General features: G+C 43.6%; 5 protein-coding genes, 1 long non-coding RNA gene and 1 pseudogene across 6 annotated transcripts; 1 reads left to right on the top strand and 6 right to left on the bottom strand.

The window, feature by feature from the left end:
- The first annotated feature begins 48,333 nt into the window (after positions 1-48,333).
- Positions 48,334-55,556, top strand: LOC146752288 (uncharacterized). Its single transcript, XR_014940686.1, has 2 exons — positions 48,334-51,851; positions 51,975-55,556. It is a non-coding gene; the product is annotated as an uncharacterized LOC146752288 (long non-coding RNA).
- A 161-nt stretch (positions 55,557-55,717) lies between these two features.
- On the bottom strand, positions 55,718-90,627 carry LOC146752287 (obscurin-like; annotated as a pseudogene).
- An 848-nt stretch (positions 90,628-91,475) lies between these two features.
- Positions 91,476-96,311, bottom strand: LOC146752286 (uncharacterized). Its single transcript, XM_085532055.1, has 4 exons — positions 96,203-96,311; positions 94,256-94,523; positions 93,700-93,761; positions 91,476-93,496 (listed from the first exon to the last, which is right to left on the bottom strand). Exons 2-4 carry the CDS (start codon positions 94,446-94,448, stop codon positions 93,290-93,292), a joined length of 462 nt encoding a protein of 153 aa, XP_085388181.1. The 5' UTR covers positions 94,449-94,523; positions 96,203-96,311; the 3' UTR covers positions 91,476-93,289.
- A 1,481-nt stretch (positions 96,312-97,792) lies between these two features.
- Positions 97,793-99,975, bottom strand: LOC146752285 (obscurin-like protein 1). The gene is made up of 3 exons (XM_085532044.1): positions 99,875-99,975; positions 98,771-99,039; positions 97,793-98,127 (listed from the first exon to the last, which is right to left on the bottom strand). The coding sequence occupies exons 2-3, from the start codon at positions 98,967-98,969 to the stop codon at positions 97,793-97,795; spliced, it is 534 nt and encodes a 177-aa protein (XP_085388170.1). The 5' UTR covers positions 98,970-99,039; positions 99,875-99,975.
- Positions 99,976-101,309: 1,334 nt separating this feature from the next.
- LOC146752284 (obscurin-like protein 1) lies at positions 101,310-104,829 on the bottom strand. The gene is made up of 2 exons (XM_085532057.1): positions 104,682-104,829; positions 101,310-101,571 (listed from the first exon to the last, which is right to left on the bottom strand). The coding sequence occupies exons 1-2, from the start codon at positions 104,797-104,799 to the stop codon at positions 101,396-101,398; spliced, it is 294 nt and encodes a 97-aa protein (XP_085388183.1). The 5' UTR covers positions 104,800-104,829; the 3' UTR covers positions 101,310-101,395.
- Positions 104,830-107,232: 2,403 nt separating this feature from the next.
- Positions 107,233-108,287, bottom strand: LOC146752283 (obscurin-like protein 1). Its single transcript, XM_085532056.1, has one exon. The coding sequence runs from the start codon at positions 107,920-107,922 to the stop codon at positions 107,566-107,568; it is 357 nt and encodes a 118-aa protein (XP_085388182.1). The 5' UTR covers positions 107,923-108,287; the 3' UTR covers positions 107,233-107,565.
- Positions 108,288-111,673: 3,386 nt separating this feature from the next.
- LOC146752282 (obscurin-like protein 1) lies at positions 111,674-113,244 on the bottom strand. Its single transcript, XM_085532043.1, has 3 exons — positions 113,214-113,244; positions 112,872-113,147; positions 111,674-111,981 (listed from the first exon to the last, which is right to left on the bottom strand). Exons 1-3 carry the CDS (start codon positions 113,242-113,244, stop codon positions 111,674-111,676), a joined length of 615 nt encoding a protein of 204 aa, XP_085388169.1.
- Between the last annotated feature and the right edge of the window lie 30,935 nt (positions 113,245-144,179).

The following is a 144,179-nucleotide window of genomic DNA, read 5'->3' as shown; positions in this document are numbered from 1 at the left end:
TAGTCTGAAATAATACCCATTGGCAAAATTTGCAAAAATACACATAGAAAGTGAAGTAGATCTTCAGATTGCAGCTGTCCTGTTAGATATTTATCAGGTTTTATTTTTGGCAGACTAGATGATTTTATGATATTCCCGACAACTGCATTGGAGACTTTCTACTTATGTGTCTCCATGTCCCTCTTCCGGAATGTCAGACTTAGGAGATCTTGACTTTTGTGCCCAACTGGCTCAATTTGCTGTTTTCATATCATGTATTTCTCAGTGCCCTGGGGCCATGTAATGAGAACTTGTGTCTGTGTCATTCACTGCTCAGCAAAAGAAGATGAAAAGTCCTTTCTCCAAAGGAATGTCTGCCCGTTGGGATGGGGATGAAAAAACACAGCAGGATGAAGAATATGAAGAGTCCCTCATCCTCTCTTCTCCTCTTTTCTCTTACTTGACATGCATCAATCACTAATTTACAACATCCTGGGCGCAAGTCTGGAGGAGTGTGGAGAAGCTGGCTTCTGCAATGATAAAAGTCCCAAAGAAGCATATCTCCGCAGGAGAAAGAGATGAGGATAAACGCCTCCATGTCTTCAGTGAGGCTCTCAGGAGAGACAATGTCTCGAGTCTCAGTTTGTCTACCTGTAAATTGGAAACAAGAACTGTGTGGGCTAATAATATCTGTTTAATTAATCCAATTCCTTAATTCCGTGTTTAATGATGATGATACAAAATGTGTGATGTCTAATTTCTGCCCCTTCTTTTGTTCTGTTTTTGCTTGATTTTCACGTGTCTATTTACTGTTGATACTGTCCAGTTGTTCTGCTTTCAGGAACGTGTCTCTTCAAGTCAGTATCTGTTCAGCATTTCGTTTTTATCTTCTTCATTCTTCACATATAAACAAGTGGTAGCCTCATCTGAGTCTATTTGTGAAAAAAATGTGCTGGGCATATTAAATGAACAAAATTATTATCTTTTTTCCTCCTTAAAGGCACTCTGTTGTTAACGAGACCTGCAGATCCTCGAGGCCATGAAGATGCTTGTTATATATCTGTCCTTATCTCAAACCTGATTAGACTATATCCACACATGCAGTAATGTACATATTCAGAGAACATCCTGAGCTAGAAGAGAGCCACAAGGGTCATCAGTCCAACTCCTACTGCTTTGATTATATATCTTTATCAGATTCCTGAAGACTAATTCCTCTAAATGTTCAAAATGATCCCTGCCTAAATGTATTACAGACTGATAATACAAGTTAGGTTTGAGGAAGCATGCAATACAGTAGCAGTGGAAGATTAGACTGTCTCTGATGATCTCATTACAGTTCACCACGTTGCCTTGGAAAGCTTTCTCTGCTGACCTCAGCAACCACACTGTTGGTATGCAAGATGTTGCTTAAAATAGACAGAAGCAATGTTAATAAGTAGTTTTTAAAATAAATAAAAGTTAGAACAGAAGAAAGGGAATTGACAGGAAAAAACCTGATGAAGGAAAATGTTACTGCAATTGTAATTTCTGTCTTTCAGTGAGTGACTCCAAGGATTTTTTTTGGCCGGGTATTTTTAGGTTAAGACCAGTGTCTTAACTAAACAGATTAGAAGAGATTTAAGAGATCCAGTTCAAAATGCATGGATTGTTCTCCAGCTTCTCAGATAACACTGGTCAAGTCGTGCAACTAGTAAGTCTAGGAATTTCCACTTGCAAAAATGAACAGCTATATCATGAAATAGGAAGAATACAAACACGAGAACAAACAATGCTAAAATAATGAAGAACTTGAAGGGACAATGGCAGCATTGCTTTCACATTGGTGGAGTCCAATATTTATAATGTCAGCAGTTGATGATAGCAACGTGCTTCTGTTGCATTCTTTTGGCAAAAGGTATGGCACAAAGTCCCTCAATTCTTACTTAAAGACTGGGACCTTCCAAATAAAAGCAGAGTTTAACTACTGTCCTGCCATGTCAACCAAGAAAAGTCCTCACAACATCCACACCGTGTTGCTGAGATGCAGTCCATAGTCAGCCTATCTGTTCCCAGTGTCACAAGTAGCACAAGATGAACAGTCTCCAATCCTGAGAGACAGAGGACAGCCAGTGTAATGTAATTCATGGGCTCCACTATCATGGCCAGTTATTTGCATTCTCCACACTTACGCCTTCAAAGTTTCACGGTGGACATAGAAGAAAATGGAATTAAAACAGACCTGCTGTTGTAGCTTTAAAGAATCAGGCACGAGATGGTAGTACTGGGAAGAAAAGAATGTTGAGAAATGAATTTCAGCCAATTGTAAAGGAAAAAAAATGTAGGAAGAACCTTGGAAAACTGTACAGTTTGGAGGTTGTAAAGTACTAAGGTGCTTAACTCATGACTATGAAGCACTGTGCTATAACAGACTAAACCTCCAGAGATCAAGAGAGAAATAAGGATGGTAGAGATTATCACTGTAGATCAGGAGGCTCTCAGTTCTCAGGTAAGCACAGAATTCAGAAGGAACAAAGTCACTCAGGCTTTCAGGCAAAATGTGAAGGGAAGAAAACAGGGCTGAGAAAGAAATCTTACATTTTTCGGGTAGAACTTGATCTGGGACCAAGTCCCTTAAGATTATATAAGTGCTTCTTATAGCAAAGGGATGAATAAAATCACCTTTCCTATTCTTCGTCACTGAAATGTTTGACAAGGGAACTGAAACTGTTCTAGCAGTAGGAGCTCAAGATAAAAATAGGAAGTAGTCTTTTCTCCAGCTTTAATTATCTGATACCGAGACATCTTCTCAGCACTGAAAATAGAATTTCAATCAGTGACATATGACTTGAGTCTTTCTTACTCCTTCTCCCTCTAAGAGGTGGCTGAGGAAACATGGTCAGATGGATGAAATTTCTAGAAGACATTCAAGACTCCATAACATTGGCTGGTGAGACTGGTAGATTCTACTCATGCATCAATCTTCCTGTCATTATAGAGTCACTAGTAGATCCAATGATCTTTCCACACTATACGTTCCCAGATAACTACAGTGAGCTTTTTTTACCCCAATACAACTTTATTGTGGAAAACTAGAAGAATAGATATATCTGAATGAAATAGAGGATACATAAAATACGGTAGATTTTAGCCATGAAGAAAAATGTAAAGAAATATTTCTGCCCAAAATAGATGTTGCATTAAAAGTTTGCAAAACGAAGCAAGGTGTTTCATTATCCAGGTTTAATATCACTTAATTACAAACTGCTTTTTGTTTCCTGGATGTTTATCTTCATGCAGGTGGATGGGTAGATATTACAATCTGTTCCTTGGGGATACTTTATAGAACAAATAGAACCACTTGCACATTTTGTCCATATTTCTCTCTCTTAATAAAACAACTGACAAACCATTTTCGTGGCTTTTAATTGTCTTAGATTGCTCCTTCTATATGTAGATGTGTATTTAATCCCCTAACATTAAATAGACTGTAAATGCATAAATCCATTGTACCTTTTAAAAATTTCTCTCATCCTTTGTTTGTCTCACTATGCTGCTGAGTAATTTCAGTTAACTTAAGATGGTGACACATTAGATAAAAGTGGCACATCAGGGCTATTGACACTATAAAGGCTAATTGAAGTATTGCTTCATGTTGCTTAATATTGCCTTGAATTTGTCAAATAAGGACAAATAAGTACATGGATTAGATTGCAGTGCTGGGAATCAAATCATGATTTCAAATCATGATTTCAAGCATATTTTTATTCCACTAATACTTATAATCTAAAAGCAGATCTTTACTTATTTTGTCTTCTGTTAATGTTTTGGGTTTTTTAAATTAGGTATTTTCCTTTTTAGGTTCCTGGAAACATAAGACATAGAAATACCTTTGAACCGAATGTTTTAAGGCAATTTTATTTCTTATTACTGATAGTTTATAACATATTTCCTCTCCTACCCTTAGTTTTCTCCTAATACTGAATCTTTCCGAACTCTGTAAAAATGGCACTTTTACTTTACATTTCTGAATGAAGCAGTTCTGTACTGTGTGAGCACAACTGCATTTAAGACACATATAACTTTAAGAACATAAGTAAGTGTTGTGAAATATCTTTCTATATGTAGACCAGAGCACAAAACAATTTGAAAAATAGACTTGCCAACAGAAAATATTGGACTGGACCTATACTCACTTCAGGTTCCTGCTATCACGTAAAAAATTGTAGAGACACAAAATAACCTGAGTTGGAAAAGAATTCCTTTCAAAATCATTAAGCCCAACCATCAGCCTCATCTACTGAGTTTCACCACTAACCATATCTCTTAGTGCTGTGTCCAAACTTCTCTTAGACACCTACAAGGATGGGGACTCCACTGCTTCCCTGGGCAGCCCATTCTGATATTAGACCGATCTTCGACTCTTCCTAACATCAATCTAAACTTCCACTGGGGTATCTTGGGATGATTTCTTCTCACCCTATCGTGTGTCACCTGAGATCAGAGATTAACTTCTCCTTGCAACCTCCTTTCTGTAGTTCTAAGGAGAAAAAAATGTGTATTCTCAGCCTCCCAGACTAAACAAACTTAGTTTCCCTAGCCTTTCCTCATAGGTCTTGTTTTCTAGTCCCTTCACCAGCCTCACTGCTATTCGCTGCACATGCTTGAGCAACTCAACATAGCACAAACATCAAAGGCTATTTTTAAATCACTTTGAGATATGATTCATACATTATAAACAGATTAAACCTTTCACAATTTCACTAAAAAAAAGTAAAAAAGAGAAGTCAAGTCATACTAGCTTTCACAAAGAATAAACCAAGTAGGTCCTAATGTACATCCTGGACAAAATGTTCCACTTGTCTAGACTCTAAAATAACACTCAATCTAGAAAGCCCTTCTCTTGCAACCCTATTAGTAATCATTTCACATTCAGTTATCCATTTTGGTGGGATAAAGAAAGATATAGTGAGAACATATTAATTTATTTCCAAACCAGAAGAATTAAACATTTCCTCTAAAATTTTTCAGTTTCATTTGAGGTAGGAACCGGGTTTCTGCTTGCTTCCATTTAGTAGAATTATTGCAAGGACTCAAAGCTTTGATCTTTATTTGGACCAAATGTCTTATTCAACAAACCCATTTCCAAAGGATGATATTTTACTGTAGTATGTCACTGGAATCAAAAATAATTGTTTTTCTTCTCTTTGTTTACTTTCACTTCCAAAGTCAAAGAATCTTCTTTTCTCAGATGGATGCACTTTTTGCATTGTTTTAAACTTTGCGTTTACAATGCATTACATTGCATTTGCATTGCAATGAACTTTAGAAATTCATTTCTGAATTTCCAAAGAAGCTACTGTTCTTCTCAAGGCAACAGGGAAAACACAGGATATAACATCAAGAGAAAGGGTTTTGTTTTTATTATTCACTTCTACTACAGAAAATGAGAAAAAAAGATACCCTTGTGCCCCAGGTTAGTCCTAACATAAACTCTAAATAGTCTTCACAGAGATGCATTTCCCCCTTCTACAAACAAGGACAAACAGCACAAAAGCTCTGTGTATAGTTTGATATCATTCACAGGTTTGGCTTATTTGGCTCTCGTAACAGGAATCACAAGGGTGGATCAATTAAGCTGTTGACATTAACACTTCTGCAAGCTGTCTGTGTTCTTAGTCACTGCCTCAGTACCATTCTACCAGCCTCTAAATAAATGTCATTTGCAGCATATGCAGAAGGTGATTAAGTTTGAACCTGGAGCACTGCTTTAACTTCTACATGCTGTTAATTTATTTAATTTCCACGTTACTTATTTTCCTAAGTGATGAGATATGTTCTTTGACCAATTCCTTTAAGAACAACAATTTTCGCTTCTTCAGGTTTTTGACTTTTTTTTGTGTTACGGATTCTGAAGAGGAAAGGCTGGTTTCAGATACTAGTTCATCTCAAGATGCATAAAATCCCAAAGGGCTTCCACCTAATATGTTTAAAAGCTTAAAGGAGCAAATGAGTCTGAGATAATTGAGACATAAAATCAGTGATAATTGCTTTCCACTTAAGAGCATATCCCATTTATTTTGCTTGTGCTTTCAGTGATATTCTAGGCAATGCTCATTCTGCTACATCTTTTCTTCTAGCTCTTTGATGGTAATTTCTTTTTTTATTTAGGGAGTTGACATTACTTATTTTTGTGGCCCTAGATCCCTCTTCTTATTCATGTTCTTTGAATTTATCTGCTTGAAAACCAGTAAACGTAACTAGAAGAGGATATTTTTTATTATTGTACAAGTTAAAACTAAAAAATGCTATATAACTACAGGTATAACTTCCTTTTATTTACTTTGGTAGAGCTAACCCCTCTACTTGCTTTCTAGTTATGATATCTGTGATATTATTTGACTCTCAGTATGGCTTCATATAACTTCATAAAAACTGAATAGCAGAATACGTGTGCTCATCTGAGCATTCATTTTGAAAGACAGAGTAGGTGCAATGCACCATAACCTCTTGTACAGCCTCTCACAACCAGGGCATTAGGGCTGGTTATTCAACTCTAACTGAGGCTCCCTCTCCCCCTCAGCAGGATTCAGTTCTTGAGCCATGCCAACACACATCGTAAGTAAAATCACTGCCAATTATGGTTAATGTCAAATTTACATGACTGCAAAACCAGAAAACTGCTGGAGCAGCTTTGCAAGCACTTCAGTTTTTCTTGCAATATGCACTTTAAGCAACCAAGAAAAATACTCCTAGAGTGGATCTCTAGAATCCATATTGACTCCTTCTCATTCTGGCTTACCATTAGCATGCTTATTTGAGAGAGAAGTTTTTCTCTCACACTTAAAATATTTCTTCTCTTATTTCTGGCTTCAGTTTTGCTTTAGCTGTAGTATTTAAACTTATCATTCATATCAGGCTTTATTTTATCATACAGTATTGATTGGCTGTGGCCATGGAAGTAAATTTACCTACCCTGCATGAAATAAATACCTGAAATAACTGACTGCAAGGTTAGCTCTTTCACAGTGATGCATTTAGTTGATATCAATAAACTGCAAAAATAAAATCCAAATCTTCTCAAGCCATGGGACAACAGTCCAGGTAAAGAGAACAACATTTATTTAAATATTTTATTTTATATATTGTTTTTTATGTTATTTTGCTGCTTGGTTGCATCTCTGGTTCTCTTCAAATCTTCCATTATGTGTAACCCAGAAAGGAGTGGGAAATCAGCTTTGCTCTGTTGGGCTGATACAGTTGCACAGCATCTTTTCTATCAGTTAGGATGAAACTATGATGGAATACTAGCAGATCTTTCTGTAAGCTTTGTAATTTTTGAGAATATACTCGAGTTCATTGACTTCTGCATATTGTCATTCCACTTCATTCCTCATCCTGGGTCCTCTGCTCTGGGATGGTTTTACAAGATAACCTTAGAGTCTTTTCCAACCTAAATGATTCTGTAATTCTATGGATGAGACCTATGATACTGCAAACATAATCCTCCTCATGTGGGGTTATGCAATATCAAACACCTACCTGTGCTTGTCATCTTTGCTGAATCAATTTTTAAAGGATACATATTTCAGAACAATAATATTTAAAGATCTGAAATAGAAGAACATTGTCCGTTTTCTCTTATTTATCAAATATGTTTTGGAAGGCAAGAATATCTTGTAAAGTTTTTGTGTTCAATTAACTGTTTAATTGGTTCCACTTTTCTTTAGTTGGGATGGATGCAGTCACAATAACCTGATACCTCAAGTTAATTGAGAACATCTGTACACATCCATATATTTCTCTAGACAATGTATACTAGGTATCCACCTAAAGCTGATATCAATATATAATTTGAATCTATTGCTCTAGTTGCAAATTATTTGATTGGTACTTGAGAAGTTCCTCTGGAAAATTACACATTTGTTGTGCACTGCTTGATTCTGCTTATACAGGAGAGAAAAATCTGCCACAGACACCACATCCAGTTCATGAGATCATACTAAGTAAACATGAGTTTTCCACCCTGGAGATTGTTTCTGACACAGCTGCTCCATCTGTTCTTATTTCTCACCCTAAAACCAGCTGTGGAGGAACTGTCATATGCAGCATTTCACTGGTACTGCCTTCCAGCAACTGGAAGATTTTGGGGACAGAGACAGCTTCTGCTGGAAACTTTTTGAATTGAAATCTTTGTAAACTCTGATCTGAGAGCTACTGCCCTGGAGTAAATCCCTAGGTAGTGTCCTGATTTATGGAAAAAAATGTCATCAGATTTTACATTTAGGAGAGAATTCATCTGCTGCCTGGGCTGAATGATAAAGGAAGCCTCAAGGGGGAAGATGCAGCAAGCAATAACAATTAACCTTTTATAAAGAATCCAAGTCTCATTTTGGTTAGCTTTCAAGAAGCAGATTCACAGGACTGTTATACTGAAGGTACAGTGTACCTTCGTTACTAATTATTGCCTTCACAATATGTGAGAGAGCTACATCTACTCAACCCACTTAAAAAACAGCAAATCTTTGTGAGCTGGTAAAAGAAGCAACTTGTGTAAACAAACAGGCATGACAAGCAAGTTCTTTTCTCCTTGCGCTATACAGGGCATATTGCTGTCTGTGGTGCAATAGACTGAAATAAACAAAGACAAAACTGAGATCGCAAGAGAATACATCTACCAAGGTAGTAAAAGCCTCAGGAAACAGACAAACAAAATCTTTAGTTATGTAAATAAGAGGAAGTGAACATGAATAACAAAAGAAAGCTAGGCTAGGGATGTCCCATAGAACACGATTTTATTATGAAAATAAAGCTTCCCAATAAGTGTCCAGCCTTAAACTCTCTCTCTCCCTCTATCTGTCTCTTTTATTAATGAATTTATTTATTTATTAATTTATTGGTGGGTACTTGATCCATCTTTGTTGTATGGGATTATATGACTCCCAGGTTGGAAGGAACTCACAAGGATCATTGTGTCCAAGCCCCAGCTCTACACAGGACTACTGAAAACTCACGTGCAACATCTTAAAGGGCTTTTCCTATGCTCCCTGAACTCCAGCAGCTTGGGGTCATGACCACTGCCCTGGGGGAGGTGTTCCAGGGCCTCTAGTTAAATATTTGCCATAGAACAGACTGGACATAGTGTCTGAGCAGGATACACTTCTAAGACCATGTATCCCAAGCCTAAAGAAGTCTCAAAGCTCCCTCTCCATGGTTTGTCTACGTTGCAACCATGAATACCTACCTCCCAGTCATCATTTCCAGGGTGTCTGTATATCCTTTCCTATGTGATGAGTCCAAAGCGAGAATCTGAGCACTCTAAGCAAAGGTGCTAAGCGCTTCCGAACTACCACAGAGAAAAAAAGATATATGTATTTCAATCAGAAGGCAAACAAGGAGATAAATTTGAGCAGGTAAATAGAGACAGGACAATAGCTCTGGCAGAGTGCGTAGATTGAGATGGATTGTATTGTTTATGCTGTTAACCGCTGCTTCCATAGTAATGGATATTCAGGTCTCTGTATAGGCTATTTTATTAAATATCACCTGTTTTTATTTTCCATGTAGTTTTCTGCATTTATCTTTCAGCCACACTGCATGAGTATTTTGTAAACCTAGGAGAAATTAGTTCTGCCCTCTATTTCCATCAAACATCTGCAGCAATAAGCCCCAGTAACTAACCAGCTTCACTTCTTATACCCAGTTGAAATAGAGGAGCTGGAGTTGAGTTGGAGTGTTCAAGACCAGTTTGGATGGAGCCCTGGGCAGCCTGGTCTAGTATTAAACATGGAGGTTTGTGGCCCTGCCTGTGACAGGAAGGTTGGAGATTCATGATCCTTGAGGTCCCTTCCAAGCCAGGCCATTATGTGATTCTGCGATTCCATGAAACCAAAGTGCTACCAAAAGTAGCCATATAAAGCTGAAGGGCTTTCACTATTGCTACTTTGATTAGCCTTTTATTAGATGGCTTTGAAGTCTCCCAAAATTATGCTTAGTCAGAAACTGGAATTTGGAATGGACTGAATTAGAGAAATTACCTAAATGCTTAGTTCTCCAAAACTCTCAGGGTCTGGATTGTGGCATCTGATTTGAAGCTTCCTAATGGTTATAACTAGTAGTAGATGACACCATGGTTGGGTTTTATTTGAATTCTTCCTCAGAGGACCTGGATAAATAACTGAGGAGACTTTCTCTCAGTGCATTAGACTTCATATTCAAAGTAAAGCAACTCCCATTTTCACAGAATTTTGTTCTTAACATTTCTCATCCCACATTCTTAGGTCCCTAGTTTCTTCACAAAGCTCCCACATCTATGTTGACCAGTTCCCACATTCTCATACCAAAAAATTAGATGATGATTAGATGCTGGACAAAGCCTGACAGGAATACTGACACATAGACAAATTCAGCTCTTTACCTCTTTTCTACTCTTTATTTCTCTCATGCCTTTTCTTTCCCATCCAACCTAGCCTCTCCTTTTCTCTGTCCACATGTCCACCCAGAAAAATAATTCACTCCTAATTAGTTTTATCCATGTGTCCGAGTTCTGCTACTTCAATCTATACCCAAATTTGTTATCCCCAATTCCATTATCTAGTTAATCTCAGCTCTATTGGCCCTTGAAGACCCCAAAGGATCCCAGTATTTCTTTCCAATTAATGGTGAAGTTTGGCTATGGTTCACATTTCTTATGGTGCTACCTATAATTTTGTCAGCTTCTTACTCTGTATTATAAAATAATATTTTATTGCCTACATATAATATATATTCAGAAGTTCTTGTTTGTACATCTTAACACATCTACAATCCTTATGGATATATCTAGAAAATATTCCAGAACTGTTACTCAAAGAGAAACTTCAGTTTCATACAGTATAGGTAAAATCATCTATTTCTGTCATCTGTTCAGCCCAGTAATTTTTTTATTTTTATTATTTAAACAAATCCACAAGTACTGTTACCTTTTGCCTATAACATCCCATTAGGAGCTCTGCTTTGATCCAGGTTTTCTGTTTTAGAGGACCATATTTACTCAGAACTGCATCTTCATGCTTTTTAAGGTAAATGTACTCTCCATCATTCAATTAGTAAGGGCTAAATTTGTTCTGTGTATGTCTGAAATTTTGCAATTGATGGCCTTAGAGTACATGTTAATATAGACTCCATTTACAAATGAATACAGACGATATGGTGTGAGAGTCTTGTATTAATCCTTACTTTCTTCTTATTCATCTTCTTCTTAACCACACAATTAATCAACAACAGGTTTATAAGATCTTGTTGAATACTACAGCCCTTGCTGCAGCAAAATACAGTCCTTTGAGTACTAAATTAATCTATCCAAAGAGGGTAAATAAACCCAAGTGTTGAATTAAATATTCATATGAAATACCATGCTGGGAGTCTTTCTTCTTTTTATCCTTGACTTGCCCATATATCCCTCTCAAGACATCGATATCCCATCTTGTTTAAATAGCAAACTGCTTCACGCTGTGGGAAGGCATATCCCTCTGTATTTGCCGTTAAAAAGCCTGACCTTGTTTAATGCTGTTTTCACTGTAAGAGATCCAGTATTCCACAATTTCAAACCTACTATTTTGCACCCCATCTATCTATGCATCATGTCTAAACTATTATAAAGGACAAAGCTGTTATTACCAACACAAAAATTGAATGACATTCAATGAGCTCTGAGACGTCACTAGAAGCATGCTGTTGGTTGTAGAGTCATCTTCTGGCTTCAGCCATAAGTAAAAAACATAATGGAAATTCACAAACCAATGCAGAACTTGTGAATTTATTATTCTGACTTCTTCTCTTATACATATCAAGGCTATACATATCATTATATATCAAGGGTAAGAAAAAATACACCACCCTCTACCCCTATTCCCTCCCTGTCTTTCTCAATAAGAAGGATTTCTGCTGTTTTCTTTCTCACAGAAAATTTGCACTATACCAAGAAGGAATTTCTCATTGGGCTGCACAGGCAATATGTCGAAGTGTTTGCAAATAGCATGATTTCACGTTGATGGATTATGTATGTTGTAAAGTTCTACAGTCTCCAATTATTCCTAAACACTACATATCTATATTATATCTTCTTTAAGCGATCATGCTTGATGGCAATGTACTATAGAATTAGAATGGAAAATAGAGGCAGTTCATTGGGAGTACTTTGGTGGTGCTTGCCCACCTTTGCTGCATGCAGAAAAGTAAGCATTTAGACTACCAGGTGTAGCACTTCCTCTTGGAGTCTGAGTTTGTGCAGATAAAATCACTTCAGAGCAGTCATCAATGAGAATGATTTCCAGAAGCAGAATAATGAGATCATAGAACCACCATAGTATCACATTATCATTTGAGTTGTAAGGAACACTTATAGGCCACTTAGTCCAGCTCCCCTGCAGTGAACAGGGACATCTACAGCTACATCAGTGTGCTCAGAGCCCCAACCAGCCTGACCTTCTTCCTAATCTGCATCTAAGTCTCTCTTCTTTTACTTGAAACTATTTCCCCTAGTCCTATCACAGCAGATCGTGATGAAAATTCTGTTTCTTCTTTCTTACATCTACCCTTTAGGTACAGAAAGGCCACTCTCTTTTCTCTCCATAGCCTTCTGTTGTCCGGTTTGAACAGTCCCATCTCTCTCAGCCTTGTAGAGGATGTGTTCCATCCCTTGCATCATTTTTGTGGCCTTCCTCTGGATGCAGTGCTACAGGTCTACATCTCTCCTGTACTGAGGATTCCACACCTAGATGCAGTTGTGTAGGTGAGGCCTAACCAGCACAGAGTAGAGGGGCAGAATCACCTCCCTCATCTTGCTGGCAACACTTCTTCTTTTGCAGCCCAGGATGCAGTTGACTTTCTGAGCTACAAGGGCCCACTGCTGGATCATTTTTATCTTACCATCCACCGGTATCCCCTAAGTCCTTTTTTTTTAGAGCTATGCTCTCTCCTTCTGTCCTCCTGCTTGTGAGAGTGGTAGATGACCTGTGTCATAGGCACTGCTAGTGGATCGGTGAGAAGATGGACTTGTGTTAGATACAGTCACAGAGAAGTTTTCAGTGCAAACATTGTTTTTCAAAGTGAATTTATAGCTAACTGTGTTGGATGGTGGTAATGATTTTAAAAAATCCTTTTCTGCAGAATTTTGTTCCAGTTCTTCTGAAGGCCGCTGCATCCCCAGGCCCACGTTGGGAAGGAGTGGAAGATTTGCATGGCTACAACTTCAGGTGAGATAAATGTGATATTATGCAAAGAAAAGGAGAAGAATAATGCAAGTCAGTTTTTAACTGGCATGGAAGAGAAAATCACTGTCCTGCTCTGGGAGGTGCTGGTGGAGTTTTTATCTCTGGGGATATTCAAGACCTATCTGGACATTTTATTTCATTACCTACATTGGGGAACCTGCTTTCCAGGAAGACTGGACTCAATGATCTCCAGAGATCCCTTCCAACCTCTACAGTTTTGTAATTCTGTGATTCTCCAACCCCCTGAGGAATCTGCTGCTAACACAACTGTGTGGCAGCATCTCTCAGGAGACAAAGTACCATCACCATCCCACATGTTTCAGCAGAATAGATGAACAAATCTAACTTCACTCTTTACAAGGCTAAAAATTAAAATTAAAATTAAAAAAAAAAAAAAACAACTAAAAAAAATTAACTTGAGACAGGCAGGGGTGTAGAAATCCCCATGTATCAATCAGACAGGTGCACACAGATGAACTCAAGCAACACCAGACCTTCATATTCTGTTAAAAAATATACTCTGGCCAAATAATTTCCTCGTCACTCCTTTCCCCCACCCAATAAAGAGATTTGCAGCATGATACATTGAAATCAATGCTGTGTTGGCAGTGCATCACTCATTGCCCTGCTCCTACTCAAAAGACTGTCACTTCTCTGCCATCAGTCTTTCTACTGAAGAGATAATGCTCTGGATCTTTTCCGTTTTCAGCCAGTGAGGTCACCAAAAGCCATCCTATTTATAACCAGTATGTCATCTGCCATACCTTTTGTTTATTGACCTTGAAAATATTTCACATGAATTCATCAGGAAGGCGTGTCCTTTGCTGCTTTGGCATTTACTTACTGTCAATTGGGTGAAGGCATGATAAGTATTTTTAAAGAATCCATCCCCTTTCATACATTCCTGGATAATAATTTTATTACAGGGCTCTCTCTTTTATCTGCGTTATCTGTTTTCCATGGACAGAGGCCCTTCATCAAACCAGATAATTTTATTTGCTGAGAGATGCTTTTGTGCAAAACCTGATGCCTAATTTATGAGATAAGCTGGACTGACAACAAAATGACCTTCTCCCTCTATCTGGTTATTAAATTGTTTGTGATCTAATAAAATGCTGGTAATACACTCCATTTCAGCGGGGCTTTAATTTCCTACCTGACATTTAGATTAAAAAGAGCATGGATTCAGGGAACAAATCTGTCATGGTCTGAAGCAGACTTGAGCTCAAAAGCAGAGAACTGCCACCCCACATACACCTTGGAGGGAAGAGTGACTGCTCTTCCCTTGCAGTTGAGGCTGCCCATGATTTAACTATGAGAAGGCATCAACTGCTGATGTAGAGTCAGCAAGGCAGGATTTTCCACTGGAGTGTTGTTCACACTCAGTTGGCTGATGTCCAATAGTAAGAATAGTAAGAATAGTAAGAATGTATGTGACTGCACACACTTCTGTGCCACCATGAAGAGATCTGTCCTGGTCCTGGCTATAATCTTGCAGATGGTTTTTCATGACACTGCAGAAAAACAAACCCAAACTACACTACTAAAAACATATTGCAGAATCATTCTGGGGTAGGGCTTTTTTCACCAGTCAGGAGACAATCATAAAGTTGTTTGAGATGTGATCCTTAAATGCCATCTAGTCCAACTTCCCTGCTATGAACAGGGCACATACAGCTAGATCAGGCTGCTCAGAACCCTGCCCAGCCTGACCAATGATGCATGAGTCCTCACTCCCTTGTGGTTCCCCAGGCATCCTCAGAGGTAGAATCATGATATTATCCATTCTCTTTTGTTGTGTATTGACACCATCACAACAAAAAAATACCATAATGAATGTAAATATTCGTAGAAACTTTCTTCAGTGAAACATTAAATTTTTCCTCATTCTTCAGTCTTCACTCAGTCACCTATTTTATGCCACTCAATTTGGAATGCAGTGCATTCTAGCAAAATAAAATAAAGTATTAAAAATGGAAACAAATATATTTCAAGAGCCTGTAGTAAAGGTGCCTTGTAAGAGAAAAGGAATATGAAAGGACAGCCAGGTTCATCTATAAAAGTTTATGAAGTCCTAATTATTGTGAGAACACACAATAGTGTAACTCAGCTGAGAGCTATTTGAGTTTCACTTCTGGTTGTAAAATCTTTGCACAGGGAGATCAGGGAAAGAAGAAAAAGAGGCTGTAAGGTACACTTTAGTGCTGGCTTTTTTAAAGATTTGAAAAGATTTTAAAGAGGGACTTTTTCCTCTTCCATGCTCCGTCTTCTTTTATTTTTGTGTCAGTTTGTGTGACTGCTGTATCTGTGTATACTGCTTTTGTTTTACATCATTTGCTTCTGGTATGTTTAATTGTCTGTTCTTATTTAGTTTTCTGTTAGATTTTCTTATAATGATTTGTGTCCCTGCTTTGTGTGGAAGGTTTTGTTTCTTTAAAAATATAAGAACTTTAAAATTCTGTTTGTATCAGAGAGCAGCAGGACAGCTTTTTGTCTTGAAGGGAGACAACACCATTTAGATCTAATCATCAAGTTTAATTCCAGAATTTTAACACTGGTGGAAATAGGGAGGAATCGTATGTGATGGAAAAAGTTGGTCCATAGATGATAAAAGGTCAAAAACATTTCAGCTGGGCATTGTGCCTGATAAGCTTTTATAAGCCTGTGGGTCAGAAAGCCTCATTTCTTTCAAGGCTACCCAGTCACACTCTATAACCAAGGCCCTGTAACACACAGGAAACATGAAGAAGAAAATACATTGTGTTCTCTTCTTTTTGCAGCATTCTAAATGAAAAACATTTTCTAGATGCCAGGAATTTATAAACAGAGCTAACATGAAAATTGTGAGTTTTATGCACATCTCTAAATATAATAGTTTTGGAGCCATTCCACAGCCCTGTGACTATTCTCTGGTTCTGAGGTCAGTGATGTAGCTGTGTCCAAAGAACAAAGAAACACTTACCTTGTTGATTTTATCAGTGCATGCAACCAATGAGTATAGGTGCCTGAGGGGAGGATGTAAAGCAGACAAAGCCAGGCTCTTGTCAGAGGTGCTCAATGCCAGGACAAGAGGCACTGGACACAAACTGGAACACAAGAGGCTCTCTCCAAACATCAAGAAGAAATTCTGTGCTGTGCAGGTGCTGGAGCACTGCAATAGGTTGCCCAGAGAGATTATGAAAAGCCATTTGGATATGGCTCTGGGCACCCTGAGGGTTTGGAAGTATTCACTTAGTCTCCAGTATTCCCTTTCTTTTCTTGTTTTTCCATTTTTGAGAAGGGCAACACAGCTGGTGAGGGGACTGGAGCACAAATCTTATGAGGAGTGACTGAGGGAACTGGGATTCTTCAGTCTGAAGAATCTCAGGGGAGACATCATCATTCTATACAATTCCCTGAAAGGGAGTAGTAGAGTAGTCAGCCTATTCTCCCAGGTAAGTAGTGATAGGATGAGAGGGAATGGTTTCAAGTTGCACCAGGTGAGGTTCAGCTTGGATATTGGGAAACAAATTATTCTCAGTTAAGGGTGGTGATGTATTGGAACAGGTTGCCCAGGGTGGTGGTGGAGAGACCTTCCCTAGAGGTGTTCAAGGAACATCCAGATGTGATTTTAGGGACATGGTTTAGTAGGCTATATTGGTGATAGGTGGATGTGGTTGGTTTTTTTTGAGGTAGTTGCCAACCTTAGTGATTGTATGATTCTGTGACGCTACAAACATCACTGCATTGCTGAATGATTTTTATTGTGATAAAATAGGGAAGTTGAGGCTCATTTTAGAATACCATTTGACATCAGCCTGTTGAAGATATAGAAGACAAGTCTCCTGACATATCACAAAAACACAGTCCACCCTCTTTTCCATGATCCCACTCATGGTATCAGTACAGCGATTATATAAAAACACATATGTTTGCATGATACATTAGCATCCTGACTCTCAATAACTTGGAAGGAATAGAGATGAATGAAGAGGCATTACCTGCAGTTAGAAAGACAAAGGGCAGGAAAGAGTTGATGAAAGAAGCAGTAATTAATTCCTTGAAGGCTGCTTTATTCCTTTAGCTCAGTGTTTTGGCAGTGCTCTTAATCACAATGAAAATGAAGGATAAATGACACTGCAGGTGGAGAGCGTTGGAGTCATGCAGGTGCTGATGTGCTGGTTCTGCATCTTTTGTCTAGAGATGGGACTAAGAAACACATTTCTGCTGAAGACAGCACTTTAGCCTCCTTTGTGGCTTCTTTCTTCTGCTTCCAGCTCTGCTACCCATATCAGGGAATGTGTGAAGCAAAGGATTACAAGAATGTAAAGCTCGATAATTCATGCAAGATTGCTTGGGAATGTTGCACTCATACAGAAAGATGTCACACCAAGCCCTGCTCCAATCTTCACAGTGCTAAAGAGGTTCAAGGACTTCACACAGTCATGAAGGAAGCAATGCATATAAGAATGACTTAATGCATTTTTATTACTGCCTCACCTAGGCATGCAGTGACACCTGTAATTATTCCAATTTTTCAGGTCTTGTCAATGTTGGATAGCTGAGGGAGCTAATACAAGGATGATGAAAACATGAAGTATGTGTTTAAGGCTTATAATGCCAACGTGTTATCTTACTTGCTGTGATAATGCAATAAAACTCAAAGATTGAGGAAACTTAATAGATTGTACTGTAGATGTCTGTAGCTTCAATGCCCATAGGATATTGTACCCATTCTTGCTTGAAATTATTAAGGCAGGTTTCTCCCCTCCATAGTCAATTATTTCATACAGGTATAAAGAGTGTCCTCACTGTTAGAGAATTTTCTATATGATTCACCTCTCCTAAGTTTAGATGACTGTAGTGCAAATTCTACTGTTGAGCTTGTCACCCTTGATTTCTTCTGTAATAAATGGACAGAAATTGTTTTTCATTCAACTACCCTTTGACCAGTGCTAGACCTTAGGAAGATATGAAACTCATCCACAACTCCAGGGGTTATATTATCTATCCTTCCACTGACTGTCAGAGTATCTTAGGTTAATGGAGATGTTAAATAATTTTAAAAACTAATGTTTCATAACGAAAGATGTCCTTTATTCCTCTCATCATCTTGTTATGACCCCAAATCCTTTTCAGACAGCAGACACTACTGAATTTTAAGGAACAGATGAAAAAGAAGGGACAACTTCATTTATGGGACAAGAGCTCCATCCTAGGTGCATCCAGGAAATTTTTACCTTAAAAACCTTCAATTGTATAGAAAGTGAAAAGTCAAAAGCAATGTCCTTAGTCTCTCCTGGTAACTGCATGAGATGTCTCATAATTTTCATATATGTATGCATTTAAATGTATCAGTTTTATCTTGTTGGGTACATTATTCTATTCTATTCTATTCTATTCTATTCTATTCTATTCTATTCTATTCTATTCTATTCTATTCTATTCTATTCTGTTCTGTTCTTTTCTGTTCTGTTTAGTTCTGTGTTAGTCTAGTCCATTCCATTTCAGTTCCATTACCTGGGAAGGCTGCATTGCATCTTGAGGCATTTGGTGATGCTGTCAGTGAATTTGCTGGGATCCAACATTTATGGTATGTTTGACTTTGAATGAAGGCCATTCAGTCTGATAAACAGTGTGGTCCCTTCTGCTAGTAAGGCCAAAAAAAAGTACAAAAAGTACAAAAAGCATTCCAGACCAAAAAATAGGTTTAATCCCAGGCACCTGCTAGACAAGATTGTCCATGTCAGATATCCCATTTGTTCTACAAATGGTGAAAGCATATTCTTGCTCACTTACTACATTTGGCTAGTCAGATCTACCTGAAAACATCTCTACAAGGAGGCAAGTAGCACTGCACTATCAAACCAAGAGACAAATGCTTTCAAGGTCATCCTATTCAGTGGCCTTTTCAAAGTCAGTGAAGAAAACAGCACTATTTCCATTGGAAATTTATTCTGATGTCAGAGAGTGCACTGGAAATTTATTCTTTTGTCAGTTTTATTCCTTTCAGTCATTAAAGTGTAAGTGGTTTTCACAGGGTTATGGCATGTTTGGCAGTTTGGTGTACTATAAAATATCATTTCTTTACACTCTAATTCCTTAAACACTTCAAATTTATTTGTGAGTGCATGCATTTTTCTAGTTCTGGGTACACATACACAAAGACACTTCTTCCCTGACTTAGTCAGCTCATCCCCATACATTGATTTCTTCTGTGTTTCTTATTATGATTTAGTCTGTGGGTATTATTTAATCTGAAATTAATATAATGCTGCTTAAAAGCCATGGGACTTATGACCCTGAAGGAAGAATGTTGCTGTTCATCCCCAGTAACTGTACATTGCCAGAAGTTGCAGCACTATCTAATCTGGAAAGATTTGCAAAGCAGGTGGAGATGCTTGAATTTTAGATCTGTTTCCATTCAACTCACTAAAACTACTGACAAGATGATTCATTACTAGGACTCTTATGTATAGATAATTAATATTAATTACTATGGTTTAGGTTCCAATGATTGATGAACTAGGGCTTTAGCTTCCTCATCTTCATTTTTTTCCCCCACTATTTTATTCTACTTCACAGTAAAAAAAGTTTGACCATCTTGCCCATATACCTCCTAGCAGCATAAGAGTCTACTGATTCCATCATTGTATATGCCCTACTCTTCCAAAAAGTGGGTGCTGAAGATCTTTTTCAGAAACTAAGAAGGATTCACTCCTGATGGTATGACAGTCTCACATAGGGTGAAGTGAACAACATCAGAAAATACAAGTATGATCATGAGCCAGTGGTCTATCTAGGCAGCATACTTGCCCAGAATAAGCTAGAAGGGGTTATTTTGATAAAGTATATAGTAAACAAGTGACTAAGTATTCCTTCTGCCTTCATGAACATGTTGCATGGAGATTTTTCTGTTTATCACTCACATATTTCCCCATTCTGAATTTGTCCATTCCTTTCCAAAGCATTTTAGGTCTTTACAGTATTTTGGATTAAACAAATCCATATATCTCTTGCATGCTGTATGATAAGTCATTTCTTGTTTGCTCTTTTGTTTCATTGGTCAAGTCCTAATTCTTGCAATGAGCAATGGAGTGACTAATTATTACTTGACCATATGGTTTATATGGCAGTAAATGACTCTATGACTAGAAATGCAACCTTCCTGAGCTGAAATTCTTCTCATAACCCCATTAAGTATCTACTTATGTCCCATCAGCCACATTTAGAAGTGATGAGAGATTATCAGATTCATTAAGCATCACAAAATAATAAATGTTGTGCTTTTTTGTATTACTGATATGGTTAGAGTAAAACACTCCAAATTGGATGTTCTGCGCAAAGAGACCTCAAAGATTACCTAGTTTCTACCCCCTGCCAAAGGCAGGGATGCCAATCACTAGATCAGGTACAAGATTGGGTTGCCCAGGGCCACATCCAAACTGGTATTGAAACCTCATTTCATACAGTTAGCATTTTTTTCCAGTGTAGGAATACATTAAGCCTGCAAGGAGGTTTGTCAGGGAGGGAAGGAACAGGAGTGGAGTGGGACTTTTTTGGCAAAAATAATTAAGGTATCCTGTCACACCATTTGGTTGGTAAGTTAAAACTCAAAATCTCACTCTGCTTTTCTTGTGCAGGTCTTCCTAACCAGGATCTTAATGTTACTGTTTCTAAATTCAAATGTAAGCACTCACAGATTTAACAGGGTTGGTGTATTCACAGCGCAGATGATCAGAATGAAGTGTGTTCTTAATTCTTATGATCAATCTGCTATGGAATAACAGCCCATGAGTTCCATGGGCAAAGTAGCTCTCTTACTTGTTTGGCAGTGATTCAGTAGAAAAGCATCAAGGTTCAAATCCTGATGAAGATGCAAATCTGATGTGGGATATTCTTTAAGGCATTTGTCTTTGACCTTTTTTTTCTTTTTTTTGTTCTTGGAAGCAATCTCCAAATTTAAAATAATAGGAAATTAGTTTTCTCTCTCGTGAAATGAATGACTTCCTATGACTTTCACCTCCTGGCTGAAAAGTCAGTTCAAGATGAGATGAGAGAACTTATAGCTAAGGCCTATAAAGAAAGAAAGAAAAAATAAAGCATACACAACACATCATAGTATATTAAAAACCTAGAAGGAAATATTTGCAATATCCTGTAGAGAATATCAGAAAGCAAGATCAGAGCGTACAACCAAAGCTCTGAAGACATGTGCATAGCTGGTATAGGATCTTCTTGCAGATAATACTTCTTTATATCCCCGGGCTAGAGAACAAAGGAAAGGCATGCAGAGATGGAAACCATACTTTCTAATGTTTGTCAGTTTGAACTCTTAATTCATGTTATTACGACTTCAAAACCACCTGCCAGCTAAAAAAAAATTAAAAAAAATAAAAAATAAAAATATAAAGAACACAGAACAATACCAGGCACAGAGGGTTTGTTTATTTCCTTGCTTTTTGACCCTGGTGAGTTTTTCATTCAGCTTTAAAAAGGATTTAAAATAGGGACCAAATTCTGTCTGCATTAAGCCATTCCAGAGAGGACCTTGTGTTTCTACATTCCTATATCTCTTTGGTTCAGAAGATGACCCAGTCCCTCCAATTTCAGTGGTGCATGCCTTCATGATTTATTTGTAACCTGTAAAACAGATTGCAATGTGGAAGTGCTTATGAATAGATAAGATAATAAGATGGAAAGAGACATCCTCATTGGAACATTACCTTGGTTAGCAACCACATTGCTTACTCAAAGGAGTTGTTTTGTTGCTGGACTGTAAAAAGAGGCTGTGTTGGAGAAAGTAATCAATGCTGCAAAAGGTTGTTTTTTTGTTTTGTTTTGTTTTTGTCTTTATCCACTGTGCCTCTACCAACAAAATTCCTCACCGTGGTGAAGATCTATTTCATTCATTTGACCAGGCCATAATACCTCAGCTTGCTTTCTGTTGAGCCAGTGCCTTCGTGTAGCTCTGTGTTCCCCTTCCTGCAGTTTGGGTCAGCTGTGTGTGAATGGATTCAAAGTCTAGGAGCAAATTTCCTGAGTTTGGTCCTTTTCTGGCACCTTGTGGTCTCCTGGCATTTAACAGTAGTTCTGAGGACAGAAAGCTAGAGACTGCAAGACCAAATCCAGCCAATTGTCAAAGACTGACCTTGAGTCAGCAATTTTTGTCTCAGAGTATGGGATGCTACTGCATGTGAAAGCCTAGAGAGGCCTACTGCATTCATTGCTACCAGTACAGACATTTGTTGAAATACTGTGCCTGTGATGACTGTTGAAACAGCTACTGAGAGTGGCTTGCTGTCTTAAAAGAGTGACAGCTAAGTGAGATCTTCATTCACACCATCAAAAAGGGAGTGGTGCAATGGACCATTGTGAACAATGGAAGAATAAGGCTTTATAGTTCTGAAAGCATGTGATCTTTTTGCTGAGATTTACAGAGAAAGACTGTAACTATCATCATTCCCCCAGATTTCACCAGCATATATAAAATCTTTCCACTAACTCAACCTAGACTCCATTTCAAGACTTCAAAATCCCTTTTGCTCCTTAGCGTTCAAATGGGCATAAAATCCTTAGCAGACACCATTTTGGTGAAACTTTCTGCAGATGTGGGAAAAATTTAGCCAACATATCATCATGATAATGATTTTGCTTCCTCAAGAAAACAAAGGCACAATTAAGAGATGGGAAACATCTGATTTATTTGCTGCTGATGAAAGGGAGAAAATTGGATTCATGTTGTCCAACTTTGAATATGGGAAAATGATGTCAGTCTCCTGTCCCTGGGCCACAAAACTTGGCTGTTGTCATTAGTCTTTTCATTCCTTTCATTGTTCTCTCAAGAAGCTGAAAATTGTCTGTTTTCATCAGTTACTTCATTTAACCACAGCAGAGCTGTTCCACTCATGTTAACTAATGACTGGACTGCACAGAGTCATCCTGTTTTCTTGAAGGGTTGCACAATGGCACTGTAGTTTAGGCGACTTTTCTATGGAGTTCCCACTTGGGGTAATAAAGTAATGAGTTCTCGAGAAAAAAAAAAAAAAAAGGCAAACAAAAGGCATGAATTGAAATAAAAAAGGAAAACTTTTCCTTGGAGTATTGCTCAGAATGTGATTTGAAAGAAAATTAGGAACTCTAAATCTGTAAGTGGATGAAAAAGCAAACTTTTGTTGTATAATCCAATCGGATCTACTGAAAACAAGAGAATGCAATCCCACAAATAGCATCCATTTTGTTTGTTTGTTTGTTTGTTTGTTTTCCTCGAGAATACAACTGGCAAATTTTCTAGTTTTCCTTTAAGAAAGATAATTCTGAATATATAGTGATATTGTTTATTCTGGGAAGCTGGATACAGAGGAAGCCTAGAGCCATTTCAGAAGATCAGCATCAAAATACTGAATAATGCACAAAATTTAAAGCATCAAAATTTGCAGCCTAACATCATATTCAAAGCAAGATCAGCTATGAGGCTGATCCAGGCTTTATCCAATCTGTTCTTGAACTCCCCACCCCGCCACCCCTTTTCTAACCTTGGTCATTTTATGATTCCATGATACTATTTATTCTAAACAGCAATACTAGTCTTTAGATCAGTACAGTAGGAATGACATTCACTTTCCTTAATTTCAAGATCAGACCTTGATGTAGAAAATGCCAAAGTGTTGACTATTGCTCACATAGAGTGCAATAAACTGTTCCTATTTCATGCAAGACTCATGGGTACAGCGCCATGGGTTCTGTATATCACACAGCTTCTAGGATCAGAACCACATCTTCAATCCTGTCCTTAACCTGTGACGTCTGTGACCTCTACTGAGCTATTTCAAACCATCAAGAACTATTTTACTGCCTGAGCACAGTAAGAGAGAATCTGATCATTATTTCCAGCTGTAGTTATTGTCACAATAAGGCAACTTGAATTCAGCACTCAAAAATTAGAGAAAATATTTGGCCTTTATTTTGATCATCAGGTATCTCTCTCTCTAAAATTAGCATGATCCCCAAAATAGTAACATTTTGAAAATTAGCTCCAATGTGCATTCCAAACTCTCAGAAGACACAGTATTGAACTTGGAGCGTCCAAGTTGATACTATTAGTTCTATCTTCAGAACTGGGTTCAGTAGAGTTCAAGGATAAACTTGCTGTTAGTCTCTGAACAGGTAAATAGAAACAACATATTGCCTGTCTTCTTTATAAGCTATTACGAAGTTCTGTGCACAAAATAAAACACGAATCTGGGAGTTAATGTGATCATATAATTAGAGACTACCTTGTAAATGTCCGAAGGCAAAACCACGAGATAGAAGAAACCTCAACAGTAGCCTGGTAGCCTCATCATTGAGAAGAGGATCTTACAAAAAGAAACAGTGACAACAGAAGAGAAGGAGAGATCATGGGAAGACCTTTAAAAGATGTGCTATAACTCCTTCCATGATGTATTAATAAAACAGCCAAGTTAAAAGAAAGACTTAATCTCTAAAAAGCCTAAGAGATAATGAGGAGAACTACCTCTGCTGTGCTGCAGAAGGAGTCAGCATAGGGTTCATTTATAACCCCCATTAGAGGGGTTAGGAAATCAGAGCAATGAGCCATAAAGATAATGTAGGTAAAGAATCTAAGAAAAGCTGAGAGGACGAAGTATCAGAAAGTTAGGTCAAAGAGAAGGCTGAAATTTAATGTGGTCATAAAACCAAATTTCCATACCATAAGGAATGTTGTGACCTTGCCATCTGTCTTGGCTAGGCAGCAGAACATGCAGATAATATACTGAAAATATGCACAAAATCATAATTGGGGTGGGGGACTGGCAAGTGATTAGAAAGTATCAATCAGGTGATAATGGTAGATCATTTTTCCTTTCATCTGCACAAGAAATGACCCCTTTTGGTAATGTCATAATGAATCGATGTACACTGCTCTTATTAAAATGTATAAATGTAGCATTAAATTTATAACAAATAAATAATAAGTAAGTGACAGCTCAAACTAATTCCTTCAGCTTAATAAAAATAAAAGAATCACTGAACCGCTTGCCACTGTTATAATGAGATTTTGATTTCCTCCAAAGTGTCAGAAAATAGACATTTTCTAAACAAAATAATCTTTTCCAGTAGTTTATTGAGATCCGTTTGTGGTGGACAAGTTGTTGGTAGGTGGAAAAAAAAAGGAGGGATACAAAATCATGAGATATATTGATCATAAAATATAAAATACTATGAAGGAGAGAAACATTAGGTTTTCCTATTGTTTGTTTCCCTAAAAAAAAAAAAAAAAAAAAAAAAAGAAAAAAAAGATCTTGGCCTGATTTTTTTCTTTGATAATGGTAGTGCTGTTTGTGTCAGTCACAGAAAGTATTCTTAGTGCCTCAGTATAAAAGAAAGGAAAAAAAAAGGATCATGAATTCAGATTGATGATATCAATGTCCTTACTGGAATTCAGAAGGGAAATGTGGAGTGGAGGATGGGCTGAGCTACTGGACACTGGCATGCAAGATAGGCCCAGAACTGTGGGCATGATTTGTTGAGTCATCAGTGTCAAACAATTAAAAAAAAACATAGAAGAATCTTGGTGACCATACATGTGGATGCTCAGGAGAAGGAGGAGCATGAAGATGAATCCTCTAAACCCTCCTGAAGACATGGGAGAATTCCTGATGGACATATGAAGATCTCATCAGAGGTGAACTTGAGCACTGCTGATATCTGCGAGAAGACTGAATTACAAGATCTAAAACAAGTCAGAACTTCAAGAAATAAATCAAAGAACACAACCTGTGCAGCACATGATACAAAAAGTAATTGCAAAAAATTTAGCCTTCATTCTCCGTAAATTCCTTCTAATTTTTGTTGTTGTAAAGAACATTATCCTCAAGGAAGTCATTACATTGATTCCCTATCACATTTGCCCATTCTGAAAACTAAGGTTCAGACAAATAGAAGAATAGAGATGAAAGATTTGATTTTGCTCTCTTTTTGTGTTTGATATAAGCTACTCCAGCTGCGGTGTCCTTGCTAACAATGAAATTTTCTCTAGACGTTGGCACTGTTAATTTTCCCATCCTCATTTATCTGGTTGAGTGGGGCTTGTTCACAGCAGGTATTTTTCAGGGCATAGGCACATGAACAAACCATCACAGCACAATGTTGGGCTCCTTAAGCAACATACATCAGCTACACTGGAGTGAGGGAAGATGTTCAGACTCTTATCCTAAAATAAGTGAGGTCATCACAGCAGGAAATATGACACAGGACTTATCATAACTTACCATGGCATACTTCTGCATGTGACAATATGTAAAGATCACATCCCTCCAGCAAATAAGCAATCACTGCAAATGGAAACCTAACAAAGACGTTTCCTGGGTTAAGGATACAGAATTACAGAATCATAGAATATCCTGAATTGGAAGAGACCCATAAGTATCATCGAGTCCAACTGATGTTTTCTATAGCTATGTCTCTTCCAGTTTCTCTCTGGTTGTTGCACATTACCTGAGGCTGCACTGCTTGAACATTCAGGCAGAAGTTTTCTCTCTGTTCTGTGATGCCAAGGGAGCAGATAGTTTAGCAATACATCTGTTGGAAAATGCTGTGCTAGGAGATTTTCAGCTTTAACAGTTTGTTGCAGTCTTTGTTTTTGTGTTGTAATTACTTCTCACTTTGAAATGCGTACTGTGCATTATACTACATGACACAGAGGGATATCATTTATCATGTTAGAAAGTTGAAATTGGGAAAAAAAAAGTCATACATTTTCAAAATTTCTTTTTTCCTTTTGGATTTGTGTGCTTTTCTTGTAAACACCTAAGTCTATACCAATTATTTTCTTCGAAACAGGTCAGAGTTTATCCTACAAGAAATATTCTGAATTTCTCTCTCAGTAGATTAAGGCATCAAAAATGGCTCTTTAGATTAAGATGAAGCAGAATGTTTTAATCAAGGGCAGTAGCCCTTATCCATAGATATAGTGAGGTAATGTTTAGAAAGAAATGACATTTTTTGTTACATTTGCATTCAGTTGCCACTGAAGATGCTGTTATTGGGCAGATCCCACTGAGCTGTTGAAGCATCCACCTGGTGTTTCACCTTAGAAAGAGTGCAAATTAATCTCAACTGATTTCTATGCTTGACTCCTTTCCCCTCCAAGGGCAGCTGTGTGTTCCCTGACTATTCTTTTGTATTGTCTGCTGTCATTTACTCCGCTCTAATAGTGAAATCATAGAATACCTTGAGTTGGAAGGGACCATAATGTCCATCCAGTTCCAACCCACTTACCATGGACAGAATTGCCAACCACCAGACAGGGCTGCCATTCTACCTGGCCTTGATCACCTCCAGGTATGGGGCAAACACAACTTCTCTGGGTAACTTCTTACAGTGCCTAACCATGAATCTGAGTAAAGAATATTTTCCTAACGTCTAACCTAAATTTCCCCTCTTTTAGCTTAAAGCCATTTCTTCTTGACCTATTACTATTAGACCATATTAGACCATTGGTCCGTCAGCTGCATACATGCTCCCTTCAAGTAAGGGAAGGCTGCAGTGAGATCTCCCTAAAGTTTTCTCCAAGCTAAACAAGCCCAACTCCATCAACCTGCCTTCATAGGAGAGGTGCTCCAGCCTACTGAGCATCTTCATGGCCCTCCTCTGGACACAGTAGTTCCTTCAGCTCCGCATCCTTCCTGTGCTCAGGGGTCCCAGTCCTGGATGCCTGACATGGCCTTACAAAGGTAAAGTAGAGGGGCACTATCTCTTTTCTCCTTCACTCCTTATCTGCCTTTTTTCCTGCATGTAAATACAGCAAATGCACACAGGATCTTCCTTGGCATTACCACAAGCACAGTCTCTTACCAGATATTTCTGCAATTGCACTACTCTGTTCTACCACTCTGTTGTTCTGCCCCCATAAGAGTTTACAGCAAACAATGAATGTTTGCAACACAGTCCTTTTATCCAAGGTCTATCCTCTCATCTGCAGCCACTGAAGTGCAGAGAACAAAGTAAAACTGCCAGATTTTACACTGAAGTTGCTGAGATATGGGTGCTGGCATCCATTGAGGTGATAGATTTGATCATAGGCAGATGATTGACAGAGGTGACTTCTCAAACCACAGCAGCAAGATTAGCCAGAGCTCTTTTGTCAGCTCCCTCCATCTGCAATCAGAGAACATTTTGGCTGACAGCTGCCCTGGCTGCTCATGTTCACTTTCCCTCATACAGAAGCACACATGCATGTGTACATCCAAAGGTACAAGCAATCACCAAGTAGATGTACATGCAACTGTTCTTGGGCTATATTTTTATTTTGAAATTCCTTCAGACATTGCCATGGAAATTACACATTGATCAAAATTACTGCACAATTAAGACATGATAATAAACATTTGATACTGCAGCTAATGTAATTACAGTGTAGTACTACTTAAAGCCATGTGACTGGCGAGTGTCTCTGATAACCATGTAAAAAAGCACTGGTCCCAAGACAGACTCCTGGATGACACCACTTGTTATCGGCCTCCACCTGGACATAGAACCATGAATCACCACCCTCTGTCTGTGGCCTTTCAACCAATCCCTTATCCACCAGGTGGTCCACCTGTCAAATCCACATCCCTCCAGTTTAGAGATAAGGATGTGGTGGAGGGCAATGTCAAAGATCTTGCTCAAGTCCAGGTCAATGTTACCTTCCTTTTGTCCACAAATGCCGTCACTGCATCATAGAAGGCCACCAGACTGGTTAGGCATGGCCTTCCCCTGCTAAAGCCACGCTGCCTGTCTTGGATCACATGCTCATTTCTTATGTGATCAAGCATGTCTTTGAGGCAGATCTGTTCTTCACCATCTACATCAGTTACACATTTGAATCAAATAATTGGTGTTCCTGTCACCAAGAAAACCTCTTTGTCTTCTACTCCTGCTGCACTTCTGTGCTTTCATCAGAAGCAAAGGAAGAGACCACCTCCTAGATCCAAATTTTAAGAAACCAACACCCAATAGGTGTCATCTGAAGTAAAATAGCAGAGAAATTAAGATGACTCTTCTGCATCCAGCTTGGATCACTCCCTCACTCAGGCACACCACCATCAGATCAAGGAGATGCTGCCTTCAGCTTAGAGACTGTATGGGAAATCACAGCTTGAACCTCTGATTAATCAGCTGAGGCAAGTATTGGGTCAGCTGCGGGAGCACAGGTGAGAGTAATCTAGCTGTGCTCCCAGAAGGGGTGGACCTCGACTCAACCTCCTCTGAGACCTCATTTAAAGGCTGACCACCACTGAGACAGCATGTCTTAGAGATTGCTCCCTAGTTGAGGCTGCCTCAGCTTTCTAGTCAAGGTATCGATATTGGTGAGTTTCCCTTTGCTAATAACCTTAGGCTATTTACCACCATCTTGGTTAATATCTTTTTATTAACCACCCTTACAGAGACCATAAGGGTTTGGGCTTCCAAACTCTCAGCAAGCATTTGGATCAGCCAGCTTCCTGCCGAGGAGCCCCCTGCATCACTGCTGCCTATTCTGGTACCGGACCTGCAGATGCTTCAGAGCTCATTAGCATGGACTTCCTTCCTCCCCTCAGCAGCTGCTCCTGCACTCACCTTCATTCCTACTCAGATACCGGCCGCTTCCAGCACCAGCTGACCTGCAAGACACAGAAAGGAAAGGTGGGAGTCATGCAAACGCACAAGCCCAAGGCTGTGTCACCACCACACATGGCAGCCTCGGGAAGTCAGCTGAAACTACAGCCTTTGTCAGAATGGAAACAGGCACCGTCAATTAAGTGTGACCTCTGAACTCATTGCCACCATCAGAAATAGGCACTGAAATCGCTCACTTCACTGCAGCTGGTTAACTCCAAATTCTTTTGCTTTTGGGAAAATGCGGACACGGAATTGAAGGACACCAGAAAAACGACATCTACTTCATTGTAGGTGGTTAAGCTTGGAAGCAGGACTTGAGCAAGAAATGCTTCTCAGCTCCTTGAAAGGCACTAATCCTGACCTCTGCCACAGGTGGCTGAGTGACACAAAAGTTGAGCTGCCCATTCAGAAGCACATGGAGCAGGCCATGGAGCGGTTACATACCAACACATGAACAGGCACTTTCCCATTGGAAGGGAAATCCCTTCTCCCTGCCATGCCATGCCCACACTGCTCCTCAGGGCTGCACTGACAGCACAGACAGAATTGAAACATCTTTTGTCATCATTGTGGTTTTTCACAGACCCAGACAATGAGATACTGGGTTGCTGTGTGGGTTCCCAGGCGGCACTGCCATTTCCAAGCCATTGCTTCCTAGGGGCACAGAAAGGAAAACGCCTGAACAAAATTTCACCCAGAGATTGCTATTTTACCATTCTTCCATGCAAAACAGGAGGACAGTACAGCGGATTTGTGCAGCTGCATCAACACCCTGGGTGCTAAAGGAATGCAAAGACAGAAATATCAAAACTACAAGGAGGGAAGCTATGTTTAGTAATATCTTTTCTCATTTACAACAGGCAGTTGGCACTACTAAAGGAAAATCCCAGGCCTCAGGTTCTGACAGTGCGACAATCTGGCACGGACTCAGATGTGAGTGATCCAAATGGTTTATTCCAGGTTCTAATACCACTTCTGTGAATTCACACGTTTTCTCTCTTAACTTTCCCACAGCCTTCACATGTCCACAGAACATCCCACAAACTCTCCTTTACGGCGCACGTAGGCACTCATCCCACCAGAGCCATCAGTCATTCCTAGCCATGTGCTTCTCCTCCAGTCACGGACAGTATCACACGGCCATAATGCATCTTAAATGACTTAGTTTTTCTGTTCTTTCTGGAGGTGTCCTTGGTTCCTAGCCTTACCTTCTCATGCCGTTCATCTTCCTCTGCAGCTCCTGCTCTGAAGAGTCTTCTTATGTTCCCACATGACAGGAAGAAAATGAAGACACAACCCCTGCCACCAAGGTCAGCTCTGCAGCACACGTTACCTGAGGAGCACTTGGCTACTCATGCAAACTGCACAGTGCCAGGAAGATTGTTACATGTTGCACTTCTTCTTCTCCTGGCTCAGAAATTAAATTTTCTACCTAGAAAATGGAAAACAAACAAACAAGCAAACAAAAAACAACAACAACAAAAAACACCTCACCTGACATAAAGGAGACATGATTGTTACTATGGAATTCCGGAGGGCAAGGTATTTGCCCTCTCTATGAAGAAGCTGACTGCAAAGGACTAAGAACAGCCACGATCACGTTGAGAACTTGCGGGTAAAATTCGGGACTGAACCAATAATGGGCTTCTGGAGGTGAGGGTCTGCTCCAGGCCGCCTGGTCAAGGGAGCCTGTTGATGGGCCCTGCTTACTGCAGCTACCAGAAGCACCGCGCTCACTGACTCTCAACTTGATGGGGGATTCCAGTCAGGCTGGGAAATCAGCATGGCTGGCTGCAAGCTGTCTGAGAGACTGCTGGACTGCACTGGGAATAACTTTGTGGGCCAAGCATTAAGCACACCAAGCAGAAGGGAAGGTATTGGACAGACCGACCAGAGGTCAAGCGTTGCTGGACCTGCTGCTCACCAACGCTGAGGAGATCATCAAAGGCGTCAAGGTTGGAGGCTGCCTGGGCTCCAGCGATCATGCCCTGGTTGAGTTTGTGATCTCAAGCGATGTGGGCCTGGCAAAGAGCAGGACCAGGATGCTCAACTTTAGAAGAGCAGACTTCAAGCTACTCAATGGAATGCTGGCCAAGATCCCCTGGCGCGCTGCCCTCAAAGATAAGGACGTTGAGGAGAGCTGGCTACTGTTCAAGGATGCCCTCCTGGCAGCACAAGAGGTCTCCATTCCCCTGATTAAGAAAGTGGGCAGGAGAGGTAGAAAACCGGCATGGCTCAGCAAGGACCTGCTAAGAGAACTGAGGGTGAAGAAAGGGGTGTACAAGCTCTGGAAACAAGGCTGTGTCACCCGGGAAGAATACAGGGATGCCGTCCGAACTTGCAGATGTGGGATCAGGAAAGCCAAGGCTCAGGCAGAACTGAACTTGGCGAGGGATGTGAAAAACAACAAGAAAACCTTCTACAGGTACATTGGCCAGAAGAGACAGGCCAAAATGGGCGTGCCTACTCTGGTAAATTTAAAAGGAGAAATGGCTTCAACAGATGAAGAGAAAGCTGAGGTGCTGAATGAGTTCTTCACCTCGGTCTTCACTGGTGGCCAGGATTCTAGTCTTTTTCACGTCCCTAAGTCTTGCACCCCCATACCTCCATATGGGGACCAAGGAGGTAAATCCCTCCCCACTGTAAGGGTAGAGCAAGTCCGAGAGTGCCTCCTTAGACTGAATGAGTATAAGTCTATGGGGCCAGATGGCGTGCATCCCAGGGTCCTGAAGGAGCTGGCTGAGGTGGTTGCTGAGCCGCTCTCCATCATATTTGAGAAGTCGTGGCTGTCAGGTGAGGTCCCGGATGATTGGAGGAAGGGTCACGTCACTCCCATTTACAAGAAGGGGAGCAGGGACGACCCGGGTAACTACAGGCCGGTGAGTCTCACCTCTGTGCCTGGGAAGATTATGGAACAGATCCTCCTGGACAACATGCTTGATCGCATAAAGAACAAGCATGTGATCCGAGACAGCCAGCATGGCTTCACCAGGGGAAGGTCATGCTTAACTAATCTTGTGGCCTTCTATGATGGAGTGACGGCGTTGGTGGATGAAGGGAAGGCGACCGATGTCATTTACCTGGACCTGAGCAAGGCCTTTGACATGGTCCCCCATCACATCCTCATCTCCAAATTGGAGGGAGGTGGATTTGATGGGTGGACAACTAGATGGATAAGCAATTGGTTGAAAGGCCGCAGACAGAGGGTGGTGGTCAATGGCTCTATGTCCAGGTGGAGGCCGGTAACGAGCGGCGTCCCTCAAGGGTCTGTCTTGGGACCGGTGCTCTTTAACATCTTTATTAATGACATCGATGAGGGAATGGAGTGCACCCTCAGCAAGTTTGCTGATGACACCAAGCTGAGTGGTGCAGTCGATACGGTGGAGGGAACAGATGCCATTCAGAAGGACCTTGACAGGCTGGAAAGCTGGGCTCGGGTGAACCTAATGAGGTTCAACACGGCAAAGTGCAAGGTTTTGCACTTGGGCCGGAAGAACCCCAGGCACCTGTACAGGCTGGGAGGAGTTGTCCTTGAGAGCAGCTCGGCTGAAAAAGACCTAGGGGTCCTGATAGATGAGAAACTTAACATGAGCCAGCAGTGCGCTCTGGCAGCCCGGAAAGCAAATGGGATCCTGGGCTCCATCAGGAGAGGGGTGGTCAGCAGGGATAGGGAGGTGATCGTCCCTCTCTACTCTGCTCTTGTGAGGCCCCATCTGGAGTACTGTGTCCAGGTGTGGAGCCCTCAGTACAAAAAAGATATGGAAATTTTGGAAAGGGTCCAGAGGAGGGCCACAAAGATGATCAGGGGGCTGGAGCACCTCCCCTATGAGGACAGGCTGAGGGAGTTGGGTTTGTTCAGCCTGGAGAAGAGAAGGTTGCGAGGTGACCTCATTGCAGCCTTTCAATACCTGAAGGGAACTTACTCCCAGGAGGGGAGTAAACTCTTCGAAAGGGCTGATAATAGCAGGACTAGGGGAAATGGTTTTAAGTTGAAGGAGGGAAGATTTAGGTTGGATGTTAGGGGAAAGTTCTTTACTAGAAGGGTGGTTAGGTCCTGGAACAGGCTGCCCAGTGAGGTTGTGGATGCCCCGTCCTTGGAGGTGTTCAAGACCAGGTTGGACAGGGCCCTGGGCAACCTGATCTAGTAAATGTGTATGTTTGGTGGCCCTGCTAGGCAGGGGGGTTGGAACTACATGATCCTTGAGGTCCCTTCCAACCCGGGTAATTCTGTGATTCTGTGAAGGGAAGCATTACTGGACATGCTGCACAGCAGGGGTTAAGACTGGAGGTGGTCAGGGCTGTAGTGACCATGCCCTCCTAGAGTTCCTCATCTCAAGGAATGCGGGCCTGGCAAAAAGCAAAGTCAGGACCCTGAGCTTCAGGAGAGTCAGCTGCAGGCTGTTCAAAGAATTCTTGGACGAGAGACACTGGAAAACTGTTCTTAGGGGCAAAGGGTTCAAACATCCCTTTGTGTGCACCTGTGTGCAGCCCAACTCCTCAGCACAGCCCTGTGCAAGCACACATTTGTGCCACCGCATCCACGCACTATCTATGTGCTCACACACACTCACACAACCACATCCCTTAGTGCAGCCCTGTGCGCACACACACTCACACATGTGTAACCCCTTCCTTTCACTCCCAAAGTGCACGCACACACCGGTACCACAATGTCCTTGTGCAGCTCCAACACTCTGCACACCCCTGTGCACGTACATATATGTTATATGTGCATGCTCGTCCTTGCACACATACCCACAGACCTACACACACCTGAGCAACACCACTGGTTTGTACACTCATGGACACAAATGTGTGTACAACACCATCCATGCACAAATACACACACACACACACATGGATCCCCACTGCTTTGCACAATGCTGTGCACACTCACGTGTGTCATGCACTGATTTCCCATCCAGTCCTCGAGGGGTCACTTACTTAGGACAGGAGTGCAGGGGAGCAGCCAGAAGCTGTTTGCATTCCCTGCTGTCTGCTGGGCAGCTTTGCTGGAGATGCTTGAGTTGCTTTGCTTTTCCTTGGGAGGTGGGAAGGAGCTTTGAATTTGAGGCACATCCCGTGCCAGAGCATCCCGATGGCACAAGGGGGATCAGGGCCCCTCTATTGGTTACCTCGGTGGCTTGCAGCAACTGGAACTTTTTGCCTATTGAGAAAGCTAAAAAGTGTGAGTTCCTCCTGACCCATATCAACAAAAATCTCAACCATAAAAAAGAGACGTCTTCGTATTCAAGCAAATGACAACAGTAAGACCATGCATGTTGTTTTGTTGTATTTCCTCTGTAATCATGGGGAGGATATGAAGAAGTGGTATAATTCATCCACTTCTGCACTTCAGGCACAAGTTCCTTAGAATTGGAAGAGACCCTTAAAGGCCATCTAGCCCAGCTCCCCTGCAATAAAAAGGGACATTCACAGCTAGATCAGGTTGCTCACAGCCTGGTCATTAGTCATCCCAGAGGCAAAACACACACTGAATGATCTCTCCTTCAGTCATAAATCCTTGGAGACAACAGCATTGACACTGCATGTTACTGAAGCAGTAAAAGAAATTGCTCCTGTAACTCTCCTTGTGTTAAGTAAAATGATGATAAAAAGCAATGGAATGCTTTGGCAGGACACCAAAACCATCCTCCTTCCTTGATATCTGCTGCAATGGAACCTTCCACTGGAAGAAAGCCTCTGATGACTTGTCACCCCAGAGAGGTCAGCTTTAGAAGCAGGACTGCTGCACAATAGAATGAACTGGAGCTCCTTAGCATCTCTTACATCCAGGAGGGGTGTGATCAGACCCACCTATCACCTTCAGGTGCGCTTTCTGACACCTTGTCTGACTTCACTGTCACTGTGCCAGCATCCTCAGGCTTAACCTGCTTCATTGTCAGTGTGCAGCAATTGCCAACGTTCTTGATGTCATTGTAATTGTTGGTGTAAAGGAGGTTGCCATTCAGGAACCATTCCACGTCCTCGTCATTATGGGACAGCTCGCAGGAGAAGACAGCAGAGCTCTCTTCTTCAATTTCTACATCCTGCAGGTGCTTCGTTACTTCTACATTGCGGGCTGTGGGGAAACAAGGTGAACTGTTACCACTGTTACTATAAATCATACTGGGATGTGGTAGAATGGTTGGACTAGATGATCTTTGTGTAATCATCTATGTGAAGATAATACATGTATAAAGTTAGCAGGAGAGAACGGCAGAAGTCAACCTCAAGAAGAGAAATCTGAGGTGAAATAGGACATGGAAGAGGCCACCCTCCCTGCTCATACCTTCAGCTGTCAGCGTGGCCTCAGTCTCTGCAATTCCTGCCTTGCACTTGTACACACCAGCATCATCGGGCTTCAGCTTCAGAATTCTGAGCTCTACTGAATGCTTATCCCTCTTGATCTTGTACTTCTCAGAGGGCTCGATGGGTGTGCGGCCCTTGAACCATTTCACAACCTTTGGAGAAGGCCTGAAGTCACAGGACAGGATGACAGAATGACGTTCCAAAGCTGTCTTGTCCTCCAACTTCCTGGTGATTTCTATATGGTAATCTGCAAAGCAGGGGTGGAAGAGAAGAAAGGATGAGGACAATTGGAAGAAGAGGAAAGTCTCTTGCGTGTATTCCATTCCAATTAATGTCAAGTTCACAATGGTTCTTTGAACGACTCTAAAGATAAAACAAACGATTGTCTATAGGGAATGCCATTGACTACATTTCTATGAAGTAATACTGTACAGTATCTACCAAATGCAAGGTCCAGCTCTTGTTCTGTGCTTATTAAATTGCTCCCAATTGTTGAGGCTTTTATTCAAATAAGAGTGAGTTGAAAATATAACAAGTACTTTAGGATGTGAATGGATAATCTTACGCTGGGGACAACAGCAGATAAAAAGCCTGCAAGTTTCTTTCAGATGAAATCAATGACAAACCGCACCAAATTTAGGTGCTACCAAACTTAAACTTGTCTAGTTCAGAAATACAATTAATTTCACCTGATTTGACTTCTTTGCTATAGCCAAGGACAAAACCTCAGCTCTGTAAACCTGAATAGTAAGCACATCACAGCTATTCAAACACATCTTTTACTGAGATGCAGCTGTCTCATTTAGTGTCCAACGACTTTGAACTGGAAATGGAGCAGACCAAAGCAGAATCTAAACATGGCTTCTACAAGGACTGATCAAATGCGGCCACCGTCAAATTCAAAGTATCTGATACAGAAGGATCACACTCACAGTCAGACAAAACCTCTTTGGAGAGGTGAACTGACTGCCCTGTTCACCCCCACTTTGGAAATAACTGCACTCATTTCCTACCTGCTCCCAGCAGTGTGGGATGGTGGGATAGCATCACACTTCCCACACTAAGCATCCCACCATGTCACTTGTTCCACCTAAACCTCAGTCCCAAAACAAAAGGGGAACTCGCTTCTGAACCCTCTTCACTTCATTTCAGATGTCTTATATGCTTGATCTCCAACCCACCCCCCACTCAGGAGAAAGACCCCCCGCTTACACCCTACCATCTTGTTGCATTCTGATGTTGTCATCAGCCTTCAGCTTGTTGTCCTCTTTGTACCACTGGGTCTGAACCTCATCGTGTGAAATCTCACAGACAAAAGATGCACTCCCATATTCATTCACTTCCACATCTTCCAGTGCTTTAACAATCTTGATATCTCCAGCTGTGAAACAGTAGAGATATATTTGTCGGGGTATTTCCAGAACTGAGTGCAGCATCTTTTCCTTACACATATTTGCATAGAAAATAAGTAGGATTATGTTTTATTCTAAACCATCATCCATTCCTGAGTCATTTCTCTCTTCAACACAGTCAATGCATTATTGCCCTTGAACTTAAAGACAGACCTACTAGCTACAATGGAGCTCCCTGCAAACAGTTTTCATGGAAACCAGAATCTCATTTATTCTAAAACCTTTCAAGCAAAATTAAGGGTAGAAAAACAATAGAACTGACTGAATCTTTAAGGTCATTTAGTTCCAGTCCCCCTGCTATAGGCAGGGACACCTCCCTCCACACCAACTCTTCTCCTCAGGGTCAAGGCTTCTCTCAAATCATTCTCCTCTAAGCCTGTGCCTGTGCTTGGGATTGCCCTGACCCAGGTGCAGGGCCTTGTACTTGGCCACACTCAAGTTCATGAGGCTGCCACGGGCCCACCTCTCCAGCCTGTCCAGGTCCCTCTGAGTAGCATCCCTTCCCTCTAGCACATCAACAGCACCGCTCAGCTTGGTGTCATCTGCAAACTTGCTGAGGCTGCATTTGATTCCACTCTCCATGTTGCCTACAAAAATGTTAAATAACACTGGTCCCAACACCACCCTCCACCTGGACACTGAGCTATTGACTGCAGCTCTCTGAGTGTGACCATCCAGACAGTTCCCTATCCTGCAACTGGTCCATCCATCAAAACCATTTTTCTCCAGTTTGGTGACCAGGATGTCATGCAGGACGGGATCAAATGCTCTGCACAAGTCCAAGTAGATGATGTCAGTTGCTCTCCCATTATCCACTGATGCTGTTACTCCATCATGAAAGGCCACCAAGTTTGTCAGACATGGCTTGACCTTGATGAAGCCATATTGGTTACCACCAATTACCTCATCTTTATTTTCCAAACTATGCCAAGGAGAACTAGACAGAACTCTACAGTGTTGTGTCACTACAAACCTGTCTGAACCATTGGCTTCTCTGCATGCTCATCACTAGTCTCTCCTTAGCTTGTGTGCCTACAAACAATGTATGGGGAATGTCAGCCACAAATCTTACCTAGGGGACATCTTTGCTTCAAAATCCTTTGAACATCACACAATCCCTTTTAACTCTCCAGGTCTGCATTTAGTTATGTCAGAATCAGGCCATATTTCTGTGCTGCTATATCCCTTTCCTTCTGAAGGGCCTGGATACAACTTGGATTAACCTCAGGAGAAGAGTTCCTGCATAGAATCATTGATTTACCCAGGTTGGAAAAGACATTGAAGATCATCAAGTCCAACCGCAGCCTAACCAGTACCCTAACTCTAAAAACCCTACACTAAATCATATCCCTGAGTACCACATCCAAAAGGCTCTTAAACACAACCAGGGATGGTGATTCAACCACCTTTCTGGGGAGCCTATTCCAGTACCTAAAATCTCTAGTATCTAAATCTCTCTAAAAGAGCACAGGTATTAATCTGACCAGAAAGGTTCCTGTTTGTTCATAAAATGAGCCTTTTCCGCTCCATCTTGCATAGGCCACTGGGCACAGGGTAGCTGGGAGACCACAGAAAAAGTGGTTCTGTGAGCAATAGGGAAACTACTGCCTAATCCAACTCCTCCAATCTCTGCGCTCTGCCAGCATGTCTAAATAGGGTGGCAGATACACACAGGAGATAAATATTTCCACTTCCCTCAGCCAACACTGCTCTGAATTTCTATGGGACACACAGTTAGATGAAAAGGCATTTGACAAAGAAGGAAATGAAAGAGTTTAATCTGCTGTGTCATTCTCTCGGTAGCCAGAATAACTAACCCTCGCCAGTGTTAGTTCAAAGAATAGGCAGATTTTATCTCCTGACATGAGCAGTAATTCAAAGAAGCTGGTATATGATCCAGTATCCTGCATATTCACTGCAGGCAGGCAAAGACATTATGAGATAAGGGAGATCTACACATCACTTGTTATGAACACCTCATAAAGATAAAACCACACACAAGAGGAGAGTTTAGGAAGAGGACCACTCTTGGACTACTTTCCAAGAGGCATCAATTAGTAACTCTCTTCGCTCATTTTTCACACTACTCCACAGTGTCCTCCTGAGCCCCCTTACTCCTGCTGCCAACTGCTGATGCAGGGAATCCTGAGGAACCAAGGATTCATAGTTGTTCCATCAGTAGTCCTTGGTCAGCTCTCCCTCCCTGCCCCTTCTGTTTTGATCCCACTAACCAAATTTTAGTTAGTCTGAAAAGAGGATGGAAACCTCCGCAGCAATTAGTTTCTAAATATCTTGCAATGGGCAGCTTGTAGGAGCCCCATCTCAATGCCCACAGCACAGGAGGCAGGACTGCTTAGCCCATGCACTAGTGCATTTACCAGCACAGATGTAAGCCCAGATCTATGCACACCAAATACAGGCTCTCAGTTTGCACAAGGAGGCATCCATGGAGCTGAAGTATTAGGCAGATATTGTGGTGGGGCAGCAGTTATTGAGACGCCAGACAGAAAGGACACAGATAACGTGGCTGGCAACTCAGCTTTACCATTATGACTGATGATGGAACATCTAATTTCACTGCTCAAAAGAGAACTTCCATATAACTGGAAAGAATGAAATTCACAGGGGAAACCACACACAGACACACACAAAAGCAATACAAAGGAGATGAAGGATGGTTCACATACTAGTGATTCACTCTGAGACGCAAGCAAATGAAAGAGTATCCCCAACCATTTGCCTCCTGAAATGCTAAGTATATAAACTCATTGCTGTGATAACTCTGCCAGACGTGAGTCATACACTGTAAAACCTTATGGGGTCAATCAGTTTAACTTCATAAATTCATTACACCAACAAAAACAGACCATCGTGTCCAGGCTGGTTCATTTCAGCTCTTCAAAGCTGTTGGTAAAACTGCCTGAGAGCTGAAATGCTTACCAGCAAAAGCTAAAAACTGTAAATCAAATGTAATAGGCTGGCTTTGTCTACTGTATAGAAATGATGCCTGAAAAAAAGAAAATAAAAAAGAACGTAAACCAGAACAAATGGAATGGCTACATAAAACAGCCAGTACTGAAACAGCAACCCAACCTGGTTGCAGAATGAGAGAGAAAATGAGAGTTCACCAAAGTCATGGGACAGGACACATGTTCATGTTCATGCTAACACTGAACCCAAGTGGCCACATGAGGACAGCATCTAGTAGGAAATCAGAAAAAAGCATCCTTTCATACGTCCCTTGGGAAGGTGGCATCTACCAGGGCACAGCAGACCCGTGTGTTCAGTAACAAGTCTGATGCTTCAGAGCCCAATGATGAGCTACAAACTGGGGTTTAACCAATGCAACACATGGAGGGAAAATCTGTCTTGAGCATAAAGAAGAAAGAGAAAGGTATCCAAAAGGACTAACCAAGAAATGCCCAAACTGCCCATGAAGCATTTCTTCCCGTGGTGCAAAATACCACAAGAGGATTTATTTGCTCTTTCAGTTAAACATAAAATGAACCTTTAGGGTAGCTGATGTCTTGTCTTAGGCTGCTCAGCATGTGGATGTTCCCTGATCTTCATATTCACACTTGTGAATAATGAGACTTCTCTTATTTCCCCGGGAAGTAATGCCCACTTTTTTACTTTGACAGAGCTCCTTCCCATCCTAGAAGGGAAAATATCAAGTCAGATCTCCATTAGTCCTTCCATCTCTGCACTCAGCAAAGGGAGCCTTCAGATCTATGCTTAATTCACCCACTCCCCTAGAATTAATGGAACTGTGCTTACTGGAACATATGCTGAAGCTTAAGCACAGTGCAGTGTTTTCAACATGAAGGAATGGCTATAGAACATGCATAAATTCTGGCTGACCTATGACAGCTTAAAGCACTGCGGAGGACTGTTAACAAGCCTGTTTGGACATCGCCTTGAATAAATGACGTTATCCCCAAGTAAGGGAAGGAACAGCTGAGCACCGGGGAGGTACACAAAGTGCCAGAGCAAATTCTCACACTGTCAGGTGCAAAGAAAACTGAGATTTCACCCCAAAAACCCAGTTCACAACAAGGCTACAAAATCCCGGCTGAGAATTTCTGTGTTAGACTTGAAGCTCAAGACTGTACTGTAGTTCAACCAACAATATTTTGTGCAGCATGACCTAAGAAGTTCACAATAAAACCAAAACAAACTTCAATTTCAACTTGATAAATGAACTCAGGACATAATAACAAAGAGTGCTGATCTGGGCAAATAAAAGAGCATAAAGAAAAGAGAGCAGTGAAAAAGCTATCAAGGAAAAGCTCAGACTCGCATCCCTTGGAAGTGAAATTAAAGGCTCTCATTCATTTCCAGAGAAGTCAGAAAGGAAAATACCATTACATGCCATACCTTGAACCACTTGACGTCCATGTTGGGCCTGGACAGCTCACACTCAAATGTGACCTTGTCCTTCTCAATGACGCTACTGTCTGCCAATGGTTTGCTGATTTTCACAGGCAATTCTGAGAAGGAGAAAGAAGAATGTGGATTTAGTTGGGAACTTAGTTTTGTTCATAACCAGGTCCATGGGTGCTGTTAAATGGATCCTTCCAGATGGAAAAAACATTTCAGGTGGCCTCCTAGATTTTACCCCTTTTTGTGTTGCATGCAAGACTGAAAAAAAAAATTACTTCTGCAAAGTTCTTCTTGTCATAAGGAAACAAATATTTGGGGAATGGCAGAACCAGGTAAAATTTTCCTTCACGTCAAGAAAGTATAAATTTCACTCTCATGCTCTTGGTGTGGTTTCTGCTATGATTATTTGGACTAATTAAGCTTCTCCCTGATGAAAGCCTAGAAGTATATCACAAGAAGGACCAACTTACCCGTGACCTTTTATTTGTCTTACTCAAGCATCTCCTCCTGACCAAAACTGACAATAAAAGATTCAGCCAGACTACAGGTTTGAGCAGCTGAGTTGTTTCTAGGATCTCCTGCAATCTCAAGCTTGGAACACACACTTGTCTTTTGACTAAGTGTCTCTTATAGTGCAGTAAAACAACAGGTTTTCACACGGCGATTCCTCATTTACCTTGATCTGAAATCATTCTCAAACCATGTGGGATCAGTCCAGGGAGAAGGGGAGGAGAGGGGAAGGGAAAGGGGAAGTCCACAGTCCTCTAAAATCAGGCTTCTTAGCCTAAAGCTCAACAGCAAATAGCAGTCCACTTCCCCACATTGCTAGACTCCGAGCATTTAAAGAACATCAGCTGACCTCATTATGAGCTCTAACATAGCCAAAGGAATTCATATATTCAAATATTCTCTTGAGTGATGAGAAATATGGAGCATAACTTCAGACTTCTGCTGTTAAACTCTCACTTCTATCATAAACCAGAGTAAGAGTTCAATGCTGTTTTAGATGGAGGACTCATATTTTAAATAACTCATCTCATTAAGGCTTGGATTCCCTACTACAATTAGTTAAATTCCAGTTTGGATCATGCTTCACCTTGGATCACTTAGGGCTTCAGCCACTTATTGGAACTAACTCAATTTGTCTACAGAGAAGCTGTTTTCTATAGCAACAATAAGCTGTGATTGCAACTGGATGTCGGGAGAGCACAAATCCCGCAGTTATCCTGTACCAACATCCTCTCCTTCCATCAGAACAGCAAGTTTTTAAACCAGACTCATGCAAGCTTGCATGACACACCTTGTGTAAAACTGTTGGCAGCCATCAGGACAGCCAGTTGCTTCCTGTATAGACACTGTTCCATCAGTTTTGGTTTTTTGTCTCGCTAGAACAACAGCCAGTGTCTGAAAACTCCCACAACTGAAGCAACCACGCTGATATACCGCAGTCACTGGAGGTGCTCAAGAGCCACGGGTATGTGGCACTGGGGACGTGGTTAGTAAGTCCAGTGAGGGTGGGCTGGGTTGGACTCAGCTATCTCAGTGGTCTTTTCCAGCCTTGGGTGCAACTTGTAAGAGGGAATGAAGCAGCAAACTGCCCAGCACTGAGCTGCATTCTTCTGACACATGGTATCAGTGAACTGCTGTATTTCCCTATCTTCTCTGGAGCTATTGATCTAACCTAACTGAAAAAGTAAGCCTGAACCTAGATATAAATCAGGATCATAGTCACCCATGGTTGCTTATATATTCAGAAAGACACTCCAGAGGGTAATTCAGCGCATCTAGAAATTAAAGTAGAAGTTCCTTAGTCAAAAATATTCCACAGCCAGATTTTCACCTCGCTACCACTACATTAAAAAGGAGAATCCAACTTGTGGTGTGGGTCATTGATGTTGTTCCGGGGGGAATTGTGGCTGTTCCATGCCCACAGGGTAGAAGACAGCCAGTCTTCCTCTAAGCCACATAAAAAGCTGCTTAGTGCTCCCAAAGCGAATGCTCACCAGTTGTTTCCAACTTGAAGGTCATCTTCTGGCCAGCAGCCTCGCAGATGTATTCTCCAGCATCTTTCTTCTCCAGCTGCTCCACAACCAGACGCCGTGTTTTGCCCACAGATTCCATTCTGAACTTTCTGGAGGAGGCAAGCAGTCTTCCATCCTTGTACCATTTTACTTCGGTTGGATCCTGTGCTACTTCACAGCTGAGGGAGGCACTTGCTGCCAGGGCAGCACTCACCTCTTTCTGCACCTGCTCCTGGTTTATAAACACAGGTTTTGGCTCTGAGGGAAGAAAAGAAAAAGTATTGACTGAGGGACCGAAATGAGACCAACTTGCAGGTTTGTATGTACAGGTTGGAACAGGTTTAGGTTACCACTTGTGCCCAAACTAATAGCCTTCACTAGAGAATATCAGCTCTTCTGTTGAAACAAAGTGTCAAATCTAGGCAAGAAAGAACCTAGGAACTGAAGGAACCAAGAGGGTCCTTGAACACCAGTCCCATGGTTGCAAGTCACTATGCAAACATATTGAACCCAAAAGAACATCTGTCCTGCAGGCAACCAAAACCTGAGTTCCTTTTACTTAAGACCCACTGTGAAACATCAAAACACATAAACATGTGATAGTCAAACCACTGGCTGCCTTTTCATGACCCAGAACAGTACTCCTGGCTTCCTGAACAGACTCCTCATGGCCTCTACCATTGCCACAACTGTGACTGTCAAAGGCACAAAGGAAATATGCTCACCAACGCAGTCCTTTGTTCTTTGTGTGTGATTTGCAGATATCTATCTTACTTTGAGCTCTGGCAATAGTCAGCTCTACCAGGTCTCTTACTGTGAGTAGCAGACTCACCTATCCAGATGCAGCCTCCAACATAAAGGCATAGTAAAAAGGCAGTGTACTACTAGGAGAAGTTCCTGCTTCTCCTGCCATGAAAGGCTGCACGTAGAACATGCACTCCAGCCTCACTGCACATACTTCTCTTAGTCAAATGTTTAGGTGAACAAGAATTACAGTTTGGGATCTCAGGCACAGGAGAGATTTGAATAATATCTTGAATATTGCTTCCACTGTACATATATTACTAATTATTGCTCTACAGACAGACTGAAACAGGTCTTTGTGTCATACTGAAACCAAATACTTTCTACAAACCCAGGCAATCAAGTCTAGGGAAAAAACCTCAGCACAGACTACAGTGATCCAGGTGCAGTATAATAGAAACTAGATTTTACTTTACTGTTCTCTGCTGTATTTCATACAACACCTGTCTTACCTGTGACATGAATCTTGAAGGTGAGTTTCTGGCCAGCAGCCTCGCAGCTGTACTCCCCTGCATCTTTCTTCTCCACCTGGCTCACCACCAGCCGACGCTGTTTGCCCTCTGACTCTACCTTGAACTTCTTGCTCGAGGTGATCAGTTTCCCCTCCTTTTATCACTTGACCTCTGTGATAAAATGTTTGCTCATTAAGACCGGGATGTGGTAGCATTGTGGTGGAGTGCTTGTTCATTAGGACCGGGATATAATGGTGGAATATGGAGGCCACAAAGGTTGCAGAACACTCTAATTTTATGGGTAGATTGTGTACTCTGCGTAGTTACAGGCAAAGCGCGCCCCGATGGATACAAAGTTCCACGGAAGGACCAACCAAGGAACGACACACCAAGTCGCACGATCACAACCGACCAATTAAAGGACAATACGCTCGGGATGGACAATACAAAAGAAGTTGCAAGGGACGGGACGGCGCGGCAGTTAGAGGAACAATAATCCCCCTGTCGCCCAGCGCTGAATTGCCTTTTAGTTTTACCCGCTACAATTAATAAAAGTTTATAATTGGAACATTATTGGCTCATTGCTTATAAATTGATGACAACCTCCATCTTCTCCTGCGCCACCTCGCAGCTCAGCGTGGCATTTTTCTGTTGTTGCAGCCTTCACCACCTTCTGTACCTTCTCCTTGTTTGTAAATACAAATTCTGGCTCTGAAAAGAGAGAGATACATTAGTTTGGCCTCTTGAAAGAAGAGCAGGTTTTGGGGAAGGAGTCAGAAAAATGAATCAGTTCTCCCAGTCTGATGCCCCAAGAGAATGATGTGGAGAGAAGTTGTGCAATTTATGGATGCCCCATCCCTGAAAACATTCAAGTCTAGGCTGGATGGGTGTTAGAGCAACCTAGTCTCAAAGAATGTGTTCCTTTCCAGGACAGAGATTGGAACTGGATGATCCTCCAGGTCCCTTCCAACAAAAGGCATTCTGTGATGCTTCTTGTATGACTCTCATGACTCTTTCGTCCCCTAGCTGCCATTTACTTATGTCTTCAAAACATCAACTTATACAAAACATTCCTGTAGTATTCTCTCCCATGCTAAATGAGCCCTTCCAAGACAAAAACATGTTACATAGAGCACACCCCCTAGTGCTTGACACAAAGCCCCTGTTCTGAAACTTCCTGAGACGCAGCTGCATTGCAGAGTTGTTCTAGTGGTACAGGCACGTGGGAATGGAGAAGTGCAATCAGAACTTTCTTGTCTATGGCCTCATTCCCACAGCAAAAGGAAATTCCTGAAGATTTTAAAAGATGGAGCTGCCTCACAACTGTATTTAGAATAATTTGTTCAATTTCCTCATCAGAAATTAACCACCCCAAAGTTCAGCTCCAAAAATTTTAAGCATAGCAGGGAAAACTTACAAACTAATGACCGTTTTCTAAAACATTCTAGAATGAAAGGCCAAAATGTGTTCTCTCTCACCTGTGACATGAATCTTGAAGGTGAGTTTCTGGCCAGCAGCCTCGCAGCTGTACTCCCCTGCATCTTTCTTCTCTACCTGGATCACCACCAGCCGACACTGTTTGCCCTCTGACTCCACCTTGAACTTCTTGCTCGAGGTGATCAGTTTCCCCTCCTTGTACCACTTCACCTCCATCTTCTCCTGGGCCACCTCGCAGCTCAGCGTGGCATTTTGAGTCAGTGCAGCCTTCACCTCCTTTTGTACCTTGTCCTTGTTTGTAAACACGTCTTCTTTCTCTGCAGGGACATCACAACAGTCACACCATTTTGCTGTAGTCTGCTGCAGAGCTTACTCCAGTTCCCCATTTTCATTATACTTGCCCTTCACAGGGACCATCATGATGCCTCATTAAGACAGGAAAATACTTTCCCCTCTATTTTGCCTTGGGAAATGAATAGGCATATCATTTCATATCATATCATAAATCTAAACATTTCGCAGTCTGATAGCAGATTTGGACATGAGATTTAGAACACCTGCATGCACTGCTGAACCTCCTCCCTTCTCTTTGTTTCTTCTGATGTCTCTCTACATTTCCAGTAAATCAGAAGAACCCTTTAAATTTCGTGCACGAAAGTCCGGACGAAGACGCAGGACAGGTGAGTATAGTCCGGTCTGGGTTGGGAATCCGGCATGTGGCGAGTGTTGTGTGCTTGTGAAGGGGGGCCGGCAGCCGGCACTAACCCAAGCGAGTGTGGACCCCACAGTAGTGCGGTTCCCATTGCCCGCGAGGGCGTGGGCCACGACCTGGGGGAAGCGAGTGAATGCAACACTGAGTGAGGGCACGCCGAAGGGTGGGTACAGGGTATAAGCGGGACCCTTTCACCACCACAACCCCTAGGGCTATGGGCTCTATGGAGGGTTATTCTTTGGTATTCCCCTAGAGCTACGTGCACTAGGGATGATTATTATTTAGGTGTTCCCCTAGAGCTACGGGCACTAGGGATGATTATTATTATTTAGGTGTTCCCCTAGAGCTACGGGCACTAGGGATGATTATTATTCAGGTGTTCCCCTAGAGCTACGGGCACTAGGGATGATTATTATTTAGGTGTTCCCCTAGAGCTACGGGCACTAGGGGGAGCTACAGACGTTGAATAAAACAAGAGAGCAAGAAGTAAAGAACGAGATGGGGCAGTGTAAAACTAAACCACCCACCCCTTCTAAACGACCATCCATTCCTAAGGACTCACCTCTAGGGTTCATGCTAATTGCCTGGACGCACTATCCAGGAACAAGAAATAAAGATAAGGCAAAGATGATTTATTATTGTATAGAAATTTGGAGCGGACAACAAATTGGCCCGGCAGTATGGTGGCCTAAGTATGGTTCTAATGAAGATTGGGTACAACAGCAATTAAATTTTTGGGTAAACTCCAAAACCCCTTTCAATCAAGAAGAAAGTGACTATGCAGCAGTATGGGTCACTCGCCCAGAGGGTTTAGGAGTCCCCATTTTTAATTTGACACGAAAAGAAAAAGATGTCGAAAAACGTAAACCTCGAAGGGAAGAGGAGGCCTTAGTGGGACCCCCACCATATGCTTTACCACCAGCAATTCCCCTACCTTCTCCTCCTCAGTTGGACCATAGGCAGATGGATTCGAGAGAGGCGGAAGTACAAAAGATAGAAGGGGGAGGGCCTGTGACACGGGCAAAGGCACGACAAAATAACCTCTACCCTTTAAGAGAAATGCCCATGGGAGGTCCACAACCTCAGATGGGGTTTATATCAGTGCCCTTAAATTCAGGGGATGTTAGAGATTTTAAGAAGGAAATGGGTAATATACTAGAAGATCCCCTGGGGGTGGCAGACAGAGTAGATCAGTTCTTAGGGCCAAATGTTTATACCTGGGAGGAACTACAATCTATTCTAAGTATACTGTTCACAGCAGAAGAGAGAGGTATGATTAGGCGTGCAGGGATGCGCATTTGGGATGCTCAACATGCCCACGGGCCCGCTGCGGATATTAAATGGCCCTTACAGAATCCGCAATGGGACCATCAAAATCAACATCATAGGACTCACATGCAGGACCTGCGAACTATCATTATCCAGGGCATTAGGGAGGCAGTCCCAAGAGGTCAGAATATAAATAAAGCTTTTAATGAAAGACAAAAGAAGGAGGAAACACCCACTGAATGGCTAGAAAGGTTACGCAAGAATTTACAACTATATTCAGGATTGGATCCCGATACACCGATAGGCCAGGCTCTGCTCAAAACACAGTTCGTAGCTAAGGCTTGGGAAGATATCTGCAAGAAACTAGAAAAGATAGAAAATTGGCAGGATCGGGGGCTTGATGAACTTTTGAGGGAAGCTCAGAAGGTATATGTAAGAAGGGAGGAAGAAAGACATAATAGGCAGGCTAGGATGATGGTATCAGCGGTCAGAGAAAGTAGGGAATTGGAAAGGAAAATGGGGGGATGGACGCAAAATCGAATTCCAGGACAGCAAAAATTTAGGAAGCCTGAAAACAGGGAGGAGGAGAGAATATGCTATTATTGCAGGAAAAAGGGACACATGAAGAGGGACTGCAGGGTTAGAATGAGAGACGAAAAGTCCTTCCAAGAAGACTAGGGGTGTCAGGGGCTCTATATATTGGGGACCCAGAAACAACAGGAGCCCTTGATAAAATTGAAAATTGGTCCCCAAGCTGAGGAGGTAGAGTTTCTAGTAGATTCAGGAGCAGAAAGGTCTACTATACAACAGATCCCCCTCGGATGCAAACCTTCCCGGGAAACTACCAAAGTAATAGGAGCAAAGGGAGAACCTTTTACAGTAGGAATAGTTAAAAATGTAATGATAGAAGCAGAGTCCAAAGTGGGGTTGGGTGATTTCTTGATACTGCCTGAAGCGGAGTTCAATTTGTTAGGACGGGATCTGATTATTGCATTAGGCATAGGACTAGAAGTAGAGAATAAAGAATTGAGAATCAAACTCTGCCCTCTTAGGGTAGAGGATGAACAAGAGATCAATTCTGATGTCTGGTATACCCCCGAGAGTGTGGGACAACTAAAAATACCCCCTTTCACGGTAAAAATCAAGAATCCTGAAATCCCAGTAAAAATAAAACAATATCCTATTTCCCTGGAAGGAAGGAGGGGTCTCAAACCAGAAATAGATAGATTAGTGAGCAAAGGATTACTGGAACCCTGTATGTCCCCATTTAATACCCCTATATTACCGGTAAAGAAACCTGATGGAACATATCGGTTGGTTCATGATCTGAGGGAAATTAACAAGCGCACTCTATCTAGGTTCCCAGTTGTAGCTAATCCCTATACATTGCTAAGTAAATTAGGGCCCGACAACTTGTGGTATAGTGTCATAGACTTAAAAGATGCTTTTTGGGCTTGCCCTTTAGATGAGACATGCCGCGATTTTTTTGCATTTGAGTGGGAAGACCCAGATACTAACAGAAAACAGCAATTAAGATGGACTGTACTCCCCCAAGGCTTCACAGAATCCCCTAATTTGTTTGGGCAAGCCCTAGAACAGATCCTGTAAGAGTATCAGCTAGATCCTGATACCAAATTAATACAGTATGTAGATGATCTATTAATTGCTGGAGAGGATGAGGGAAAGGTTCGGAAAGAAAGTATTAAATTGTTGAACTTTTTGGGACTGAAAGGACTTAAAGTATCAAAAAGGAAATTGCAATTTGTGGAAGAGGAGGTTAGATATCTAGGGCATTACCTGAGTAAAGGAGAAAAGAAGATAGATCCTGAAAGGATACAAGGAATATTGTCCCTGAAGTCGCCAAACAATAAGAGACAAATAAGACAATTGCTGGGATTAGTGGGATATTGTAGACAATGGATTGAAAATTATAGCAGTAAAGTAAAGTTCCTATATCAAAAGCTCAGTACCGATGGATTAATAAAATGGGATAGACAAGATGAAGAGAATCTACAAAAGCTGAAGGAGGATCTCATCAATGCCCCTGTCTTGAGCCTGCCTGACTTAAAAAGACCCTTTTATTTATTCGTTAACATAGACAGTGGTACAGCGTATGGGGTTTTAACACAGGATTGGGCAGGGAAGAAGAAACCCGTTGGATATTTGTCAAAATTATTAGACCCTGTGAGCCGAGGATGGCCCACTTGCTTACAAGCAATTGTTGGGTGTGCGTTATTGGTAGAAGAAGCCAGGAAAATTACTTTTAACAGCAATATAAAGGTACTATCTCCCCACAATATTAGAAATGTGCTCCAACAAAAAGCTGAAAAATGGATATCTGATTCTCGTCTTCTAAAGTATGAGGGTATCTTACTGGAAGCCCCTAACTTAACCCTGGAGACCACAAGTCTCCAGAATCCTGCAGAATTCTTATATGGAAAACCCGAAAATGTGGGACTCATTCATAACTGTTTACATACGATAGAAGAACAAACAAAAATCAGACCAGATTTAGAAGAAGAAGAATTAAGAGAAGGGGAAAAATTATTTGTGGATGGATCCTCTAGAGTAGTGGAGGGAAAGAGAAGATCAGGTTATGCAATAGTAGATGGAAAGACCCTCCGGGTATTGGAATCAGGACCCTTAAGTAACACTTGGTCAGCTCAAGCTTGCGAGCTGTATGCTGTTTTACAGGCACTAAAAAGATTACAGGGAAAAGAGGGCACTATCTATACCGATTCCAAATATAGTTATGGGGTAATACATACCTTTGGGAAGATTTGGGAAGAAAGGGGATTGATAAATTCCCAAGGAAAGGACTTAATACATCAAGAATTAATAAAGCAACTCTTAGTGGCCCTACGAAAACCAAAGAAGATAGCGGTGGTACACCTTAGAGGACACCAACAGGGGACCGATTACAAGACTAGAGGAAATAATGCAGCAGACCTAGAAGCTAAGCAAGCTGCCCTCAGGGAATTGGTCCTGAGGCAGGAGAGGCAGGAAGAATTGACACATGATGAGGCCTCTTCGTTTACACCGAAGGAAGAACAAAAACTGAATCAAATGGGAATAACTAAAAACACAGAAGGGAGGTGGTATCTAGCTGACGGGAGAGAGGTACTGCCTAAGTCAATAGCATCTCAGGTGCTGACCCAGTTGCACGAACGGACCCACTGGGGAAGCCAAGCTTTAATAGATCATTTTGCCACTAAGTACATGTGTATAGGCCTACATAATTTAGCTAGACATATTACTCAAGGATGTATTACGTGCTTAAAGATAAACAGAGCCGTACAAAGAAAACTGCCTATGGGGGGAAGACCCTTGGCCACTAGGCCATTTTCTAGAGTCCAAATTGACTTTACCGAATTTCCTAAAGTAGGAAGATATAAATATGTATTAGTCATAATAGACCACCTCACACATTATGTAGAGGCATTCCCCACAACTAAAGCAACAGCTCAGGTAGTAACAAAAATATTACTCGAACAAATCATCCCTAGGTATGGGGTAACAGAAGTAATAGATTCAGATCAAGGACCACACTTTACATCAAGAATCACTAGAAATATAGCTGAAGCCTTGGGAATAAAATGGGAAGAACATACTCCCTGGCACCCACAGAGTTCAGGGCGAGTAGAGAGAATGAATGGGGAACTAAAAAAGCAATTGGCCAAATTAACACTAGAAACTAAGCTCTCATGGATAAAATGCATTCCCCTTGCCCTCTTAAACCTTAGGGCCCAGCCCCGGGCTGACATAGGAATATCTCCCTTCGAAATGTTATACGGAATGCCATATGATGCAGGAACCCCTAAAGATCACCCGGGGGTGGTAGATCAGAACATTCAAGCTTATATCACGGAATTAATGAAGTATAAACAGGAATTGTGGAAAAAGGGACAATTGACTCAAAGACCCCCTCTTGACATTACCCTCCATCAGATAAAGCCTGGAGATTGGGTTCTGATAAAGACCTGGAGAGAAACCACACTGCAGCCTCGCTGGGAAGGTCCCTATCTGGTATTATTGACTACCAATACTGCCATCAGAACTGCTGAAAAAGGATGGACACATGCTAGTCGTGTTAAGGGTCCAGTACAAAATCACGAATGGAGAGTCACTAGTCCAGCGGGTGATTTGAAAGTAAAACTGTCACGAAACCCTCCATCAAGGAAAATGAGAACATGAATTAACAATGATTGTATAAACGTATCAGTATAGAATTTAATGTAGAAGGGAATATTTTGACTATTGTGAATGCAACTGTTGGGATATGTTTTAGAAAGGTAGTGGACCCACTGCGAAAACAGGAATACACAAATTGGTTATTAGCCTTCAGAGTGGCCGTGGAAATTTTAATAGAAGGGGGTAAACCTGGGGGTGAATTTGGATCCTTACCAGCATCACTTAAGTGTATAACCAGTGGGAAAAAGAATAGGGTGCAGTACCCCAAAGACCCACTTAAAAGGGAAGCAAAACCAGCCCCTCCTGAAGAATACTCTTGCTGCCGAGAAGATTATACACCCCATGGCTCGAGGCAACCGAGTCGATGGGCGAGGCAGAGGAGATAAAACATGTGGAGGGGTCTGCTCCATTATGAATGAATCCAAAGATTTAGGATCCAGAAGATACCCCAAGACTGGAAATAACTCCCCCGAGCAATTAAAGACTCACTACTGCAGTGGGAAAACTGCCTATCTAAAACTAGCTCAATTGATAATAATATTAAGTCTCATTAATGAGGGTTGGGGTACAGAGGTACAGACACATGAGCCATTTAAGTGGTCCCTAATCAGAGGGGAAGATCAGAAGGTGATAAGCACAGACGTGACCCCAGGCGCTCCCATCCTTAAAAGTCAAGTATGTGACTTAGTACCAACACAACCATGCCTGAATCGCAAGGCAATCTATGCTTGCCCAGCATCAAATCCAGGGAAAAGTTATTGTAATTACCCAGGGGAATATTATTGTGCATACTGGGGTTGTGAAACGGTTTCACTGGGATTTCTGCCAGGGGGGGGACAAGATGAATATATAACAATTAGTTGGGGTCCCTCAGGTTGTACACCTCCGACTTATGGGACTCACTCTGGTGAAGGAACATGCCAACATTTAGAGATAAAAATCCTTAAAACAGAAAACACAGTGTGGTGGATAGGAAAGACTTGGGGGGTACGAATGTGGGAGCCTGGAAGAGACCGAGGGGGCCATTTCCTTATTAAAAAAGAAAGAGTTCCGCCAGACCCCCCAATAGGTATAGGACCTAACGTAGTAATAAATAACAATCAGAATAAGACAGAAGCTGTTACTGTAGGCCCGACCGAAGCAAGCCCTTATATTACCGAATATGGCACCCTTTGGAAAATAATTCAGTCTAGTTTCAAGGTGTTAAACAACACCTACCCAGAATTAACTAAGGAGTGTTGGCTATGCTATGATATAAGACCCCCTTTTTATGAAGCAATAGGGTCCGTAGCGAAGATTAGGAGAAGAAATGGGACTAACCCAGCAGAGTGCCTATGGAAAAAGGGAAGGCCTAATGTTCCAGGGATAACTCTAGCACATGTTACTGGAAATGGTGTGTGTGTGGGAACTGTACCTCTAGAAAAACGACATCTATGTAATAAAACTATAGAAGTACAAAGTCAGGAGAAACCCTCAGACTGGCTCCTACCCGCAGACAATGCTAAATGGATATGTGCCAAATTAGGGGTCACTACATGCTTATCGACTAAGATATTTAATCAAACCACCAATTACTGTGTACAAGTAATTATAGTTCCACGAATCATATATCACCCTAAAGATTATGTGATCAGTCAACAAGAAACCTCTGAACATCACCTGATTAAAAGGGAGCCATTCACAGCCCTAACCGTTGCAATGCTATTAACTATAGGAGGGGCCGGGCTGGGGACTGGAGTAGCATCTTTAATAAACCAGCCACAGGGACTGAAAACCCTTAGACAATCTGTGGATGAAGATCTACAGAAAATAGATGAAGCCATCAATGCGCTTACAAAATCGGTACGGTCTTTATCAGAAGTAGTGTTACAAAATCGAAGGGGGTTGGATCTTCTCCTATTGCAGCAAGGGGGACTATGTGTGGCTCTTAAAGAACAATGTTGCACCTACGTTGATCAAACGGGGGTAGCAATAGATACAATGGCTGAACTAAGAAAACAGTTAGAACAAAGAAAAAGAGCCCAGGAGTCTCAAAGAAGTTGGTATGGGAGTTGGTTTAATGGTTCCTCCTGGTTCACTACATTATTATCCACAATAATGGGACCAGTTATTATGATAATATTAGGTTTGACCTTTGGACCCTGTATTTTAAATAGACTAATCGTTATCGTTAAGAACAGGCTAGAGGCAGCCCACCTAATGGTAATTAGAGAAAGATATGAACCCCTTGATGGGGAACGAGAAGAGGATGCTCTAGAATGGAGTCGACAAGAACTAAAACGGTTTAATGAGCAAAACAAAATAGTACAATAAAAGAAAAGGGGGGACTGTGATAAAATGTTTGCTCATTAAGACCGGGATGTGGTAGCATTGTGGTGGAGTGCTTGTTCATTAGGACCGGGATGTGATGGTGGAATATGGAGGCCACAAGGGTTGCAGAACACTCTAATTTTATGGGTAGATTGTGTACTCTGCATAGTTACAGGCAAAGCGCGCCCCGATGGATACAAAGTTTCACGGAAGGACCAACCAAGGAACGACACACCAAGTGGCACGATCACGACCGACCAATTAAAGGACAATACACTCGGGATGGACCTTACAAAAGAAGTTGCAAGGGACGGGAAGGGGCGGCAGTTGGAGGAACGAGGATTCCCCTGTCGCCCAGCGCTGAATTGCCTTTTTGTTTTACCCGCTACAATTAATAAAAGTTTCTAATTGGAACATTATCGGCTCATTGCTTATAAATTGATGACACTACCACTACATTAAAAAGGAGAATCCAACTTGTGGTGTGGGTCATTGATGTTGTTCCGGGGGGAATTGTGGCTGTTCCATGCCCACAGGGTAGAAGACAGCCAGTCTTCCTCTAAGCCACATAAAAAGCTGCTTAGTGCTCCCAAAGTGAATGCTCACCAGTTGTTTCCAACTTGAAGGTCATCTTCTGGCCAGCAGCCTCGCAGATGTATTCTCCAGCATCTTTCTTCTCCAGCTGCTCCACAACCAGACGCCGTGTTTTGCCCACAGATTCCATTCTGAACTTTCTGGAGGAGGCAAGCAGTCTTCCATCCTTGTACCATTTTACTTCGGTTGGATCCTGTGCTACTTCACAGCTGAGGGAGGCACTTGCTGCCAGGGCAGCACTCACCTCTTTCTGCACCTGCTCCTGGTTTATAAACACAGGTTTTGGCTCTGAGGGAAGAAAAGAAAAAGTATTGACTGAGGGACCGAAATGAGACCAACTTGCAGGTTTGTATGTACAGGTTGGAACAGGTTTAGGTTACCACTTGTGCCCAAACTAATAGCCTTCACTAGAGAATATCAGCTCTTCTGTTGAAACAAAGTGTCAAATCTAGGCAAGAAAGAACCTAGGAACTGAAGGAACCAAGAGGGTCCTTGAACACCAGTCCCATGGTTGCAAGTCACTATGCAAACATATTGAACCCAAAAGAACATCTGTCCTGCAGGCAACCAAAACCTGAGTTCCTTTTACTTAAGACCCACTGTGAAACATCAAAACACATAAACATGTGATAGTCAAACCACTGGCTGCCTTTTCATGACCCAGAACAGTACTCCTGGCTTCCTGAACAGACTCCTCATGGCCTCTACCATTGCCACAACTGTGACTGTCAAAGGCACAAAGGAAATATGCTCACCAACGCAGTCCTTTGTTCTTTGTGTGTGATTTGCAGATATCTATCTTACTTTGAGCTCTGGCAATAGTCAGCTCTACCAGGTCTCTTACTGTGAGTAGCAGACTCACCTATCCAGATGCAGCCTCCAACATAAAGGCATAGTAAAAAGGCAGTGTACTACTAGGAGAAGTTCCTGCTTCTCCTGCCATGAAAGGCTGCACGTAGAACATGCACTCCAGCCTCACTGCACATACTTCTCTTAGTCAAATGTTTAGGTGAACAAGAATTACAGTTTGGGATCTCAGGCACAGGAGAGATTTGAATAATATCTTGAATATTGCTTCCACTGTACATATATTACTAATTATTGCTCTACAGACAGACTGAAACAGGTCTTTGTGTCATACTGAAACCAAATACTTTCTACAAACCCAGGCAATCAAGTCTAGGGAAAAAACCTCAGCACAGACTACAGTGATCCAGGTGCAGTATAATAGAAACTAGATTTTACTTTACTGTTCTCTGCTGTATTTCATACAACACCTGTCTTACCTGTGACATGAATCTTGAAGGTGAGTTTCTGGCCAGCAGCCTCGCAGCTGTACTCCCCTGCATCTTTCTTCTCCACCTGGCTCACCACCAGCCGACGCTGTTTGCCCTCTGACTCTACCTTGAACTTCTTGCTCGAGGTGATCAGTTTCCCCTCCTTTTATCACTTGACCTCTGTGATAAAATGTTTGCTCATTAAGACCGGGATGTGGTAGCATTGTGGTGGAGTGCTTGTTCATTAGGACCGGGATATAATGGTGGAATATGGAGGCCACAAAGGTTGCAGAACACTCTAATTTTATGGGTAGATTGTGTACTCTGCGTAGTTACAGGCAAAGCGTGCCCCGATGGATACAAAGTTCCACGGAAGGACCAACCAAGGAACGACACACCAAGTCGCATGATCACAACCGACCAATTAAAGGACAATACGCTCGGGATGGACAATACAAAAGAAGTTGCAAGGGACGGGACGGCGCGGCAGTTGGAGGAACAATAATCCCCCTGTCGCCCAGCGCTGAATTGCCTTTTAGTTTTACCCGCTACAATTAATAAAAGTTTATAATTGGAACATTATTGGCTCATTGCTTATAAATTGATGACAACCTCCATCTTCTCCTGGGCCACCTCGCAGCTCAGCGTGGCATTTTTCTGTTGTTGCAGCCTTCACCACCTTCTGTACCTTCTCCTTGTTTGTAAATACAAATTCTGGCTCTGAAAAGAGAGAGATACATTAGTTTGGCCTCTTGAAAGAAGAGCAGGTTTTGGGGAAGGAGTCAGAAAAATGAATCAGTTCTCCCAGTCTGATGCCCCAAGAGAATGATGTGGAGAGAAGTTGTGCAATTTATGGATGCCCCATCCCTGAAAACATTCAAGTCTAGGCTGGATGGGTGTTAGAGCAACCTAGTCTCAAAGAATGTGTTCCTTTCCAGGACAGAGATTGGAACTGGATGATCCTCCAGGTCCCTTCCAACAAAAGGCATTCTGTGATGCTTCTTGTATGACTCTCATGACTCTTTCGTCCCCTAGCTGCCATTTACTTATGTCTTCAAAACATCAACTTATACAAAACATTCCTGTAGTATTCTCTCCCATGCTAAATGAGCCCTTCCAAGACAAAAACATGTTACATAGAGCACACCCCCTAGTGCTTGACACAAAGCCCCTGTTCTGAAACTTCCTGAGACGCAGCTGCATTGCAGAGTTGTTCTAGTGGTACAGGCACGTGGGAATGGAGAAGTGCAATCAGAACTTTCTTGTCTATGGCCTCATTCCCACAGCAAAAGGAAATTCCTGAAGATTTTAAAAGATGGAGCTGCCTCACAACTGTATTTAGAATAATTTGTTCAATTTCCTCATCAGAAATTAACCACCCCAAAGTTCAGCTCCAAAAATTTTAAGCATAGCAGGGAAAACTTACAAACTAATGACCGTTTTCTAAAACATTCTAGAATGAAAGGCCAAAATGTGTTCTCTCTCACCTGTGACATGAATCTTGAAGGTGAGTTTCTGGCCAGCAGCCTCGCAGCTGTACTCCTCTGCATCTTTCTTCTCTACCTGGATCACCACCAGCCGACACTGTTTGCCCTCTGACTCCACCTTGAACTTCTTGCTCGAGGTGATCAGTTTCCCCTCCTTGTACCACTTCACCTCCATCTTCTCCTGGGCCACCTCGCAGCTCAGCGTGGCATTTTGAGTCAGTGCAGCCTTCACCTCCTTTTGTACCTTGTCCTTGTTTGTAAACACGTCTTCTTTCTCTGCAGGGACATCACAACAGTCACACCATTTTGCTGTAGTCTGCTGCAGAGCTTACTCCAGTTCCCCATTTTCATTATACTTGCCCTTCACAGGGACCATCATGATGCCTCATTAAGACAGGAAAATACTTTCCCCTCTATTTTGCCTTGGGAAATGAATAGGCATATCATTTCATATCATATCATAAATCTAAACATTTCGCAGTCTGATAGCAGATTTGGACATGAGATTTAGAACACCTGCATGCACTGCTGAACCTCCTCCCTTCTCTTTGTTTCTTCTGATGTCTCTCTACATTTCCAGTAAATCAGAAGGGAATGGCCCTCTAGAACAGGTTGCCCAAGGAGACTGTGGATGCTCCATCCCTGCAGGCATTCAAGGCCAGGCTGGATGTGGTTCTGGGCAGCCTGGGCTGCTGGTTGGCAACCCTGCACATAGGAAGAAGGGGGTTGGAACTGGATGAGCACTGTGGGCCTTTGCAACCCAGGCCATTTATGAGTCTGATTAGTGGCATTTTCCACCTCATTGTGTCATTCAAATTTTGTAACCAGATCTCATCAAACACCTCCCCTTTTCTCACTCCTTGCATGCCTGGTGTGCTCTTGCACTGTAACCCTGCAGACACCAGCTGACTACAAGAGCTGCACAAGTTACCCTCCTTGCCTATTGTTTGTTGCAGTAATTCATTCCTGGATGGAAAAGCACATGTAGAAAAGTGTTGCTATGACACTAGATGACAAAGAAAGTCCTATAGCCAAAATGTTTTGCACCAGAGAGGCTGTAAGTTGATCCTCCAAATGCAAGACACACAAAATGAAGTGTTCCTTTATCTCTGGGATTCCAAGCATTTTCTCACCTCTGACTTTCACTTGGAATGTTGCTTTGTCATCTTTTGTTTCACAGCTGTAGCTCCCTTGGTCTTTCAGGGTCACATTTTTGACCATGAGCTTGCGGTGCGTCCCCTGGGAGATGATGGTTGTCCTCTGGTCCTGCTTCACCTCTATTTGATCTTTCTTCTATACGACAGCTCCGCTTGCAGCTGACACCTCACACACCAGCTCCAGGTCTTCAGAAGGACTGACTGATATTTCTGGAGTCGTTTTGGACTTGCTGACAAAATTAATGGCTTCATCTGAAGAAAAAAAGAGAAAGTGGTTTACATCCTGACTCAGGCTTATTCAGCACAGCATTAAGATACAGTTAGAACTGATTGTAATGTCTCTGCTCATTACATCTGGGGGATCAAGTTTCACCTCTGGAGGTACTCACATACAAACGTGTGCTTGATTCTCCTGTGTAAGGAAAGAGTAAGTTCTATGCAGACAGTTCTTATTTCTTCTAATCAATTCTGTATTCTGCACATGTTCTTCTGAAGCTAAAATGAAGGCAGCTAAGTAACCTGTTTGCAATACATGAACAAACCAATTCAACACCTTGTCTCTAAGCTAACAAGCAGCGTTTGATGAGCACATCAGTATTTCATGCCCTTCATTCCATCCAGACTGTATTGGCAATAACTATGCTGGTATTAACAAGGATAGCAATTACAAGCAAAATGGTAGAAATACAGAAGATATAAGGAAAAGGGAACTCACCAGAGCTGAGGCGATCCTCCCTGGTGAGCGATCTCCAAGAGATGCTGCCTCAGTGAGGGTCAGCCCTTAAATGAGGTCTCAGAGGAGGTGGAGTCGAACTCCACCCCTCCAGGGAGCACAGCTACATAACTTTCACCTGTGCTCCCACAGCTGACCCCACACTTGCCTCAGCTGATCAATCAGTGGTTCACATTGTGATCTCCCATACACTCCACCCCTTCACAACGTGAACCAATGATTAGGTGAGTTCCCCTTATTACAGAGACCCAATCACGACGCTGATACAATCTCCCGTCGCATTAGATGTTGATATTATTCAAATGATGATGATTGGATGGGTGTTTATGATCTTCCATGGGCCAGTGCTTGATAGATGTTACCGGAGACAAATCATCTTGAAGTGCAGGTCCGTCTGCGTTTCATCAGTCCAGAGTAATGGTCCTAGAGGCTTAGAATCAATCTTAAGGGGAGTAATATAGATGTTTCAAGGGTACTAGGAGGGGAAGATCCGCCCTCCAGGGCAAGATACAGGCCGTATTCTTATCTTGGGTCAATACTTCTGCTTGTACTGGATTATGTCCCGGCCTCCGATACCATACCCTCTGGCCAGATATCTGTGGCTGTATAACTATATCTGGCACCAGAGGAGGAGTCTTGATCTGCCATAGGGACATAATAGGTGTTCCTTTAGCAATAAAGGCCGGAGTATTGACCACGATGTCAGTAGGCCATGTACCTATCACCGAGGGGGTGACTGAACCTCCCACCTCCAATAATCTCCCCCAAGGTGCAAGTAGGCCACACCATTTGGGTCCTACCTGCACCTTCCAAGGCCAATTTATCTTATGGATTCCCGGTTCTAAATTCTCAGGGGCAGGGAGCAGAAGATTATTTTCAGTACCAACCTGCGGTTTTACCTTATTATCGGTGCCTGTAATTTGGATCCTAAGAGGGGAGGCCCATATAGTTTGTAACATTTTCAGGGCACTGGGTCTGCCATCCCGAGGTCTTTCATTCAGGTCCCGCACGGTTTCATATAATCTTTTTGTCCACCCCTGCAGGGACTGAGAGTCTGTTTTCAGGGCAGCCTTAAGGATACCATTATAACGTTCAATAAGGCCTGCCCCTGTTGGGTTATATGGCAGGTGGAATCGCCATTCAGTGTTGTTTTCTTCTGCCCAGCGCTGTATCATCGCTCCAGTGAAGTGAGTCCCTTGGTCACTCTCGATAACTTGAGGTGTCCCGTATGCAGACATCAGTTTAGTAAGTGCCTTAATTGTGTATGCTTGATTTGCCTTTGGTACAGGATAGGCTTGCAGCAGTCCACTTACAGTGTCAACGCAGGTCAGGGCATATCTCGCCCCCTCAGACCGAGGGAGGGGCCCAATGTAGTCGACCTGCCATCTCTGAAGAGGACTATATCCTCTAGCAATGTGGGATGTTGTTTCAGGCAACGGTCTCGGTCTCATCTTTGAGCAAGCATCGCAATCCTGACATGCTTGAACGATATCAGATAGTTGTACAGGCAGCCCCCATGCTTTAGCAGCTGCCCACATTATCTTCTGTCCAGCATGCCGTAGCTTCTGATGTAACCAACGGGCAATATTTTCAGATTGTGAATTCTCAATCCATCGGATTCGGGCCAGTGTGTCAGCTTCATCATTTCCTGGTGACTGCAAGGGTTGATGACCAGAGACATGGTAGACACATACTGTCCTGTGTTTGACCGTATTCCAAATGTCTACCCACATGTCTTTACCCCAAATCGGTCGGGCGTGGATAGTCCATTCCTGGGTAGCCCATTGCGTAATCCACAGAGTGAGCCCCCGGTACACAGCCCAACTATCTGTACAGATGTTCAGGACGCCGTCACCAGGTTCTTTAGTTATAACCATCCACACGGCTCGCAATTCTGCCCATTGGCTGCTTTGACCATCCCCCTCATCAAACCAGATGGTCTCAGTAGAGGGATGGTATGCTATTGCTCGCCACTTGCTCGGGTTGCCTCTGCTGGACCCATCCGTATACCAGGCATCTTCAGGAATAGGATATCTTCCTTCCTGAACGGGACTCTTCTCTGGTGGAGCAACCATCGGTTCTTTTGATGTATCACTGTGATACGTCACTGGGCCTAGGATCTTCTGTAGTTCTTCTTTAAGTGGAGATGAAGACAGACTGCTTCTCTGGCTTAGATAGGCGACCCATCGTGCCACCGTTTGTGCTTGGGCCACCCCCGTCTTAGGAAGGTGAGTCAAATCTCTCACCCACCCCTGGATTGGTAATGAAGTCTTAACTATGACCTCTGCTGTTTGCGTTATCGGCTCTACTGCTTGTAATGCCGAATAGGCAGCCAATAACTGTTTCTCAATCATGCTATATCGTTCTTCTGCTCCGTGCCAAACCTGAGACCAGAATCCAATGGGGGTTCGAACAGAACTCTGGCGTTGCCACAGGCCCCAGCCAAAACCATCTTGAGTAACATGAACATCTAGTTCAGCTGGGAGGGTCGGATCAAATACACCCAACGCCTGAGCTTGTTTAACTGCCAGTTTTGCCTGTTGGAAAGCATCCTGTTCTATCTTTCCCCAATTCCATGATTGACCCTTCTTTGTAAGCTTGTATAATGGCCTTAATAGCTGAGCTAAATGAGGTATAAAGGAGCGCCAATACCCCAATATACCCAAACATTCTTGCAATTGTTTTGATGTTGTAGGGACTGGAAACGCTTGGACTTTATCTACTACCGCACTGGGTAGTACTTTGGTTTTCCCGGACCAAATTACTCCCAGGAATTTTACAGATAGCCCCGGACCTTGCACCTTCTGTGGGTTTATAGCCCACCCTCTTTTCTGCAGGTAAGCTATCAACAAATCTGCTGCTTGTCTCACCGCCTCTAACGAATCGGATGTTAACAGGAGGTCATCAATATAATGATATAAATTGACATTATTTGGCTTTTCCCACTTAGCCAGATCACGTGCCACTAAATTATGACAAAAAGTGGGCGAATGTACGTACCCTTGGGGTAGGACCTGGAAAGTCCATTGCCTCCCTTCCCATGTAAATGCAAACTGATCTTGCGATTCTTCACTGATTGGAATACTGAAGAATGCATTCGCCAAATCCAAGACACAGTGATATGTTTTGATTTCCCTGCTTAGTGTGTCCATTAGGGAGGCAATATTGGGTACAGCCGCATGAACAGGTGGCGTGACCTTATTTAATTCCCTATAGTCTACTGTCATCCTCCATGTTCCATCCGGTTTTCGCACTGGCCATATTGGGGAGTTATATGGGCTATGTGCAGGCCTTATAATACCCACTCTTTCTAATTCCTGCACCGTCTTTGTTATTTCATCCTGCCCACCCGGGAGTCTGTTCTGTTTCACATTAGTAATCCGGCGTGGCTTCGGCAAACAAATAGGCTCATGTTTTGCATGGCCTCTCAATATTGTCTGGATTGCCCGGATACTAATGCATCTCTGCCGCAATCGGAACTCTCCCACTGTTGTATGGAGAGCCAGACCCCACAGGATATCAATTCCTAATATATACTCTGGAATTGGGGCAATGGATACCTTGTACTCCCGTGGTGGAAGACGCCCGACCCCCAGTTTTACCCAGGTTTGGGTGACCGGAATGGTTTGTCCCCCAAAACCTCCAATCATCACTCTATTACCTTTAAATTTAGTTGGGTCTCCATATATTATAGATGTCTCTGCCCCGGTATCAACTAGGGTTGATCAACCTTCTGTATATTCTTTCAGGACCAGTATATCGTCAGTTCCACATAGGGCCTCCGGTCCCGTCTAGAGGCCCTAGGAGGACTGACATCCCTCGTCAAGCCATGAACTGAGCCAGATTCAAGTCTTTTACCTCCGATACCTCCGGTGTCATAACCCGAGGCACCTGAGGTGGCTTCTTTTTCCTATTTGGAACTATAAAATCTTCTAAATTCCATGTTGTTGTTGGTCGCCGCTCTATAAATCTTATCCCTGGCCTTTTGGGTTTATTCTGAAATTTTTGTTCATCCTTCAGTTGCTTCCACAACTGAAGGAGAACCTGATTGGGCTGCCCATCAATTTTTGAAAACTGAACGCCTGCCCGGAGCAGATCATTAAACATTTGTTTCCGGGATACCCTAACAGGTCCTGCCCGAGAAGTTCGCGGGGCCGATCTTCTGGCTCGCACTATTGGAAAAGCCTCGGCATCCTCAATCACCCTGATATTGCGCTTAGCTCGTAAACGCTCAGTTTCTCCGAGGTCTGCTACCAATTGGGCGGCTTGTTGGACTACTGCCTCTGCGGATACTACTGGATTAAGTATGGAAACCAAGGTTCCATACATATGAGAGGGTGCTTACTGTAAAATTAGGTCCCTCATTCCCGCAGAAAATTTAACCATATCAGGGCTATCGAATGTGTCTTCGTAGATAGCCTCTCTCATACCTAATTCGCGTATATAATTTTGAAGGTCTTCCATAGAAGACCACATCCCTGTGTTTACTGGCATGTCAGTTTTATTTGTCCACACCATGCGGCAAGCAGCCATTATCCATTCTACAATTGAATGGTTTTCTTCAGGGAACTGAGTCCCAGCATACAGTCTCTGCCGAAGGGCAGGATGTACTGTTATTGTGGCCAACTTAGATACTTCGGGGTCACTAACCAGTACACTATCTGCCCCTGAATCCCATAACCGTAATAACCAAGCCGGAACACTTTCCCTTGGCCTTTGCCTAAATCGTTGCACTAGGTCCATGAGTTCAGTAGGCGTATATGGACGGGCTGTTACATGTAAAACAGATTCGGCAGGGGGCCATTGATCAGGAGGCACTCCTGCTGGTCGATCTTGAATTTTCTTTGTTTTTTGAGTTATTACTGGACGGACTTCTAGTGAGTCCGTCTCAGATGGTTTTTCTAGATCAGATTTAGTGATCTTATTTTGATTCATTTCTTCAGGATCTTGATCGTCATTAAATGAAATGTATCTAATTTGAGGGTTGGAGGAAGAAAATGACGGTTTTTTTCCTGTCAATAGATTGATCTCACCCTCCAATTTTTCAATACGGGCCTTTAACAATTCATTTTCATGTGCAATGTTGTTTGATTTTATCTCTGCCCGATTTAAAGCATTTAATAATGGCCAGGCTGCCATAGATGCAGCCATTCGCTTTTCTTTTGTAATTAAGATATCTTTTTGTAGTCCTAGAAAGTAATCAGTTAGACAATAGGCGTCCATGTTATTTGGTACTCTTAAAGGGCCCCATTGTTCAATAATTGTTGCTAATTGGTAATATGGGGACGCCTCAAAACCTGGAATTTGTCCAGGAAGGCATGTCCCTAAGGGGGTGGTCTTCTCCCCCTTGTACCAATTAAAGATTTTCCACACAAAGGACATTTTTTTTTTTCCTTATATTTCTAGATGCCAAGTCAGTGGCTCCTGCCTGGCTTGCCAAATGTATTGGCAATAACTATGCTGGTATTAACAAGGATAGCAATTACAAGTAAAATGGTAGAAATACAGAAGATATAAGGAAAAGGGAACTCACCAGAGCTGAGGTGATCCTCCCTGGTGAGCAATCTCCAAGAGATGCTGCCTCAGTGAGGGTCAGCCCTTAAATGAGGTCTCAGAGGAGGTGGAGTTGAACTCCACCCCTCCAGGGAGCACAGCTACATAACTTTCACCTGTGCTCCCACAGCTGACCCCACACTTGCCTCAGCTGATCAATCAGTGGTTCACATTGTGATCTCCCATACACAGACAGAACCTGCCTGAGGAGCAAGCTGATGGCTGTCAGCTACAGGCAGACCTAGCTTTGTACTGCATTTCTTAGAGCAACAACTGTTGCTTTCAGTCACTGAATATACCAAGGCCAATTACTATGCCAGGAACATTTATGGCATCAGTGAACAAAAAATGCGTTAAAAATTGTAATAGACAGGAGCCATTTATTCTTTTATAACTAGGTGACCAAAGAACAACAGTCCTTCTAGAGTCAAGCTGTTAAGAACTAATAGCATCAATCAATATCACATAGATAGATTACTTCCCTGCCCTAAGACCATCTTGCGACCATTTGGTGCTCCTAATTAAGCCCTCTTGATGGCATTTTGTCTGAGCCATGCGACATTTTGTGATAGGAGTTACTGCTAGTGTTCCCTTAACCCTACACCAAAGTAGGAGGTATCCATTCTCAGGGAATCATGCAGGCTTCCTCTGTATTTGATGCTCAGAGACAGCCCCAGAACTTTTTAAATCTTAGCTTAGCTCTCATCCAATAATGTTCATCAAACAGTGCAACTTGTCCTTTGGGGATGCCTTTGTTCTGCATCAACCAGTTCCAACGGAGTCTTCTTGGCTTGTTTTAGATCAGTTTTTCAACAGATAAAGCCAGGGTCTTTGAATTACAAAGTGAAATTGCAGAATGCATGATTCTCAACCAAACAGAACAGCAGGTGGGATGCAGGGTGAATACCTGAACCAACACCACCTGCAAGCAATCCTTCAATATCTTAGGAATCTCTAGCCACCCCAAATCCAGTGTTGTGCTTGATCTATCATCTCTGCTGAGTTTTTAGCTAAGCTGATGGTGAGCATCACGGTGGTGATGGGTGAGCAGTCAGACTAGAGGGTCTTAATCAACCGTAAGGATCCTGTGATCAGAGGAACGTGAATGTGCTGTTAAAGGTCACAAGCGCTGCACTGCAGCATGAGCATACACAGCGAAAGGCTTTCAGTAGAGCTTCAGTTCATAAATGAGGACTGGGTTATGGAAAATAGGCTCAAGATATAAAACAGAAAACAGATCTTAACGCCAGGTTCTGTGAATGCAACCAGCTGAATTTCACAGATATTGAATTTCAATGACAATTTCTTGTGTTATTTTACCCTCCAGCTCCACCCTGAACAGGAACATGTCAGTGACAAGCATTACTCCTCCAGGCTTGACCTAACAGTGCTTTACTTGCACTATGAGCTAATGGCTGTGCTTACAGCACCTCAGGGAGACACCTCAGAGATCACAATGTCCTTCGGGTACAGCAGGAGACACTCAACTCTCCAAATGTGGAGTTTAATTTGTCCAAAGAGGAGACAGGATTCCCATGCTAATAACTTAGGACCATTTCAGTCATAGGTTTAAAGATGATGTAAGTGCTGAGGCAATACATGAACTAGATGAATGAAGCCCAGATGTCAGGGCTCAAGTCGTGACTCCAGCCCCAGCTGGAGCTAAGGCTGTCTTGAATTCATCACAACACAGTTACATTATTTGCTCATACTGTGGATTTGCATAGGGACAACAGGAAGGTCAGAATTGCTTCAATAGAGCTATGCAATCTTTGTCCTAAATACTGGAAACCCACAGCGTTGGACAAATAAAATGAATTAAGTCTGAAGTGCTTTACATGGATTGTGATCCTATGTTTGCCTCACAAACTTACCTGAGACTTTCCAATCAAAAATCAGAGTGTCATCTCCAATTGTGTAGATGTATGTTCCCTCGTCTTCTTTCGTTACAGCTGAAGCCACAAGCTTATGCAGTTTCCCTTTATCTTCCATTGTGAATTTCTTACTGGTCTTGATTTCTTTGCCATTTTTGTACCACTTCACCATGACATTGGCTTCAGAGGTCTCAGAAACAAATTCAGCTTGTTTTCCAGCAACGGCCCTGATTACTCCTCCACTTGTCTCTTTGATTACGAAGTTTGCCAGTGCTGAAACAAAATATGAAGACACAAAATACATATGATGGTAAAGAACTGCAGGGACATTGGTGACCATGAGGCATTCATTTATCATAAGATCAAACGTGCACGTTTAGTCCTAGTTCTAATTGCTAGATTCTAATTCAGAAGCTGGCAAATTGGCAGCTTTTATAAACCACGTGCCAGATTACCTTATCTCCACAAGTTGAAGGACATACACTGGACAGGGGACAGAGCCAAAGGAAGAAGCCCAAGGCTTCAAGAAAATGTCTAAAATAGGAAAACTGAGGAAAGAATTGGAACAAGCAAACTAGAAGGAAATCAATGGAGGGGGTATCTATTACTGCACTGTAACCCCCTGGCAAACAAATCAAGCCTAAAAGATAGAGATATCACTTAGGACTGAAAAGAAAAAAGAAAAAAAAGAATTCCTTTATGGAAATTAATTGGAGTGCAAAAGTTAGATGATAAAACTGGCCCTTATTAACACACAGTGGAATAATTGACTTCAAAGATTCAAAATCTCACCACTGTCTTAGCCAAAAGTTCAAGCCTAAGTCCACGGTCCTATTTTACTGAGGGTAATTGAGCTTGTTTTCCAACTTCTTGTTAACATATCATTTCAAAACAGCACACACAACTGAGTTGGGTCTGTTGAGACAGCGCAGTCAGAGCTGCTAAAATCAAAGTCTGGATTATGCATGCATTTGTTCTGCAGTTCCAAGAACACGCATGTATAATACAAATTCAACAACGTTCTACAGAATGCCTGTATTTAGGAGCTCGAGAGCCAGCTGATGGACACTGGGATGACTGAGATCCTGTCAATACATTTAACTCCATCCTATCATACAGTCAAATTTCATTCATTTTTTCAGGAACTGTCTCTTATCATTGTAGTCCTGTCACCACTGCTGGATGTGAGCCCAACCACACAAAAGCAGCTGCTGGTTTTCACTGCAGATACTGCAGTAAGGAGAAACAGCCTCCAGACTGGACCAGCTGAGCGTGGCCCTACCAGGATTTGCTCCAAAGGTCTTATTACCAGTAGTGCTTCCCGATGAAATACATGGGGGTCCTCCTTTGATTCCAACCCCAACCCACCCCACCATGCCCCCTGATAACATCCATCAGGGCCACATCTCGACAGCTCCTGAACACCTCCAGGGATCCCACCACCTACCTGGGCAGCCTGTGCCAGTTAATTCTATGGGCAGACCTGCCAGTATGAAATATTATGCTAACATGACAAAGAGAGAGAAGAAAAGCAAAATTAAGACTAGCTGACAAGCCTTGGCAGGAAGTTCTGCTCTCCATCAATTTAGTCCCTGTGACTCTTCACAGGTGTTTTCTACATTTGGGATCACTGCTACAAAAAGAGATGTTGACATCATCTCTTGTGGCCACCCTGACAGAAGAGCAGGAAGGCTGGATGCTCTTTTTCCTGTCTTTCCCTTGATTTCCTCTATATCTTAGGGACGAATCACAGGACAGAACACAGAAATCAAATGGCTCTACAAAGCAGATTGGCCAGTTCAAGTCAAAACAGCCACTGAAAACACCCCAGATGCTGTCTGACAACAGCTGGACTGTCGGGGAGTCAGGTGAATGCAGTCTGCTGGCCTTGGGCAGGAAGAGGACAGCCCAGACTATCACATACCTTTCACTGAAAGCTGATAGAGCATTTTATCCCCCTCACAGATGCACTGATAACTTGCAGCATCATCCATTGAGTCGTTGTGAATTTTCAGGGTGTGTTTCTTCCCCACAATTTGCAGTTCATAATTTTCACTGGCCTTGAGCTCCTTCCCATCCTTCATCCACTCCACAGTAGCGCCTGTGTCTGAAAGCTCAGCCTGCAGTTTGGCTTCCTCACGCAGCCAAGCGCAGATCTTTTCTACATCTTTGCTCTTCTTGGTAAATCTCACTGCAGCACCTGTCAGGAGCAAAGGCCTCGTTATTTCAATTTATATCAGGCTAACGTGGTCAATGTTTGCTGCAACATCTCTGAAAAAGTATCACCTTCTGTTCCTGCACTCATCATTGTGTCAGTGCTGAGCAATTCACGATATTTCATTTGGTCTTCTTGCTGGATTTACTAAGTAAAAATCAACCAAACATCTCCTTCTACTGATTAATAATGCTCTAAACATGCTTCTGCAGAGGTTTCCACCCAATGACAAACAGGTCCTCCCATCATGAATGTTTATTTGTTCTACTTTGTCATGCAAAGCTGATTGATAGAGATATTATTGGAATGATTGCTCCCCTACTTCTAAACTATTCCAGTGCAATCAGAAAGGCTGTCTGAACCTGCAGCTGAAAGTACTTCTCTATGGTCATGCAGTGGTAAACCTGGTGACTGAATGCACTGGCCAATAGCTGTGAACTGCAGACATTCATCAGCTGGCATGCTTGCACGTTGTTGTAAGGTCAATAGTAAACATGGCATCCCCTCCAGGTACAGCTTCACCAGTTGTTAGGGGGGATTTCACAGCCAGGACTGGGTCTGAGGAAGAACATGTATGTCTTAATGCTCTTTAGATGCAAGTCTGGTATCTCATTTAGAGATGGAAGATTAAATCATAGGTACATTTCTACTTCTCCCTTTGCATGAGTGCTAGAAGAAGCACTTCTGTGCTTAAGATCTGTTACAGAAAGTTCTGCCTCTTGCACATGTGAGATATCAAAAGATAAGGATATTCATGTCTCTGTCACAGAAACAACTCGTATCACTTTAGTGGTAGCTGGAGGTTGATAGGAGATAGGAGAACTAGGAATAAAGGAAAGCCTTTGGTGTGTTAATGCACTGCTAATCTTAAAGTCAAAGGAAGCATCTTTAGGGAACCAACACAGCTGCTCAGCACACACTGACCCATTTCCATTGGGGTTTTTGTGCTTACCAAGGTGCACGCTCCCTGGGAATTCCAGAGACGGGCTCTGTCCATGCGCATTGACTGCAGACACTCGGAACTGATCATCAGCCTCTTCAGACAGATTGCTCACCGTGAACTCTGGGACGGGGACATGAGACTCGTGGCACCTCACCCAGGTGAAGCCAGTTAGTTTCTTGCATTCCACAATGTAGCCATCGACTGGAATGGGGCGGTGCATCTTCGGAGGGGACCATGCCAGCGTCACTGAGGTTTCTGTTTTATTTTTCACCACGGGGTCAGTTGGGGGCTGGGTGGGAGGTTTTCTGGGAGCTGAACAGAAATAAATTTCAGAAATATTAGCATAAGGTCATGTAGGCTGGAAAAGACCTTCAAAAGACCTTCAAAATCAGCAGACTCAACTTTCAGCATGACCTACTGAGTCCCACCATTAACTACTGTGGTACCTGAGGACATACATGACAAGCTTATTCCTGCAGGTATTTACATAGTGAATATATTCACCCTCTGGTTGCTTTGGAACATTTTAGAGGTTAAAATCCCATCAGACTTTTTCACTGTGTGCAGCCACTGATACAGGCAGGAGGCTGGGAATTACCTGATGGGCTCTAGTTACAGACTACTGACACAGTAAAGGATTGATTTCATTTAATTTTGGCCATCAGAAAGTTTGGTGTCTGGTTTCAGTCACCCATCTGGACTCCAATTATAATCATATGGAGAACAGCACATTCAGGAGAACTCATCTCAATAAACCTGAATGAAATCACAGAATCATAGGATCATGGGAGGGCTTGGGTTGGAAGAAACCTTCAAGATCATTAAGTGCTAGATGCCAAAGGTCCCACTAACACAGTATTAAGCCAAAAGCTAGATGCTGGAATCAGATCTCCTGACCTTACCATCAGAAACTGAGATGTCATATTTTGCTCAGAGGTGCCTGCTTGTAGGAGGGACAGCTTCCGAGCTTTTTCTGCTCCAGGAACCAGCTCGAGCTTCAGAATTTAAACAGCAGTCAGAAATTAAACTGAGCTTTGTCACCTCCATCAAATAGAAGGAGTGGTTGGGTGGTACAGCTTTCCAAATCGCTTAGAAACTGTCACAACAATCAGATGCCTACCTTTTCTTTTTTAACTTGTTAATACATAGAGCTTAATAGCATCAGAATGCCCCAAGCACTTCAGACAACAGGACAGCTGTAAACCCTTCTTTAAGGATTCCTTTGTTTAACCACTGAGTAACTGTAATTCAGTGGTGCTGGTAGGAGAAGGGAAGTCCTAATCTTCCCAGATGGTGAACAGAGTTGATGTTCACATGCAGACTGGTGCTGCAGCAGAGCCAGAAACCACTCATTTGGGAAACACAGCACCAAGAAAATAATGGGAATAGCTTCATAAAATCAGGAGCTTCACTCAAATTTCATGTCAGATCTATAATTCTTCCTATTTTCAGGAAGAAATGATTTCCCTTTTTCTTGTAGTTTTATTTTCTTTTCCTTTCCAGCAAGCAGCTTTGTAGCTTACAAATTGTTTTCTAATCACCTCCTGGTGTGGACAAATCACACAGGTCTGACTCCATGTTTTACATAGTTAGCATATTATATTTGTTCCACTATGGAACTGTACAGTCATAGAATGGCCTGGGTTGAAAAGGATCCCAAAAATCATCCAGTTCCAACCCCCTGCTATGTGCAGGGACGCCATCCACCAGACCAGGCTGCCCAGAGCCACATCCAGCCTGGCCTTGAATGCCTGCAGGGATGGGGCATCCACAGCCTCCTTGGGCAACCTGTTCCAGTGCGTCACCACCCTCTGAGTGAAAAACATCTTCCTAAGATCCAACCTGATCCACAACCCCTACACACCCTCAGAGCCCCCTAGAGCCCCTAGTCCTCCTATTGCCCACCACAGCCCCATATGCCCACTAGAGTCCCCCTCAACTCTCTTTACAGGCCCTGCACAGCTCTATATAACAGTCTTATAGAACTACCTCTAGTAGAAGCAATCTCCACACAGAGATCCTTTCCCAGCACACTGCGCCACGGGGGGAGCAAAACGGGGGGGGGCACATACACACACAGCGCCGGGGGGGCCCGTAACCGACCCCCACCCATCCTTTAAAGGGGTGGGGGGTCCGTTTTAATGGGGGGGGGGGCGAGATCACCTTCACCCCCCACCCCCCCATCCCCACCCCATCCTTTAAAAGGGGGGTGTCCATTTTGGTGTTGGGGGGCAGTGACAATCCGCCCCCCCACCCCATCGTTTAAAGGAGGGGGGGTCCGAGACCACCCCCCCCACCCCATCTTTTAAGGGGGGGGTCAGGGGCTCATGGGGGGCAGCACATCGTGCACAACATTGTGGGGGGGGGGGGCTTTAAAAGGGGGGGGTTACAAAAAGCATAGCTCTCAACTATAGATGGGATTGGGGGGGGCTCAATCGATGGGGGGGGGGCCCTTCATGCAGGGGGGGCACAGCGTAAGTCAGCGGCTTTGAGGGGGGGTGTTGGGGCTGTTTGGCCTTTGGGGGGGTTATTGTGTGCCCCACCCCCACCACCCCCACACACAATGGGGTGTTAATGTGGGGGGGGGGGGCTTAGATTAGTTGCGTTCCCTATAGCACTGCCCCCCCCGTCACTAACCCCCCCGCTTTATCCTTACGGCTGAGCCCCCCCCCGACAGCGCCCCATTCATCTTGATGGGGGGGGGGTTTGTCACACGACCCTGGCGCGGCTTACGGCACATTGTCGACCCCACCCCACCCCCCATAACCCCACCCGGGGGGGGAGGGGGCGATGTGGTGAGTGGGGGGGGGTTCCGGAGGTGGGGGTGAGCAAAGCGCAATATGGGGGGGGGGGTCCTATAACTGGAGGGCAGCGGCTGCACAAAGAGCCCGCGGGGGTCGGAGAGCAGCACTTTGGCTGGGGGGGGTCCACGGGGTCCGGGGGTAATGCTGCCCCACCCCCTCCCCCACCCCCCACTGCCGACCCCCCCCCCGCGTTGCCCCCCCGCCCCAACGTCAGCTCCTGCGGCAGCTCCTCGTCACTCTCCTCCTCCTCTTCCTCGTCTGGGGGGTCAATATGTGGGGGGGGGGGTCCCATCGGGCAGCGGCAGCTCCGCCGGCTCCGATTGGCTGAGCCGCAGTGCGCGGGAGCGGCTGTTGTGTGCCGGTCGGTGGAGGGGAGGCTCTTCATGGAGCTGCCCCGCAGCCAACAACAGCCTGAATGAGATCCTGGAGTCCCAGACGCTGGAGGATGAGCTGGGAAAGAGCAGAGGCTCCCCACAGAAGGGCAAATCACGTCTGATAACGTGAGTGTGGAGCACAGCCAGCCCCTTCCTTACATGTGTGGGGCTTCCATGTTCCTCTGTGCCCATTGCAATGTGCCACCCCAATCCTGCTGCCCAGCCAGGAGTGGATGGGATGAGCAGGTTGGGATGCACAGAGCAGTGCTCAGACATTGCTGGGACATTTGTGCACTGCTGTTGAGCTTCCCTTTGTGCAGCAGGGGAGAGGATGGAGGTTTACAGGTGGATGGTTGTTATTTCTATGGCATTGCACAGGTGGTAGAACCATGTCCATTCCCAAACTTATTCCAGGGCATGCGGGAATTTGTGCAGTTGTAGTTCCTGAATTGTGCTATTTAAAACCCTCCTGTAAATGGGGATGTTTTGTAATGCCTGCTGGGGCTGCAGGCAGCATTGCCTTCCTCCTTAGGGGGCAGGTTTAATCACAAGCCTCCCTATTTCCTATCACAAACGTCCTACAAACCATGTCTGGGCATTGCTGTCTCGGCCGGGATCTCAGCTCCTGAGACTGTCAGATGTGAAGCAGCAGCAGCTGGGACAGGGCTGGCTCTGTGTGCCCTCTCTGGGTCTGTGGGCACAGAGTGGGGCAGAGGGATGACTGTGAGAGGGAGGAATTGCCCAGCCACAAGAAAGAGGAAATCAGCTGAAAAGGGGAGATTTGAGAAGCACTGAGGCTGTGGCTGCTTTGACAGTAAGAAGAAACCAAGCTGTCACTGTGCAGATGGGAACTCCAGTAGGAGAGCTGTGGTGGCTTTACAGATGGCAGACAGCAGCTGGAGTGTAGAGCCAAGGGTAGGGGGGGGATCTTCCTCTTAGCAATGCCATGCAAAGAATGATGCAGACTCCTGCAGGGTCGGCTTTGCTGTGTGACCCTGGGTGGAAGCAGCTGGAAGGTCTCAGCCCTTCTGCATTATCCCAGGAACTGGGGCAGTGCTCGGTCTCATCCCACCTCTGCTAATAGCAAATGCAGAATCCCTTATCTGAGTGCCCTTTTCTCTCATGTAGAGTCACCAACCCTGGGAAGTTCACAAAAAGTTTGGGTGTTGTGTTGAGGGATGTGATTTAACTGGGAAGTATTGGTGATGGTTGGACTGGATGATCATAAGATCATCCAGATCATAAGATCTGAGATCATAAGATCATAAGATCATCCAGGTCTTTTCCAACCTTGAAAATTCTATGGAGTTGTAGCAGATTGTGGGGGTGTAGGTGTGGTATATATATGTACACAGATGGGAATATCCGTATGGAAAAGATAGATCCATGTGTGTTCTGGGCTGCACTGAAAAAGGGGTGGCCAGCAAGAGAGGGAGGTGATTGTCCACTCCTGCTCAGCTCTTGTGAGGCCATATTTGCAGCACTGTGTCCAGGCCTGGGAAGGATGTGGAGCTGTTGGGGGGGGTCCAGAGGAGGGCCACTGTGATGATCAGAGGGCTGGAGCAGCTCTCCTATGAGGAAAGGTGGAGGGATCTGGGCTTGTTTAGCCTGGAGAATGGAAGGCTGTGGGGAGACCTCATTGTGGCCTTTGAGTACTTGAAGGGAGCGTATAAACAGGAGGGGGAATGGCTGTTTATGAGGGTGGATAATGATAGGACAAGGGGGAATGGTTTAAAACTGAGACTGGGGAGGTATAGGTTGGATCTTAGGTAGATGTTTTTTGCTCAGAGGGTGGTGACACACTGGAACAGGTTGCCCAAGGAGGCTGTGGATGCCCCATTCAAGGCCTGCAGGCATTCAAGGCCAGGTTGGATGGGCTCTGTCCATGAGCATTGACTGCAGACACTTGGAACTGATCATCAGCCTCTGCAGACAGATTTACAGCCCCTGCACAGCTCTATATAACAGTCTTATAGAACTACCTCTAGTAGAAGCAATCTCCACACAGAGATCTTTTCCCAGCGCCCCTTTGTGACATCATAATGCCCCTTTGTGACATCATAACACCCTTTGTGACATCATAATGCACCTTTCTGATGCCATAATGCCCCTTTCTGACGTCATAATGACCCATTGTGATGTCTTAATGCCCCTTTGTGACGTCATAATGCCCTTTGTGATGTCATAATGCCATTTGAGACGTCATAAGGCTCCTTTGTTTTCATAATGCCTCTTTGTGACGTGATAATGCCTCTTTGTGACGTCATAATGCCCTTTGTGACGTCTTAATTCCCCTTTGTGATGTCTTAATGCTCTTTTGTGATGTCACAATACCCCTTTGTGATGTCATAACACCCCTTTGTGACATCATAATGCCCCTTTCAGACGTCATAATGACCCTTTTTGACGTCATAATTCCCCTTTGTGATGTCATAATGCTTCTTTGTGGTGTCATAACGCCCTTTGTGACGTCATAATGCCCTTTGAGACGTCATAATGCTCCTTTGTGATGTCATAATGCTCCTTTGTGATTCATAATGCCCTTTGTGATGTCATAATGCCCTTTCTGACGTCATAATGCCCCTTTGTGGTGTCATAATGCTTCTTTGTGAGGTATCTGTGGTGCCATTGATAATGAAGTGTGATGAACTGGAAGGCTTTCAGTAGAATTGCAGCCCTAACATAAACAATGACTTGAACTCTGGAATTCTGTGTAAAATCATTAGCTAGCTTGTGGTCCGGGTCTTCAAACCAAAGGCTGTGAGGTGCTGCTCTTGTTGACGCAGGCTGTGAAAGATGACTTGAGCTCTAAGAGTAATTTCCCTTCTGCTCTTTATATGAACGTCAAATCCACAATTAGAATATTAAGAAGATAATATAAAATTTTGTGCTGCTGGACTGAGGACTTCCATTAGCTGTTAGCCATAGTTTGGAACTTGCAAAGCAATCATATTGGAGCCTTGCTGGGCAACCTGCTCCAGTGTCTCACCACACCCACAGTAAAGCATTTCTTCCTAATATCCAATCCTAATCTACCTTCTTCCCATGTAAAGCCATTTCCCCTCATTCTGTTGCTACCTGCCCTTATGAAAAGTCCCTCCCCAGCCTTCCCTGTAGGCCCTCTTCAGATACTGGAAGGCCACTCTAAGGTCTCCTTGGAGTCTTCTCCAGGCTGAAGAGCCCCATCTCTCTCAGCCTGTGCACATAGTAGAGGTGCTTTCAGCCCTCTCTGATCACCTTCATGGCCCTCCTCTGGACCTGCCTGAACATCTCCAAGTCCTTCTTGTGTTGAGGGCTCCAGAACTGCGTGCAGTGCTCCAGATGGGGTTTCAATGAGAGGAGTGTGGAGGGGCAGCACCACCTCCCTCGACCTGCTGGTCATGCTTCTGTGCTTTAAGCTTATGCTTTAAGGTCCTATATGCTTTAAGGTTTAGATAGTGCAGTCGCCTCACCTCTTCAGGTTTATCTGTGAAGGTCCCTTCCAAGTGAACCGTGCTGATCCAGACAGTTCGGATTGCTCATTAAAGTGTTTTAGTAAGTTGGGCTGGTCCTATGAAGCAGTATGACTGCAGTAAGCAGTGTACATGGTGCGCTGTGAGTACTGCACACATTCCTCTTGGCAGCTTGTGGAACAGAAACTGTGCATTGTTTGGATTGTGTAAGTATTCCTGTTGGTCTCTTGTGATGCTTACCTTCTTAGAGCACCTTTCCTCGTTTGGCTCTATATATTTTGGTACCTTACTTGTTCTGTTTGGCTTAGCAGGGAAGGTCTTCTTCTGAAGCATCCTCAGTCTTGGTCTGGGCAGCATACTTAGAAATGACATGGACGTTACATGAGTGGGTGGTCAAAGGGGGGAAGAACTCACCTTTCTGATCTGTTTCCTTTTAGAACACAGTCCTGGAGAGGATTTGCTTTCCTTGTTTCCTGGAGACTTGGATTCTTAGATGGTTTTGACTGCAGCTATTTCTGATGTTAATTCCTTTTTCTGTACTTTAGTAGCCAAGTGCAAGTGGAGTGCTTTGGGAATTGTCTGAAGTTGCCAGGTTGCGTGTGATCACATATGTAACGTGGAGTTATGTGTGGTGCCAGTGATAATTAAGTGTGATGAACTTGAAGGCTTTCAGTACAATTTCAGCCCTAATGTAAACAGTGACTTGAACTCTGGAATTCTGTGTAAAATCATTAGCTAGCTTGTGGTCCAGGTCTTGAAACCAAAGGCTATGAGGTGCTGCTCTTGTTGACGCAGGCTGTGAAAGATGACTTGAGCTCTAAGAGTAATTTCCCTTCTGCTCTTTATATGAACGTCATATCAACAATTAGAATATTAAGAACATAATATAAAAGTTGTTGCTGCTGGCCTGTGGACTTCCATTAGCTGTTAGCCATAGTTTGGAACTTGCAAACCAATCTTATTTAGACTTTAGTGGTGAAATCTTCTGATGAAATCTTCCTTCTAATTCTGCAAAAGAATCTCGGTGGAACATTTCTGTCTGAAAAGGCTCTGGCATATGAAGATGTGCCAGACTGCAGCCATGTGCCAGATGCGTTTGGATCCATGGAATTTTCTGATGTAGCTTCAGTGTTTGAAGAATCTCCACTCGATCTAAATACTCAGAAAACAAAGCAGGTGTGTGAAGATGTACAGCTAGTTTCTTACAGAAAAAATACAGCTCTTAATCTAGAAATCTGCTTCTCATTGTATCTAGTGCTTACTCCATATTTAAGTATCTAGTGGACCTTGACCAAAGGAAGATAAAGATAGAGCAAAGAAGTATGTTAAGCATAAATTTTGTTGCCTTCTACCTGTAGGCCATGGTTGGTTTGACGTGATCCCTAACTCCAGTGTTTGGTTTGCACAGAAACAGCAAGCAAGGGAACAAGTAAAGGAGTCAGTGAGGATTTTAAAACACAATGGGAAGCGATAAGGCACAGTTAATAAGATTCTGGAGTTAGGCTGGAGGTAGGCAGAGGTTGAAAGGTACCGAAAGAAATTCAATCTTACTGTGTTGGACAACAAAATCCACTGTGATATTATTCAAATTTTTAACTAAACCAAGTGATAATTCATATTTATGTTTAGATAAGCTGGTGAGGGTTAATCCTCAATGGAGAATTGAGATGAACAAATCAAAAAATGGCGTTTGACAGTCTATAAGAAACGAACTTATTCTAGGAGAGAATCAGAGTTTTCAACTGTTTTGTTCAATAGCCAAATAATGTATGATATTTTTATAAGCATTGTGTCTGACCTTCTCAGCTGTTAGAATTTCTTTGACAGTAACTTCTCCGGCTGTGATCAGAAAACCTTTTGTTCCGTCTCTGGCACCATTCGAGGCATGATACTCAACTGGGTGATATGGAATTCACACTGTCAACTCCAGTGACAAGAAAAGTGGCATCTAAGAAGCGTGCAAACACAGAGAATGTTGATGCAGAGTCAGTGTTAAGAAATGAGCTGCCCTTTGCATTTCCTGCTCCAAAGGCCTTCTTTTCGAAGAGCCAGACAGAGAAGCAAGTAGAAGGCATATCTTTTTAGGCGCCTACTTCCAAAGGTATGTTGTATCTAACAAATGGAAACCTAGAACATGTGTAGCTTAGGAATTTTTTGCTTTTAATATGAATGCAGTACTTGTAGGTCCTAAAATTCTGAAAGGTTTCAGTGTGGGGTTTATTTGGTCACAGCACATACAGCTGCCATCCTGTACATCTGACAGTGCACTGCAAGCGGTTTAACCATATATCACGGCATGGTACAAGTCTGTTAATGATAGAAGTTCTCACAGTTTCACAAGGAGCATGCCTTGAGATGCATTCAGATAATGAGATAAGTGCTGTGTTCCTAAAACTAGCATGTGTCTCCACTCTCCATCGAGATTTAGTAGATAATTTCTTTAACAATTATGATGAGAGTTTTGTTTTGTTTTTATTTTTTTCTGGGCTATTATTTTGAGTGAAAGAAAAGGGTATGCTTTTATTTAAGCGAGCTTTTGATTGCATCATGCTTCTAAATTAAATGTAACCTACTGAATTCCTCATGATAGCATACGAGTACTTGCGTGTATCTGTTCTCCCTAATAGAGGGAGAAGAGACTCAGTGAACCTGGACAGTGTTACCCAGGGTTGTGAGAACAGCTAAATGATTGTTGAGAACTGGTCAACTCGTGAGCCTGAGACCTGGGATCCTCCATCCTAGGGTGGAACTTTACTGGAGCACGTGGGTGCCACAGCAAAAAAAGGAGTGTGTACAATAGACTGAGAGTTTGCTGAGTTTCTTGGTTTACAGAAAGCACAAATAACTCAGCAGCAAGTGACGTATTTGGGATAGGAGATGACAGCTGGACTTTGAACCTTAAGGACTGCCAAGAAAGAAGCCATCTGCTCAACCCCTGAGCTGCAAACTGCCAAGGAACTCCATACGTTGCCAGGAATGACAGGAGGGTGCCAACCATGGATACACAGCTACGGACTGATGGTAAACTTGAAACAGCTTGAAGTGAGTAAGGGATATCCAGGGTGCACTGGTGCTCAATATTCAAGAAGCCCATCAATCTACACTGGGCCAAAGGATACCAGTTTTAATATCTCATGCAGTGTTTACTGTATTGGAGGCAAAAGGGGGACATTGGCTTTCACCCCACAGAATCACAGAATCACAGAATTACCCGGGTTGGAAGGGACCTCAAGGATCATGTAGTTCCAACCCCCCTGCCTAGCAGGGCCACCAAACATACGCCTTTACTAGATCAGGTTGCCCAGGGCCCCGTCCAACCTGGTCTTGAACACCTCCAAGGACGGGGCATCCACAACCTCACTGGGCAGCCTGTTCCAGGACCTAACCACCCTTCTAGTAAAGAACTTTCCCCTAACATCCAACCTAAATCTTCCCTCCTTCAACTTAAAACCATTTCCCCTAGTCCTGCTATTATCAGCCCTTTCGAAGAGTTTACTCCCCTCCTGGGAGTAAGTTCCCTTCAGGTACTGAAAGGCTGCAATGAGGTCACCCCGCAACCTTCTCTTCTCCAGGCTGAACAAACCCAACTCCCTCAGCCTGTCCACATAGGGGAGGTGCTCCAGCCCTCTGATCATCTTCCTGTCCCTCCTCTGGACCCTTTCCAAAATCTCCATATCTTTTTTGTACTGAGGGCTCCGCACCTGGACACAGTACTCCAGATGGGGCCTCACAAGAGCACAGTAGAGAGGGACGATCACCTCCCTATCCCTGCTGACCACCCCTCTCCTGATGGAGCCCAGGATCCCATTTGCTTTCCGGGCTGCCAGAGCGCACTGCTGGCTCATGTTAAGTTTCTCATCTATCAGGACCCCTAGGTCTTTTTCAGCCGAGCTGCTCTCAAGGACAACTCCTCCCAGCCTGTACAGGTGCCTGGGGTTCTTCCGGCCCAAGTGCAAAACCTTGCACTTTGCTGTGTTGAACCTCATTAGGTTCACCCGAGCCCAGCTTTCCAGCCTGTCAAGGTCCCTCTGAATGGCATCTGTTCACCCCAAAGATTCCCGAAATACCAGGCCATCCTGGTAGAGCAGGGTGATATAGAAATAATTGTAACTACTATTGCCAACCCAGTATCTTTCCTTAGCGGAACTCCCCTGGTGGAGAACCAGGATGACATCACTGCTTTGAAACAACTGATGCTGCACATTACATCCAGTCGGTCGGAGCTGAAGGACGAACCCTTAGAAGATGCAGAAGACGCCTGGTTTACCAGCAGCTGCAGTTTTGTGAGACAAGGAGGCTTTAAGGCAGGACATGCAGTAACTGCTACTGAGCAGGGAATGGAAGCACAACCATCAGCCATGGGGACTACCCCTCAGAAGGCTGAAATAACTGCCTTGACGAGAGCCTTAATGATATGGACAGATGCTAAATATGTGTTTGGGGTGTCACACGCTCATAGTACCATCTGAAAAGAGCAAGGATTGCTCACACACAAGGAAAAGAGCGTGATGTAAATGTACCTATGTTGTAGGGCACAGTTCTCTATCCAGGCCCAAGTCTGTGTGGGTGTCTCCTCTATCCACAAAGCTGCTCACACTGCAGGAGGCACAGGCTGAGAGGAGAGGCCAGAGCAGCTCTCCCACTGTGACACGGAGCAGCAGGATACAAGTAAAGGAAGGCCCCACAGCTGTACTGGGAAGATTCCACACAGTCATCAATTTTTCATCTGAAAGGTAAAGAGGAATTCCCTTTTCTGCCCCTATCATCATTGGTCGGGTGAGTAGCAATGATGCCCGGTGTGCTTCCATCAATGGAGCAGAATAGGCGGAAGGCTGGGGTGCAGGCTGACCTCTGCTGAGGTGAGTGGGGGCTCAGGGTGTTGCTCAGTGGTAGATTTGTTCACACTGAGTTCTAACAGGAAACTTGCTCAACATCGAAGGCCTTGCAAAAGTCTGGCTGAGTGATGTCAGTTGCTTTTCCTTTCCCTACTGATGCTGTCACTCCACTGTAGAAGGCCACCAAAGCGACCAGGCTGCATGTCTCCGTTTCCGCTGTTTCTCCATTTCCTTCTTGTTGCTCCCTGTAACCAGCAGGTTCAGCCATGCTGCTTTCCTGCCTCCTCTACTGTGTTTCGTGTGGTCGGGATGGAGCTCAGAGCTCCAGCTCTGAGTAAGGTTTTCTGAGAAAGTTACCATCTCTTTTCCATTCCTTTACCCCTAAAAACAGTTTTCCAGTGTCTCTCATGCAAGAATTCTTTGAACAGCCTGCAGCTGACTCTCCTGAAGCTCAGGATCCTGACTTTGCTTTTTGCCAGGCCTGCATTCCTTGAGATGAGGAACTCTAGGAGGGCATGGTCACTACAGCCCTGACCACCTCCAGTCTTAACCCCTGCTGTGCACCATGTCCAGTAATGCTTCCCTTCTGCTTGGTGTGCTTAATACTTGACCCACAAAGTTATTGTCAGTGCACTCCAGCAGGCTCTCAGACAGCTTGCAGCAACTGGGATTGGTGCTGGGTGGTTGCTGGGAGGTGTCTCAGCAGAAAAGCTGGGCTGGGGTGGGCGTGCTATGTCAGTCCTCATCGCAGCTGGCAGAGAGAGTTAGAGGAGGGTGATGGGTGCTGCCTGCTCTCAGTGCTACTGCACTGAATTTGGGGCACAGCAGCACACTGGTGAGTGAGCTGGGAGGGAGACGGACTGCTGCTGTGCATGGCTAGGCCAGAGCTGGAGGATTGTCAAACGTGAGTCATGCTGGTGCAGCCATTGCAGCTGCAGCAGGAGTAGAAGACAAAGAGGTTTTGTAGAGGACAGAGGGTGGTGATTCATGGTTTGATGTCCAGGTGGAGGCCGATAACAAGTGGTGTCATCCAGGAGTCTGTCTTGGGACCAGTGCTTTTTTACATGGTTATCAGAGACACCAATGATGCAATGGAGTGCACCCTCTGCTGTTTGCTGAGTGGTGCGGCTGACGCAGTGGAAGGAAGGGATGCCATTCAGAGGGAGCTCAACCGAGAGGTTGGCCTACGTGAATCTAATGAGGTTGAACACAGCAAAGTGCAAGGTTTTGCACTTGGGCTGGAGGAATCCCAGGCATTTCTAGAGACTGGGAGGAGCAGTCCTTAAGAGAAGCCCCGCAGAGAAGGACCTGGGGGTCCTGGTGGATGAAAAACAGAACGTGAGCCATCAGCGTGCTCTTGCAGCTCAGAGAGCAAATGGTCCCCTGGGCTCCATCAGAAGAGGGGATGGCCAGCAGGGACAGGGAGGTGATTGATCTTCATGATCCTTGAGGTCCCTTCCAACCCGGGCCATTCTATGATTCTGTGATTACACTCGCTGTCAGAAATAACAGCAGCTGTACAGAAGCTGGATATATTTTGGGACAGTTCTTGTAACCAGCTGATTTTAAGACCTTGCCCGAATTGGGGGTCTAAATTGCATGTTAGGAGAAAGCTGGTAAAGTGGCTATTGCTCATTCTTTTTCATTTGCTGATTCTTTCATTCGGGTTCCTTTTCCAAAGGAGATTCTGGTGATGGAAGCAATTGAAGAAAGAACAAAAGCAGCTCTTGCCAAGAATGCTTGAAGTCCCTGTGGAGAGAAGCAAAGAACTTGGGCTTCCTCTGGGATGCTCCCCACCATGTCTCAGGAAGGAGACAACTGCTGTTCCACTTTCTGCTCTTTGTGTGGAAAGGTACGTCTGGGTTTTCTTCTACCTGTTTTTCTTTTTCTGGCTTTGAAGGAGAAGGGGTGGAGCAAGAGGAGACCCACTGGTCATTTGTTACCTCAAGAACAGGATGGATTCTGCATTCACTGTGAGAAACTTGGGCTAGTAGCATGGGCATGTTTCAGGCTGGACTCTTCTTTTGCTACTTGGTTTCCTTTTGGCTACAGGGAGACAGCTGTCTAAAGGCGTGTTTTCAGACCCACTCTCCAAAACCATGTTTCATTGTTGCAGGTGGTTCAGTGTGCTCTTGCAGGGTAGATGCTGTAGTTTGCTGTAGAATCTAAATGGTTTCTGTTCCTAGGGGAGGACTGAGAGGAGGTAGTGAGAAGAGAATTCAATGCCTTAGGTGTATCTTAGTGAGAAATGTTGGCATGAGGTGCTGAAAGTCTTGAGTTGTCAAAGGCCAGTGATGCTCAGACTCCTTAACCTGCTGGAGCAGGGTGGAAGCAAGGAGTGGGCACTGCCGTCACACAAGCTGCACTTGGTTCTGGTCTGCCAGGTCTGTGCTGGCCTGGATTTCTTCTGAGAAGTTTGTTGGAGCTGCTTGGAGTAGTGAAGGGTGGGGAAGAAGTGCTGCTCCAGAGCTATGAGACGTGCAGCTCCTTCTGAAGTGCTCCTGAGAAGGACGGAGCGCATTTGCTGCAGCTTTCTCTGCAGATGTGCTCCTCACCTTGAAATCCTCCTGGTTTGTCCTCAGCTCCTGACCACGGCCTGTTCTCTGTTTTGCAGGCTGATAACATGCAGAAGCCGCAGCTGGTGCGTGCTATGTCATCTTTAAACGTACCAGCATTTGCGGCAGCCCATGTTATTAAGAGCCACGTCACCCAGGGGCCAGATGAGCTCTCTCTGGAGGTAAGCAGTTCCAGGCGTTCCGTGTTGTCGTGCATAGAAGAGGGCAGTCCTTTCTGCTTTGTTTTCCTACCAGATTTGCTGAATCTGGGATTGATGTTTCAATCTCTTTCAGGTCAGAGATCTGGTGAGCATTGTTGATATGAGGACATATCAACAGGCTGAGCCCCTAGTGGAGAGGCAAGCGTGGCTTTGAGGTAGGCACACGTTTTTGACTAGAGAGCACAACTTCAGTAGAGTTGGGAATCTCAGCTTGGAGCTGCTCTGCCTGCAACGGATGGCTGCTGGATGCAAACAGTTGCCCTGTGTCACTGTCAGTGGACCTTCCCTTTGGCTCTGGGCTCGGGCTAATGCTCACCTGTCTTTTTGTTCTAATTACAGGTTGGGCTTTTCCCTGGTGAGTGCATGGAACTCATCAGCGGAAAAGTTCCCGATTCCCTCCTCAATTCATTGCCAAAGCCAGGTGCGTAATTTACATTTGATAACGCGAGTTAGTCAAATAGGGTCAGAATGTTACTTTCAGGGGGTTTGTTTATGCCCAAGTTCAGCAAGCTTAGAAAGAGAACTACAGTAATCTCCTTGGGCACCTCCAGGGATGGGGAAAATCCATTCTTGCGTGTCCTTGTTGGGAATGTTCTTCCCGTTGTTACATGCTCTGTCGAATGCATTGCGCTCAGCTTCGTCCAACCGAGCCAGGCCTGAAATGAACTGGTTTCTTTGTTTTGTTGCGCAGAGCCAAAGAAATGGGGCAAGCTCATCAACCGCCTTCGTTCCCTGGTGAAGGCCAGCCCCGGGAGAGCAAAGCAGCCTGAGCCTCCGACATTCTCCGGATCCATGTCCTTGCTTGACATCGTTGAGAGGTATTTAGCCTTCAGGACTTGAGGGCTGAGCTGTAGGAATGGAAGCATCCTCTGCTGTTTGAAACAGAGCGCTTTTCTAAGCTGTGTTTCAGCAGAAAGCAGGCAGTGCCCAGAACAGGCAACTTTTGGCCAGGGCTCGGTGCAGCTCTTCCATCACCCTGCACCACGTCTGACAGCATGCTCTGTTTTCTCTGCAGAATGAGTTCTCCCAGGAAGAGGGCAGAGTCAGCAGCTGGCAGTTGGTGTTCCTGCTTCTGCCTGGGCAAACCATCCCCTGTGGCCAAACACCAACTGTAGAGCAGTGCCAGGGAGCCCTCTGAAGCAGAAGTCTTGGTCCTGGCAGGTAAGGGTGCAAGTCCAGCTTACAAAACACTGCTTGTCAGCAACACAGGTAGAATTCATGCTTTCAGTGGGCTTGTACCTCCTTCTGGCGTTCAAGCCCGTCTTGATCCCTGTCTTTCCCAAATGAGTCTCTTGTCAACACAAGAGCTGGACCTGCACGTGGATCACTTTCAAGACAGTGACACTGTTGCTAGAAGCCTATTTGCTTCTGCCCACCACCACTACATAGCCAAATGTCAAGAATCTCCATGGTTCATCTTATGAACGTTCGACACTAACTGCTGTACATCTGCTCCTTCCTAGGTGACCCGAGCCCTTGTATATCCCCAAGACGCAGGGCATGTTACGATGACGCATCTTCCATCAATGAAGAGTTGTTACTAAGCACAGAATGCTGCAGTTCAGATGAAAGCCTTCTGTATAACATCAGCTATCAAGAGAAGAAGGTCATCATCGTTGAAGCCTTCATTCATCCCATCCCTACTGAAGCTGCTGACCTGAGCCCACCAGACACCTCAGGCACCAGCCTGGACTCAATGTCTCTGCAGTGCAGCCCAGCCCAAGCACAGCCCGAGTGCCCCAACAGCAGCACCACCATGCAGGCTCAGGTCAGCATCACCGAGGAGAAGCTGAGCATCTCGCAGGGGGGCACAGAATCAGGACACGAGTCCCAGGCTCCGGGCAACAGCACGGTCTCTGAGCAGCTCTCATGATTACAAGAGAGGATGAGTCCCATCTTTCCTCCAGACCTCACACCCCCTCCTTTCTCCTATTGAATAAAGGCACGCTCGTGCTCAATCAACGCCTTGACTGAATTCCGAGTTTTCATTCGCAGAGATTGGGATGAGTGCAAGAAACTGCAAGGCAGCTCAGCTTACAACACTCTGGCTGTGGGGTTTGTGCAGCCGAGCTCTGGGTGTGTTCCCATTTTGCCTGACTTTGGGATGCCTGCAGCGAGAGCTCTGCTGCCGTTGTGTATGGCAGCAAATAGTCTCTAGCATCCTGGATGCTGCTCATGAAAACCCCAAGCTTCCTGGCTGTGGCTGTGATGCTTTTCAGGGCCTTTTGATGCTCTTTGATGCCGTGGCTGCTCCCTAACACCTCTGTCCTCCCGCCGTGTCCATTCCTGGCTCTCACCTGTGAGCTGTCCCTGCAGATCATCTCCAGCCCTGCCATCATCGTGCTGCGGCAGGAGGAACTCGCCCTGACCAACATCAGGCAGTGCTGCCTGCCTCTCTCACTCTCTAGACCAAGTGTAACTACGCTGTCATGGAGACAAATGCTTCTGTCACATCCTCCATCCCTGCAGACATTTACCGGTAGGTGGCTCTTGCAGAAGAAGATTCAAGCAGCAGAACCTTTTGCTCAGCTACAGCACACAAATGCTACAAAAGCAGGAATAACCCGCAAGCTCTGGGTCTGTTTGTCTTGCACAGGCATGCACTAACTGCGTTTGATGGTACCCCCCATCCTTGATTTCCTTCCCTGCTCCTTGTCTGATGGCGCTGCTGAGCCAGGAACAAGCTGCCCAGTGTGGCAGAGCATGGTGCAGGGCTGTGCTGGGACCTCCTCCCCTTCATCTGCTGCAGATCAGTGCCACACACGTGCCATCGAGATGCTCTGGCACGGGATGTGCCTCCAACCCAAAGCTCCTTCCCACCTCCCAAGGAAAAGCAAAGCAACCCAAGCATCTCCAGCAAAGCTGCCCAGCAGACAGCAGGGAATGCAAACAGCTTCTGGCTGCTCCCCTACACTCCTGTCCTAAGTAATAGACCCCATGAGGACTGGCTGGGAAATCAGTGCATGACACATGTGAGTGTGCACAGGATTGTGCAAAGCAGTGGGGTTCCATGAGTTTGTGTGTGTGTGTATCTCTGCTGTTATGAAAGCATGGGAAGACTGCCTTACTGAGTCCCAGATAATTACTTATCCTCAAATGATTTTTCCTGGCCAAAGTTAGAGCCTCTCACAGGTAATCGAGACCAACAGGCTGTTGTTGCACAATCAACAGACACAATCTAGATGAATAGCTGAGGAAAATAAAGCATCATGCCAAGGGTACTAGATAAGTGAGCAGCTTGAGATCTGCACATTTATGTGATACTCATGGTCTTAGACAATATTTGCTTAGCGAGGTCACATAGAATGAAAGTAAAATAGAAGAAGTGCAATTGGTCTCAGTTCACAGCTGGCTGGTTCGTCTCAGGCTAATCCTGAACTGCCTCAAGCGACTGCTTTGGTGCTCTACAGAACAGCAACTTCAGAGATCTCTTTCTATTACTAAGTGTTTGAAAGAGCAATTTGCTCTGTTAATTATCCATCATTTCTGTGCAGTCTGTTTTGTCAGACTTGTCTTTAGCTTCCAAGTTGTATGTGAAGAATTGTTTCCGTTGTAATGCACAATGTACTAAAAATTGAGAGATGAAAATGTGAAGAGTTTTTCCAGCTTTGATTTCATGTCTGGAATTTTGGAACCCACTACTTGCAGTTGTTAATCTGTCCAAACTGGTCTGGTTTGGAATGCCCTCATCCTTCTTGAATCGCTGTTAAAGGGGGAGCAATTCCTACAAGTGCCATGGCCCCACTGTTGTTCTAATTCTTGTTTCTTTGTTTTCCACACACTGCTTTTCAAGCCTCCTTTTTCTTTACAGTCAAAGTGAGAACTGCACTGTGAGGTGTCTGAACCTTGTTGTGCCTCTACATAAATAGAACAGCAGCAAAGCCTGACAGGTGACTGTGCTGACAGCTCTCGTAGCCAGTAACATGTAACTGTGCTAAATCCCTTGTGACGGCTTTGATTTCATTTTTGCCAGTGAAATCCTTGTAAAAGGGACTGCAGCAGTGTGATGAGCTAAGGTGAAGATGCTGGTTTTAGTAGTGCTCTAAGCTGAGTGGAAGGGCAATTGAATGAGGGTTATATGCTTTCTCTGGGACGATAAGGTTTTATTTCCTGAGGGAAAGAGCCAGCTTTTCATGGGCTATATGTGGGCTTTGGCAAGGGCAGACAATCCAGTCTGTCAGGAAGCCATTTGAGGTGCTTCAGGTTTGTAAGCTTGTCTTTTTGTTTTTCAGGCGGATATTTGGAGCATGGGTGTAGTGCTGTATGCTCTGCTGTGTGGGTTTTCCCTTTGGATGATGACAATATGATGGCACTCTACAGGAGGATACCAGTGGGTATCAGTGGTGCTAGAATACACTGAGAAGGGAAATAGCTGAGCTTGACAAGAGGCCTTGCTTTTCGGATGGCAGAACATGCTGAGCTGTGGGTAGAAAGGCCTGTCTGCTGAATATTGTCCCTGTTTTTGCTGCTTTGTCTACCAGTATTTTGTGGATTTGGTTCTACACTTGGTTGGCCTATGTGGCACTGTAGCCTAATTCTGTACCATGATAGCATACAGAATTTAAGGAGAAGTATTTTCTTGCCAATGGGCTGGATTTTTTGTATCTGGTTCTTCAACTGGCTGCTCCCTATACTATCTGTAGTAAAAAATACAGACACATCATTTGATTTCCCTGAAATGAATGTTCCTAAATGCCAGCTCTTCTCATGTCTACAAAGATCAAAGTTCTGCATTTGCTATTAGAATTTCCTCTTCCAGAATCAGGAGGTAATGTAGGACCCCACAGATTGCCTTCAGAATCCAACAGTTAGTTCTGTTTCCTTTCGGAGTGCATAACAACCTGAGCACATGAATTGAATGGCATGGCTTTTTAGTCTGGTACAAACTCTGCTGTACACTGAAACTTGGTCCATTTGTAAGCAGGACTTTTTCCATCTCTGCAGGACAGCAGAAAACCCTTTGTGCTAATCATGATGCCAAGAAGCAGAATGCGGCAGATGATCCAACTGCTTCAGGTGTTCATTTCCTTAAAACTGAGAATAGTTTTGGACTGAGAGTTTGTAAGCAGAACAGAGCTCTTAAAGCTGTCAGGTGTTCATTCATAAAGTTGTACAAATTTGCAGATTCAAGTTTCCATAAATATTCCATTAGCTTGGGGCTGTTTTTTTCTTTAACTGGTGAGCAATTAGCTAAAATCACATGCATTTTCTTTCTATCAAAAGCGACTTCTGCTGTAGCGCCCACGTGCAGCCTGCATTACATACAGATTCACATGTACTGCATGGAAACAGCTTCTTAACTCATCTAAGGAGTTTTATATACAGCCCTCAACTGATTTAAAAGTCATACTGAAGAAACAGCAGTGGCATATTCCACCCTAAACCAGGTTTGGGTTTTGATTGCTGCTCCCAGCATCACTAGTGAGGGGAATATGATTTATAAGTAATCTAAACACTTTATGCTGAAAACAACAAGCAAGCACTAAAGCAAGATAAATAAGACTAGGGAGAAGATGTGTAATGTTCAGTCTAGAAGCTCCTTACACAGGAAGTAGGGAAAAAGCATTATTACAGAGCATAGGAAACAAGACCTAAAAGCTCAGAGAATGGTGTAAATACCCTGAACTTGAAGCTGAGATAACCTAGCATCTCCTAAAACACTTTTGCTCGTGCTACTTATATAACTAATTCTACAAAAGAACCAGCACAACATACCTGTGCTCATTGTTCTACTGTGTATATTTAACATAGCTAAAGAATATATATTAAGCAGTTTTTGAAATTGGATGCTATTAATACTCACAAATAGAAGAAAATTTTAACATGATTGAATACTCAGTACTTCTTAACAGAAAACTTCATGCTGACATTGTGACTATCAGCTACCCATTTTAATTCCTATGTGGAGCATTGCTGGCATTAATTGTTAAATGAGAGCTTTGGTCATATGATTAGAACAAACCCACTACTATTTGGAGTATGGAGGAGTCCACATCCCTCCCTCAGTCTCTGGTAAGATGCTTATATGTGATGCCATTCAGTGGTCACATTAGGATTCAATATTTATGCCAAATAAAGGCAGCAGGGACAAATCATCCAAGAACAGCATCTCATCCAAAGAAGGCCTTGACTTTCTCCCTTGCACATATTTTGCAAGAGGAATACAAGAAAGGAAGGGACTACAGCTAAGTTTTAGATTTTCCCTTCTACATTGTATATGCCTTCCGTAATTCTAGGAACACTGATGCTCAGCTGTGCCCAGAAGTGAAGTTAAATGCATCAGAGCTTATCCAAACCATTTTGCTCAAATATTGCCCATGAGCGAGCAATTAGCAGGTCATCAACAATTTTGATAGTTGCTTCAGGAAAAACAAAACAAACAAACAAAAAAAAGCACTTGAACAGCTGATGCTACTCAGAAGATCAGCAACAGCAGTTGAAACAATCCTAAAGAAACTGCTTTAAAACTATTACCAAATCTGCAAGTGCATCAACAGATGAGGAAAAAGCAGCAAAAAGGAAAAAAATAGTGCAAAAAACTTTTATTCTTAAGCATTCAAAAATGAACAGCATAGGACCTTCTGAAAAAGGGATATTTACATAACAGTTACTTCTATTTACAGTTTAACACAGTGGCTTTTCTCCTTATACCATAAGGTACGCGCTTCACAGCCTTTTGCTTCCGATTCGGAATAGGAAGCAATTTATTGTTTTGGAAGACACCCTGTTCAACGATGGAAGAAACTGTACCTTTCTTTGGAGGTGGCTCTTCCACAGTAGGCTTATCCTCATCAGTACTGCGCTTTCTTCCCACTTCCAACTCAGTTTTCTCTTGTTTCAGTGCTTTAACTGAAAGCACTGAAAATTGGCTGCTTTCAGTTCCTTTATTAGTGTTCTCTTCTGCCGGTTCTGCTTTAATGGTAGTTAAATGGTAGGTAGTCTTTTCCTGTATTGATATAAGATCAGTTACATTGAAGCTTAACAAAAGGAGCACTTAAGTCTCAGTAATCTTCTGTAGGCAAATATTTACACAAAACCATACAGCTAAAATATTTACCCGGTGACTCTATAGACATCAGTTACAAATCTCAATAGAAGACAGAACAAGTACACCTTCAGATAATGACAAGTGCAATACTCGGTAGAGTATACAAGGGAAAGCAAGAGCCTAGCAGGTTACAAAGTAAAAGACTTGCACACAATCAAGAGTTTAGCAGTTTATCAAAGAATTTCCTGTTTCCAAGAAGTCAACAAAATTACAAACATGGTCAAAGAGCAAATGGTCAGCTCTCATACAAGTTCATCACATCACACTTCTGCTAAGCTGCTAAAATCACTTTCATCGTGACAGATATAATCCAACCTTAAAGCTTAGTCAGCTCTGTCACGCATATTTTAGATTGTGTCCTTGACCACAAGTGAAGCTTCCTTACTTACAAGATGACGATTGTTAAGCCATGCTGGCACTGCCAAGGACTGATTATTCATCTTTAGTAACTTATGAAAAGAAAAGCCTCAGAAGTGTTCAGGCCACACAATCTCACAGATAGAGTTGGAGCCTTGTTCTTGGAAGAAGTAATAGGTGAGGACATGACTACTCATCACAGTCAGCTTTAATACCATGGAAATACTAAGTTGCAGTGATGCAGACAGTCAAAGACTAAGAAGGGTCAAGTTGCTAAGCTTACAAGGTTAGAGATCTGAGTGACAGAATTAACTATAAATGTTTTCAGAGCTACTTCAGGCTACCAAACATCAAAAAATGAACAAAAACCACCAGAAGTGGTATGCACACATACTTAATCAAGCTAGTCTTCACATATTCAGTAGCTGGCAGTACATTAGTCAGGATAAAGTTTTATGGACTGCATAGAACGTGGAGATATCCTGACCATTCCTACTTGTACTTCCAACTCTACTCAACATACTTTTACTGTTGCTCTTCCTCTGATGTAGGAGTGTGAGGCAGGAGTTAGTGGAACACACTGATATTTTTGTTGTTTGTGTTAACAACAACTACCTTCAGATAAATTTGAATTGTTTACAATTTCAAGCGAGTACCAGCTACATACAGAAAATCACTTTTCCAAAAATGTGTTGATTACAAGCATAGAATTAGTGTTTTTCTTTTTTTGTATAAGGATACGGAGATGTGTAAAACTCACATAATCTTTTACTTTTTCTTCTAAATGAGATTTTAAGTCTTGTAGCTCTGTAATAATGTCATCTTTCTGCACCACGATGTCCATTAGCTCTCGAATCCTTTCATTTTGTGTATTCATTTTCTTGGAAATAAAAAATAAAAAAAAATCAGTCATCAGTTTCTAATGTAGTGTTAAGTAGCTGAATTACACAATGCATTAAAGGCAAATTCAGTTAATCTAAGCTCGGTAAGAAATCTATTAATGGAGCCTACTGGAATAGCATTTTAAGCTACCACAAGTTGGTATTAAAACAATTTTACACAACATCTTCTTGATAAAGTTACCTCAGTTGCTTCTTTAAGTTGCTCAACAGACTCATCCAATTTAATCACCTGCATTTCAAAGTCTGTAACACACAGAAAAGGTTGTATTACATAAGTAGCCAATAGATAGTTTATTAAGTAATCATTTTTTCCAGATATTCTAACGTTTAGGTAGCTTTTGAACAGATTAATTAATTTGCATGTGGTCTTCACTTATTGGGAGTGATTCAAAAGTTTTCTATATTTCTTGGAACGAAAACATTGCATCAACAAGACATAAAGAAGAGTAGAGATTACAATATAAAAGTAAAAATCAAGATATAGACATTTAACCCCATACTTACGAAAGCGTAAAGCTGCTCGTTGCAGTTTAAAGGAGAGGGGGAAAAAAGAAAAGAAATAACCAAAAACCGTGGAATTGCTGAACCTGAATATACACAAGGAACAAACTATCACTTATCTACAGGCTATGGTTCCAAAGGTAGAACATCTCCTCTAACTCCTACTCAAACTGGTTATTTCTATTTTAGATTAATGAACTATTTCTGTCTTCTACCTTTCACATCGCATAACTCACCTTTGTTCTTCTGCATCAGCTCTTCTTCAGTTTTAAGTAGTTTGGTGTTTCTCTCTGTTAGCTCTTCTTTGGTCTCCATCAGTTCAAAGTTAGTTTTCTCCAGCTGCTTTTCAAACCAGCCAGTATCTTCCTTCGGGTCCCCCAGGGATACAATGGAACTATGTGCTGCCTCAGCTTGCTCTTTAATTTCCATGACATCATAATGCACAGAATCAAGAATGCCCTCAGGATCAACACAGGTGTCAGGCACTATGCTATGTTCTCCACCCTGAAACGTAATTTATAATCAGTTAAAACTGGTGAATAGCTGACTACATAATAGCTGTTATTTCTACAGATAGTCTGGATAGCCACTATGAAGACAGCCATACAAGAAGTTTTTAATTTCAGCTTCAAAACCCACCTCACAAATTTACATACAACATGACAGTGATTCGTATGGGGGGAAGATAAGTGGCATTCTAGTAACAGCTAATATATTTTATAGTATTTGATGACCACACTCCCCCTTTTTTTTTTTTTTTTTTTTTTTTAAATATTACCCCAGATTGATCTCCTTCAAATTTAACGTACAAGTTTGGACTCCCCTTTTCTTTGTATACAGCGTAAATTTTCATTTTGTGTTGCAGAAACAAGGAAAACGCCCAAATTCCCAAAGCTTTCTGAAACTGTTCTTAAGGCTCAGCAACTATTCTAGCTAGATGAAGAATAGATGTATCTTGCTCATCATACAGCAACACAGCATGCACTTCTTTGTAAACAGCCTTGTGTTTCTACAAGATGTGCCCATAACATTTAAATAGTAAAAAGGAAAATATTTAAGAAAAAAAAAAGAAAAATACCAGGGTGTCATGGTTTAATAATTTCGTAATTTTGCTATCAGTATTCCACATCATAACGTCATATAAAGCATGAATACTTTTACTGCTCCTGAACACTTGCAGTATATTGTTGATATTGTCGTGTGGGGCCATACAGCAGCAGAGATTTTCAAGAAAAGAAAACAGATAATCCAAATTCTTTTGCAAGCTGGTTTTGCCATTAAGCGCAGCAAGGTGAAGGGGTCTGCACAGGAAATCCAGTTCTTAGGTGTAAAATGGCAAGATGGGCATCGACACATCCCAGCAGATGTGACTGACAAAATCACTGCTATGTCTCCTCCCACCAACAAGACAGAGACCCAATCTTTTCTGGAAGTAGTGGGCTTTTGGAGAATGCATGTCCCAAACTACAGCCACATAGTGAGCCCCCTCTATCAGGTAACACGGAAGAAGAATAATTTCTCATGGGGTCCTGAGCAGCAGCAGGCTTTTGAGCAGAGAAAACAAGAGATAGCCCGTGCCGTGGCCTTGGGGCCAGTACGGACGGGACAGGATGTAAAGAACATCCTCTACACTGCTGCTGGAGAGAAAGGTCCCACTTGGAGTTTGTGGCAAAGAGCTTTAGGAGAAACCCAAGGCCAACCCCCGGGACTTTGGAGTCGAGCATATAAAGGGTCAGAGGAGTGCTACACTCCAACTGAGAAGGAGATCTTAGCCGTGTATGAGGGGGTTTGGGCTGCTTCTGAAGTAGTTGGGACAGAGGTTCAGCTCCTTCTAGCACCTCGCTTGCCTGCGGCCCCCCTGTCACGGACACAGGTAGATTTTTGTCTAAACCGTGACAACTACCCAGAATGCAGCATAAGGGAATTTTTGCCTAGAACTCTGGAGGACTATTTGTAACTCAGAAAGGTCAGAGATAGAAAGTTCACACTGATTTCTGGGTCACCAGCCTCACCGTACATCAGCATTTTTGGTTTTTAAATGATACATAAAGTTCTCAATAGCACTGCTCTAGTCGGTAGTTCTTTCCCTTTCTGTGCAGCTTGCTCTGTGCATGGCTTGTGAACTGCTATTCAGGCCAGACAGCTGCAGCCCCAAAGACCTGCCATAAATGTACAAATTCTACCAGGATAATGTCTTGATAATATGACGAAGGATGCGGCTTTCTCGCTCTGACATGTAAAAAGTGCACTTCCACTTTCTTCAATTTTCACATCTGAAAGTTCCTTGATAAAGTAATTAGGTTTTTCTGGAAGGAAAAAAAAAAGGATGAGGGTGTAGGACAAAGGGATTTGTTACCCCAACAAGTCCCAAGCATACAGAGGTGTCCTGAATCTCCTTTGCCCTCATTTCAGAATATCACATAGAGATGCAAAGAGTCTAAGAAGACCACAGAGTCCACCCATTTACATAGGTTTGATAATTCCAGTAGATATCTGGAAAGTTCAATACCATTATACATGCGCTGGTAGGATCTCATCTGATAAACTGCATATAGTTTGGATTACACATATTCAATATAGACTAATTCAGATTGCCATCTTTTCTTGGCTCACTAACACCCAAGATCATAGAATCATAGAATGATCACAGAATCATAGAGTGGCCTGAGTAGAAAAGGACCTCAAAGATCATCTAGTTTCAAACCCCCTCCAAGGGGTCACCAACCACCAGACCAGGCTGCCCAGATCCACATCACACTGGAGAATCATTCAGTTTCCAGATTATTTTAAGGAAAAGATTTTAATCCATCATATTTTCTGAAAACTAAGAATTGATCCTGCTCAAGGAAACAGAAGAGAAAAACATCACCCACAGGCTGCAGATATTTACCTCGACTTCTCTACATGCCATCCCCAGTGTGCTTTTCAACTCACCTTGCACAGTGACCCTGGCTTTTGTTATGGAGTCCTCTGTCTCACAGGGGTACTCCCCACTGTCCTTGGCAGTAGAGTCATGGATGATCAGAATGGCCACACTTCCCTCCTGCTGCAAGTCGTACTTCTGGCTTTTTCTGATTGCTTTGCCATCCTTGTACCACCTGATGTTCAAATCCGGTTTTGACAGCTCACAGCTCAGGCTGATGTCCTGCCCTGCTGCTGCTGTCTTATCCTCCAGCTGTTTTGAAACCTCAGTAGGTTTTCCTGGAAGAAAACATTGCTTTTTGAGTAACATACACTTAGGGTAGGATGCCTCTCTCAAAATACACGCATCTACATGCTGGAGATAAGTTAGAGAGGCACTTGCAACAGAGGCCATCCTACAGCCAGCAGTAATCTGCAAAGTACAGACAATAGAATTCCAGGCAGCATTTATTTTCTCTTAAATCTACCCAATTGAGGATGATGAACCATGTCTGAAAACTGCCTCTCTCTTCTCTCCACTCATCACACTGGGAGCCTCAGATGATGCTCTCAGATGCACATGTTCTAGATAGGAATTTGTTGTACAGCTAGATGATGTGAAGGCCATCCCTTCAGCTTATACTTAGAGGATTTTTGCTCCCTCAGTTCCCTCAACAGATCATTCCTGATTTACTGTTAATGGAACAAGCTGTAGTGAGATGACCATTGCCAACACTACCCCAGTGCTTTGGGTAGTTCTCACATTTGTGTAAAATGTTTCCTCCTTTTACTTATTTTTAAGAGAAATTCTCAGTGCTTCAAGGTTCAAGTAGAAGGTTGCTATTCACTTTAACCATATTATGAGTTAGCTCTCACGACAATCTTATCAGAAGACAGTTGAAGGAATCAGACCCCAGAATCTCTCCCATCTCATTACCTTTCACAGACAGAGAGGCTTTGGAGGTTAGACCACGGGCAGTAAAAACGACTTCCTCAGTGTCAGTAGGAGTCACACTTTTGATAATGAGAGTATATTTCCGACTCACGTTAGAAGCTTTAAATCGCCCACCACTTTCCACTCTGCTTCCAGTCAGTGTCCAGTTGAACTCATCAATGCTTTCATGGGAGAGAATGCATTCAAAAGTACAATCTTCTCCCTCCTGGATTTCAGTGTTTTTCAGCCGTTTGGTAATGCCAATATTCAGCTCTGGAAGATAAGAGATAGGTTAGTATGAGGTTTATATGGAGAAAAGGCATTTGTGACATATGTGAGTAGCAGTACTGGTGTTTTAACTCAGGATTTGCAGAACATGGCTGTGTTCCTTACTGATGTATTCTCTAAGACATTCTCCACTCAGAATTACCAGAAAGCTATAAAAAAAAGAGACGTGAATCTCTTGTCTTTGCTCTGGAAGAACTACAAGGCGAGCAGCTCAGTCCATGGAGCAGAATGAAGATTCAATGAGCTACAGAGGGAAAAACCTAACAGAGAGGACAACTCTAAGATGCTGCGTGAGAAAAAGGGTTTTGCCTATGACAAGAAATTAACTGTTTCTATTAGCTCATTTGTTACCATCCTACCCCTACTGGTGTTCAAACCATTTCTCCATTTTAGGGATGTTTAGAAAGGAAATATTTCCAGGACATTCTTGATGTGTTTGGTGATTTCCATGGCAAAATGAGATACATTTACATCAAAAGCAATGGGAATTTTCCAGACATCACTGCACTAAATTGCAGTAATACACTTCTATTGTAGAAACTATTAAGGCTCAAGGGGGAATAGGTGTAAGACATAGTGACCACACTGAATGTGCTTTCAGCACTCCTTTACTTTCCACAGTACTTACCCTGAATGCCGACCTTTGACTTGGCAACATCAGTGCCAATATCACAGGTATAGAAACCTGCATCTGACATCTCGAGGTCATGGATAAGGGGACATAGGGTCTTCCCAGACTGTACCAGTTCATACTTGTTGCCAGAAGGGAGCACAACACCGTCCTTTTTCCACACTGGTTTGACCTTCTCTTTATAGAGACTTCGCATTCCAATTTAATCACACCCCGCTCCTCACCAAAAACATCATCCAAGGACTTCATGAAGACAGCAGGGTTCTCTGCAATTAAACAGGCAAAACAGAACAACATGATACAGAAGATCAGACATTTCCAGTTGCTTTCAGATTTTTAAAGAGGGATAAATAAATCTTCACCACTACTGACGACACCAAGATAGAACCTAAAGCGGTTTCATGTCTGTTGACTGAATACGCTTTATGGAATTCTGAACTAATCAGTAGGAGAATACAGGGAACAGGAGGGACAGCCTGCATTGCTTTGGGTGGGACTGATATCATATGAAGTAATTGGGATGCAGCTCTTCTAAAGCTGGAGAGCTGGCATTGCCCTCACATGGAGCAGAGCTCATACAGCAGGCCACAGGATTAAGAGGAACACTTTTGATTTTCCTGTATTATTGACTACTCTTATCTGTCTTCTATTTCACACATCAGATTTTTATACTGGGGAAAAAACTTCCACCAAATGCAAAAGTAAGGAGAAAGAGGAAATCCTTCAAACTCTGAGCGCATAGAGTAAAAGAGCTTAATTGCAGGGGAGAGCAGATTAGAATCACAGTATCCTTAGAATTGGAAGAGACCCTTAAAGGCCATCTAGCCCAGCTCCCCTGCAATAAAAAGGGACATTCACAGCTAGATCAGGTTGCTCACAGCCTGGTCATTAGTCATCCCAGAGGCAAAACACACACTGAATGATCTCTCCCTGCAGTCATAAATCCTTAATTCCATAAATCACTGGAAGAAAGCCCATCATGACTTTGGTGGCTATCTGAGCCCCAGAGAGGTGAGCTTTAGAAGCAGGACTGCTGCACAATAGAATGAACTGGAGCTCCTTAGCATCTCTTACATCCAGGAGGGGTGTGATCAGACCCACCTATCACCTTCAGGTGCGCTTTCTGACACCCTGTCTGACTTCACTGTCACTGTGCCAGCATCCTCAGGCTTAACCTGCTTCATTGTCATTGTGCAGCAATTGCCAGTGTTCTTGATGTCACTGTAATTGTTGGTGTAAAGGAGGTTGCCATTCAGGAACCATTCCACGTCCTCGTCATCATAAGACAGCTCGCAGGAGAAGACAGCAGAGCTTTCTTCTTCAATTTCCACATCCTGCAGGTGCTTCGTTACTTCTACATTGCAGGCTGTGGGGAAACAAGGTGAACTGTTACCACTGTTACTATAAATCATACTGGGATGTGGTAGAATGGTTGGACTAGATGATCTTTGTGTAATCTTCTCAGTGAAGACTATACATTTATAAAGTTAGCAGGAGAGAACGGCAGAAATCAACCTCAAGACGAGAAGTCTGAGGTGAAATAGGACATGGAAGAGGCCACCCTCCCTGCTCATATCTTCAGCTGTCAGCGTGGCCTCAGTCTCTGCAATTCCTGCCTTGCACTTGTACACACCAGCATCATCGGGCTTCAGCTTCAGAATCTTGAGCTCTGCTGAATGCTTATTCCTCTTGATCTTGTACTTCTCAGAGGGCTTGATGAGTGTGTGGCCCTTGAACCATTTCACAACCTTTGGAGAAGGCCTGAAGTCACAGGACAGGATGACAGAATGACATTCCAAAGCTGTCTTGTCCTCCAACTTCCTGGTGATTTGTATATGGTAATCTGCAAAGCAGGGGTGGAAGAGAAGAAAGGATGAGGACAATTGGAAGAAGAGGAAAGTCTCTTGCGTGTATTCCATTCCTAATAATGTCAAGTTCACAATGGTTTTTTGAACCACTCCAAAGATAAAACAAACGATTGTCTATAGGGAATGCCATTGACTACATTTCTATAAAGTAATACTGTATATTATCTACCAAATGCAAGGTCCAGCTCTTGTTCTGTGCTTATTAAATTGCTCCCAGTTGAGGCTTTTATTCAAATAAGAGTGAGTTGAAAATATAACAAGTACTTTAGGGTGTGAATGGAGACTCTTACGCTGGGGACAACAGCAGATAAAAAACCTGGAAGTTTCTTTCAGGTGAAATCAATGACAAACTGCATCAAATTTAGGTGCTACCAAACTTAACCTTGTCTAGTTCAGAAATACAATTAATTTCACCTGATTTGACTTCTTTGGTATAGCCAAGGACAAAACCTCAGCTCTGCAGATCTGAATAGTAAGCACATCACAGCTATTCAAACAGATCTTTTACTGAGATGCAGCTGTCTCATTTAGTGTCCAACGACTTTGAACTGGAAATGGAGCAGACCCTCCAGACACACACACAATATTTCAAAGACCCCAGTGAAGGAAGGCTGTACGTTAATTAATTCTTCATCTTCATGATATAAACCAAGCCAGGATATGTTACCTCTGACAAGCAGATTGGCTGTGGATTTTGATTTGCCAATTGAGAACTGAATGGTGCTTGTCATATCAGTGGTGGTTTTCGGTATGGTCAGATGGTGCCTTCTTGCTGCATAATCAAGTTTCTGCCAGCCTGTAAGACTTCCCCACGTAGATACCACTTGGGAGGTTTCACAGAAGGAATGGATATCTCGCATTCAAACTTGGCTTTTTCAGGCTCAGTCACATCCTCATCACACAGCTCCTTTATTAGACTAATGGATTGCTCTTTAAGAAGGATGGAACAAGAGAAAGCAGAGATGTAGAAGGAATGTAAAAAACCCTTACATTATCACCCTACTTACTCACATCAGCATAACTGCACATGAACACTACACCTATCAGCTCAAAATGCCTTTAAAACATCATTAAAAAATAATATGAAGAAAGGAATGTTGTTAAGAAGTCACATGAACACTACACCTATCAGCTCAAAATGCCTTAAAACATCATTAAATAATATTCTAAAGAAAGGAATGTTGTTAAGAAGTCAGACAATAAGACTGACAACCTGAAGAGAGTCCAGATCTTCTGATTCCCAGTCCAACATCCAAATCAAACCATGACCTTCCCATCCCAATATCAAACTCCTCGCATTACGAAATGGAAAAGAGGTTCAATGAAACACAGACATTGATAATTACTTTGGTTAAATACAGCAACTTAGCTCTGAACAACAAGTTTTCACCTAGTAAAGGTCTCTGTAGCTCAAATGTAATGACTCTACTTAGGAGAAATTCATTTTCCAGGATGTTCTTGCCCTTATAATGGTAACAGTGGCAAAGCTGGGGACTGAACTCTTGAGTAGTGTGCTAACTCAAATGTCTCCCTTTTCTTTATCACACTTAACATCATATATATACCCTAATATTGCATATATTAAAAAAACAAAACAAAACCAAAACCCTGTGTTCTTTTCAAACAGACAGAGAAAATGAAGAAAAAGTCAAGCTATGTTTTTTATCCCTCAACGTTCAAACACAAATCTGAAGTTTAAAAGTAGAAAATCAAACTCGTAAGAAAATAATCTGTTCTACTTAGCAAAAGTAAAACCCAAAAGACTAGCTGGATATTTTGTGGGCAGAAAGGTAGGTAGGTAGGAGTTTTTATTTCTGTCAAAGGTCCTGGTGGCGTTCAACTTTTTTGACATTCTTGCAAATGATGTTAGCTGGTCCATGCCACTTGTTCCACCCTAACCTCAGTCCCAAAAAAAAAGGGGAACTCCCTTCTGAACCTTCTTCACTTCATTTCAGATGTCCTTTCTGCTTCATCTCCAACCCACCCCCCACTCAGGAGAAAGATCTCCCTCTTACACCCTACCATCTTGCCGCATTCTGATGTTGTCATCAGCCTTCAGCTTGTTGTCATCTTTGTACCACTGGGTCTGAACCTCATCGTGTGAAATCTCACAGACAAAAGATGCACTCCCATATTCATTCACTTCCACATCTTCCAGTGGTTTAACAATCTTGATATCTCCAGCTGTGAAATACTAGAGATATATTTGTCAGGGTATTTCCAGAACTGAGTGCAGCATCTTTTCCTTACACATATTTGCTTGGAAAATAAGTAGGATTATGTTTTATTCTAAACCATCATCCATTCCTGAGTCATTTCTCTCTTCAACACAGTCAATGCATTATTGCCCTTGAACTTAAAGATAGACTTACTAGCTACAATGGAGCTCCCTGCAAACAGTTTTCATGGAAACCAGAATCTCATTTATTCTAAAACCTTTCAAGCAAAATTAATTATAGAAAAACAATAGAACTGACTGAATCTTTAAGGTCATTTTGTTCCAGTCCCCCTGCTATAGGCAGGGACACCTCCCTCCACACCAACTCTTCTCCTCAGGGTCAAGGCTTCTCTCAAATCATTCTCCTCTAAGCCTGTGCCTGTGCTTGGGATTGCCCTGACCCAGGTGCAGGGCCTTGTACTTGGCCACACTCAAGTTCATGAGGCTGCCAAGGGCCCACCTCTCCAGCCTGTCCAGGTCCCTCTGAGTAGCATCCCTTCCCTCTAGCACATCAACAGCACCGCTCAGCTTGGTGTCATCTGCAAACTTGCTGAGGCTGCATTTGATTCCACTCTCCATGTTGCCTACAAAAATATTAAATAACACTGGTCCCAACACCACCCTCCACCTGGACACTGAGCTATTGACTGCTGCTCTCTGAGTGTGACCATCCAGACAGTTCCCTATCCTGCAACTGGTCCATCCATCAAAACCATTTTTCTCCAGTTTGGTGACCAGGATGTCATGCAGGACGGGATCAAATGCTCTGCACAAGTCCAAGTAGATGATGTCAGTTGCTCTCCCATTATCCACTGATGCTGTTACTCCATCATGAAAGGCCACCAAGTTTGTCAGGCATGGCTTGACCTTGAGGAAGCCATATTGGTTACCACCAATCTCCTCATCTTTATTTTCCAAACTATGCCAAGGAGAACTAGACAGAACTCTACAATGTCGTGTCACTACAAACCTGTCTGAACCATTGGCTTCTCTGCATGCTCATCACTAGTCTCTCCTTAGCTTGTGTGCCCACAATGTATGGGGAATGTCAGCCACAAATCTTACCTAGGGGACATCTTTGCTTCAAAGTCCCTTGAACATCACACAATCCCTTTTAACTCTCTAGGTCTGCACTTATTTATGTCAGAATCAGACCATATTTCTGTGCTGCTATTTCCCTTTCCTTCTGAAGGGCCTGGATACAACTTGGATTAACCTCAGGAGCAGAGTTCCTGCATAAAACAGCCAGTACTGAAACAGCAACCCAGCCTGGTTGCAGACTGAGAGAGAAAATGAGAGTTCACCGCCTGTGAATAATGAGACTTCTCTTATTTCCCTGGGAAGTAATGCACACTTTTTTACTTTGACAGAGCTCCTTCCCATCCTAGAAGGGAAAATATCAAGTCAAATCTACATTAGTCCTTCCATCTCTGCACTGGGCAAAGGCAGCCTTCAGATCAATGCTTAATTCACCCAATTCCCTAGAATTAATGGAACTGTACTTACTGGAACATATGCTGAAGCTTAAGCACAGTGCAGTGTTTTCAACATGTAGGAATGGCTATAGAACACGCATATATTCTGGCTGACATATGAGAGCTTAATGCACTGCAGAGGACTGTTAACAAGCCCGTTTGGACATCACCTTGAATAAATGACGTTATCCCCAAGTAAGGGAAGGAACAACTGAGCACCAGGGAGGTACACAAAGGGCCAGAGCAAATTCTCACACTGTCAGGTGCAAAGAAAACTCAGATTTCACCCTAAAACCCAGTTCACAACAAGGCTACAAAATCCTGGCTGAGAATTTCTGAATGCTCACCAGTTGTTTCCAGCTCGAAGGTCATCTTCTGGCCAGCAGCATGGCAGATGTATTCTCCAGCATCTTTCTTCTCCAGCTGCTCCACAACCAGACGCCGTGTTTTGCCCACAGATTCCATTCTGAACTTTCTGGAGGAGGCAAGCAGTCTTCCATCCTTGAACCATTTTACTCCAGTTGGATCCTGTGCTACTTCACAGCTGAGGGAGGCACTTGCTGCCAGGGCAGCACTCACCTCTTTCTGCACCTGCTCCTGGTTTATAAACACAGGTTTTGGCTCTGAGGGAAGAAAAGAAAAACAGAAGGACTGAAATGAGACCATCTTGCAGGTTTGTATGTACAGGTTGGAACAGGTTTAGGTTACCACTTGTGCCCAAACTAATAGCCTTCATAGAGAATATCAGCTCTTCTGTTGAAACAAAGTGTCAAATCTAGGCAAGAAAGAACCTAGGAACTGAAGGAACCAAGAGGGTCCTTGAACACCAGTCCCATGGTTGCAAGTCACTATGCAAACATATTTAACCCAAAAGAACATCTGACCTGCAGGCAACCAAAACCTGAGTTCCTTTTGCTTAAGACCCACTGTGAAACATCAAAACACATAAACATGTGATAGTCAAACCACTGGCTGCCTTTTCATGACCCAGAACAGTACTCCTGGCTTCCTGAACAGACTCCTCATGGCCTCTACCATTGCCACAACTGTGACTGTCAAAGGCACAAAGGAAATATGCTCACCAACGCAGTCCTTTCTTCTTTGTGTGTGATTTGCAGATATCTATCTTACTTTGAGCTCTGGCAATAGTCAGCTCTACCAGGTCTCTTACTGTGAGTAGCAGACTCACCTATCCAGATGCAGCCTCCAATATAAAGGCATAGTAAAAAGTCAGTGTACTACTAGGAGAAGTTCCTGCTTCTCCTGCCACGAAAGGCTGCACGTAGAACATGCACTCCAGCCTCACTGCATATACTTATCTTAGTCAAATGTTTCGGTGAACAAGAATTACAGTTTGGGATCTCAGGCACTGGAGAGATTTGAATAATATCTTGAATATTGCTTCCACTGTACATATATCAGTAATTATTATTCTACAGACAGACTGAAACAGGTCTTTGTGCCATACTAAATCCAAATACTTGCTACAAACCCAGGCAATCAAGTATAGGGGAAAAACCTCAGCACAGACTACTGCAACTGGATCACTGTATAATAGAAACTAGATTTTACTTTACTGTTCTCTGCTGTATTTCATACAACACCTGTCTTACCTGTGACACGAATCTTGAAGGTGAGTTTCTGGCCAGCAGCCTCGCAGCTGTACTCCCCTGCATCTTTCTTCTCCACCTGGCTCACCACCAGCCGACGCTGTTTGCCCTCTGACTCCACCTTGAACTTCTTGCTCGAGGTGATCAGTTTCCCCTCCTTGTACCACTTCACCTCCATCTTCTCCTGGGCCACCTCGCAGCTCAGCGTGGCATTTTCTGTTGGTGCAGCCTTCACCTCCTTCTGCACCTTCTCCTTGTTGATAAAAGCATCTTCTGCTTCTGGAATTGAAGGCAAATGGGCACATTTAAGACATGAATCTTTTCTACACAGCCTTCCCCAAATGCCCAAATTAGTCTTTGGACTGTACCGTTGAGGACAGCTTTCCCACTCACATTTCCTGACAGTGCTATGAACTGAATGCCAACATCTGAACTATATCAATTGCCAGTGAAGAACTTCCTCCCTGCCAGACCAAAACAGCTTAGATAGCCCTAAACTTGTTTTCATTTCCACCAGTATCATGTTCCAAAATCTTCAAAAATTAAAAAACACCCCTTTCCCCACTGTCCAGCAGCACACCAGCATACGCAGTCATTGAAAAGTCTGTTTCATACAAGGGGACAGGCATTAAATTGTCCAAACAAGCTGACAGTTGTAAGTTGCTTTGCCAGCAAAAGCCAGGTGAGGGGTCAAGGTTAAATTCTGTTTGTGATTAAGTCATAGTGAGGAAATGTATTTTTCTCACCTACTTATTTCTGAAAATAATTCTAATATCTCCTGAGTTTTCAGAGGCAGTAATAAAATGGTTTCCCCTATGGAATCATAGAACGGTTTGGGTATAGAAGGAAGCTTTAAAGATCATCCAGTCCAACCTCTTGCCGTGGTCAGGGACATCATTCACTAAATGAGGCTGCCCAGGGTCCCCATCCAGCCTGCCCTTGGACACTACAATGATGAGTCACCCACAACCTGCACTGGACAATCTGTTCCAGTGTATCACCACCCTCATCATAAAGAACTTTTCTCATGTCCAAACTGAGTCTACCCTCTTCACTTTTGAAACCATTGCCCCTTCTTATGTTGCTACAGACCCTGGTAAAAAGCCTTTTTCCACTTTCTTATCAGACTCTCTTCATAAATAGAACGCCTGTCTTCCTCCATTTTGGAATGAAAAGCACCAGCTTGAAGCCTTTCTATTTTTAAGCATTTCTTTTGTACCTGCTATAGAGAAGAAAACAAAAGACAATATGGGAAAACCTTTTTAGTTGCAGGTTTCTTTAATTTAATAGAAACCACCAATGCCGCCTTCTAGCACTGTGACCAAATGCTGTCTCTGAGACTATTTAGGAAGAAGCATTTGCAGGGGTGTGCTTGTGCCCTGAAGATATCTTTAATATTCTTTAATTTCCCCTGTAATTATTGACTTCTCATTTTGCTATCATTGCATCTACTTGAGATCCCCAGGGAAATTCCCAAATTATTTCCAGCCTGTCTTAAGCTGAGGCTACCCAAGTCCTCTGTGTTCATAGCTTCAGAAGGCAAACAGGAATGTACACAAATTAAACAGAATTTAAGCACCGTCTACATCACTGAATGCTGGGGTTAAATGTGTCAAACCACTTAACTTTCCCCTCCTTCTTTGTTGGGGGGTTCAATACAGTCGAAACAATTTCTCTCATCTGTGACATGAATCTTGAAGGTGAGTTTCTGGCCAGCAGCCTCGCAGCTGTACTCCCCTGCATCTTTCTTCTCCACCTGGCTCACCACCAGCCGACGCTGTTTGCCCTCTGACTCCACCTTGAACTTCTTGCTCGAGGTGATCAGTTTCCCCTCCTTGTACCACTTCACCTCCGTCTTCTCCTGGGCCACCTCGCAGCTCAGCGTGGCATTTTCTGTTGGTGCAGCCTTCACCTCCTTCTGCACCTTCTGCTTGTTGATAAAGGCATCCTCTGCTTCTGGAATTGAACTGGAAAACATTGGGTAAAATATACATTAGATATGAGCAACTTGTGACTAGAAGACATTAAAAGTTGCTTCTATGTTGTATTGGACCATTTCCTGGAGCAACTCTGCTTCACAGTGTTTATCACACATTATAATGCATCCTCAGCACAGTCCCTATGGTCATCCCATCCCTCTGGGTAGTCTTTACTATCAGCTTGGACTCCTAATTTTCAGATTTCTTCTAATGAAGACAATGACAGATCTTCATCTGTCTGTCTTTTTGATATTGCTCCACTCTGCACTGGATATCAGCCAAGTACAGCTCAATTATGAAGACCTCAAAATCAGGAAACCATAGAAATTTAAGAGCAGAAACCATCTTTTGACTCTACCCTTTGGTAATGATATAGCCCTTAATATGGTGAATATTTGGCCTACATTAGATTTTGTAGCTCAGTTTTATGCATAAAGCATGGTTTTGTACTCTCAGCAACCCCTGATTCTTCAGAGAACTGGCTGAGGTCATCTCCTCTTAATACCTAACACATATAGAAGAAAGTGTTTAAAGCCCACCTTACCCTTTGTGTCAACAAATGGAGTTAGCATCAGAGAGATAGCAAGTGTAATTAGTTAGGCATACACACTTCAGTTAAGGTGATTCAGTTAATCACTTTGCTAAGTGGGAACGATTGATACATTGAATCTTTTATTGATTACTTTAATGACTGTTTTATCTGGTTCTCCTTTTACCAACAACTGGTTGCTGAGAGCGTTCATGCTAGTTCCTATTTGAGGAGTGGGAGAACAGATAAACCCTAAATAAATGGGCTTCCATTTCTATTCCATGGTTTGCCCTACAAAAGGCTGTAGAAGTGCAGAATATTTCTGACGCACTTACATCATGGACTTCTCTAGTGCTAGCCAGCTTCTAATTACAGCTCAATTTTGAATAAGCTTCCTATGCTTGTTTGGGTCCCAGGAAAGATCCCACAGACCTGATGCTGATACCAAGACAGAGGCTCCAAGCATGAATGCAGGACTAGCAGGTGTGAGGGGGATTGACATTGCCTTTTATTTGCAGTGGAGACATGGAAGACCACTCATTCAGATCATTCATGCAAGCATATCCAGGCATACCCAGCTCAGGTGACCGGGAAGGCTCCTGCTCCCCAGCAGTCATGGCAAACCCTTCCATGACCTGTCCCCTATCTCCTTCCTCCCCGCTGTAACTCTGTGAAGCCTTCTGCTGCCATCCCTTTCCCTTCCTTCATGACTTTCTCCTCTGCATGCTGTCTGAATTCTGAGTGGCAGCAGCTGCCCAGGAGGGTAAGTTCAGCTCAAGTTCCTGTGCTGCTGACCGTTGCAGTACGTGCAATCCCAGGATTCACACCACAGCTCTACCACCAGCACTGCAGTCCACTGAAGGCGAGGGAGCAGGGCAGCAAGCCAATGCAAGAATGCAGTTGACACACTCTACATTTGATCTCCCTGCTTGTACTGACTGTAGAAGCATCATTCTCTCCGCCCATCTTCAACAGCCCCTGTTTTGACTGATGATTTTCAGAGAAGGTTCAAGTTGGATGTTAAGAAAAACTTCTTCTGAAGAGGAATGGTGATGTGGTGGCACAGCTTTGCAGGGAGGTGGTGGGGTCACCATCCCTGGAAGTGTTCAATAACCATGGAGATGTGGCACTGAGGGACGTGGGCAGTGTGCATGGTGGGATGGGTTGAGGCTGGATGTGGGGATCTTTGTGGTCTTTTCCAACCACAATGATTTGATGAAGATCAGAAGGGTTGCTTATTAGCAAGACAACAAACATGGCCTAGACCAACCAGGTGATGCAAAACTTCTCACAAATGCAATGGAGCTTTGGCCCACTTCAAATAAGGATTTCAGCATGCACCACAAATACTGAGATAATGAGATGGCAGAATCAGCCCTTTTTACTCTTGTTTTCTATAGGCTTCCAAGGTGTGCAGCACTTGTTTCTTTTAAGCAAGAAGGTCTAATCTGCGTCCCATAATGCTCAACACTGAGCACCTAACATTCAACATGTCCTTAAAATGGGATTGTTCTGTGCTACCAGTGGAACCCTGGGGTAGAGGAACCCTGAAAAGCTTTCTGAGTGCAATGGTAAGAGGAGAAATTAAGACTCAGAAAGCCATTGCACTTTGGGAGAAGCTAGTAAGATGAGGATTTCTGTAGTGAAAGAGCCAACCACTCCAAGAGTACTCATAATCCCTCCTGACTTTCACACCACATCATTTTGCAGTGAGGGCTGGACTTGCACGTCATGTTACGGTGGTACACATGAGAAACGGTAGCTAAGCAAGCACTCTCCACGTATGGCAGAGGAGGAGGTATTACATTACCCTGTGCAGCCATGAGCTCATCCGGTCTGAAAGAGAACAGAAAACCTTTGGTTTCTGAGGCAAACAGCTAATAATAGCCCTCAGCTAGCAAAATTCAAGTGTAAAAGCACTACATTTCTGGGTTTTCTCCCTACACCTCTGCAATAAGACGTGGGCTGGCTTTGGCTGCTGAGGATTAACTTGGTTGATTCCAGCTGTTGCCATAGTCTTTCTGTCAACGTTCATGTTTCATTTGCTCTGACAGATACCTCCCAAATCTACCCTTTCTGTAAACCACTATTTGCTGAAACTGCCAGTTTCCTGAGCCAAAAGCATGAGCGACACAACTCACGGAACAGATCCAAAGGCCCCAGAATCACATCCACGTGGTGTGGGAATAGTAAGAGCTGATGGTTTAGAGTCTACACCACAGGCAGCAGCAAAACTGTCTACTACAGGAGCAGAGATATATTGCACACCAGGGACTGAAGGAGCAGAATGCCCCAAGATGGAGAGAGCAAAGACTGTGACCTTTACAAGGGAACAGAACGCAAGCTATGCCCTGCAAGGACACCAGGTCTGTGTGAGCAGAAAGGCAGTAGACTCCCAGTACAGTTGCTCCTCCACATAGCTGATCAAATGCCAAACCTTGACCAGGATTAAGCTCCAATGTGTTCACTGCCATAAGAAAGAAGAGGAGAAAACAGATTCCCTGTCCTGATCAGCTCAGAATACAAGACAAGAACTGTAAAGTTAACAGAGAACAAGTTGACTTATGAGCAAAAACCAGTAGAGTGCAGCTACAAATAAAACAGAAGACAAACCCTCGTCATCAGCCAGCTCACTAATGGTCACTCCGAATGCAGCTGATGTGCCCATGGCTATCTGGAGTCTAAGTTAAAATTTACCGGATCTTGTGCAAAATATACTGACACCAGAGCAATCTCTACTGCAGCTGGAGTGAGAGATCTACCTCCGTGCTAAACTCTCAGACTAATGAGAAATGTACAATTAGAAAGGTATCAATGGATTCATGACTGGTCATTACATTTACAGAACATGGAACGAATGGTCGTCAACATGGGATTCAACAAACCAAAGGCAAGTGCAATGCCTCTGACTAAAAGTTCTTACTTTTACCAACAACCAAACCTTCTCAGTGCAGCCACAGTAGAGATCTGTAACTACTACTGTTGAAATATCAACTGGCAGAGCAGTGTTGCACATTGTACAAATCACAGTTGGACATCCATGGACAGCTGATGATAAAAGTAGTCCTAGGGGAAGAGCTGGATGAAACACTGTTAAAAACAAATAATCATTTTAGCTGCATGTTTGTAAGCATTTATTTTCATCCTCCCCAAAACAGTTTCATGTCAGAATAAAGAGGACACGTTCACACAGACGTTTCCACAGCCAGACTATGGAATAATCAAAGAATATCAACCAAAATGTGTTTCCTACCAGTTACATGAATCTTGAAGGTGAGTTTCTGGCCAGCAGCCTCGCAGCTGTACTCCCCTGCATCTTTCTTCTCCACCTGGCTCACCACCAGCCGACGCTGTTTGCCCTCTGACTCCACCTTGAACTTCTTGCTCGAGGTGATCAGTTTCCCCTCCTTGTACCACTTCACCTCCGTCTTCTCCTGGGCCACCTCGCAGCTCAGCGTGGCATTTTGAGTCAGTACAGCCTTCACCTCCTTTTGTACCTTGTCCTTGTTTGTAAACACGTCTTCTTTCTCTGCAGGGACATCACAACAGTCACACCATTTTGCTGTAGTCTGCTGCAGAGCTAAGTCCAGTTCCCCGTTTTCACTATACTTGCCCTTCACATTGAGCATTGTGATGCCTCATTAAGACAGGAAAATACTTTCCCCTCTATTTTGCCTTGGGAAATTATAGGCATATCAGTTCATATCATATCATATCATATCCTATCATATCACATCATATCATATCAGAAAGCTAAACATTTCGCACTCTGATAGCAGATTTGGACATGAGATTTAGAACACCTGCATGCACTGCTGAACCTCCTCCCTTCTCTTTTTTTCTTCTGATGTCTCTCTACATTTCCAGTAAATCGGAAGGGAACGGCCCTCTAGAACAGGTTGCCCAAGGAGACTGTGGATGCTCCATCCCTGCAGGCATTCAAGGCCAGGCTGGATGTGGTTCTGGGAGCCTGGGCTGCTGCTTGGCAACCCTGCACATAGGAAGAAGGGGGTTGGAACTGGATGAGCACCGTGGGGCTTTGCAACCCAGGCCATTTATGAGTCTGATTAGTGGCATTTTCCACCTAATTGTGTCATTCAAATTTTGTAACCAGATCTCTTCAAACACCTCCCCTTTTCTCACTCCTTGCATGCCTGGTGTGCTCTTGCACTGTAACCCTGCAGACACCAGCTGACTACAAGAGCTGCACAAGTTACCCTCCTTGCCTATGGTTTGTTGCAGTAATTCATTCCTGGATGGAAAAGCACATGTAGAAAAGTGTTGCTATGACACTAGATGACAAAGAAAGTCCTATAGCCAAAGTGTTTTGCACCAGAGAGGCTGTAAGTTGATCCTCCAAATGAAAGACACACAAAATGAAGCGTTCCTTTATCTCTGGGTTTCCAAGCATTTTCTCACCTCTGACTTTCACTTGGAATGTTGGTTTGTCATCTTTTGTTTCACAGCTGTAGCTCCCTTGGTCTTTCAGGGTCACATTTTTGACCATGAGCTTGCGGTGCGTCCCCTGGGAGATGATGGTTGTCCTCTGGTCCTGCTTCACCTCTGTTTGATCTTTTTTCCATACGACAGCTCCGCTTGCAGCTGACACCTCACACACCAGCTCCAGGTCTTCAGAAGGACTGACTGATATTTCTGGAGTCGTTTTGGGCTTGTTGACAAAATTAATGGCTTCATCTGAAGAAAAAAAGAGAAAGTGGTTTACATCCTGACTCAGGCTTATTCAGCACAGCATTAACATACAGTTAGAACAGATTGTAATGTCTCTGCTCATTACATCTGGGGGATCGAGTTTCACCTCTGGAGGTACTCACATACAAACGTGTGCTTGATTCTCCTGTGTAAGGAAAGAGTAAGTTCTATGCAGACAGTTCTTATTTCTTCTAATCAATTCTGTATTCTGCACATGTTCTTCTGAAGCTAAAATGAATGTAGCTAAGTAACGTGTTTTCAATACATGAACAAACCTATTCAACACCTTGTCTCTAAGCTACCAAGCAGCGTTTGATGAGCACATCAGTATTTCATGCCCTTCATTCCATCCACACAGAACCTGCCTGAGGAGCAAGCTGATGCCTGTCAGCTACAGGCAGACCTAGCTTAGTATTGCATTTCTTAGAGCAACAACTGTTGCTTTCAGTCACTGCATATACCAAGGCCAATTGCTATGCCAGGCACATTTATGGCATCAGTGAACAAATAATTCGTTAAAAATTGTAATAGACAGGAGCCATGTATTCTTTTAAAACTAGGTGACCAAAGAAGAACAGTCCCTCTAGAGTCAAGCTGTTAAGAACTAATAGTATCAATCAATATCACATAGATAGATTACAGCGAAAGGCTTTCAGTAGAGCTTCAGTTCATAAATGAAAACTGGGTTATGGAAAATAGGCTCAAGATAGAAACCAGAAAACAGATCTTAACACCAGGTTCTGTGAATGCAGTCAGCTGAATTTCACAGATCTTGAATTTCAATGACAATTTCTTGTGTTATTTTACCTTCCAGCTCCACCCTGAACAGGAACATGTCAGTGACAAGCATTACTCCTCCAGGCTTGACCTGACAGTGTTTTACTTGCACTATGAGCTAATGGCTGTGCTTACAGCACCTCAGGGAGACACCTCAGAGATCACAACGTCCTTCAGGTACAGCAGGAGACACTCAACTCTCCAAATGTGGAGTTTAATTTGTCAAAAGAGGAGACAGGATTCCCATGCTAAGAACTTAGGAACATTTCAGTCATAGGTTTAAAGATGATGTAAGTGCTGAGGCAATTCATGAACTAGAAGAATGAAGCCCAGATGTCAGGGCTCAAGTCGTGACTCCAGCCCGAGCTGGAGCTAAGGCTGTCCTGAATTCATCACAACACAGTTACATGATTTGCTTATACTGTGGATTTGCATAGGGACAACAGGAAGTTCAGAATTGCTTCAATAGAGATATGCAAACTTTGTCCTAAATACTGGAAACCCACAGGGTTGGACAAATAAAATGAATTAAGTCTGAAGTGCTTTACATGGATTGGGATCCCATGTTTGCCTCACAAACTTACCTGAGACTTTCCAATCAAAAATCAGAGTGTCATCTCCAATTGTGTAGATGTATGTTCCCTCGTCTACTTTCGTTACAACTGAAGCCACAAGCTTATGCAGTTTCCCTTTATCTTCCATTGTGAATTTCTTACTGGTCGTGATTTCTTTGCCATTTTTGTACCACTTCACCATGACATTGGCTTCAGAGGTCTCAGAAACAAATTCAGCTTGCTTTGCAGCAACGGCCCTGATTACTCCTCCAGTTGTCTCTTTGATTACGAAGTTTGCCACTGCTGAAACAAAATATGGACACACAAAATATGTATGATGGTAAAGAACTGCAGGGACATTGGTGACCATGAGGCATTCATTTATCATAAGATCAAACGTGCACGTTTAGTCCTAGTTCTAATTGCTGGATTCTAATTCAGATGCTGGCAAATTGGCAGCTTTTATAAACCACGTACCAGATTACCTTATCTCCACAAGTTGAAAGACATACACTGGACAGGGGACAGAGCCAAAGGAAGAAGCCCAAGGCTTCAAGAAAATGTCTAAAATAGGAAAACTGAGGAAAGAATTGGAACAAGCAAACTAGAAGGAAATCAATGGAGGGGGTATCTATTACTGCACTGTAACCCCCTGGCAAACAAATCGAGCCTAAAAGATGGAGATATCACTTAGGACTGAAAAGATAAACAGAATTCCTTTATGGAAATTAATTGGAGCGCAAAAGTTAGATGATAAAACTGGCCCCTATTAACACACAGTGGAATAATTGACTTAAAAGATTCATGTGCATACACTACTCTAGGGCTTTGTTGTTTCTCCATGGACCAACAAGGGTGACAAGCCAGCAGAATATGATGAAGAGCCTCATGCAAACTCAGTGTAAAAAAAAAAAAGGCAATTGTTGCTGGGAAGAAGGTGCATTTGCATTTGTGTCATCTGCAGAGGGTACTGCAGAAATGGAAAGTCTTCCACTGGAGCAAACAAAGGGCTCTCATTTATTGCAATCAAGGCCATGCGTGTGGATCTCAGAGATCAGACCTACACCCAGCAGCAAAACAGAGACCTGCGTGGGAAAGTTCAGTTTCTCTCTCCATCTGTGTCAGAAAAAGCCCACCATGGAATGACAGCTAAGTAAACATCCCTGTGACTCTTCACAGGTCTCTTCTACGTTTGGGATCACTGCTACAAAAAGAGCTGTTGACATCATCTCTCGTGGCCACCCTGAGAGAAGAGCAGGAAGGCTGGGATGCTCTTTTTCCTATCTTTCCCTTGACTGCCTCTATATCTTAGGGACGAATCACAGGACAGAACACAGAAATCAAATGGCTCTACAAAGCAGATTGGCCAGTTCAAGTCAAAACAGCCACTGAAAACACCCCAGATGCTGTCTGACAACAGCTGGACTGTTGGGGAGTCAGGTGAATGCAGTCTGCTGGCCCTGGGCAAAAGGAGGACAGCCCAGACTGTCACATACCTTTCACTGAAAGCTGATAGAGCATTTTATCCCCCTCACAGATGCACTGACAACTTCCAGCATCATCCATTGAGACGCTGTGAATTTTCAGGGTGTGTTTCTTCCCCACAATGTGCAGTTCATATTTTTCACTGGCCTTGAGCTCCTTCTCATCCTTCATCCACTCCACAGTAGCACCTGTGTCTGAAAGCTCAGCCTGCAGTTTGGCTTCCTCACGCAGCCAAGCGCAGATCTTTTCTACATCTTTGCTCTTATTGGTAAATCTCACTGCAGCAACTGTCAGGAGCAAAGGCCTCGTTATTTCAATTGATATCAGGCTAACGTGGTCAATGTTTGCTGCAAGATCTCTGAAAAAGTATCACCTTCTGTTCCTGCACTCATCATTGTGTCAGTGCTGATCAATTCAAGATATTTCATTTGGTCTTCTTGCCGGATTTAGTAAGTAAAAATCAACCAAACATCTCCTTCTACTGATTAATAATGCTCTAAACATGCTTCTGCAGAGGTTTCCACCCAATGACAAACAGCTCCTCCCATCATGAATGTTTATTTGTTCTATTTGGTCACGCAAATCTGATTGATAGAGATAATATTGGAATGATTGCTCCCCTACTTCTAAACTATTCCAGTGCAATCAGAAAGGCTGTCTGAACCTGGAGCTGAAAGTACTGCTCTATGGTGATGCAGTGGTAAACCTGGTGACTGAATGCACTGGCCAAGAGCTGTGAACTGCAGACATTCATCAGCTGGCATGAAGCAATCTGGTTCAGATACCAAGCAGCTGGGTAGATTGGCTTACCCTACACTCAGTGCTATCATGTTTAGGTCATTACCAGGACTCACGTCAGTCCATGTGATGCAATTTCAGGTATTTGGTACAGTCAGTGAATACCTACAGCCCCACTTCTAATCATCAGATCACAGCAACTATGCCTTGACTGTAAGAGGGAAGGAGAAGGATCAAAGCAAATACCTCTCACTCTCATCTTGCTGCTGACATCAACATTTTTGGCAACAAATTTCACTTCTGCTCCATCATCGTTCTTGGTGACGTTCTTTATCATTAGGCTGTGAGTAGTTTGGGTTCTCTTGATGATGCAGGTCTCGCTTTCCTGTAAGACTTTACCATTGAGGCATCAAGTGCCGCAACACGTTGTTGTAAGGTCAATAGTAAACATGGCATCCCCTCCAGGTACAGCTTCACCAGTTGTTAGGGGGGATTTCACAGCCAGGACTGGGTCTGAGGAAGAACAACGTTTGTCTTAATGCTCTTTAGATGCAAGTCTGGTATCTCATTTAGAGATGGAAGATTAAATCATAGGGACATTTCTACTTCTCCCTTTGCATGAGTGCTGGAAGAAGCACTTCTATGCTTAAGATCTGCTACAGAAAGTTCTGCCTCTTGCACATGTGACATATCAAAAGATAAGGATATTCATCTCTCTGTCACAGAAACATAACTCGTATCACTTTAGTGGTATCTGGAGGTTGATAGGAGATAGGAGAACTGGGAATAAAGGAAAGACTTTGGTGTGTTAATGCACTACTGTCCTTAAAGTCAAAGGAAACATCTTTAGGGAACCAACACAGCTGCTCAGCACACACTGACCCATTTCCATTGGGGTTTTTGTGCTTACCAAGGTGCACGCTCCCTGGGAATTCCAGAGACGGGCTCTGTCCATGCGCATTGACTGCAGACACTCGGAACTGATCATCAGCCTCTTCAGACAGATTGCTCACCGTGAACTCTGGGACAGGGACGTGAGACTCGTGGCACCTCACCCAGGTGAAGCCAGTTAGTTTATTGGGTTCCACAATGTAGCCATTGATTGGAATGGGGCGGTGCATCTTCAGAGGGGACCATGCCAGCGTCACTGAGGTTTCTGTTTTATTTTTCACCATGGGGTCAACTGGGGGCTGGGTGGGAGTTTTTCTGGGAGATGAACAGAAATAAATACAGAAATATTAGCATAAGGTCATTTAGGCTGGAAAAGACCTTCAAGATAAGCAGACTCAACTTGCAGCATGACCTACTGAGTCCCACCATTATCTACTGTGCTTCCTGAGGACATACATGACAAGCTTATCCCTGCAGGTATTTGCATAGTGAATATATTCACCCTCTGGTTGCTTTGGAACATTTTAGAGGTTAAAATCCCATCAGACTTTTTCACTGTGTGCAGCCACTGATACAGGCAGGAGGCTGGGAATTACCTGATGGGCTCTAGTTACAGACTACTGACACAGTAAAGGATTGATTTCATTTCATTTTGGCCATCAGAAAGTTTGGTGGCTGGTTTAAGTCACCCATCTAGACTCCAATTATAATCATATGGAGAACAGCACATTTAGAAGAACTCATCTCATCTTAATAAACCTGAATGAAATCACAGAATCATAGGATCACGGGAGGGCTTGGGTTGGAATAAATCTTCAAGATCATTAAGTGCTAGATGCCAAAGGTCCCACTAACATAGCATGAAGCCGAAAGCTAGACGCTGGAATCAGATCTCCTGACCTTATCATCAGAAACTGAGATGTCATATTTTGCTCAGAGGTGCCTGCTTGTAGGAGGGACAGCTTCCGAGCTTTTTCTGCTCCAGGAACCAGCTCCAGCTTCAGAATTTAAACAGCAGTCAGAAATTAAACTGAGCTTTGTCACCTCCATCAAATAGAAGGAGTGGTAGGGCGGTACAGCTTTCCAAATAACTTAGAAACTGTCACAACAATCAGATGCCTACCTTTTCTTTCTGAACTTGTTAATACATAGAGCTTAATAGCATCAGAATGCCCCAAGCACTTCAGACAACAGGACAGCTGTAAACCCTTCTTTAAGGATTCCTTTGTTTAACCACTGAGTAACTGTAATTCAGTGGTGCTGGTGGGAGAATGGAAGTCCTAATCTTCCCAGATGGTGAATAGAGTTGATGTTCACATGCAGACTGGTGCTGCAGCAGAGCCAGAAACCACTCATTTGGGACACAGAGCACCAAGAAAATAACAGGAATAGCTTCATAAAATCAGGCAGCTTCACCCAAATTTCATGTCAGGTCCATTATTCTTCCTATTTTCAGGAAGAAAGGTTTTCCCTTTTTCTTGTAGTTTTCGTTTCATGCAAGCAGCTTTGTAGCTTACAAATTGTTTTCTAATCACCTCCTGGTGTGGACAAATCACACAGGTTTGACTCCATGTTTTACATAGTTAGCATTTTATATTTGTTCCAGTATGGAACTGTACAGTCATAGAATGGCCTGGGTTGAAAAGGATCTCAAAGATCATCCAGTTCCAACCCCCTGCTATGTGCAGGGTCGCCAACCACCAGACCAGGCTGCCCAGAGCCACATCCAGCCTTTCGTCACAGGAGAGCTGCTCCAGCCCTCTGATCATCACAGTGGCCCTCCTCTGGACCCACCCCAACAGCTCCACATCCTTCCCCGGCCTGGACACAGTGCTGCAAATGGGGCCTCACAAGAGCTGAGCAGGAGGGGACAATCCCCCTCTGCCCCCCCACAGCCCCACACCCCCCTGTCCTCCCCGCACTCCCCATCAGCCCATCCCACCTCAGTGCTGCCTCTGTCTCTTCTCTCCTCTTCCCATCCCAGCGCCGGCCTCCCCCGGCCTCCCATTGGGCAGCGGCAGCTCCGCCGGCTCCGATTGGCTGAGCCGCAGTGCGCGGGAGTGGCCATTGTGGGGGGGGCAGAGGGGGATGTGGGGCTGCAATGTGTCAGCGTCAGGAGCACAGGTGAAGGCAGCTGAGCTGTGTGAGCAGTTGTGTTTGAGTCTGGCTGCAGCTCTCTTAGACCCCACTGAAGGGCTGAGTGCCACTGGCAAAGGATCTCACTGTGGAGATTGCTTCTACTAGACGTAGTTCTGTAAGACTGTTCTATAGAGCTGTGGAGGGGCTGTAAAGGGAGTTGAGGGGGACTCTAGGGGGGATATGGGGCTGTGGTGGGCCATAGGAGGACTAGGGGCTCTAGGGGGCTCTGAGGGTGTGTAGGGGTTGTGGGGAGCTATTGGAGGATATGGGCAGGTCTGGGGCTTTAAGGGGTGGTGTATGGAGAGATAGATGGTTGTGGGGGCCTTAGGGTGATATGGGGCTACTGGGGGCTGTTGGGGGCAAATATGGGAAGGAATATGGAGGAGTACTGCTGCCCTGCAGCCAACAATAGCCTGAATGAGATCCTGGAGTCCCAGACGCTGGAGGATGAGCTGGGAAAGAGCAGAGGCTCCCCACAGAAGGGCAAATCACATCTGATAACGTGAGTGTGGAGCACAGCCAGCCCCTTCCTCACATGTGTGGGGCTTCCATGTTCCTCTGTGCCCATTGCAATGTGCCACCCCAATCCTGCTGCCCAGCCAGGAGTGGATGGGATGAGCAGGTTGGGATGCACAGAGCAGTGCTCAGACATTGCTGGGACATTTGTGCACTGCTGTTGAGCTTCCCTTTGTGCAGCAGGGGAGAGGATGGAGGTTTACAGGTGGATGGTTGTTCTTTCTATGGCATTGCACAGGTGGTAGAACCTTGTCCACTCCCAAACTTATTCCAGGGCATGCGGGAATTTGTGCAGTTGTAGTTCCTGAATTGTGCTATTTAAAACCCTCCTGTAAATGGGGATGTTTTGTAATGCCTGCTGGGGCTGCAGGCAGCATTGCCTTCCTCCTTAGGGGGCAGGTTTAATCACAAAGCTCCCTATTTCCTCTCACAAACGTCCTACAAACCATGTCTGGGCAGTGCTGTCTCGGCCTGGATCTCAGCTCCTGAGACTGTCAGATGTGAAGCAGCAGCAGCTGGGACAGGGCTGGCTCTGTGTGCCCTCTGTGGGTCTGTGGGCATAGAGTGGGGCAGAGGGATGACTGTGAGAGGGAGGAATTGCCCAGCCACTAGAAAGAGGAAATCAGCTGAAAAGGGGAGATTTGAGAAGCACTGAGGCTGTGGCTGCTTTGACAGTAAGAAGAAACCAAGCTGTCACTGTGCAGATGGGAACTCCAGTAGGAGAGCTGTGGTGGCTTTACAGATGGCAGACAGCAGCTGGAGTGTAGAGCCAAGGGTAGGGGGGGGATCTTCCTCTTAGCAATGCCATGCAAAGAATGATGCAGACTCCTGCAGGGTCGGCTTTGCTGTGTGATCCTGGGTGGAAGCAGCTGGAAGGTCTCAGCCCTCTGCGTTATCCCAGGAGCTGGGGCAGTGCTCGGTCTCATCCCACCTCTGCTAATAGCAAATGCAGAATCCCTTATCTGAGTGCCCTTTTCTCTCATGGAGAGTCACCGACCCTGGGAAGTTCAAGAAAAGTTTGGATGTTGTGTTGAGGGATATGATTTAACTGGGAAGTATTGGTGATGGTTGGACTGGATGATCTTATAGGTCTTTTCCAACCTTGATAATTCTATGGAGTTGTAGCAGATTGTGGGGGTGTAGGTGTGGTATATATATGTACATCTATGGGAATATACGTATGAAAAAGATAGATCCATGCACATAGCAGGGGGTTGGAACTGGATGATCTTTGAGATCCTTTTCAAACCAGGCCATTCTATGGCTGTACAGTTCCATACTGGAACAAATATAAAATGCTAACTATGTAAAACATGGAGTCAAACCTGTGTGATTTGTCCACACCAGGAGGTGATTAGAAAACAATTTGTAAGCTACAAAGCTGCTTGCATGAAACGAAAACTACAAGAAAAAGGGAAAACCTTTCTTCCTGAAAATAGGAAGAATAATGGACCTGACATGAAATTTGGGTGAAGCTGCCTGATTTTATGAAGCTATTCCTGTTATTTTCTTGGTGCTCTGTGTCCCAAATGAGTGGTTTCTGGCTCTGCTGCAGCACCAGTCTGCATGTGAACATCAACTCTATTCACCATCTGGGAAGATTAGGACTTCCATTCTCCCACCAGCACCACTGAATTACAGTTACTCAGTGGTTAAACAAAGGAATCCTTAAAGAAGGGTTTACAGCTGTCCTGTTGTCTGAAGTGCTTGGGGCATTCTGATGCTATTAAGCTCTATGTATTAACAAGTTCAGAAAGAAAAGGTAGGCATCTGATTGTTGTGACAGTTTCTAAGTTATTTGGAAAGCTGTACCGCCCTACCACTCCTTCTATTTGATGGAGGTGACAAAGCTCAGTTTAATTTCTGACTGCTGTTTAAATTCTGAAGCTGGAGCTGGTTCCTGGAGCAGAAAAAGCTCGGAAGCTGTCCCTCCTACAAGCAGGCACCTCTGAGCAAAATATGACATCTCAGTTTCTGATGATAAGGTCAGGAGATCTGATTCCAGCGTCTAGCTTTCGGCTTCATGCTATGTTAGTGGGACCTTTGGCATCTAGCACTTAATGATCTTGAAGATTTATTCCAACCCAAGCCCTCCCGTGATCCTATGATTCTGTGATTTCATTCAGGTTTATTAAGATGAGATGAGTTCTTCTAAATGTGCTGTTCTCCATATGATTATAATTGGAGTCTAGATGGGTGACTTAAACCAGCCACCAAACTTTCTGATGGCCAAAATGAAATGAAATCAATCCTTTACTGTGTCAGTAGTCTGTAACTAGAGCCCATCAGGTAATTCCCAGCCTCCTGCCTGTATCAGTGGCTGCACACAGTGAAAAAGTCTGATGGGATTTTAACCTCTAAAATGTTCCAAAGCAACCAGAGGGTGAATATATTCACTATGCAAATACCTGCAGGGATAAGCTTGTCATGTATGTCCTCAGGAAGCACAGTAGATAATGGTGGGACTCAGTAGGTCATGCTGCAAGTTGAGTCTGCTTATCTTGAAGGTCTTTTCCAGCCTAAATGACCTTATGCTAATATTTCTGTATTTATTTCTGTTCATCTCCCAGAAAAACTCCCACCCAGCCCCCAGTTGACCCCGTGGTGAAAAATAAAACAGAAACCTCAGTGACGCTGGCATGGTCCCCTCTGAAGATGCACCGCCCCATTCCAATCAATGGCTACATTGTGGAACCCAATAAACTAACTGGCTTCACCTGGGTGAGGTGCCACGAGTCTCACGTCCCCGTCCCAGAGTTCACGGTGAGCAATCTGTCTGAAGAGGCTGATGATCAGTTCCGAGTGTCTGCAGTCAATGCGCATGGACAGAGCCCGTCTCTGGAATTCCCAGGGAGCGTGCACCTTGGTAAGCACAAAAACCCCAATGGAAATGGGTCAGTGTGAGCTGAGGAGCTGTGTTGGTTCCCTAAAGATGTTTCCTTTGACTTTAAGGATAGCAGTGCATTAACACACCAAAGGCTTTCCTTTATTCCTAATTCTCCTATCTCATATCAACCTCCAGCTACCACTAAAGTGATACGAGTTATGTTTCTGTGACAGAGACATGAATATCCTTATCTTTTGATATGTCACATGTGCAAGAGGCAGAACTTTCTGTAGCAGATCTTAAGCATAGAAGTGCTTCTTCCAGCACTCATGCAAAGGGAGAAGTAGAAATGTCCCTATGATTTAATCTTCCATCTCTAAATGAGATACCAGACTTGCATCTAAAGAGCATTAAGACAAACGTTGTTCTTCCTCAGACCCAGTCCTGGCTGTGAAATCCCCCCTAACAACTGGTGAAGCTGTACCTGGAGTGGATGCCATGTTTACTATTGACCTTACAACAACGTGTTGCGGCACTTGATGCCTCAATGGTAAAGTCTTACAGGAAAGCGAGACCTGCATCATCAAGAGAACCCAAACTACTCACAGCCTAATGATAAAGAACGTCACCAAGAACGATGATGGAGCAGAAGTGAAATTTGTTGCCAAAAATGTTGATGTCAGCAGCAAGATGAGAGTGAGAGGTATTTGCTTTGATCCTTCTCCTTTCCTCTTACAGTCAAGGCAGAGTTGCTGTGATCTGATGATTAGAACTGGGGCTGCAGGCATTCGCTGACTGTACCAAATACCTGAAACTGCATCCCATGGACTGACGTGAGTCCTGGTAATGACCTAAACATGATAGCACTGAGTGTAGGGTAAGCCAGTCTACCCAGCTGCTTGGTATCTGAACCAGATTGCTTCATGCCAGCTGATGAATGTCTGCAGTTCACAGCTCTTGGCCAGTGCATTCAGTCACCAGGTTTACCACTGCATCACCATAGAGCAGTACTTTCAGCTCCAGGTTCAGACAGCCTTTCTGATTGCACTGGAATAGTTTAGAAGTAGGGGAGCAATCATTCCAATAATAACTCTTTCAATCAGATTTGCGTGACCAAATAGAACAAATAAACATTCATGATTGGAGGAGCTGTTTGTCATTGGGTGGAAACCTCTGCAGAAGCATGTTTAGAGCATTATTAATCGGTAGAAGGAGATGTTTGGTTGATTTTTACTTAGTAAATCCGGCAAGAAGACCAAATGAAATATCTTGAATTGCTCAGCACTGACACAATGATGAGTGCAGGAACAGAAGGTGATACTTTTTCAGAGATCTTGCAGCAAACATTGACCACGTTAGCCTGATATCAATTGAAATAACGAGGCCTTTGCTCCTGACAGTTGCTGCAGTGAGATTTACCAATAAGAGCAAAGATGTAGAAAAGATCTGCGCTTGGCTGCGTGAGGAAGCCAAACTGCAGGCTGAGCTTTCAGACACAGGTGCTACTGTGGAGTGGATGAAGGATGAGAAGGAGCTCAAGGCCAGTGAAAAATATGAACTGCACATTGTGGGGAAGAAACACACCCTGAAAATTCACAGCGTCTCAATGGATGATGCTGGAAGTTGTCAGTGCATCTGTGAGGGGGATAAAATGCTCTATCAGCTTTCAGTGAAAGGTATGTGACAGTCTGGGCTGTCCTCCTTTTGCCCAGGGCCAGCAGACTGCATTCACCTGACTCCCCAACAGTCCAGCTGTTGTCAGACAGCATCTGGGGTGTTTTCAGTGGCTGTTTTGACTTGAACTGGCCAATCTGCTTTGTAGAGCCATTTGATTTCTGTGTTCTGTCCTGTGATTCGTCCCTAAGATATAGAGGCAGTCAAGGGAAAGATAGGAAAAAGAGCATCCCAGCCTTCCTGCTCTTCTCTCAGGGTGGCCACGAGAGATGATGTCAACAGCTCTTTTTGTAGCAGTGATCCCAAACGTAGAAGAGACCTGTGAAGAGTCACAGGGATGTTTACTTAGCTGTCATTCCATGGTGGGCTTTTTCTGACACAGATGGAGAGAGAAACTGAACTTTCCCACACAGGTCTCTGTTTTGCTGCAGGGTGTAGGTCTGATCTCTGAGATCCACACGCATGGCCTTGATTGCAATAAATGAGAGCCCTTTGTTTGCTCCAGTGGAAGACTTTCCATTTCTGCAGTACCCTCTGCAGATGACACAAATGCAAATGCACCTTCTTCCCAGCAACAATTGCCTTTTTTTTTTTTACACTGAGTTTGCATGAGGCTCTTCATCATATTCTGCTGGCTTGTCACCCTTGTTGGTCCATGGAGAAACAACAAAGCCCTAGAGTAGTGTATGCACATGAATCTTTTAAGTCAATTATTCCACTGTGTGTTAATAGGGGCCAGTTTTATCATCTAACTTTTGCGCTCCAATTAATTTCCATAAAGGAATTCTGTTTATCTTTTCAGTCCTAAGTGATATCTCCATCTTTTAGGCTCGATTTGTTTGCCAGGGGGTTACAGTGCAGTAATAGATACCCCCTCCATTGATTTCCTTCTAGTTTGCTTGTTCCAATTCTTTCCTCAGTTTTCCTATTTTAGACATTTTCTTGAAGCCTTGGGCTTCTTCCTTTGGCTCTGTCCCCTGTCCAGTGTATGTCTTTCAACTTGTGGAGATAAGGTAATCTGGTACGTGGTTTATAAAAGCTGCCAATTTGCCAGCATCTGAATTAGAATCCAGCAATTAGAACTAGGACTAAACGTGCACGTTTGATCTTATGATAAATGAATGCCTCATGGTCACCAATGTCCCTGCAGTTCTTTACCATCATACATATTTTGTGTGTCCATATTTTGTTTCAGCAGTGGCAAACTTCGTAATCAAAGAGACAACTGGAGGAGTAATCAGGGCCGTTGCTGCAAAGCAAGCTGAATTTGTTTCTGAGACCTCTGAAGCCAATGTCATGGTGAAGTGGTACAAAAATGGCAAAGAAATCACGACCAGTAAGAAATTCACAATGGAAGATAAAGGGAAACTGCATAAGCTTGTGGCTTCAGTTGTAACAAAAGTAGACGAGGGAACATACATCTACACAATTGGAGATGACACTCTGATTTTTGATTGGAAAGTCTCAGGTAAGTTTGTGAGGCAAACATGGGATCCCAATCCATGTAAAGCACTTCAGACTTAATTCATTTGATTTGTCCAACCCTGTGGGTTTCCAGTATTTAGGACAAAGTTTGCATATCTCTATTGAAGCAATTCTGAACTTCCTGTTGTCCCTATGCAAATCCACAGTATAAGCAAATCATGTAACTGTGTTGTGATGAATTCAGGACAGCCTTAGCTCCAGCTCGGGCTGGAGTCACGACTTGAGCCCTGACATCTGGGCTTCATTCTTCTAGTTCATGAATTGCCTCAGCACTTACATCATCTTTAAACCTATGACTGAAATGTTCCTAAGTTATTAGCATGGGAATCCTGTCTCCTCTTTTGACAAATTAAACTCCACATTTGGAGAGTTGAGTGTCTCCTGCTGTACCCGAAGGACGTTGTGATCTCTGAGGTGTCTCCCTGAGGTGCTGTAAGCACAGCCATTAGCTCATAGTGCAAGTAAAACACTGTCAGGTCAAGCCTGGAGGAGTAATGCTTGTCACTGACATGTTCCTGTTCAGGGTGGAGCTGGAAGGTAAAATAACACAAGAAATTGTCATTGAAATTCAAGATCTGTGAAATTCAGCTGACTGCATTCACAGAACCTGGTGTTAAGATCTGTTTTCTGGTTTCTATCTTGAGCCTATTTTCCATAACCCAGTTTTCATTTATGAACTGAAGCTCTACTGAAAGCCTTTCGCTGTAATCTATCTATGTGATATTGATTGATGCTATTAGTTCTTAACAGCTTGACTCTAGAGGGACTGTTCTTCTTTGGTCACCTAGTTTTAAAAGAATACATGGCTCCTGTCTATTACAATTTTTAACGAATTATTTGTTCACTGATGCCATAAATGTGCCTGGCATAGCAATTGGCCTTGGTATATGCAGTGACTGAAAGCAACAGTTGTTGCTCTAAGAAATGCAATACTAAGCTAGGTCTGCCTGTAGCTGACAGGCATCAGCTTGCTCCTCAGGCAGGTTCTGTGTGGATGGAATGAAGGGCATGAAATACTGATGTGCTCATCAAACGCTGCTTGGTAGCTTAGAGACAAGGTGTTGAATAGGTTTGTTCATGTATTGAAAACACGTTACTTAGCTACATTCATTTTAGCTTCAGAAGAACATGTGCAGAATACAGAATTGATTAGAAGAAATAAGAACTGTCTGCATAGAACTTACTCTTTCCTTACACAGGAGAATCAAGCACACGTTTGTATGTGAGTACCTCCAGAGGTGAAACTCGATCCCCCAGATGTAATGAGCAGAGACATTACAATCTGTTCTAACTGTATGTTAATGCTGTGCTGAATAAGCCTGAGTCAGGATGTAAACCACTTTCTCTTTTTTTCTTCAGATGAAGCCATTAATTTTGTCAACAAGCCCAAAACGACTCCAGAAATATCAGTCAGTCCTTCTGAAGACCTGGAGCTGGTGTGTGAGGTGTCAGCTGCAAGCGGAGCTGTCGTATGGAAAAAAGATCAAACAGAGGTGAAGCAGGACCAGAGGACAACCATCATCTCCCAGGGGACGCACCGCAAGCTCATGGTCAAAAATGTGACCCTGAAAGACCAAGGGAGCTACAGCTGTGAAACAAAAGATGACAAACCAACATTCCAAGTGAAAGTCAGAGGTGAGAAAATGCTTGGAAACCCAGAGATAAAGGAACGCTTCATTTTGTGTGTTTTTCATTTGGAGGATCAACTTACAGCCTCTCTGGTGCAAAACACTTTGGCTATAGGACTTTCTTTGTCATCTAGTGTCATAGCAACACTTTTCTACATGTGCTTTTCCATCCAGGAATGAATTACTGCAACAAACCATAGGCAAGGAGGGTAACTTGTGCAGCTCTTGTAGTCAGCTGGTGTCTGCAGGGTTACAGTGCAAGAGCACACCAGGCATGCAAGGAGTGAGAAAAGGGGAGGTGTTTGAAGAGATCTGGTTACAAAATTTGAATGACACAATTAGGTGGAAAATGCCACTAATCAGACTCATAAATGGCCTGGGTTGCAAAGCCCCACGGTGCTCATCCAGTTCCAACCCCCTTCTTCCTATGTGCAGGGTTGCCAAGCAGCAGCCCAGGCTCCCAGAACCACATCCAGCCTGGCCTTGAATGCCTGCAGGGATGGAGCATCCACAGTCTCCTTGGGCAACCTGTTCTAGAGGGCCGTTCCCTTCCGATTTACTGGAAATGTAGAGAGACATCAGAAGAAAAAAAGAGAAGGGAGGAGGTTCAGCAGTGCATGCAGGTGTTCTAAATCTCATGTCCAAATCTGCTATCAGAGTGCGAAATGTTTAGCTTTCTGATATGATATGATGTGATATGATAGGATATGATATGATATGATATGAACTGATATGCCTATAATTTCCCAAGGCAAAATAGAGGGGAAAGTATTTTCCTGTCTTAATGAGGCATCACAATGCTCAATGTGAAGGGCAAGTATAGTGAAAACGGGGAACTGGACTTAGCTCTGCAGCAGACTACAGCAAAATGGTGTGACTGTTGTGATGTCCCTGCAGAGAAAGAAGACGTGTTTACAAACAAGGACAAGGTACAAAAGGAGGTGAAGGCTGTACTGACTCAAAATGCCACGCTGAGCTGCGAGGTGGCCCAGGAGAAGACGGAGGTGAAGTGGTACAAGGAGGGGAAACTGATCACCTCGAGCAAGAAGTTCAAGGTGGAGTCAGAGGGCAAACAGCGTCGGCTGGTGGTGAGCCAGGTGGAGAAGAAAGATGCAGGGGAGTACAGCTGCGAGGCTGCTGGCCAGAAACTCACCTTCAAGATTCATGTAACTGGTAGGAAACACATTTTGGTTGATATTCTTTGATTATTCCATAGTCTGGCTGTGGAAACGTCTGTGTGAACGTGTCCTCTTTATTCTGACATGAAACTGTTTTGGGGAGGATGAAAATAAATGCTTACAAACATGCAGCTAAAATGATTATTTGTTTTTAACAGTGTTTCATCCAGCTCTTCCCCTAGGACTACTTTTATCATCAGCTGTCCATGGATGTCCAACTGTGATTTGTACAATGTGCAACACTGCTCTGCCAGTTGATATTTCAACAGTAGTAGTTACAGATCTCTACTGTGGCTGCACTGAGAAGGTTTGGTTGTTGGTAAAAGTAAGAACTTTTAGTCAGAGGCATTGCACTTGCCTTTGGTTTGTTGAATCCCATGTTGACGACCATTCGTTCCATGTTCTGTAAATGTAATGACCAGTCATGAATCCATTGATACCTTTCTAATTGTACATTTCTCATTAGTCTGAGAGTTTAGCACGGAGGTAGATCTCTCACTCCAGCTGCAGTAGAGATTGCTCTGGTGTCAGTATATTTTGCACAAGATCCGGTAAATTTTAACTTAGACTCCAGATAGCCATGGGCACATCAGCTGCATTCGGAGTGACCATTAGTGAGCTGGCTGATGACGAGGGTTTGTCTTCTGTTTTATTTGTAGCTGCACTCTACAGGTTTTTGCTCATAAGTCAGCTTGTTCTCTGTTAACTTTACAGTTCTCGTCTTGTATTCTGAGCTGATCAGGACAGGGAATCTGTTTTCTCCTCTTCTTTCCTATGGCAGTGAACACATTGGAGCTTAATCCTGGTCAAGGTTTGGCATTTGATCAGCTATGTGGAGGAGCAACTGTACTGGGAGTCTACTGCCTTTCTGCTCACACAGACCTGGTGTCCTTGCAGGGCATAGCTTGCGTTCTGTTCCCTTGTAAAGGTCACAGTCTTTGCTCTCTCCATCTTGGGGCATTCTGCTCCTTCAGTCCCTGGTGTGCAATATATCTCTGCTCCTGTAGTAGACAGTTTTGCTGCTGCCTGTGGTGTAGACTCTAAACCATCAGCTCTTACTATTCCCACACCACGTGGATGTGATTCTGGGGCCTTTGGATCCATTCCGTGAGTTGTGTCGCTCATGCTTTTGGCTCAGGAAACTGGCAGTTTCAGCAAATAGTGGTTTACAGAAAGGGTAGATTTGGGAGGTATCTGTCAGAGCAAATGAAACATGAACGTTGACAGAAAGACTATGGCAACAGCTGGAATCAACCAAGTTAATCCTCAGCAGCCAAAGCCAGCCCACGTCTTATTGCAGAGGTGTAGGGAGAAAACCCAGAAATGTAGTGCTTTTACACTTGAATTTTGCTAGCTGAGGGCTATTATTAGCTGTTTGCCTCAGAAACCAAAGGTTTTCTGTTCTCTTTCAGACCGGATGAGCTCATGGCTGCACAGGGTAATGTAATACCTCCTCCTCTGCCATACGTGGAGAGTGCTTGCCTAGCTACTGTTGCTGTATTTCTTATGTATTTCTCACTGTAACATGATGTGCAAGTCCAGCCCTCACTGCAAAATGATCTGGTGTGAAAGTCAGGAGGGATTATGAGTACTCTTGGAGTGGTTGGCTCTTTCACTACAGAAATCCTCATCTTACTAGCTTCTCCCAAAGTGCAATGGCTTTCTGAGTCTTAATTTCTCCTCTTACCATTGCACTCAGAAAGCTTTTCAGGGTTCCTCTACCCCAGGGTTCCACTGGTAGCACAGAACAATCCCATTTTAAGGACATGTTGAATGTTAGGTGCTCAGTGTTGAGCATTACGGGATGCAGATTAGACCTTCTTGCTTAAAAGAAACAAGTGCTGCACACCTTGGAAACCTATAGAAAACTAGAGTAAAAAGGGCTGATTCTGCCATCTCATTATCTCAGTATTTGTGGTGCATGCTGAAATCCTTATTTGAAGTGGGCCAAAGCTCCATTGCATTTGTGAGAAGTTTTGCATCACCTGGTTGGTCTAGGCCATGTTTGTTGTCTTGCTAATAAGCAACCCTTCTGATCTTCATCAAATCATTGTGGTTGGAAAAGACCACAAAAATCCCCACATCCAGCCTCACCCCATCCCACCATGCACACTGCCCACGTCCCTCAGTGCCACATCTCCATGGTTATTGAACACTTCCAGGGATGGTGACCCCACCACCTCCCTGCAAAGCTGTGCCACCACATCACCATTCCTCTTCAGAAGAAGTTTTTCTTAACATCCAACTTGAACCTTCTCTGAAAATCATCAGTCAAAACAGGGGCTGTTGAAGATGGGCGGAGAGAATGATGCTTCTACAGTCAGTACAAGCAGGGAGATCAAATGTAGAGTGTGTCAACTGCATTCTTGCATTGGCTTGCTGCCCTGCTCCCTCGCCTTCAGTGGACTGCAGTGCTGGTGGTAGAGCTGTGGTGTGAATCCTGGGATTGCACGTACTGCAACAGTCAGCAGCACAGGAACTTGAGCTGAACTTACCCTCCTGGGCAGCTGCTGCCACTCAGAATTCAGACAGCATGCAGAGGAGAAAGTCATGAAGGAAGGGAAAGGGATGGCAGCAGAAGGCTTCACAGAGTGACAGCGGGGAGGAAGGAGATAGGGGACAGGTCCTGGAAGGGTTTGCTGCAGCGACTCGGCACGGACTCAGATGTGAACGATCCAAATCGTTTATTACAAGTTCTCACATCCCTTATATACCTTCACAAGTTGTTATTTTCTAACTTTCCCATCCGCCCTTACAACTTTCCCAAACATCTTACATGTCAACAAAGCATTCTACAAAACACTTTTCAACTGTCCATGCAGGCACATAACCAATCAGAGCTTTGAGACTCTTCTTCTCCTTGCAGAGGTGTCCTTGGTTCTCATGCTGTTTATCTTGCTCCACAGCTGCTGCTCTGAACAGCTTTTCTTGTATTCCCACAATTCCCCCTTTTTTGTTTATTGACAAGCTACTACCATACTATAATATAATAACACTAATTATATTAATAACATAATCATTATAACTCAATCAAGGCCTCGATTGACAATATTCTGAAAATGAAAAAGGAGATAAGGCAAATGACAAAATATATGGTTAAATCCACTAAAATATCAGACGCATTGTGCCTGCGGCCTAAATTCCTACAACCTGGAAAAGAACCCCTGAGAATCCAATTCTGTGTAAATTTGAAATAGGTTAGAAAAGACTTCAATTTCGTGTTATCCATTTTAGACCATCCCGTTAGCATGAAGCAAATACTCCCTAAGCTAGCACATTATTACTTATTGTCCCTGGAGAGGCAGAAAACTGCAGAAAAGGAGAGAGAAGGATCATGTTGGCGGTGGATGCGATAGGCAGCGCCAGCAGGGCGTCCCCTGCTTCAAGGTGCACTTTCCCTTTCTCATCCACCACGGATTCTCTCTTGCTCTTTTCCTACTCAGGGTCTGAATGGTATTTTCCATTTGTACACTGCATCCGCATGGCCAGTGCATGGTACAGAGTCCAAGTGGAACACCTGCTTACAAAACAGAATAAATTGCCGAGGTTAGCTTTTTTTTGCAAGCACCTTTGTTTCAATTGATGCATGGTCATATTTTGAAAATCCCAATTAGTGAGATGAAAAAGAGTTAATAACTGTTATGTTTAAGAATCATCCGTTTGTCCAGGATTCTTTTCCAGGGTCTTATTTTTACAAACTAAGAAGAGGCTAGTTGATAGGCTAATAAAATCATAACTGAACATTACTAATACACTAGAAGAGCTATTCCCATAATTTCCAGCATTGGTAACATCAAATCCTATTTAACTTATATTCTATCTACTGCCAAAATAGGAAAGACACACAATAATCTAAATAATGCTTAATAATTCTAATTCTTAAATTTATACCAGTAATGTGGAAGAGTTACCTACTATGTCTTACCATTACTAAAATTATTATTTGCAATACAACAAATTACAAAGCAATATCAATGAAGTAAGAGGCGTATAATCACAATCATTATTAAGGCTGGGTGTTATTTTCTGCCTTGAGATGAGGCCGAACATATCTTGCCGGAACCCATGTAGGGCCAGTCCTTGTAGAAACACAAGCATATCCACGACCCCAGGTTATCAATGGTAAGGGACCTTCCCAGTGCCCTGTGGCCATATTTCGAATGTTAACCATTGGCCGTTCCTTGAGCACTGGGGAACCCCCAAAATGACGATCCACACGAGTTGTATTTGTATGATCACGATTCAAAAAATTCAGCACAAACAAAGCCTTACATAATCTTTCTTGTGGTGTGTCTCCCGTATTCCCCCTTTTTTGTTTATTAAGAACAGATTTCAGTGTTTGATGAGTACGCTCAATGATAGCTTGTCCAGTGGGAGAATGAGGGATGCCTGTAATATGTCTAACTCCCCATTCTTGAAGGAAAGTTTGAGTGGCCTTAGAAGTATAAGCGGGCCCATTATCTGTTTTTATCGTATGAGGGATTCCCATAGCAGCATAAGCAGATAACCAGTGTTTACGGGCGTCACGACTGCGTTCACCTGTATGTGCTGTGGCAAATATGTAAGAAGAATGAGTATCTATCGTTACATGTACGTATTTTAGACGGCCGAATTCAGGAACGTGAGTGACATCTGTCTGCCAGAGTTGAAGAGGGGCTGTTCCACGTGGATTTGTCCCAATTTGAGGCAAAGGGGCAATTGCCTGGCAGTCTGGGCATGTTAAAATAATGTTACGGGCTTGATCTACTGTCAGTTGGAATTGTTTTTGTAAGGCTCTCCTGTTCTGATGGAAAAATTGATGGGAGAGTCGTGCTTGCTGAAATAATTGAGGAGTAGCAAAAGCGACTGTGGCTTGATCAGCCTTACGGTTGCCCTCAGTTAAAGGACCAGGCAATGTAGTATGCGATCGAATGTGCATAATAAAATAAGGAAGAGTACGGTGAGAAACATAATGCAAGACTCGTTTGAGCTGTACAAACAAAACCGGATTATTAACTTCCTTAAGAAAGGACCCTTCAATCCGCTGAATGATACCTGTAACATACAAAGAGTCAGTTATTATATTAAGCTTTTGGTCTGAAAAAATTTGGAAAGCTCGAGCTACTGCAGCGAGTTCTACAACTTGAGGTGATCCATCAACAACATGTACGTCTGACTGCCATTGTGTAGCAGTCGCACGCCAGAGAACCACTGCTTGGTGTGTCTTGCCAGAGCCATCTGTAAATACAGTAACAGCATTAGGTATTGGAACATGTGAAAGTAAAGTATTAGTAGCAATGGGGATATCAGCCAAATTATGTAGTAACTGATGTTTGGGAGGATGAGTGGACAATTGTCCGGTATAGTCTGCCATAGCAGTCTGAAAAGGAAGTGACTGCGCAAGCATCCAATCTAAATCTTTTTTAGTAGCAGGTACGTATATGCACTCAGGGTCAAGAGCTCGTAGAATTTGTAGACGATGACGACCTCGCTGTATTAGCATAGCAAACATTTCCACTCGTGATGTAATAGTTTTTGAAAATGTATGAGGTAAAAATACCCATTCGAGAATAATGAGAGGATCCTTTTTTGAGGTATCCCATTGACATAACAAGCTATATGGCTGATAGAAGTTGGATATTATTATGAGATGTACTGGAAGTGATAAACAAACACGATGGCTGTATCGATTTTGCACTGATGTTATTACAGAGTCTAAGCATTGTTGTGCTTCTGGTGTTAATTGTCTTTTAGAAGTTAGATCTGGGTCTCCTTTCAGTAGTTTGAATAAAGGATGCAGCTCTTGAGTAGTAATTCCCAAAAGTGGCCGCAACCAATTGATGGTTCCTAATAACTTTTGCAGATCGTTTAATGTCCGTACATGAGGTACTATTTTGAGGATTTGTGGCTGAATAGTGTGAGATGCAATTTTCCATCCTAAATATTTCCATGGAGAACTAAGTTGCACTTTTTCTTCTGCTATTTGTAAGCCAATAGATTGGACTGCCTCCCGGACGAGCAGTAAAGCGTCCTTTAGACCCTCTTCTTGTTCTGCTGCTATTAAAATATCATCCATGTAATGATAAATAAGGACATGAGGTCTAGCCTTTCGTACTGGTTGTAATGCATTTGCTACAGTCAATTGACATATCGTTGGACTATTAAGCATTCCTTGTGGTAACACTGTCCAATGATACCGCTGAACAGGGCTTTGTAGGTTGATAGAGGGCACTGAGAAAGCAAATCGTGGTGCATCTTTTGGATGAAGCTGAATGGTAAAAAAACAGTCTTTCAAATCAATGACTGCTATAGGCCAATCCGCAGGTAACATTGAGGGTGAAGGAAGGCCAGGCTGCAACGCTCCCATAGGCTCAATTACTGCATTGACAGCATGCAAGTCCTGTAAAAGTCTCCATTTTCCACTCTTCTTGAGGATAACAAAAACCGGAGTATTCCAAGGGCTGGTAGTAGGCACTATGTGACCAGCAGCTAGCTGTTCTTGAACTAACTCATGTAAGTGCAGCAACTTTTCTCTTTTTAAGGGCCACTGATCTACCCAAATAGGTTGTTCTGTTTTCCAAGCTAAGGGTATAGGTTGCTGCCGATCAATGGCCCTTACTGAAAATTTGTCTGCAAAATCATACCCCACTGACTTAAGAGATCACGACCCCACAAAGTACAGGGAATTGGTAAAATGTAAGGAGCAGCGTGAGCAATGCGACCATCAGGCCCTTCAAAAGATAAAATTCGGGCACTTTGTTTTGGCTGCTGTAGGCCCCCAACCCCCACAATAGCAGAATTAGGGTCTCTTAGTGGCCACTCAGAGGGCCAATCACTGGACTTAATGATGGTAACATCAGCTCCAGTATCCACTAGTCCTAATAACTGCCTGCCATTTACTAAGCATGGTAATAATGGTTTGTCTTTTGACAGTTGTGTGGTCCATAGCACAACAGGTTTATCTGTGCTCCCAAATCCACCGGTTCGATCTCTAATACCAGGTTTGGTCATAGAATGAAAAGGGACTAATTGTGCTATTTTTTGGCCTTTTGGAATAAAACAGGGGGGTGAGGGTGTCCATGCCATTATCTTAATTTCCCCGGTATGGTCAGCATCTATAACTCCAGGTAAAACAAAAAGTCCCATCCTTGTAACAGAAGAACGTCCTAACAAGAGGGCGCTATGCCCGTCCCCAAGGGGACCCATTACCCCTGTTGGAATGAGAGTCACGGTGCTATCAGTCAGCGTCACTGACTGGGCAGTGGACAAATCCACTCCTGCGCTGCCAACGGTGGCTGGTCTGAGTGAGCTGGCCAGACAGCGTCTGGCTGAGTCGGGACCGTATTTGCTGTCATAGCGCGCGGTCTCGCGCTCCTCTTGCCGTTTCCCGGCAGATCGCAGGGCTGTGCAGCAACAGGAAGTTTGGATCGGCAGTCTCTAGCCCAGTGTAGCCCCTTCCTGCACCGTGGACAGGGTCGAGTTGGAACAGCAGAAGCATTTTTATTTACTCGCTTGGGCTTTTTACAGTCCCGTTGGACATGACCTGGTTCTCCACAATTGTAACACTTTACTTTTTGAGCTGTCCCTGCATCAAGTTGGGTGGCCAATGAATCTGCTAGCAGGGCCATTTTATGACTTTCTGTGCCTACATCTTGACAGGCTTTAATCAAGTCAGTAATTGATGGGTCTGCATTCCTTAGGGACTTTAAAACCTTTCGACAGTCTGCATTTGCGTTTTCTACTGCTAATTGCTTAAGCAAGACATTTCGGGCAGCTTCATTTTCTACTTGTCTCTCTAATGAATTTTGTAAACGGTCAAGAAATTTAATGTAAGGCTCAGTAGCCTCTTGCCTAATTGAAGTAAATGAAGCATCGGGTGAATTAATATCAGGAACCCGACGGACAGCATGCAACACCAAAGTCTTAACTTGTTCCAGGCATTGCCTGTCCAGCTGTGCCTGTGCCTGAGGTGTTGCCCGGACCCCCTCCCCCATGAGTTCCTCTAGGCCAATGTGATTTAGATGGTTCAAATTATTCAAGGCCTGGACAGCAGCCTGATCCCGGTATTCAGTCATGAACACGGTGTATTGCATGGGAGAGAGGATCATTCGTAACACACTTTTCCAGTCATGAGGGGTCATAACATAACTATCACCAATTGCAACCAAAAGATTATATGTAAAGGTAGACTGAACTCCGTATGTTCTCACTGACTTCCTTAGCTCTTTCACTGCCTCATAAGGCAGGGGTTCCCAACGGGGGACCTGATTCAGCTGATACAACACAGGAAAGGCTTGCAATGTGTCAGCATCACCCCTTAATATTGCTTCTTTTCTGCACTGCTCTAAGACACCACAGTACGCTGTAGGGAAATTTGTCGTTTCTGCTTCCTTCAAAGTATCATCAGGAGGAAATGCGTCCGATTCTCTTTCTGGATCTTCTGGACCGGGGTCACAACGATCCGCTGGTTTCGATCCGTCCGTGCCTTTAACCACGTTACACGCCGGCTGCACAGACGCAGCAGCGCATGACGTGGGGGGGGAGGAGGGCAGAAGCGGCGCGACGAACGTCGTAGGCGGAGCGAAGGGCGAGGGCGCCGTAGAGGGCGGCAACGCGGCGAACGTCGGGGGAGGAGCGAACGGCGGGAGCGCGAAGGGGGGCGGCCGCGGCCCCTCGTCTCCCCGAATCGGGGAGGGGTCGGAGCCGCCAGTCGGATCCGGGCACGGGCCGCTTCCCGCAGCGAGAGGCAGCGGCGGGGTTGGGACGGAGGGCGGCAGGGAATGGTCGGAATAAATTCTTTCCCGTCGTGATTGCTTAATCCCTTCCATTATCCGGCTCCAAACGGGCAACAGCTTAGCAGCCTTTCTGTCTTTAGCGAGAGAAGCCTCGTAGAGTTTTGAGCCGATTTTGTCCCAAAGTTCTCCATCTAGAGAGAACTCAGTTTTTGGAAATTCAGGGACGTTTTTGCTTATCCATTTAAGAAGAGTAGCTAATGCTTTAGTAGACACAGTCTTATCCTGATACGGTAACACTGACCGCAATACTTCGAGATTTACTTTCTGCTCCTTCGGTAGTGAGCTCCCCATAGTTCCCGACTGCTCACCTTCTGTCCTGCAGAACGGTGCGGGTGCGCGCGAAACAGTCTCTCCGAAGTTCAGTCGGGCGACGCTGCCGGACCGGGCTCGCTCAGCCGCGGGTTGATTTGCCCCACGTTGTGGGCGCCATTTGCAGCGACTCGGCACGGACTCAGATGTGAACGATCCAAATCGTTTATTACAAGTTCTCACATCCCTTATATACCTTCACAAGTTGTTATTTTCTAACTTTCCCATCCGCCCTTACAACTTTCCCAAACATCTTACATGTCAACAAAGCATTCTACAAAACACTTTTCAACTGTCCATGCAGGCACATAACCAATCAGAGCTTTGAGACTCTTCTTCTCCTTGCAGAGGTGTCCTTGGTTCTCATGCTGTTTATCTTGCTCCACAGCTGCTGCTCTGAACAGCTTTTCTTGTATTCCCACAGTTTGCCATGACTGCTGGGGAGTAGGAGCCTTCCCGGTCACCTGAGCTGGGTATGCCTGAATATGCTTGCATGAATGATCTGAATGAGTGGTCTTCCATGTCTCCACTGCAAATAAAAGGCAATGTCAATCCCCCTCACACCTGCTAGTCCTGCATTCATGCTTGGAGCCTCTGTCTTGGTATCAGCATCAGGACCCTGGGATCTTTCCTGGGACCCAAACAAGCATAGGAAGCTTATTCAAAATTGCTCTGCTGTTAGAAGCTGGCTAGCACCAGAGAAGTCCATGATGTAAGTGCGTCAGAAATATTCTGCACTTCTACAGCCTTTTGTAGGGCAAACCATGGAATAGAAATGGAAGCCCATTTATTTAGGGTTTATCTGTTCTCCCACTCCTCAAATAGGAACTAGCATGAACGCTCTCAGCAACCAGTTGTTGGTAAAAGGAGAATCAGATAAAAAAGTCATTAAAGTAATCAATAAAAGATTCAATGTATCAATCGATCCTACTTAGCAAGGTGATTAACTGAATCACCTTAACTGAAGTGTGTATGCCTAACTAATTACACTTGCTATCTTTCTGATGCTAACTCCATTTGTTGACACAAAGGGTAAGGTGGGCTTTAAACACTTTCTTCTTTATGTGTTAGTTATTAAGAGGAGATGACCTCAGCCAGTTCTCTGAAGAATCAGGGGTTGCTGAGAGTAGAAAACCATGCTTTATGCATATAACTGAGCTACAAAATCTAATGTAGGCCAAATATTCACCATATTAAGGGCTATATCATTACCATAGGGTAGACTCAAAAGATGGTTTTCTGCTCTTAAATTTCTATGGTTTCCTGATCTTGAGGTCCTCACTTCATAATTGAGCTGTATTTGGCTGATCTCCAGTGCAGAGTGGAGCAATATCAAAAAGACAGACAGATGAAGAGCTGTCATTGTCTTCATTAGAAGAAATCTGAAAATTAGGAGTTCCAGCTGATAGTAAAGACTACTCAGAGGGATGGGATGACCATATGGACTGTGCTGAGATGCATTATAATGTGTGATAAACACTGTAAAGCAGTGTTGCTCCAGGAAATGGTCCAATACAACATAGAAGCAACTTTTAATGTCTTCCAGTCACAAGTTGTTCATATCTAATGTATATTTTACCCAATGTTTTCCAGTTCCAGAAGCAGAGGATGCCTTTATCAACAAGCAGAAGGTGCAGAAGGAGGTGAAGGCTGCACCAACAGAAAATGCCACGCTGAGCTGCGAGGTGGCCCAGGAGAAGACGGAGGTGAAGTGGTACAAGGAGGGGAAACTGATCACCTCGAGCAAGAAGTTCAGGGTGGAGTCAGAGGGCAAACAGCGTCGGCTGGTGGTGAGCCAGGTGCAGAAGAAAGGTGCAGGAGAGTACAGCTGCGAGGCTGCTGGCCAGAGACTCACCTTCAAGATTCATGTCACAGGTAAGACAGGTGTTGTCTGAAATACAGCAGAGAACAGTAAAGTAAAATCTAGTTTCCATTATACAGTGATCCAGGTGCAGTAGTCTGTGCTGAGGTTTTTTTCCCTATACTTGATTGCCTGGGTTTGTAGAAAGTATTTGGTTTTAGTATGGCACAAAGACCTGTTTCAGTCTGTAGAATAATAATTACTGATATATGTACAATGGAAGCAATATTCAAGATATTATTCAAATCTCTCCAGTGCCTGAGATCCCAAACTGTAATTCTTGTTCACCGAAACATTTGACTAAGATAAGTATGTGCAGTGAGGCTGGAGTGCATGTTCTACGTGCAGCCTTTCGTGGCAGGAGAAGCAGGAACTTCTCCTAGTAGTACACTGCCTTTTTACTATGCCTTTATGTTGGAGGCTGCATCTGGATAGGTGAGTCTGCTACTCACAGTAAGAGACCTGGTAGAGCTGACTATTGCCAGAGCTCAAAGTAAGATAGATATCTGCAAATCACACACAAAGAAGAAAGGACTGCGTTGGTGAGCATATTTCCTTTGTGCCTTTGACAGTCACAGTTGTGGCAATGGTAGAGGCCATGAGGAGTCTGTTCAGGAAGCCAGGAGTACTGTTCTGGGTCATGAAAAGGCAGCCAGTGGTTTGACTATCGCATGTTTATGTGTTTTGATGTTTCACAGTGGGTCTTAAGTTAAAGGAGCTCAGGTTTTGGTTGCCTGCAGGACAGATGTTCTTTTGGGTTCAATATGTTTGCATAGTGACTTGCAACCATGGGACTGGTGTTCAAGGACCCTCTTGGTTCCTTCAGTTCCTAGGTTCTTTCTTGCCTAGATTTGACACTTTGTTTCAACAGAAGAGCTGATATTCTCTAGTGAAGGCTATTAGTTTGGGCACAAGTGGTAACCTAAACCTGTTCCAACCTGTACATACAAACCTGCAAGTTGGTCTCATTTCAGTCCCTCAGTCAATACTTTTTCTTTTCTTCCCTCAGAGCCAAAACCTGTGTTTATAAACCAGGAGCAGGTGCAGAAAGAGGTGAGTGCTGCCCTGGCAGCAAGTGCCTCCCTCAGCTGTGAAGTAGCACAGGATCCAACTGGAGTAAAATGGTTCAAGGATGGAAGACTGCTTGCCTCCTCCAGAAAGTTCAGAATGGAATCTGTGGGCAAAACACGGCGTCTGGTTGTGGAGCAGCTGGAGAAGAAAGATGCTGGAGAATACATCTGCTAGGCTGCTGGCCAGAAGATGACCTTCAAGTTGGAAACAACTGGTGAGCATTCCCTTTGGGAGCACTAAGCAGCTGTTTATGTGGCTTAGAGGAAGACTGTCTGTCTTCTACCCTGTGGGCATGGAACAGCCACAGTTCCCCCTGGAACAATATCAATGACCCACACCACTAATTGGATTCTCCTTTTTAATGTAGTGGTAGCGAGCTGAAAACCTGGCTGTGGAATACTTCTGACTAAGGAACTTCTATTTTAATTTCTAGGTGCACTGAATTACCCTCTTAGAGTATCTTTCTGAATATATAAGCAACCACGGGTGACTGTTGTCATCAATTTATAAGCAATGAGCCGATAATGTTCCAATTAGAAACTTTTATTAATTGTAGCGGGTAAAACAAAAAGGCAATTCAGCGCTGGGCGACAGGGGAATCCTCGTTCCTCCAACTGCCGCACCTTCCCGTCCCTTGCAACTTCTTTTGTAAGGTCCATCCCGAGTGTATTGTCCTTTAATTGGTCGGTCGTGATCGTGCCACTTGGTGTGTCGTTCCTTGGTTGGTCCTTCCGTGAAACTTTGTATCCATCGGGGCGCGCTTTGCCTGTAACTATGCAGAGTACACAATCTACCCATAAAATTAGAGTGTTCTGCAACCCTTGTGGCCTCCATATTCCACCATCACATCCCGGTCCTAATGAACAAGCACTCCACCACAATGCTACCACATCCCGGTCTTAATGAGCAAACATTTTATCACAGTCCCCCCTTTTCTTTTATTGTACTATTTTGTTTTGCTCATTAAACCGTTTTAGTTCTTGTCGACTCCTGGGCTCTTTTTCTTTGTTCTGTTTTCTTAGTTCAGCCATTGTATCTATTGCTACCCCCGTTTGATCAGCGTAGGTGCAACATTGTTCTTTAAGAGCCACACATTGTCCCCCTTGCTGCAATAGGAGAAGATCCAACCCCCTTCTATTTTGTAACACTACTTCTGATGGGACCACTTAAATGGCTCATGTGTCTGTACCTCTGTACCCCAACCCTCATTAATGAGACTTAATATTATTATCAATTGAGCTAGTTTTTAGATAGGCAGTTTTCCCACTGCAGTAGTGCGTCTTTAATTGTTCGGGGGAGTTATTTCCAGTCTTGGGGTATCTTCTGGATTCTAAATCTTTGGATTCATTCATAATGGAGCAGACCCCTTCACATGTTTTATCTCCTCTGCCTCGCCCATCGACTCGGTTGCCTCGAGCCATGGGGTGTATAATCTTCTCGGCAGCAAGAGTATTCTTCAGGAGGGGCTGGTTTTGCTTCCCTTTTAAGTGGGTCTTTGGGGTACTGCACCCTATTCTTTTTCCCACTGGTTATACACTTAAGTGATGCTGGTAAGGATCTAAATTCACCCCCAGGTTTACCCCCTTCTATTAAAATTTCCACGGCCACTCTGAAGGCTAATAACCAATTTGTGTATCCCTGTTTCCGCAGTGGGTCCACTACCTTTCTAAAACATATCCCAACAGTTGCATTCACAATAGTCAAAATATTCCCTTCTACATTAAATTCTATACTGATACGTTTATACAATCATTGTTAATTCATGTTCTCATTTTCCTTGACGGAGGGTTTCGTGACAGTTTTACTTTCAAATCACCCGCTGGACTAGTGACTCTCCATTCGTGATTTTGTACTGGACCCTTAACACGACTAGCATGTGTCCATCCTTTTTCAGCAGTTCTGATGGCAGTATTGGTAGTCAATAATACCAGATAGGGACCTTCCCAGCGAGGCTGCAGTGTGGTTTCTCTCCAGGTCTTTATCAGAACCCAATCTCCAGGCTTTATTCGATGGAGGGTAATGTCCAGAGGGGGTCTTTGAGTCAATTGTCCCTTTTTCCACAATTCCTGTTTATACTTCATTAATTCCGTGATATAAGCTTGAATGTTCTTATCTAACACCCCCGGGTGATCTTTAGGGGTTCCTGCATCATATGGCATTCCGTATAACATTTCGAAGGGAGATATTCCTATGTCAGCCCGGGGCTGGGCCCTAAGGTTTAAGAGGGCAAGGGGAATGCATTTTATCCATGAGAGCTTAGTTTCTAGTGTTAATTTGGCCAATTGCTTTTTTAGTTCCCCATTCATTCTCTCTACTCGCCCTGAACTCTGTGGGTGCCAGGGAGTATGTTCTTCCCATTTTATTCCCAAGGCTTCAGCTATATTTCTAGTGATTCTTGATGTAAAGTGTGGTCCTTGATCTGAATCTATTACTTCTGTTACCCCATACCTAGGGATGATTTGCTCGAGTAATATTTTTGTTACTACCTGAGCTGTTGCTTTAGTTGTGGGGAATGCCTCTACATAATGTGTGAGGTGGTCTATTATGACTAATACATATTTATATCTTCCTACTTTAGGAAATTCGGTAAAGTCAATTTGGACTCTAGAAAATGGCCTAGTGGCCAAGGGTCTTCCCCCCATAGGCAGTTTTCTTTGTACGGCTCTGTTTATCTTTAAGCACGTAATACATCCTTGAGTAATATGTCTAGCTAAATTATGTAGGCCTATACACATGTACTTAGTGGCAAAATGATCTATTAAAGCTTGGCTTCCCCAGTGGGTCCGTTCGTGCAACTGGGTCAGCACCTGAGATGCTATTGACTTAGGCAGTACCTCTCTCCCGTCAGCTAGATACCACCTCCCTTCTGTGTTTTTAGTTATTCCCATTTGATTCAGTTTTTGTTCTTCCTTCGGTGTAAACGAAGGGGCCTCATCATGTGTCAATTCTTCCTGCCTCTCCTGCCTCAGGACCAATTCCCTCAGGGCAGCTTGCTTAGCTTCTAGGTCTGCTGCATTATTTCCTCTAGTCTTGTAATCGGTCCCCTGTTGGTGTCCTCTAAGGTGTACCACCGCTATCTTCTTTGGTTTTCGTAGGGCCACTAAGAGTTG

The sequence above is a fragment of the Coturnix japonica genome, unplaced genomic scaffold (genome assembly GCF_054131305.1).
Source record: "Coturnix japonica strain WE unplaced genomic scaffold, WE-NBRP24 Scf047, whole genome shotgun sequence".
NCBI classification, from domain to species: Eukaryota; Metazoa; Chordata; class Aves; order Galliformes; family Phasianidae; genus Coturnix; species Coturnix japonica.
This window is presented reverse-complemented; position numbering and strand designations above follow the sequence as displayed.

What these genes read in the sequence shown, in the direction of transcription:
- LOC146752286 (XM_085532055.1), bottom strand. Translation starts at nt 94,448, where the DNA reads ATGGAAATTAAAGAGCAAGCTGAGGCAGCACATAGTTCCATTGTATCC. An exon ending in GCTGATGCAGAAGAACAAAG is followed by an intron (nt 93,762 to 94,255) that starts GTGAGTTATGCG and finishes TGTGTGTTACAG; the next exon opens with ACTTTGAAATGCAGGTGATT. An exon ending in AACTTAAAGAAGCAACTGAG is followed by an intron (nt 93,497 to 93,699) that starts GTAACTTTATCA and finishes TTTATTTCCAAG; the next exon opens with AAAATGAATACACAAAATGA.
- LOC146752285 (XM_085532044.1), bottom strand. Translation starts at nt 98,969, where the DNA reads ATGCGAAGTCTCTATAAAGAGAAGGTCAAACCAGTGTGGAAAAAGGAC. An exon ending in GTCAAAGGTCGGCATTCAGG is followed by an intron (nt 98,128 to 98,770) that starts GTAAGTACTGTG and finishes CTTATCTTCCAG; the next exon opens with AGCTGAATATTGGCATTACC.
- LOC146752284 (XM_085532057.1), bottom strand. Translation starts at nt 104,799, where the DNA reads ATGGAATCTGTGGGCAAAACACGGCGTCTGGTTGTGGAGCAGCTGGAG. An exon ending in CTTCGAGCTGGAAACAACTG is followed by an intron (nt 101,572 to 104,681) that starts GTGAGCATTCAG and finishes TCCTTCTTAAAG; the next exon opens with AGCAATCCATTAGTCTAATA.
- LOC146752283 (XM_085532056.1), bottom strand. Translation starts at nt 107,922, where the DNA reads ATGTTTTCCAGTTCAATTCCAGAAGCAGAGGATGCCTTTATCAACAAG.
- LOC146752282 (XM_085532043.1), bottom strand. Translation starts at nt 113,244, where the DNA reads ATGAGCAGAGACATTACAATCTGTTCTAACT. An exon ending in CATTACAATCTGTTCTAACT is followed by an intron (nt 113,148 to 113,213) that starts GTATGTTAATGC and finishes TTTTTTCTTCAG; the next exon opens with ATGAAGCCATTAATTTTGTC. An exon ending in ATTCCAAGTGAAAGTCAGAG is followed by an intron (nt 111,982 to 112,871) that starts GTGAGAAAATGC and finishes ATGTCCCTGCAG; the next exon opens with AGAAAGAAGACGTGTTTACA.